General features: G+C 38.2%; 6 protein-coding genes across 13 annotated transcripts; 3 read left to right on the top strand and 3 right to left on the bottom strand.

Annotated features, from left to right (window-relative positions):
• The first annotated feature begins 2,844 nt into the window (after positions 1 to 2,844).
• LOC108668901 (glycine receptor subunit alpha-2) lies at positions 2,845 to 8,756 on the top strand. Its single transcript, XM_047880438.1, has 8 exons — positions 2,845 to 2,940; positions 3,531 to 3,716; positions 4,666 to 4,876; positions 5,340 to 5,501; positions 6,501 to 6,653; positions 6,849 to 7,016; positions 7,305 to 7,522; positions 8,297 to 8,756. Exons 1-8 carry the CDS (start codon positions 2,845 to 2,847, stop codon positions 8,711 to 8,713), a joined length of 1,611 nt encoding a protein of 536 aa, XP_047736394.1. The 3' UTR covers positions 8,714 to 8,756.
• A 380-nt stretch (positions 8,757 to 9,136) lies between these two features.
• On the bottom strand, positions 9,137 to 34,288 carry LOC108668958 (SWI/SNF-related matrix-associated actin-dependent regulator of chromatin subfamily A-like protein 1). 2 transcript variants are annotated; one of them, XM_018156230.2, is made up of 14 exons: positions 34,246 to 34,288; positions 29,099 to 29,553; positions 28,142 to 28,447; positions 26,971 to 27,086; positions 26,607 to 26,713; positions 15,624 to 15,758; positions 14,137 to 14,305; positions 13,573 to 13,739; positions 13,187 to 13,351; positions 12,651 to 12,815; positions 11,806 to 11,913; positions 11,241 to 11,415; positions 10,571 to 10,759; positions 9,137 to 10,362 (listed from the first exon to the last, which is right to left on the bottom strand). In XM_018156230.2, exons 2-14 carry the CDS (start codon positions 29,532 to 29,534, stop codon positions 10,240 to 10,242), a joined length of 2,361 nt encoding a protein of 786 aa, XP_018011719.1. In that variant the 5' UTR covers positions 29,535 to 29,553; positions 34,246 to 34,288; the 3' UTR covers positions 9,137 to 10,239. The 2 variants fall into 2 exon arrangements, with proteins under 2 accessions (XP_018011719.1, XP_018011720.1); XM_018156231.2 differs by lacking the exons at positions 9,137 to 10,362; positions 10,571 to 10,759; positions 34,246 to 34,288 and having other exon boundaries at positions 11,360 to 11,415; positions 11,765 to 11,913; positions 29,099 to 29,571.
• Positions 17,694 to 25,698, top strand: LOC108668960 (dentin sialophosphoprotein). Of its 4 annotated transcripts, none has more exons than XM_018156233.2 (4): positions 17,694 to 17,759; positions 22,389 to 22,506; positions 23,553 to 24,164; positions 24,455 to 25,698. In XM_018156233.2, the coding sequence occupies exons 2-4, from the start codon at positions 22,412 to 22,414 to the stop codon at positions 24,972 to 24,974; spliced, it is 1,227 nt and encodes a 408-aa protein (XP_018011722.1). In that variant the 5' UTR covers positions 17,694 to 17,759; positions 22,389 to 22,411; the 3' UTR covers positions 24,975 to 25,698. The 4 variants fall into 4 exon arrangements, with proteins under 4 accessions (XP_018011722.1, XP_018011724.1, XP_018011721.1 ...); XM_018156235.2 differs by lacking the exon at positions 17,694 to 17,759 and adding an exon at positions 17,905 to 17,937; XM_018156232.2 differs by lacking the exon at positions 17,694 to 17,759 and adding an exon at positions 19,391 to 19,644.
• Positions 34,289 to 38,796: 4,508 nt separating the features above from the next.
• On the bottom strand, positions 38,797 to 54,533 carry LOC108668900 (golgin subfamily A member 1). Of its 3 annotated transcripts, XM_047880413.1 has the most exons (17): positions 53,923 to 54,533; positions 53,486 to 53,611; positions 53,192 to 53,270; positions 50,067 to 50,078; positions 49,246 to 49,334; positions 48,560 to 48,756; positions 48,070 to 48,145; positions 47,600 to 47,764; positions 46,964 to 47,254; positions 46,515 to 46,649; positions 46,074 to 46,184; positions 45,595 to 45,756; positions 44,466 to 44,582; positions 43,912 to 44,047; positions 43,509 to 43,672; positions 43,196 to 43,313; positions 38,797 to 40,806 (listed from the first exon to the last, which is right to left on the bottom strand). In XM_047880413.1, exons 1-17 carry the CDS (start codon positions 54,334 to 54,336, stop codon positions 40,793 to 40,795), a joined length of 2,406 nt encoding a protein of 801 aa, XP_047736369.1. In that variant the 5' UTR covers positions 54,337 to 54,533; the 3' UTR covers positions 38,797 to 40,792. The 3 variants fall into 3 exon arrangements, with proteins under 3 accessions (XP_047736369.1, XP_018011647.2, XP_047736367.1); XM_018156158.2 differs by having other exon boundaries at positions 38,797 to 43,313; XM_047880411.1 differs by lacking the exon at positions 50,067 to 50,078 and having other exon boundaries at positions 38,797 to 43,313.
• Positions 54,534 to 71,130: 16,597 nt separating this feature from the next.
• Positions 71,131 to 133,384, top strand: LOC108668929 (protein yippee-like 2). The gene is made up of 6 exons (XM_018156189.2): positions 71,131 to 71,233; positions 124,958 to 125,238; positions 125,885 to 125,968; positions 126,763 to 126,806; positions 127,455 to 127,563; positions 128,137 to 133,384. The coding sequence occupies exons 1-6, from the start codon at positions 71,194 to 71,196 to the stop codon at positions 128,224 to 128,226; spliced, it is 648 nt and encodes a 215-aa protein (XP_018011678.1). The 5' UTR covers positions 71,131 to 71,193; the 3' UTR covers positions 128,227 to 133,384.
• A 3,567-nt stretch (positions 133,385 to 136,951) lies between these two features.
• On the bottom strand, positions 136,952 to 141,714 carry LOC108668928 (neurogenic locus notch homolog protein 1). 2 transcript variants are annotated; one of them, XM_018156188.2, is made up of 9 exons: positions 141,576 to 141,714; positions 141,277 to 141,350; positions 140,845 to 140,948; positions 140,214 to 140,265; positions 139,719 to 139,867; positions 139,252 to 139,397; positions 138,580 to 138,727; positions 138,007 to 138,247; positions 136,952 to 137,429 (listed from the first exon to the last, which is right to left on the bottom strand). In XM_018156188.2, exons 2-9 carry the CDS (start codon positions 141,342 to 141,344, stop codon positions 137,243 to 137,245), a joined length of 1,095 nt encoding a protein of 364 aa, XP_018011677.1. In that variant the 5' UTR covers positions 141,345 to 141,350; positions 141,576 to 141,714; the 3' UTR covers positions 136,952 to 137,242. The 2 variants fall into 2 exon arrangements, with proteins under 2 accessions (XP_018011677.1, XP_047736372.1); XM_047880416.1 differs by having other exon boundaries at positions 141,596 to 141,714.
• Between the last annotated feature and the right edge of the window lie 2,465 nt (positions 141,715 to 144,179).

Below are 144,179 nucleotides of genomic sequence, written 5' to 3'. Positions count from 1 at the left end.
AGTACCAGTTGTAACCAGGTCGAATAAATTTAAAACATTGGCAGCAAATATCTGTTTTAATGAAATAGCGCAATTATAAAAGATTATGGTGTTTACCACAGATATTTTTTGCAGGAAGAAGTGTCAGTGCAGGACTTGTGCCGCAGCAGTGGAAGCAGCGACCGCCGCAAGATTGTGCCGCTACCCTTACTCAGGTCTGAGACACAGATATTATGTCTTCTTTGTTCCGACGTAATGATTAAGTTAGAGGTTAATTAAAGGTTTCGCATCTTCCCTTTGTATCATATTTTCAAATGGCTGAATTTAAATTCGCTGAGTTTTATGAAACCAAAAAAGTAGAGAAGTATAAATAATTTGCAACAACACTTGTTGAATACAGACGTGGGTACGAATGATGGACAGTAAATGGATGAAAAGTATGAGTAGAAAGTAGAAGTACAAATTGGAAGTAGATAGTAGATGTAGAAAGAAAGAAGTAGAAAGTAGAAGTCGAAAGTAAAAGTAGAAAATAGAAGTGAAAACTAGAAGTAGTAATTAGAAGTAAAAATTTGAAATGGAAAGTAGAAGTAAAAAGTAGAAGTGGACGGTAAAAGTGAACAATAGAAATGGACAGTACAAGACGGCTTTAGAAGTGAACAGTATAAGACGACATTACAAGTGGACAGTAAAAGTGGGAAGAAGCAGTGGACGGTAGAAGGCGACAGTGGTGGCAACGGTTAATTTACTGCAGCGGGCAGTATTGGCGAACAGTCTGAATAAAGCGTGCGTAGTCTCAAACATTACATCGGTATTGATAAATCACCAACGTCACAGGTACCACGAAGCGTTCAAGACGTGCCGAGCTCTTGGAGGAAACATACGGATACCGAAATCGCTAGAAGAACTGAAGGAAGATCTTTCGGTATTTCATGGAAACGAAGGTGAGATATGAGCACCTTCACATCTATTCTTTCGCCATGAATTATATAATCAGCGCATTCAATACTCAAAAGCACTCATGCGAGTGCTTTTTGACATCGAAAACAACTATCATAATGATGATTTGAATAGTCAATGATGTTACTGTCTTTCGTTTCCCGCACTCGAATAAAAGTTTTCTGAGTTCAGCCATCATTCAGAATGGCATCATTTGAGGAGAATTAGGTTTGCATCCTGTAACTGGTTTATTACACCATTATTCCCAAAACTGATAATAAGCTAAGTAAATTCGAGCTTAAATGAGCATCTCCATACGAATGTAATAATTTTTTGCTTATTGTGAATGATCAATGATTAAATCCTTTCGTGGGGCACGAAAAAAAAATGAAAAAATGTTGTCGTTGTGGACAGAATGTGGCCGTCAGTGGGGCGGGGCGAGCGATGAAGCAGTCGAGGATGAGTGGGTCGACACATTCACGGGCGTCAAATACACGCCGGTAATCCACTGCAATCTGACATGAACAATTTTTTTAGGATTATATTATTATTGCGCTATCACTGCATGTTCGATGCATTGTTACTGTATGACATCGCGTGCTCAATAGAGCATTCAAACCGCTCCGGCCAGACCGTTCAACGTCATTGGCTGCTCCACACACACACATCTGCTGGCGATTTTTCCCGATTTTCACCGAAAAATGAACGCATCACGGTCTGCTTAAACGGCACAGGCGCCGCAGCTTTCCGTTACGTAGAGGAGTAAAGAATGGCTGTGTTGTTGGAGTAACTTTCAGAAGAGAGTTCAAGCATGGCTGCGTTGTCGGGCTAACATTCAGGAGCGGGTTCAAGCATGGCTGTGTTGTCGGACTAACATTCACGAGCGGGTTCAAGGATGGCTGTGTTGTCGGAGTAACATTCAGGAGCGGGTTCAAGCATGACTGTTTTGTCGGACTAACATTCAGGAGCGGGTTCAAGCTTGGCTGTGTTGTCGGACTAACATTCAGGAGCGGGTTCAAGCATGGATATGTTGTCGGGCTAACATTCAAGAGCGGGTTCAAACATGGCTGTTTTGTCGGACTAACATTCAGGAGCGGGTTCAAGCATGGCTGTTTTGTCGGACTAACATTCAGGAGCGGGTTCAAGCATGGATATGTTGTCGGGCTAACATTCAAGAGCGGGTTCAAACATGGCTGTTTTGTCGGACTAACATTCAGGAGCGGGTTCAAGCATGGCTGTTTTGTCGGACTAACATTCAAGAGCGGGTTCAAACATGGCTGTGTTGTCGGGCTAACATTCAGAAGCGGGTTCAAGCATGGCTGTGTTGTCAGAGTAGCACTCAGAAGCGGAGTAAAGCATGACTGTGTTGTCGGAGGAGCACTCAAAAGCTGAGTAAAGCATGTCTGTGTAGTCGGAGTAGCACTCAAAAGCGTAGTAAAGCATGGCTGTGTTGTCGGAGTAGTACTCAGAAGCGAAGTGAAGCATGGCTGCTAGCTGTGAAGCGGAGTATGACGGGCACAGAGGATGAGCGCAGCGAAAATGACGCACAGAGGAGATTTTTATCGTTAACATTGCAAAGAGCAGCTGTAACATCAGACATGTGCCAAATTTGACAAGGAATGATATACCAGAGCCAGAGACAGCTCCACATAACGGTGCAGCTGGACTCAAATGAACTTACACCACTTTTTCTCGAGACAAACGGTGTTAATGACGACACTGTAGGATAGGATTCAGAACCATCAAAATGTGAATTTTCAACCAAATACTGGAAAAAACATTCATGTTAGTTCAGCAGAATCTTTTTTATCAGTCTGCACGACCACGGTAAATTATATTATTTTTTATTTCCAGAAAGAATTACTATTCCTTCCCGCCAATCCGGACGGCGGTATTTACCAGAACTGTCTGCGCTTACATCCTGAAGGTATGGGGGATACCGAGTGTCAGAAGGACAGCTGCTCGAGCTGCCGCGTGCCGGCTTACGAGACATGGACCATCCGGGGCATTTGCGAGGAGGAAGAGGTTTTTTTTCATCGGATGAATTATGTTCTCAGTTTAACATCGTCTCGACATGAGACGTTGACGTGTCCTCTATATTTTATGAGATCAACGTGTCCTCTATATTTTATAACTATACGCTCAACTGCACAAGTTTGGTCTCGCTTACAAAATGAAGTAGATCGAGTTAGATTAATTAGAAGAAATAGCTGCACGAACAGAAAAAATACGTTTACATTTGTTTTCTTAATTCTGCTAAAAGAAAAATGTCACAAAACTGATTTGTCTCATATTTCCGATTAGACATTGAATATATTTTCAGAGAGCCCGAGGTTTTCTGGATAACTTTATATACTAAGTAACTTTTTCTAGTAACCGCGAGGAAAAACATTATCCTCCGCGATTTTTTATTTTGGATTCCCGATTTTCTCTAATAGAAGAAGTATTCATAGAGGAAAGTGAGCAAAACTTTTGTACGCGAGACAGAGCATTTTTCGTCTCGTTCGATTCGTTGATTTGTAAAATTTTTAAGGAAATAATTTTGGTTAATAAAAAAGGTTTTAATCACTATGGAAGTAAAATAGGTTGTATATTCCTTGTCTTCTTTACCGCAGCGCATGAATTACTTGGACTTGGAGGCATCTCCGCTAGGTTTACGAGGATATGGCGAGTATGCCATCCGTCGCCTGGAGGGAATTTGGACGTGGTACAACTCGGTGTCTGGCAATACTATTGCCAAGTTTGTGCCTGAGAAAGGGCAACCCGACTACCCTTTTGGGAGACGCATTTGGAATTTGACGGTAATATATATTTTATACATGGTACATAGTTCCGAGTTGGGTCAACACTTAAACAATTCACTAATTATACGACCTATCATTTAACATTAGCGGGCAACCACTAAGCCAGGGTGGCCTAGGGGTTACAGTTTTGCAAAGTACCAGGATAGGAGCAGAGAGGTGAGGGTTCGATTCCAGCTCTGTGAGACAGTTACTGGTAAGAATCGGCCAGAAGGCCGGGCGGTTAAGGCCCTCTTCCACTATGAGACAGCGCCTGAATAAAAAACTGACTTTCGCGGGCGGCGTGTTAGCCCAGATGGAACTCAATCTCGATCCCAGCACATGCTCGTAGGGGAAACGCGTACGCGTTTTGAGGCCCAGCCATGTCGCTCATTGGTCTCAAGTCAGTCTCAATCCATCAGAATTAGTCCCGTAGTGGAAATAGGGCCTTTAAGCAAATTTAACAATAGAGTTGCGAGCTCGAGACCGCAACAAGCTGTGAATGTTCTGCGATGTTAAGAATCGGCAACAGGCCTACGGCCTAGTAAACGCTAAAACCGCTATATTATTATTATTATTATTATTTAATCACAAACGACTCATTTGATTATTCGAAAGATTTCGGATCATAAATAAAGATCAGAGTCAATTGAAAATATCCTTCACTTAAAAATTAACCCATTGGTCACTTATGATCACTAGATGCAACAATATGTATCGATGCTGAAAGTGTACATCACATAGCTATAAAAACAGTTTCTTTACCTTACCTCTGCAGACTGACGTGTGTACGGCGACCGCAGGCAGCGCTCTGGAGATCACACTCTCGCCGTGCGGCCCCGGCCACTTCACCTGCACCGACGGCAAATTCCATTGGTCACTTATGATCACTAGATGCAACAATATGTATCGATGCTGAAAGTGTACATCACATAGCTATAAAAACAGTTTCTTTACCTTACCTCCGCAGACTGACGTGTGTACGGCGACCGCAGGCAGCGCGCTGGAGATCACACTCTCGCCGTGCGGCCCCGGCCACTTCACCTGCACCGACGGCAAATGCATCGACTTCGGCAGTCGCTGCGACCTCAAGTTTGACTGCGATGACAAAACCGACGAATCTTTCTGCGATATTGTCAACTTCCCTCCGGACTACAAGCTGAACTTGCCACCGCGACCGTGTAATGAAAGACGAAACCAATTTTATGATAAAGATCATGCTATTTATCATCAAATAAAAAACGTTGGATAATAAGGTTTCAAAACTTGGAAATGTGCATTCTATAGATTTTTGTGTAAATCTATTATTTTTTTTACAATATGTGAAGTAACGGTTCATGTGAAGGAATCCCTACTTAGTACAGACTTCAACAAAAATTTGATGTTTTGTTGTCATTTTGACAGCAATATGATTCTGATAAATACTATAAAGTATAAGTAGTTAAATTAAAATTTTTATTAGTTCAGCTTGCCTTTAATTAATTGTACTATATATTTGTAAGGTATTGATAATTTTAGGGTATGCGAACGAGAATCTATGAATGACTGTCTATAAACGATAAAAGAACAGTTTTATCACTCCCATCAACAATAAAAGATGGGATTGCATATGAGGTAATCTTCATTTTTTTTCACCAAATCAAGTAAGCAACTCTCCACTGCCGATTTCCATCAACGTGTCCATAGACACGATGGACATCAACACCGAGACCATGATGCTGTCAAGCAGTTACAACCTGCGCATGACTTGGTACGACAACAGACTCTCCTACAACAACCTCAAGCAACTCACCCGACTCAACACACGTGAGTTATAAATAAGGTATTATTGCAGATTAACTACATCCAAAAAAAGGGTGTTTTTTTTTAATTATATGTTTTTTGGGGTGTAGATTACGAATCTGAAATCCATTTTTGATTCATGCATTGCCTCTGACTTTACACAAGTGTGCAAAATTTCAGATCGATAGGATAAGTAGAAGTGTATTAAATTTCGATTACAAGATTTGTAGCAGACAGACAAACAAACAGACAAGAAGTGAAGTTAAAGAGAAGTGTCGTAGAATTGAATCTTATTTGATCTGCAGAGATATCGATTTATGGAGAGTGGCATCAATTATTTGTAGAGAATTTAAAAATAGAATTGCAAATATCTTGCAACACGTAAAAATATTGATTTTTACTTAATTACTTCGCCAATGCCGAAGATTTAGTGAAAGTAATAACGGTTGCAGCGTTGATTAGGTTTGACACCGATTCTGGACAACTCACTTCTCCAATCTTTGTGCTCTTAACAACATTTATAGCCATAGATGTCCAATAGTTACATTCATGGCAAACGATAATTAATATTAAATCATTATTTTTTAACGTGTTACAGTGAAAAATTTATTTCTAGACCGAAAAATGTTTCTGTTTTGAGACCGAAATGTTTCTGAACAGACCGAAATCTGTTCTGAGTAAGCATGCTGTTACTGTTAGGGAAAATACAGTATTATTTAGGTCATCAAACAATTTAAACGTACACGCAAGTGCGTTAACCTCTGTGCTGAGAGACAAGTTGCTTTCGTCAAATATTTCAATAGAATGAAAGAAGCAACCACGCAAATGAATTCGTGTGAATAACAGAAATTTAAATACAATATTGTTTAGCAAAAATCTCGGGAGCAGTTAGTGGATGAACGAGGACTTTGACTGGTCTGTGTATTTCTACCACAAATGCAATCGAAACTTCATTCATAATTTAATTTCAAGCTATTGTTGGGGGAGTGATGCTAAGGAAATATTTCCATTTGTTTTCATCAGTATCAAAGACACAAGTGGACGAGCTTTGGAAGCCTCTCATTGGCTTCATCAACACCGACGACATCCAGCAGTCAGCGGTAGACGAGGACGCCATTACGACTATCATAAAACACACCAAGAATTTCGCGCACAACCTCACCAACTCTTACGAAGGTTTAGTATAGGTTCAATTTAAAAAATCGAAGATTAACGTTTTAATGGTAATATTAATTTCCAATCAACTTCCCGCCTTGAAAGCTTCGTCAGATGAATTCATTTATCACGTTTATTACCCCTCGAAAACGAGGCAAGGTTAACTTAGGCAACAACTGCCCAGGTAGATCAATCACGGTGTTTTCGTTCATACAGTGGAGATATACGGCGGATCTGAAAATCCAATATCGACAACGCGCAAATACTTCACAATCTTCAAGTGCAACTTTGACCTCACGCTCTACCCGTTTGATATTCAAGAATGCTTCATTCAGTTCAAGATTTTGTCTGCTTCAGATGAGTACCTTGTCTTCAATATAAGCGGTACGTAATGGAATATTCAATATAATTGAAGTTATTAGAAGTTAACATACTTACGTAATCGAAAAGGAAGATGTGAATATTCAAACGTCGAAAGTATGGCAGAGGGTAGAATTAAACTTAATTATTCCTAATTCGTCTCACCTACTAGAGGCTGGAGGATTGAAACTCAATAACAAAGCTTAGTTACATAATTTATTTCGCTGAGAAACGGATCATGAACTTCTTACTGGATTTAAAATTATTATCAACTTTAATTCCAGAAGTTGATCTATTCAGTTCTTGATGTAGAGTCGTATGTCGAGTACCTTGGATCGAAGTACCTGGTAGAGTATGGGATCGGTCGAGTAGCGCTGGAAGAGGACGTCACCAAGCAATACGCGGCGGCGCGAGTGACGGTTCAGCTCGTCCGGCGCTACGGTTATGCGATGCTCAACATTTACATCCCGTCCATGATATTGCTCATCATCAGCTGCCTCACTCTCTTTTTCAGGCCGCCAATCTTCGAGGTAAGCCATAATAATTTTCTAATAGAGACTTGATAGAAAGCAGCACAAAATTCTCGAAGTAAGGTTTGACTTCACAAGCTGCAGGCTCGCATCACTGGATGTTATCAATCAAGAAAAATTGTATACGAGCCTTAAGAACTAAAATAAGAACAATTTGTCCCCCGTATACTCGACAGCATTATCGTTTACTGTTCCCTACTAAAAAGTGAAACGAAACGAACAATTGTTTATTCAAAACATTTCTAAAGAATTGAACGATGAATAGTTTATTATATTATTTTTTTTTTGCATAGCACCGCGGTAGATACAGCACAACTGCAGCGCACTTTTTACGAGGGGATTTTTGTGAATATGAAAAAGCGTACGAGCTGGCTGGGGGATTGCGGCATCGATATCAGTTCTTAAAAGCTGAGGTGTGACTGACTTCACACGCAGTCGCATTGCGATCGACATTGCTGCTCGACGCAGACCAATTTCTACTAAAGACTTTCTTACGTAAATTATCAAAAGTAACTGTTTAAATGATAACAACTAAAATATTCACGATCTGACACAAAGTAAATTAATTGTGATGAATCTCGCTGACAATTTTGCAGCTATTGGCCTTTCCTGGCGAGCATTTAGGATGTTTTACTCTTATTGGAGGTCGTTTTAAGCTAATGACACTTTAGCCCTAAACGAGATGATTCCCGTAATTCTGCAATTACTGATGTTTCAGAAATGCAAAATAAAAGTTTTTACCAACCCTGTCTAAATATGCATAATTTTACACAGGTTCGCCTCATGACCGCTCTTACGTCGCTACTTGTGCTGGCCACGCTCTTCACACAAGTATCTGCCTCGCTGCCCAAGACATCCTACTTTAAAATGGTGGATATTTGGCTACTTTTTTGCATCTTCGCTATCTTCCTGATTATCGCATTCCATGCTGTCATCGATAACTACATCGACTACGGATCTAGCATCAACAGCGGCGGCCATTACGAGACTATGGTCACTGCGTGGACCAACAAGGACGAGATCAAGACAGTGAAGGAGATCTTGAGGACTGGCACAGACGGAGTCATGGCCAATAAACTGCATATTTGGATCGTAGCTTCAAAGGTCGTGACTTTCTTTCTTTCTGCGGTTTTCAATTTCGTCTACTGGGGTTTGCTTGGAGTCTCTTCCGGACTCGTTTATCAATACTAGCTACCAATAATATCATATCCAGGAACCTGAACTTGGGACAAGTACTCGGAAGATACAGTGGGGGGAAATAAATATTCGTACACTTGAAAAATCGTATTTTAATGTATGTAAGTACACAAACTTAACAGGAAAAGTGATTTAAATTATGTATAGAGACGCATAGTATTCAAAAATACTATCAAAAGAAATTAAATCTCAATGCAACATTGTTGCATTGAGATTTAATTTCTTTTGATAGTATTTTTGAATACTATGCGTCTCTATACATAATTTAAATCACTTTTCCTGTTAAGTTTGTGTACTTGCATACATTAAAATACGATTTTTCAAGTGTACGAATATTTATTTCCCCCCACTGTATTAGGCGTAATCAACTAATGATGTTAATTAATTATTCTTTATCAGTGAAAATTAAACTTCAAATAAAGTTACCATTGTAATTTATATTCAAATCATGCAGACAACAATGGTGAAGATAGCATACGAGTAACTTTTACTCGCGACACAACAAAATGAACAATCAATAGATAGGAGTGAAGAAGTTTCGCGGGCAGTATGAGATGAGAATTGAACAACTGAAATTAAGTGTTAGGAATGTATGAAAATTCACAGACAATTCAACTATATATTGCTAACTGCATTCCATATTTGTATCCGGTCTAAGGGCGTAAAAACTCGGTTCAATAAATGATTAACAGACATCGCCTAGAAGGCAACAATATACAAGAGCATATGATGGAGATGATAAATAAAAACAATGGCATTAACCCAGACTTATTTTTTCCATCTAGATTCATTGGACGAATAGTTGACGAAATAAAAAAGAAAATAAATTAAATGGTGAATGAAGAAGTAATATTTGACTTTCAGCAGAATCTACAACAAGATGAACCAACCAAAGGATAATTTCCCCAATTTTTAATAATAAAAATCAGAAACAGAGAACGCCAGTCATCCAAAAACTCAGAAATCTTCACAAAAACGGTTTGTTGGTGGCAAGAAAGGTAAATTTGTAAGAGCTAACTTTCAATAACAGCTGAGTTGATGGTTCGAAAGATAAAGAAGATTAAATAAACGAGCGTTTTTGTCTGAGGCATAACAGTGTGGCTGAGGAAACTTTTACTTGAATGCTTATTTTGCAACTGAAAAAAAAATCGTCGAAAACATGGATTTTTTTCAGTAAGTGTTGAAGAATTCATGACATTCACCAAGGTAGGAAGACCCACCTTCCTCGGGCAGCGAACGGAGACAGTTGAGAAATTTAGATCTTCCGTGCTATCAAATATAATGTTCATTCCATAATTGATGACAGGCACGAATGATAATTTCGATTATTAAAATGCAGTGTTTAAAGAAAATAGAAAGATGAGATTCCATCAACTTGATCTGTAACCAAGAAAGCGAAAGAAAATTCGGGTGGGGTCAATAATCGCGGCCGAGTTTTAAATTCTGATGGCGCACAATTAGTCGCTGGATGGTATATATTCAAGGCACACATGGAGTTAATAAGAGAGTAAATAAAAATATCATGAATTTTTTGGCTTCTTGTTCGGGACGCTGAAGCTTTCGTCGTCGTCGCGCTCCATCTCAGAGAGCTCCTCTGGCCGCAAGTCTATGAGATATTTCAGCAGCTCTTTAGACTCCTCACTCTGTAGAGGAATTATAATAAAACTTTATTTACAAATTTATCATTGAACTGAAATGAAAATCAACTGAATTCATCATTGTACTGAAATTTTATTCAGTGTTTATACGATAGTGGATAAAAATTAATAATAATAGGCTAGGTATATAAAGAAGGTTCATGAGGAAAGTAGAACAAGAGTGACTGTGGTTCAGTAATGGAAAAACACGCACCTTTTGATACAAGGCTTCACTGTCACTGAAGTCGTCTTTAGAGAGGCCGGCCTTGCCGAGGATGTTTAGTTTCTCCTGAACCATCGGCCAGATGTAATCGTCAGCCGTGTTGCGCGCCACCAGGTAATGGATGTCGACGCAGTCGCGCTGCCCTAGTCGGTGCACGCGGTCCTCTGCTTGCACTAAAATCTGACAATGTACAGGGAATCCGTGAATCATGCAATAGGAATTCGAGAATCATGCAATACAGAACATATACTAACGTATTTTCAACTAAAATCACAATCAAATGTCCACTATGAGCGTAAAAAATATTATGTTAAATACTGAATAAAGATTTTGTCATGAGCAAATGGAACAATGGTCAAATGTTCACTATAAATTATTATGTCATACTAATCATAAAGTTTTGGAACAACGGAGATATGAAACCTAAAATTATTGAAGCGGGAAATTTGCTCGTGAAAAACATATCGACGAAGGGCAAAAAATTATTATGAATGATATCTGAATAAAAAAATAGAAATTTCTGAGTTTACAGAAGACCTTTCCTGTTGGAGAAAAAACTCATTTAAAAAAACTAAATCGGAAAAAACGGCGAAGATGCAACAAAATACAAAGAATTCAACACGATGCATAGTAATCACAAGACAGTAGATGGTCATCTCACTCCAGGATTCCAGTAAAGCTCGGCGAAGACGACGAGCTTGGCGGCGGTGAGTGTGATGCCAGAGCTTGCGGCGGTGATAGAGAGCACCGCGACGCGCACGTCGTCACGTTTCTGGAACTCGTCTACCAGAGCCTGGCGTACGTCGCCCGCCGTGCCGCCCTCGATCAGGATGTACCTGAGCAGCACAAGCAGTCTTTAGTCACGGGTGTTTCTCTATCATTGAAAAATTGGACATTTTCGTCACGCGCTGCAGATGTTTACGTTTGTTTGGAGGGATATTTCTTCTTTGCACTTGCTTCCAGTAAAATGGTTTATGGTGAATTTTTAAGCCAAGGTTTGGCCAGGTAAGCAGTAAACGCGAATTTTCAACTCAATTTGAAACACTTCCATAATACGAAAACTATATTTGTCTACATAGGCACTTGACAAAAATATGAATAAGTAAAACCATAAAACCGAAAAGACGATACACTAACAAAATCAGAAAAAGATTTGAATGCAAATGGTTGCTCAATTAACGGCACCTTAATAATTTCCCAGCTCGGCAGTGATAATGTTTACTAACATAGACTTGCACTTCTCGCAGGTCCGACACAGCGCCTGGAGCATCATTTTGTGGTGAGCGAACACAAGGAACTTCTGGCCCGCCTCCAGCAGCTCTTGCACGTATTTGCTGCACGACAATACTCAGTCAGTTACACGCAAATAACGATAATAATATTGTGTCAGTAATAGCAGTATTTATACTGAAAATCATAACAACATCGCTAGAGACGATGACAGTAATTTCTAAATATACACTCAGAAAAGTGGATGGGTCACATTGTCCAAATAGTGACACACTTGCAGCGTGTAGCACCGTTATATATATACGTCTTTTTCTTAAGGTCAAACAGGGTCAAGATGATCTCAAGGCTAAAGTGCATCGCTATTTGAACAAAATCTCATCAGAATCTCTGGGTATAGAGAAAATCAATGGGGTTTCTAGTATCAATAATATTCCTAGCGATAATGACCATTTATAATATATAGTATAGGAATTTACCTTTAAGTTATTCCGACAAATTTATTTTAATTTGAAATTAATATCATCGTAGCTGGAAGAGTGTAGAATGCGTGTCATGTCGTCATGATAAGAGTTGATTTGAAGAAATATAAGTGCAGTAAAAAGGTAAAGTTATCTCTTCACTGAATCTTTGTTTACAAAAGAAATATAGCTTACTGACTTAAAATTCTATCTATAATGCAAAAAAAGTTAATCGACAAATGACTCAATGAGAAACTCGGAATAGAAGCCGTTAACAATAATCTACCGCATGTCTTCACAGAGAAATATTCATATATATATAAATTACCCTAGCACATGTCTTCAGAGAGAAATATTCCTTTCAAGATAAAAAGAGTAATTACCAGACAGCTTTTAGCTTGGCTTGAGCGGTGTGGGAAAAGAACTGCAGTAACGCAGAGTGTCGCTCTACGCCCTTGAGGCTGCGAAGCCCCATTTGCTGCGCAGATGCTGCCATCGCTTCGTTGCTGCTTGTTTCTATAGATGTGGCGTCCAATAAAACTGTTTTCCTGGTTAAAAGACGATGATTAAAACATAGTCCGAAACATTATCTTATATCACTTACAGAGCGGTTGACTAATTGAATGTAATTTTTCACGTAGAATGACATCACTACATGGATACAGCAGTATAAGGGCAAAAAATTATTTAAAAATTATTAATTAAAAAAATGGCACCGGTAGAGCTAAAAATTTACTCAGTGTTACGAGAACTTAGAGAAATTTCATTAATTTTATTCTCTTACCTTGATTTGTATTCGTACTTTACTAGCATAATTACCTACATTACCACCAATGAATAAATGAGTCTCATGGGCAAATGATTCTGAGTGCAAGCGTTTTCTTTTTAGGCATTCATAGATAATTAGTTCCTGATAAACCTTTGTTTGCCAGGCAGCTGATCGAGAACTTCCGACTTGAGTCTGCGGATCATGATCTTTGCCTCGAGTAAGATCTGCAGCTCAGAGAGGTTGCTGGACCCCGAGAAGTCCCAACCCCAGGGATTCATTTTGCCGTCGCAGTAGCGAATACCGTAGTCTTGATACCTGAAAAATAACATAGCGAACAAACTTAACGTTGATGCGAGTAAAACTCATAAAAGTTGAAAAAGCGACAGAACTTCATAGAAAGTAATCTGATTATTGCATTTATATTCGCGATTCCAAGATGAGAAATCGCGGCGTGAAGGAAGTACGAATTGTGTAAAGACACTAATTACATAACCTTGGAAATAAATGTGAAGCATTGTACGAATCAATGAACTGACTTTGGGAATAATTTGCTGTCGACTGATGCGATTTGCGTGTAGAGCTCCGAGGGCCGAGAGAGGGCGGGGGTGCCACTCAATAAGATGACGCGGGCAGCCTGTTTCATCAGCGGAGATGCCGCCTTGTAGCGCGCTGACTTGAAGTTCTTTAGCATGTGACTCTCATCCTGGCGATGAAAGCAAATACTGACAAATGAAATGAAAGCAAGACCACTGAATTTACTTCAAAATCGCTGGCGAAACAAGATAAAAAAAATTTCAGTTACGGTATAAAACCTGTAAAAAACATCTCCAAAACCGCGAACAGCACATCAATGCGATGTTCTGACAAATTATAAAATAAACTCCTAAAAAACGTCCTAACAAATGAAAATAGATATTTTTTCTTTTTAAATTCTTTCTTTTACTCGTACTGATAACAATATATGTAACATAAAGCGAGTCTAATCAAGATACTTCCATCAAACTCAACTGGAATTCGACGAACATCATGAGGCGTCACATGACGTCAAAAAATACGCCTGACCATAAAAAATACGCCGCAGCCTCAAGATGATGTCTCACCATGATGATGACACCGAAGTTCCTGTCCTTGAACTCCTTGGCTCGTCTGGAGAGGAGCTCGTACGTCGTGATGATGACGTCGAAGCCAGACAGAGGATCTTGCGACGTGTTGATAACGCAACAGCTGAAGCTGCTCATCCAGCGCATCAGCGCGTCTTGCCACGCGTACCTGAAATAAATAGCGTTAAAGAGGCAATCATTGTTGAATGCATACCCATGAAGAATGTAAAGCGGTAGAATAATTTCTCAGTCCTGCTATGTATACATAAAATAAAAAGCGCTAACGAGGCAATTATTTTTCAATAGATAGATAGCGGTAAAATAATTATAAGCGCAAGAAGATTTCAAGCATCCAAAGCTACAAAGAAAGCACTAGTACCACAGAAACTTCGATGTAAGCCGAGAAATTATTCCAACTAGTATAGTGTAAATAATATCATTAGCAATATTGATATGGGAAAACGTAGTTTCAAACTTGCATTGAACGCTAAAATATTTGCAAGCCCTGCGAGAGGTAAAAGCAAGTTATTTAAGCCGGTTTACCGGTAAATGATCCCAATATCAATGGAAGAAAAAAATTTAGGCGAGCCGCGCAAACGAAAACACAAGCAGATGTGGTTCACAAAGATACTGGAAAGGATTAAATAAAATAAAAGAAAACACACAAATAAAAAGAATGGAGTGAAATTATAGAAAACACACAAACACAAAGGTATAAAGAGCGGCAATTTAAGGTAGCTAGAAAATAGCAGACACCAAAGTTAAAATTCCGTTCATGAACAAGGTCTATAGCTGCGGTGCCAGAGAGTGGAGCTGCTTGGCCGTCGTTGTCGTGGAAATGACCCATCACGCGCGGCATTGATCGGTGCAGCACGAGAACAAAGCCTCGTCAGCTCGTAATTAATCCGTAATGTGCGGTTAATATCAGGTTTCCAGCAGAATAGCAATACAAATAATAAGGAGAATTCGTTCTCATACTCAATGTTAATACAGGAAGCATTCAGTGCATGCAATGCTTTGTACTTCATCAGCAGCCGCAGATCGATAGCAGAGCAAAAGTTAAATAAATGAGAACACAGCCACATTGAATATTTGAACATTCATACATTTACTACTGATAAAAAACATAGGATATAAAAGTAGTTCAGATCTACACTGCTAGCAGGAAAATTTGCCATTTCAATAATAAGCACAAGGTCGAGAAATGTATACTAGTAATGATATTCATTGTGCTTTCATACCTGATCAGTTACACCGAATAACGTATTATTAGTAACTAAAAATGCAGTACACAACACGTTCAACATGTTCACCTTAATTAAAGGAAAACATAATGGGACGATTACATCAAGGAAATATTCCAACATATAAACTTAGGTAAACACAATAACGTTTCCATGAAACAGAAATGAACAGAACGATAATAAAGACAGAAATAGAAACAAAGCATAATTGTAGAAAAACTAAAAGATGAGGAAGCAGCTGACCTGACGGAGGAAGGAGTAACGATGAGCAGAGGCCAGTCCCTCCTGTAGCAGGCGGCGATACCTAGGGCCTGGATGGTCTTGCCGAGCCCCATGTCGTCGGCTATAAGCACGCGACCTCCACGACGTAATCCGAACCTACAGGTGTGGAAATTAACGACATTTAAACTTAAATTAGTTATATTCATGTATCGCAAGGTACATTAGGAAATGAAAAGTTGAAACTCGACCGCTAATTCGAAGTCTTTTCAAAAGCTGTCAAAATAGGCGAATAACTGATTAATGGTCGAATTCTTTTCAGTTAGAATAAAATACGAATGAAAACCGAACAACTCTTCGCTAAACATTTATTTTAACCAAGATTAGTATTCCAATTTCTGATGAGAAAAAGGATCAAATTGGTTTTAGAAAAATAAACAGCAGATTTGGGATTTACACTCAGTGCAAAAATGGCAATGGAAGATGCCAACCAGACAATCTAAACTCAATTGTTAAACTTTTTTTCAAAACTGACAAAGTGTATTGCAGTAACTGTTGAAACAAAGATGCTCCGAAAACACACCGCATCAAAGACCAATGTATCAACGCTGACGTGAGGCTCCGTGCAGCCTTCGCGTACATAAGTAACTTGAGAGAATGTCAGCCCCACTCTTGTTCAGAGAATCAATACAGAACTTATCGGAGAAGAGCTGATCGACGAAGCGCTGTGTATACATGCAGTTCATAAATAAGTGGCCAAGGTATAAAGGTGAGCACGAGGTAGACCAAGAAAATCGTTCCATAGGATAAGACTTGTAAATTTGCTGGTGTATCCCTCTAAGCCGCGCAGAAAGGTCGTGAAAAAATGCAGATAGATAAATATGTCAGGAAAAAGTAACAAAATTTAAAATGTAGAGTATAAATGGGTAAATTGTTCTTTTGCCGTCAGAATTTATAGGGTTCGCAAAAAAAAAACTGAAAGGTTGCTGTTCCAACATGAAAACAGGAAGACACACTATACTCTGTTGGAGGACTAGCCAGGTCAATGATGGCAAGAACGTGCAAGAGGATAATACGGACTTCTTGAATCGATTGCTCTATAAAGGATTTTTCGTGAAGGTACATCTACGTACTTCTTGTAGTACACTGCAAGCTGGTTAGTCAGCTGACAATGAAAGTTTGGGGAAGTGTAATTGCTGCTGGAAGTCTTCTTTCAATTATACATACGAAGTAAGCAAAGTGAATTTTAAACCTTATTTTCAAACAACATGGTACTCGACACAGTCAAACAGACTATTTCAACCATAGTCTCACAACTGCGGTTCGCCGTTTTAAAAAAAAACACTCAGGAAAAATCGCATGAGACGACCAAAGCAGCGCGCGATTCGAATGATTGTCTCCCGACTGCTTGAACGAATGATAGTTTCCTACGGGTGGTTGCATGAGCATAACTAAGGTACATATAAGAGCAACGAATGCAGCCAACATCTTCAATCGAATGGTAAATAGGCTCTAGATCTCCAGTCAGCAAATAAAATACACGAAATTCCCCTCGAATCCTAACATGGCGTGGCGTAACCTCGAATCGCAGTGCTCAAAAACAGGCGGAAAAATCGTTTTCGGTAACACGCTATAGAGAATTAAAATTCTTCGTAAAAATTTCGCAAGCCATTTTTATTGATCCATACAGGTCCTGAGCGATAGAGGTAAAATACCAGAGAAGACGCTCATCCTTTGAAATTAGACCTAAAAACTCGGCTACAATTCAGTAAATGGATGAGACGTGAAATGGTTGAAACTTTAGTAGTCTGTAACTTGAACAGCATCATACAACAGACTCTCTACAAAACAGCTACCTATGTGGATTTCTCCTTGAAAACAAGGACCGCACCTATTTTTCGACGCGACTACAGCCAACTGTAGTTATAATCACTTGTCCGTAGCACAAACCTCAAAATAGAACTTGACCTTGAAGAAGAGTATAGCACGTACACCTGCACTGTGCTAAAGCGAGCTAGTTGACACTGGCTAGCAATGTGACGTAAATTATATCGCGTCACGGAAGACCAGGCAGCCAGTCGAGTTTGAGGCATTGGCAACATGACATGGAGGTGCAGCGGTGCCGGCGCTCGGGCTCCGTTGCTCGGACACTGCGCACATGTGAGTGATCTATGACAACCGCCACTGCAGGTCCAAACACTGCACCAGTTATGATGAATTACTGCATGTCGACTGTGCGTTAAGTTTGAATATAAAATTGTGATCAACAAGGTCGTACAACATTACCACGTTCTTATTCTGTCAGCTATTTACGCTAGACTTGTACGCTGGGAAGTTGGTAAGTGAGAAGTGTCCGTTCAAAATAAATAAGGTGTGGTGATGATTTAGGAAACAAATTTATAATACAAAATAATATTGCAGTAGTATTTTGTAAGTTCTCAGACAATTAATGTGCGTTGAAATTGAAAAAAATGTATAAATCAGAAACAACATCCAATGGTATCTATAGTGTGTGTGTAAAATAAATTCATCGAGGAAGTGTGAAATAATGTTATCAGGATATTAATGTGACAAACGAATCTTCAAGACACAGACGGGATAGGTAATAATCAAATCGTGTGACTCCTCTCATGCGTTAGCAATGAAAGTTGAGGCGCCCAATTATTTACTATCAAAATAGGAAGTTAACGTGACAATACCTTTGCATATTTTGTCGAAGACTCGTACTAAGAATTAAGAAAAAATGTGCATTCCAGCTCTATCGGCTTCTCTATCATATCGTTCTTCAATGACAGAAGAGGAGCGATTTGGAAATTCCAGAATTCGACGTGAGAATGCCTCTAGAATATTCATTGTTAAATCTAAGATTAGTGAAAAAGTTAAGAGAAATTGGAATAAGTACAATGAACTTTTCGGCCGAAGCTAATCTTGGGGATCGTTTCTTTATTCAATTAAAATCAAATGGTTTCCAAAAATAAACGCAGAGCAAACTCGAAAAATCGAGAACAAAAATTAACGCTCTAGAATAATTAATTAAGTTTAGGAAAGTTCCTTCCAATAAATGAAGAGCTCGCGACCTCTTTATAAACGGGGTCACACATGCTGGTATGAAGCACCAATAGCCAGAGCTCTTGAGCTGCAGTAATAACTTCAATAGAAGTCATCACCATGGAGTAATTTACCGAAGTCCACATTCCCACACGCCCACCTAAATGGACCAGGTCAATGGTGGGCTTCATGCCTCGGAGGTCACGCATACGAAATTCCGTTGTTAAGCAAATAAAGGCGGTGATCAATAAGCATTTGGTCTTCATATTTGTAGGCAAATTCGTATGGTTTTAGAAATGCTGTTAAAGATGATTTCATACCACCATTTTTCGTTCATGTCTAAAAATTTTCACAGAACACTTCGAACCGAAAATAACCCGGCGTAACTCTTTCCCACAACATGGCAGTTGAGAAACATCAAACTATATTGACGCATTTTCATGAATATTTGTTCACAATTTGAATAATAACAAGAAGTAACTTTTTTTATCTGTCTATTATAATCGCGATTACTGAAGCGGTCAAATTGATTGAAGACTCGAATTGATGCCAACATGTTCCAGTGTTATGTCAGTCGTACCAACCACATATTTGCATCATACTTCATCATTAACAAAATATTCTCGGGAAATAAGCCAGAAGCGCTTGAGACTGTGTTTCGTGCAGCATGCGGAGGTTGCGATGACGATGTCGACACAAACAGGGCAATGGGGCGTGCCGCGGCAAGCATTGCAGTGCTGTTCGTTGAACAGAGTGGAAGCAATACCTACGTCCCAGAATAAAGTTGACACTCGTTCCAAAACGTGCAAATCAAGCAGAAGTTAAAGTTAAATACAACTTTAAAAACTACAATAAATGCATACGAAGTTAATCTACTGCAGACGATGCTTTGAAAAACTGGTCCCCGAAATCAAACTCCCACAAAAAATATTTCAGTGAATTAAAAGGAACACGTGTAGAATATACTGGTTCAAACCAGGATTATTTGAGTTCAGAGGTAAACTCAGGGGCAGTTCAAACAAGTTACGACGCATAAATGTTATTTGACCGTGACCAAAAATGTGTAGTATCAAGTGTGTAAAAATAACCTGAAAACATCATTATCAATCTTAAGAAGATAAGTAAGCTGATTTTGCACTATCGAAACGCTAATTTGTTCCTCAGTTCAGCTCCAAACTCACTGACACGTAAATTATTTATATAGACAGCATAGTTACGTCTTGAATAACGGCGCATGATTTTAACTGCGAGAGAAAGTAGAGCAGCATAAATGCATACATTTTGCTTCCTGAAGTTGTCGGGCGACTTTTGCCTTTTTTTGCAACTGTTATACACAGTACTTTACATTTACTGATATGAACGAATCGAAAGAAAGTATTAAAATATTATCATGTTCAGTCAATTTCCTGTTTCCTTTATGTAAAGGAATTCATCAGAGATGAATAGTGATTGTTCTTATCCTAGTTTCTATATAAGGTCCCTAGATTTATTCCATTTTCGACGCTTAGAACGTCTTCCTGGCACACTTGCTGTTCAGTTAGATCGATGATCGATGCTCCATAAATGCGTCGACATAAAATATTATAGCCAGAAAAGCTTACATTATAAATAACATTAAATTATACGACATCGAACAAAGTTTGATGACCGTATGAAATTACGATTTTTTTCAAGTAGCCTAGAAATTTTACCCTTGAAACTGGCTGGTAATTTAAATACAACCTCAAAATTTCTTTAGACCGGAAAATCTTAATTTGAATAAATGTGGCTATTTTCTTGGTGGCCAGGGAAATCACCTCCGCCACCCGACCCTACAACTCCTCTTGGGTCATGATAGATCAGTGGTTCCCAAACTTTTTCAGGCTGGCGCCCCCTTTGGCTCCCTAGTGAATTTCTAGCGCCCCCCACAGACACGTATTAAATCATGCCTCTTTCTATAAAATTTAGTACGCTGCAATTTTAAAAGATAAAGGTTAAACACAAATGTGTATTTCACAAATAGGACCCCTTTTAGTGAACCAATGTGTTTTTCAGCTGTTTTATCTGTTTCAGCACTAGAAGCCAGGACGTCGCGGGCGAATTTACGGCCGGACTCGTGGCCGGTCTCACGATCAATCTCCAAATTCAATTATCAAGAAATTATCACCCAAACAAATGAACGCAGCCCTATGAAACTCGGAACACGTATTCATCAGAACCTAACGGTCATGTTTAGATCGTAAATATTTTTTTTAATTTCGCCTTCATTCGTGAGTTGCGCGTATATTGCGAAACAGGCCGAAATTCGCATTGATCAAAGAATTTCTTCCAAACTATTGAACAGATTTGAACGAAATTTTGAATATACATTCCTAACTACAAAGCGGTGATTTTTTAGCTTATAAATTTTTTTCGATTTTACCTTCGTTTGCGAGTTTTCTTCATTTCACTGTCATTCTTGATTTCACACTTCTTTATATTCGTCCCGTATCGCCGGGTAATTTGTTGCTTAAATTCGCAGCGAATCAAGAAATTTCTTCTAAACTACAGAACAAATTTCAACGAAACTTTGTATAAAAATACATAACCTATCAACGGTGATGTTTAGCTCGTGACAATTTTTACATTTTGCTTTCGTTTGCGAGTTATACAGATATAGTAGGAACGACCGGCTTTTCTACCGGTCGATCGATGGCTTCTATAAATCAGAATCAGTATACGTATAGCCGCATAACTCGCAAACGAAGGCAAAAAGAAAAAAATTTAAGCATCACCGTTACTGAAGTTAGGTATCTAAATACTAAGTTTCGTTCAAATCCGTTCAGTAGTTTGGAAAAAATTTCTTGATTACTGCGAATTTAAGCACGAATTGCTGTTTAAATCATGAATGAAGGTGAAAAAAAACTCGCGAACGAAGGCACAATCGAAAAATTTTTTAGTTAGGACTGTAAATTCAAAATTTCGCTCGAATCTGTTCAGTAGTTTGGAAGAAATTACTTGATCACTGAGAATTTCGGCCCGTATTGCCATATAAATATGGCAAAAACAAACGATGGCAAAATTCAAACAATTTTCACGAGCAAAACATTACCGCTAGGTCCTAATGAATACTTAATGTACCAAGTTTCATCGAGTTAAGTTCATTAGTTTGAGAGATATTCCTTGATCATTGAATTTGAAAATTGGCCGTGAGACCGGCCTCCAGTCCGGCCGTTAATTTGTCAGAGACGTAAACCCAGGAGAGCTAGGTTAAAAAAAAAACATAAAAAACCATCGCTGGGAGTCTTGTGCTGCACGTGTTGTGTACAAATCGTCGAACAAACGTTCGAACTTCTGACATTGACTTCGGACTACCGCCCCCCTACCGCCCTCTTCTTCCTTATCGCCCCCCAAAATCTTTCCACCGCCCCTAGGGGGGCGATATCGCCCACTTTGGGAACCACTGTGATAGATCATCTCTGCTTAGTAAATCAAATCATTGCACCAAAATTTTAATTCTGATTGCAAACATAATTTGAACTATTATGAAATTTCATCATTGTTGACTGCAAAAAATTAAATGATGAGTGGAGGCACAAATAACATTATACATATTTCAAAAATCAACTTACATTAAATAATGAAGATTTTCAACTGTTAAAAATTTACTATGTTATTATTTAATTAAATTTTCAAGCCAATAATTACATAATTGAGAATTTCAGTCGCGTAATTGAGACAACATGAATGAATGAGAGCGTCACATGGAACATATTTGTGCAGGGCAGTGACGATCTCGTGACGTCATGAGCAGCTCGCGGTTCTCCACAGCTCGCGACAAGAACGGCAAAATACCCGTCCCCGACAGCGCCTCGAAGCCCTTCCCCCGCATACACTCCCGGTATGGCGGTGACACAATTCATGTAATATACTCTGCCTCTTCATCCACTTCACTTGAATTAACTTACCCCGCTATTTATTATATACTAAGTGGTGAAATTGATTTGATTCAGCTTCAATCAGTCGGACTATCGTATACTAAAAAGTAGAATTTACTTGAATGCACGTCATCCGTTGCTCGACTCACTCTGATACTGAGCAGTAGAATTGACTTGAAGAACTCCTTCTATTTACCGACCTATCTCATACGAAGTGATGGAATTGACTTCAATAACTTCTTCTACTGGCAAACTTATACTAAGTAGTGGAATCATTCAAAATATAGTATTAATTCAGTTTTTCAGAGGAAGTTCAAACTGTTTACGGTGAAGAAAATTACTACTCGCACATCGATTGTAGACCAGGCATTTACATACCTCACTTTTGCGCACTGGCAGTATTCCGAAAATTACGCGAAATTCTTTCCAGTTTAGGTAGAAGAAAATGACTATTTATTATCGGTAAAATACATAATTATTTGAAATTACTCGCTCGACTTAAAAATTTTTAAAGATTAGTCCACTCTATCAATCTACCTTCAGTAAAATTCATGTTTATTCAGACATTTAGGGCTACCGGATCCGATTGAGCTAAGCCGCAAAATTATTTCAAACGACCTTTTTGAAGCCACGTACTCCTATACAAATGAACTAGAAATGCTTCCCATGGTATTCTTTTACCCATTCTTATAGTTTAATACCAGTAAAATTGTAGATTAGCCCATGTCTCTTCCTTGATACTCTTGTCTCCTAAAATTTCAGTAAAGTAACGCGCCAAAGAAATCGTGTCGAAAATTGCATTCAAAACGAGTTGCGTGTTGTGGGAAGCAGCAGATAGTGATACAATTTTTACAAATTATTTTCATTGAATTTTCATCTCAATTACTTTCACATGCGTTACAAGATTTCGGCATTTCTGATGATGGTTGGCAAAAAATTAAATGATTATTTTCATCGACTATGAGCACAATAATTATTTCTTTTAATCAAAATAAATGCTCGTTTCTAGAATACCGGGACCACAAAAATCCGCAAACAGTAACGCTAGTCGGGACAAGAAGGAGGCTGTTCGTGGCAAAGGCGCCAGTCGGCGCTCCTCGCCGAACGATAACGAAAGATACGACAGTGCTCAAAGCAACAACAGCCACAACAGCAACAACAGCCGCAACACCTACAGCCGTAACAGCGAAAATAGCGCCAAAAGTGACAGCACTCGCTCAAACTCGAGCGACGACGATAACGATCGTCCTCGAGCACGGTCCCCCGTTGTGTGCCAGTGCAGCTGTCATGACAGAGACGGCAGGAAACGAAGCACTTCACGAGACCGCCGAAGATCTACGGAGTCCCTCAACAAGCGCAATGGCAACAGCAGGCGTGGCTCGGCTGGTAGCGGCGATGATGACGACGAGAGACGAATGCCGCCAATAGAAATTAACGACAAACGAGCCACACAGAGCAACAAAGGCAGTTTCTTTCGAGGGGATCGGTCATCCAAATACCAAGTCCGAAGCGATTCTAAAACAAGCCAACTGAGCATCACCGGAGTTGGAGACGGCAAGAAGAAAGAACGACAACCTTTCACGTACTACGGTCGCTCGCATTCGATGGGAGACCTCAGAAAGTGAGTACCAACTTTGAGTGCTAGATTAAACTTCATTTTTTGTTCAATATACTCATATCAATCGTATTTTAATAAGTTTTCCTGCTGGCAGTTGTTGATATTACATGATATGTTCCAGGTTTGATGCCAACTCTGACAAAACAAAAAATGTTGCTATCTGTGATGCTACATACCTGATAGCGATCTTAGCATTTTTCAAATGGATACATAGTCAACATAGCCTGACGAACAGCATATCATAATGCAAACAACTACCAAATATCTCCAGTACATTTCTTTGTTTTCTTCAGTAACGGCGACCGCACGGGTTTCGGAGCGTCAAAGAAGAACGACTACGACTACGCCCGGGAGGACTTCTTGACGCCGCGCTTCACGTCGGAGTACAAGGCTCGTTACGAGATGAAGCACGGCCAGCGCTACACCATCGGCAGTGACCGCACCGTGCGCTACATTGATCCTGCGGGGGAACACATCCTGGTGCCCAAGCAGTCTCCTATCAACTCCCAACTGCAACGAACTGTAAGTGATTCTGACATACCTTCGTTGGGGCATTCCCGTAACAACAAGAACGTCCGTCTAGAGCCCTTGGACAAGAAGATAAACGTTAATGGTAACAAAGGAGCAGCGGTAACCAATGAAAATGTAACCTGGATGCCGGCCAAGAGACACTCGACGCACAGCCTGCCGCCTATGGAGAAGACTCCTGCTATGCCCGACGTCTCGAAGTCACCCAGGCCTAAACAGGATATTCCTCACCCGCTCGGGCTGTCAACGCCCCCCAAACGCAACTCCCAATTATATCCCATTTAAAGTCTCTTCTATGCAAGTAGAAATAGAAAAGGACAGAAATTCATAGCCAAGCGTGCATTGAAACTGACCACGCTATAGTGACTAGGTGTGTGTGAGTGATATTCAAACCTGGTTTTTACGGTTAGTTGACTAGAGATGACAATTTTCAATGTGAAAATTTGAAAATGTGCTTATTTAAAGTGACATATTTGGTTGAGAAACAAGTTAAATAGACAAAGACGGCTTGAGAGTAGAGATGATGCTGTTTATCATCAGCCACAGCCATTTCAATTGAGTAAGGTTAATATATACAGGCACAAATTTTCATTTGAATTAAAGAATTAGTTGTAAGATGAACACAAAATAAAATGATTTCGGATGTAAAATGCGTGTAAACGCATTTATGCTGTGGCTTCTGCTCATCATCAAGGCATAGATAGCAAATATAAATAAGATTAATCTGATAGTTGAATGCTTGTTCTTCAAATATACACAAAAAAGTGAATGGTTATCCTGCTGACAAAAATAGTATATGCTTAACCATGGAAATTTCATCCAGAGAATTCAATCTGTGCACTAATACCTTGAATCAAAATACTGCACACTCTTATATGAATGCATATAGCTGTTGTAGTGTTGTCTTATTGTTATTAAAAGGCGAATGTAAGGAAGATGCACTCTGTCATGAGCTTCGTGAATAGCAAACGTTTATAAAGCTTTGCCTGAATAAAATTATTGAATCAGGTCAATATTTTGTACATTATTTGGGTCCAAATATTATAAGCATTCCTTCTGTCCAGTCTATGTGCAAACTTGTCGTTTTCACGATTCATGTTATCCCCACTCAGCAAACACTTATTACTTACTGTCACCGTAGACATTTTACAAGTGTGATAATTTCAATGATTGAGTAAAATATGATATTTTAGTTCAGAATTAAGCAAGGGGTGCATGCAGATATAATTTTCAAACAATTCATCAATCCAAATTATTTGTGGTTCCACAGCATATGTTTTTTAGCGAATTTCCTCATTTATGGAAAAAAGGCGCTATTGTGCTCGTCATGTCCGTCCGTCCGTCTGTCCGTGACTTCACGGACGGACGAGAAAATGCGCTCTCTTTCACTCACTGCAGTGAGTAGGTATACTGATCTAACTTTTTACATCTTAAAAGTTCTCTTTTTTTCCTACATTAAATTTTCACACACTTTATAAATGGGAAAATTCCCATGTACAACATAAATTAAAATGCTTATAGTTACACCTAAGCTAATTTCAAAAGCTGATGCAAACCATACAAAAATAAAAGTGACCTAAAAACGTATAACTCACTAAAAACGTACAACTTTATAAGTGACAATTTTAATTAACGGTCTTGTACACATCCGTTCACATACAATACCAAAACTAGGGTGCAGAGTTAGCAAAATATACTCTTCCATAACTATGATTATTTTGTTTACAATTCTCCTATCATCTGAATAGTTTTGAAAAGCAGTAAATCTGGAGAGCTTTCATTTATATTTAATTTGGTAATTCTGCATCACTTTTACAGTAGAGCTTTGAGATGGATCTATTGATATAATGCTTGCAAATGTTTGAATATGAAATTAAAGAATAATCAATGTGAGAATTAAAATATGTCAAGACTCACCTGACACCATCAAGTTGGTAGGGCAACAGTGAATCCCTGAGTAGGGGATCCAGACCAGAGATATCAACGGAATGAAGAGGGGGCAGAGACTTGGCTTCCTTCAGCACCTAGAATGAGCAAATGTCATGAATATACATGAATATTCTACAGAATATAACTAAAAATAATTAAGTGATTATATTGCATTACTACATACTCATGAACATTAAATAAAATTTAGGTTATTTATTTGATAATTAATTGGCATGGAACCCATTCTTTTTACATAGGATTCATGTATCTTGTGCCATTAGCAGTTTTGATCACATTGATCAATGGACGCCCAGCATGAAAAAACCACTATCAATATAAAATGATTACTTGCCTTCAAAACATTTGCAGGAAGAGGAGAGATTCTGACTGCAGGTTCAAGGGCTTTGATTTTTTTCATTAATTCAGTGTGTTCATCAATGGAGAAACTCCATTGCTTTGTATCTGCATCTGATTTGGAAAAGGTATGCAATATAAAACTTTCACTGCTTAGAAGAAACTTACACGGAATTATGTGTGTAATGAAAAACTATTGTGGTTGTTAAGGAAATTTAAGAAAGTTATCCAGGTAGTGAAACAGCTGCCAGTTAAATATTTGAGTGAAATTTGGTTTGAAATAAAAATGTCATTATGTTAATGACTTAAAAAAGCGGTAAAAGCCAACATGGGAAACAATTTTAGCAATATTTCCATCAAGCAAATCATAAATGTATCTGAGTTTGAGTATAATTCCATTGACCTTAATTACCTTATGCAATCTTGCACGACAAAGAATGTCTTACACATGAATTAACCTTCAATAAAAGAAAAGTTTGAAAAAAGTTCACAGGCTCGTCTTTGAGATACTCCTTGACTAAATATTTCCTGGAGTTTAATTACTCAAATTTGTGCTGTGTTTATATTTAAGAAAAATGTCAGCTCGCAGCAAAGTGTGGCATACGTAAGAGTTTTAACTAAACGCAACCAGAAACTTATACTAGTAGTGTTTTGTGTGGAAACTTCTGCAACATTTCAGCCAATATTGGAAGAGTGATATACATGCCTGGGGTGTAAGCCATCATGTAGCCTCCACATCTAGCATTTTAATGTGCACCATTATGTTCACAACTAAATATTTTACGCCTGAGTCACAAAATTGAACTGTGGATGTTCTAGCCATCTTAGGTAAAAATTTAATAATTTGGACTCTCCAATTAACATGCTATATTTTTATTTAATCAATTGTATAGTTAAAACTTGATGTAATAAAAAATTATTTATGTTACTGTTCATATAAATTAAATGCAGCAGAATGAAGGCATGAAAGGTCTTTAATACATTCTAATGTGTACAGTAAAAAGATCTCTTTCATCAAAGCTTAGAGCATCATGCTAATAACATAACTGACAATTAGGGATGAATCCATATATGATTCAGTCAATGAAGATTAGGAATAAATTACTTGAACCTTTAACATTGCAATAGTAAATCTACATTAAAATAAATAATTCTCTACACAAACTTACCATACTTGCGTGATGGCATCGTTTTGAATACTTCAATGAGTCCAGTATGGTATTGAACCTTGGCTGTGAAGGTGTCAACAGAAGTTAAACACAAGGTTCCATGGACTACATTAAGTACATTGTTATTGCTAACATTTTTGTTGGTGTTGATGTTGTGTGTACTTGAACTATCTGGCCGAGTCACAGAAGTTGCAGTCCCAACTCCAGTCTTAAATGCTTGATTACTTGCTTTAATCCCAGATTTAACAGTTGCATTAGATGAAAAGCTTTGGGTTTGATTTCCATGCTGTGTGACAATTTTGTTTCCTGAAAATATAGGTAATTTATACATGTTATAATAAAAAATTTGGAAAATTAAAAATTATACCATGCAAATATGCTGTATTACATGGATCCAAGTTTTGTTCACTTTTGAATGAATAGAATAAGAATTTCAAGAAGCAATTTATATAAAAATTAACAAGGATATATTAGAATCAAAATGTGTTATGCAACTTCATATCTTAGAATAGTAATTCTTTGTGAAGTTACCATGCTATTACAAACACTAGGTACACCTACTACATAAACTTTCACCACATACAATCAATTTGTTCCTGACTTTGAATATAACAAATTTTAAAAGTTTGTATTCCTGAACTAGACTAAAAGCAAAATCTTTCTCAGGTAATCAACAAGGCCCAGTTAGTTATTTGTCCAATTTACTAAGGTATACTGGTAGTCTAGAAATGAAATTAATGCATCTAACTGTTGTGACAAAATTTACTGACAGTTAATGAACACACAACACCATCACATCAATTATATTGTATAAAGAGATTCAAAGATCAATACATATGCACAACAAATAAATTTCTAAAAGAAAAATAAAAGAAAAAGAGAGCAGCCTGTTCCTCCCTTCATCAACAACAGCAAAATAACACATAACTATTAGAATGAAATAGAACAGGTGCTTACCATAAAACTTATCTGTGGCATTTGATGAGGTTGTCATAGAAGATGGAGCATTATAGCTGAATCTGCTGCTTAATGATGATTGTGTGGATGACTTGAGTGGTGGATTTAGTGGTTTAGAAGTAGGAGCACTTAAGGAACTTACAGATGCAGTAGATTTCATCTCAATGTCATAGTTTTTATTGGGGTTGGGAACTTTAGAATTGTTAAAACTAATAGGAGCAGCAGAAAGTTTAGGAATTGAATCAACATTTACACTAGGAAAAGTTTGGTCAGTATTTAATACAACAGGCTTAGGAGTGAAACTTTTTATGGAATTAAAGACAATTCCAGGCCTTGTTTGAGCAGCAGCAGCAGCAATTTTCTCTTTTCTCAAGGCCAAGGCTTTTTGCTTATTAGCTTCAATGCGCTGTCTCTGCTCTTCTGTTAAAGAACTCATCACTGGTCTTCAATGCACACTGCACAAGAGATCAGACTGGAAATAATAAAAACTGACATAATCAACTACAATACAATAATTTATTGATATTATTGCTATGCTTTAGCAAAAGAAACGTCAACATTTTCAAAATCAGAAAGCAACTGCAACCTGCACTTAATGGCAATAAATCCAAACTCAAGCAGCATTTTTGCAACAGGGTGCAAACCGGTATTTAGAAAAAAAAATCCATGACTTTTCCATTACCTGGTTCTAGTAATCTTTAAATGTTAACTGAGAAGAGAGTAGTTGGTGCAGCAGAACCAAACTTTGCCAGAACATGTACAAGACATCCTAACAAAATTTAGAGCTAAGGGTGGCTCTGGATTAAGGAACGCCTAGGACTTGGGGAGCATAGTCCACCAGCTCCCCTATGTCCGCTTTTCAGTCAACATTTTGGTCCCCGAGTCAGACAGCTACAAGCACCTGGTACTTATTCTGCCAACTCTTGCCCTACTCTCAGGAGACTATAAAGTTGGCAAGGAGGTTCAGACTAGTTGCTGATTGCAATCAGTTGGCCAACTGACCCAGAATAACTCTTACACAAACATAGGGGCAGAGGCTGAAGCATACCCCAAATTTTGTTAGGGTATGTATCAAACCTATGTATCCACTTGCATATTTATTTGATCTTACAATTTTATTATGAATCCATTTTTCTCCACTGGTTCCAAATGGAACTGCTCAGCATTAATGGGTTAACACACGCAGCACAGAAAAACACAAATTCCATGACTTTCCATAACCTGAAATGAAATTCCTTGACTTTTCAGGCCTGGAAAATGAAAAATTGAATTCCATGACTTTCCAGGTTTTCCATGACCAGTACACACCCTGTCAGGGTTTGTAGCAGTATTTAGAAAAAAATGTCATGACTTTTCCATAGCCATAATTTTCCAAGACTTGTGTACAAGTACTAAAGAATTGATGTCACTTATTTGCTTAAATCACAAGTTAACCAAAAATTTAAAAGCAAAGATTAAACCACATATGTTCATATCTTTATGGAAAACGTTTCGGAGTCCAGCTCCATCGTCAGTTCGTAGAATCTATAATTTACATAGAAAGTCACAAATTAGTACAATTGAAAGCACAAAAAACACAATTAAAACCCTAAACTTACAAGTACCAGGGCACAAAACCTATCTATTCACAATTTCAAGAGGATAGGAGCTACCAGCTGAATTTAAACTGGGCCTAAGTTTAAAAATGTACAATGATTCTAAAATACGCAAATCTGAAGTACCGGAGGTGGAAGCTAACACTCAAAAGTCACTGTCAGAAACAGGGACACCACACTGCTTGGCGTGAGTGCGCACAGCCAAATGAGGGGGGCGCGATAGTAACTGTCCGGTCCTACAACTCCTGCCCTTATGCTCAGCGACCCTGGAATAAAGATTGCGAGACGTCATCCCGACGTACGCAGATGCACATTGTGCACAACGAAATTGATAAACCAGGGACGATCGCATATGAACAGGGAGCATATCTTTATATCTAAAGAAAGAACCGATTTTGAAACTGTTTACCAGAACAATATGAAGTTTGACGTTTGGAAAGTATCTATCGAACAAGGNTTGTGCTTTAAATTGTACTAATTTGTGACTTTCTATGTAAATTATAGATTCTACAAACTGACGATGGAGCTGGACTCCGAAACGTTTTCCATAAAGATATGAACATTTGTGGTTTAATCTTTGCTTTTAAATTTTTGTGTACAAGTTCAGCATGACAAAGACTAACCGTGAATATTCTATCCTCTCCTACAGTTGATAAATGGCAAACATGTAAATGCATAGCTCTTCAAAGGTGGCATGGCTCTTCAAAGCTGCTTTCCCCATATTTGATGAACCAAAGTCTTTCGAGCACAATGTATACCGCTAAACGGGGAAAAAGGGATGATTTTGAGAATTATTTGTTATTACTTCTTACCATGAAACATTTCAGAAACAAGTTTAGGCTCATTTTATAGCAAAAAAATTCCATATGCTTTTCGTAAAGTGCCAGACGCAAAATAAAACCATCCCCATTTACCCCTGGGAACAGGATGGAATTCTAATTTTGAAGGTTCATATATTATTTCGATCCACCAAGACCACTTTTTCTATCCAACATTGTTATTTGAGGCAAAAAATGAACTTCTTAAAGGCTGTCTCTTATACACATCTAGATGTGTATAAGAGACAGCTCATACTTTGGTGTGATATCGAAAAGTTTGTTGGTATTGTCCAATCGTGAGATTTTTAAGATTCTGGATGTGTTTTATTTTTATTTTAGAATGTATTCATTGCAAAAATGTGTCCGCTAGCCTACAGATAAACGACTAGTTAACTTGATTCGGCGTTGGCAACACGGGATTGGATTTCAAACCACGCGCGATTTCGGAAGAGCGGCAGGCAGTTTCCAATGAGCTCAGTTTATATGATTTCACTGCAGTGGAAGGTGAGGTGGTGTAACGCGGTGGTAGGGTTGATTTTTCGATACGTTTTCATATATTAACATGAGAATATATTAACTATACAGAATTCCACACTGCCTGGGAATTGGGTAATCCGGGACACTTGCAAATTGCAATAGAAGTTCATTTTAAAACGTTTGAAGCAAGCAGAGTGTAGCTACTCATCCATTAGGTACTAACAGTACTCTGAAGTCTGAAGTCCTCTTCTTTCATTGTAGATGATGTAGATGTGAAATAAATGACATTTTCTGTGATTTTTAGTTGTTTTTCCTTTATTGATATGATATTATCATATTCATTAATTACCTTATTTTTAATATGATATTACTGTATTCATGGACATGCCATTCCACACTCAGGAAGATGTATATAAACGGGGAATTTTCTCGCGTATATATAGCTTTTTATATTTCGTTCGCGCACGCGTTCGCGTAAATCACGGTCATCGATTCCACGCGGCGTAGCACTCGGCGCGGGCCGCCGAGCCGTCCGACACAGTTCTGATTTAGACACAGACACACAGTTTTCATCTGAATGGAATGGCAACATCGTCTGTATATTTCAAGTAACGCTGAACGATCTTCGAGTGTGATGTGTCCCTCTGAAGCTATTCTCATTTTTATTAATGTTTGTTGTTTGCCTCTATAATTAACCTTCATCGTTGCAATAAAAATGAAAATTTATAATTAAGATAGATTTCTTCCGGTGCCTGTGTTTTTGATGCAATTAGCACTTATTAGTGAATGAATGATTTGCGGTGTGGTTCTTTAATCTTGACTTCTGCAGTTCGCGCTATCCCGTACGATTACCGTACGTTCCGTATCCGTAAGCGGAACGCGGAAGAGTCAGAAGTAACCCGGACATGTCTTACATTTTATTATTGACAGTTCGACTCGCGTAGTCAATATACTCGCGTATATTGTCGACTTTCTAAAGTACGGCGCACGGCGCATTTTTTTTACCAGCATTGTACGGCGCACCGCGCAGGTCGTTAAAATGACAAAAAAAATTCCCGCGCACCTGGCACATCTTCCTGACCATGGATGCCATTGAGCATTGACAATGACCTTGTCCACTGCAAGTCTGCAAGCTTCATATCAGCAGCCATGCATGTAGCATTTCTTCTGTATCTGTAAGCTTACAGGATGTTTTGTAATTTCGCACAAAGCGGCACAATTTTAATCAAGTCAAGTGATTTCACTATAACAAAAAAGATTGTGAAAAACATACCTTTAACGGAAAATAATGTTTTAGTGACAACATCATATGTTTTGGAGAAATAAATCATAGTTTAGGTCAATTACTTTTCATTCTATGATGGATGCCCATTGCCTGGTGCACAATTCTATATATAGCATTCTATGTACACAGTACAATCTTGTGACAACCAATGATGCACTAATTTTTTGATAAGTGTATCTTTTTTTGCTGAGCAAGGTAATAAATGTAGGTAATCAAAATTCTTTGTTGTTAATCAATTTTTTTGTTAACTGGAGGTCTGGAGCCATTGCTAACTGAGGTTCTACTGTAGTGTAAATGCATTTTTAAGGGTGTCCCTAATTACCCTCAGGCCTGGGCCCAGGGCCAGGGGGGCATAGTGGCAAAGCAGAGAGTTTTTTAGACTCTCCCTCAAGTTCATTTTTTAGTCCTACAAGTAGACCAGTAAAGTATCCTGGATACCAGCATTATCATGTGCAAACCGCGATTTTTTAATCAAACAAAAATGTATGACATTCGAGCCGCGAGATTTCATACCTACTGAAATTATATGATATTAGAGCCGCGATATTTCAGACAAAAATAGGACTTTTCCAGACTAGCATTATCATACTTAAGAAATTGGTTCAAATCTTGAGTAAATGAGGAAATTAAAAATGAACTGATTCTAAAAAAGCTCTGGTTTGCCACTATGCAGGGGGGTGTCCCTTTTAACCCCGTTGCAGGGAAACAGCTGCCATTTTTTTTGGAATGAGATAGGCAAATTCCGTCAATTACGTTTTCAAGCATGACACCTGGCCCTGGGTGCAACTTTTATGTTACCTAGTAAATTTTTTTAAGCTTCATGCGGCATCAAGCCTTGAACCTTAAACTTTTGCTCCTTAGCCTCTCACCTATCTATAATATATCCTCGTGAGGTTGAATATCTAAATATATATGCAATATATAATCAGGAATTGCACCGTCTGGTACAAACTACAGAGGAAAGTAACTGACGTCCGTCGTCGTCCGAAGCTTGAGCAGGAATGATGAATTCGAACTAATCACTTCGGAGTTCGGTCCCCGCAGTCCGGACTAAAATTGAACTAAACGGGAATTGCCAATCCCCATTCCCGGAACCCTATATCATATCCCCGCTTATGGATTGTAATGTATTCTAATTTTATCTCATTTCTCGTCACCAAAATTTTCTAACTAACGATTATTTCTCTCACTGATTTGTAAATTGGTTATCTCAGTAAACGGTTGGAGCAATCATGGAATCGTGTGGTTGGAAAGCCTCATAAAATCAGGCCAGAAATTTGCACCAAAAAGTTACGGGGTTCCTAGTCATTCATTCAAACGTCCCTTAAAATTATAACTCCTCTGCAGACTAAAAGAACGTCATACAAAAATAGGGATGTGTTGACGAAAGTATTCTAAGAGACTATTATCATCATATAAAACTATCTAAATCAGAAAATGTACAAATTTTGACATATCTAAATATCATAAAAATACGCTGGAACAAGTAGCAATATTAGGTCACTGTATTTGAAGTGATGGCGGCACCGAGATGAGAGGATGGAGCAGGTCTCGGACAAATTTACGGCCGGACCCGAGGCCGGTCTCGCGGCCGAAAAGGTTTTCTTAGTGTTTTTATGGGTTTTTCTATGTTTTTTTTTGTGTTTTTAATGGAACCTGTTCCTAACTGGATCAAACTTGCAGGGTTTTCGTTGATTGGCTAGGTTTTTTTTCTATGTTTGGAGTCCGGCGGCCGCGAGACCGGCCGTAAATTTGTCCGAGACGTGGATGGAGCTAGCTGTGGATTCGAGCCTTGGGTCTGGGTCCTCTTGGGAAGCTCAGTTCATATCTCGGTGTCGCAGTGGACAGAGATTTGTAGCTGTCAGCAAGTTGTGCTTCCAGCATGGCCAGTGGTTGGTCACTCACCAGCACATCCGGAGACTAACCCACAAACATTTAAATCCTCATCTGTTCTCACATTGCGCCATTACTCTTCCCTTATTCAGAATCACATCCAACTTAACCCAATTTTTCTCATCCGCATCACATGCACCTATAGGTGCATGGCCCCCCCCCCCCCCCAACTCTGCTACTCGCCATCATATATCTTTTTGTTGTGACTCGTTTGCCACTTAATACGTGTTCAATTGATTAATTAGAGAAGAGGGTCTGCCGCTGTAAAATCTAACTAAAAATCTTAACAACTACTACAGAAACAATCTCCTCTTACAGTTTCCCTTGGTACAATTTGAGCAAATCGTTTATTTAGATTCCATGCTTCCACTATTTCAACAGACTACCATCAAACCTTCGGCATGCTCTTGCCTCATGCTGCTTACTCTCATGGGAATAAATGGTCATTCTGTCTAGAAAGCAACTCAATTTCTGACCCACACCACGAGCAGAGAGCGGACGTAACACTTTTGGCCTGTCAAACTAAGTCAGAATTGGCCACAAAATGGTAGCGATGAAGTGCATCGCCATTTGGACCAAGTCTCGCTCATTTCTCTGAGTGTCCGCACAAATGCACATTTGTACGGAAGGTTCTCCACACTTTATAAAGGAAAAAAACATTAAAGTGGATCTTGAAGCAAGGTTAGAACAACTGCCATACTTTTCTCTTCGTGTAATCTTCCATGTTCTGTATTGTACAGGTTAGGTAGCATATATTCTGAACATATCGAACGGAAGCGTTTCAGTTTACTCATGTTCTGAGCATTCAAGCACTCCGAGACGGTGATCCCTATGTCATCGGTAGTGTTCGACGGTAGGTGGGATTTACTCTCGGAATTTACTACCTTATAAACTTGAGCACATACCAGATATGCTTGTATACGTGAATTGTGCTTTGTTTATTGGAGAAACAAATTAAGCAATGGGGGGTGAGCGGACAATGTGTACTAGACCGAACTACGTCCAGATCTTAGATATTCCCCAATGAAAATAACAGACATTATACGAGGAAAATGAAAAATATTATACTGCATAAATATACTTAGTGTAAATAATAGAAAGGCTGTTGGAACTCTTGACTAGCTCAGCTACAATAGGATTACTGTGGCAACGCTCACAACTAAAGCAAATACCCCGCCAAAAAACAGGCACGTCTTACGAATCCACAGCAACAGCGCGATGACGGAATATTTTACCGCTATGCTTTCGAGCAAAAGGTATCCATAATATATAAAAGGCAAATAGAACGAATACATTTGAATTGTTTTGTATGCTCTGGTGCCAGGTTATTTCATTGACGCCGACTCCTGCATGCTTTAACAACGCGCTCGGCACGAGAGTAGAAATCATTATCACCATACCTGAACATCTCAAAATTCAAGTAAACTGAAATAAGAAAAAAATGTGGAGACTTGACTATTAACGCTTATCAAAAAAGTATATAAGCTCTAAAGAAAGCTACATTTGATCTGAAGAAATGTTCTCAACAACAGTTTAATTTCGTAGATGTTCACACGTCACCCTGCGAGAGCACTCAGCGCAACATAAAAGCAGTAAATTATAAGTGAATAAATGAACGTATACGATTACCCACCGCGGAATATGACTATTATGCACATATCCGCCACCATTCATTAATAAATACAGCATAAAATATAAAGAATGTTTCTACTCATAGGCATGACGCCAAGATTGTATATAAGCACTTATATTATCAGTCTGCTCATTTCGTAAATTCACAAGGAATTTATAAGCAAAGAAAACGCCAAGTAAATTCACCATATCGATATTGAAAACGTTTTGTAGTCTAACTCCATCATCAGTTAGACAATCTTAAAATGATTACAATCAAAAATGATTACAATGAATCATTTTCAGATTGTCGAACTTAAATGGAGCTGGACTTCGAAATGTTTTCAATATCGACATGGTGAATTTGCTTGGCGTTTTATTTGCTTTTAAATTCCTTTTGATGTCCAGATAATATAAGCCATTCTATCCAAGTTACACTCTTTTCAATTATTACGGTTACGATCAGCCAAATTGGATTCCGGTTAGAGTAGCAATATTCGAATATAAATATGTGAGGTGTACAATGATGAAATGAAGGATAAAGAGAATTAATGATAAAATGAATGAAAGAGTGCATGGTTAAGTGAAGGATAGGAGTGAAGAATAAAGAGAATTAATGATAAAATGAAGGAAAAAGTGAATGGTTAAGAGAAGGATATGAACGACATACAGAGCTCTGGTAGGCTCATGATGTGCAGTGAAGGAGGCACATGTCATCAACTGCATGTAACATGATATTAGAAATGGTCTTTGGTCAGGTCAGTACTTGCTAGCTCAGTACAGTGAAATAATTTGCAGCCGTCAATTATAAAAAATAATTTGCAGCCATACATCAGCACCATTATGGTCCTCTGGATTTGGATGTAGGAAGTATTCGACTGATGCAAAATGTGAATACAAGATCAACCGAAGGGAGAACATTCAAAGTTCAAACTGGATAACGATAGTTGACAATTATCAAGGACATTACAATTTTAACGAGAGTTTAAATCAGGTAAACATTCAATGTTTATTTCAGGTAAACAGGCTGAGCAAGGGACACTGGAAAAAGTTAAAAAAATCAAGGAAGGAGCCGTAAAGTCAACAGTGATCACTAAGCAAAACTTTCCTTTACATGAATTAATCTTTCTGTATCATTCATTACCTGGTTATTATTATAATGTACATAGATGACAAACAGAACAAAAAATTCACACCTTCTTGCTACAGGCAATAAATTTCTTAAATTAAGAAAGCCAGGAGCCGTTTTTCAACACCCATATTTAGTATGCATTTGGACACCACCGTTACCGACGTATGATTTTTTGAGAAAGCACGTAAACCGATAGAGAAGATATAAAAAAGTACGAGTATAACATAGCGTTGAACTTCACTCAACTCGAATAACAATAAAAGGATCATATTTGATTGCATCAACTATTGAGGACGCGCAGTGTGGACCTTCCATAGCAAGGTCCACACTATGCGGCCAAGACAACGGCAGCTCGGGTCGACTTAAAAGTCTTGCAAAGCTTACCATGATGAAATAAATGAAAATTACACATTGAATTCCATAGAAGAAGTCTTTAAAAGAGACAATAACATATGGCCATTAGCAATGTCTTGTACAAAATGACTTACAAGTACATAAAACTGAATAATTCAAGTTACCTTATAGAACCCTAGCAAAGCCTATAAGTAAAATTGACTAATAAAAGATAAAAAATTAACGATGTCCTGCATCACCGCAGTTCAAAGCTCTTTTTCAACAAATAATGGGAACATAACCATAAGCTCTACACGATCCTATTATAAAGGTAGAGTTTACATGATTAACATCATGCGTGTACCATAGCTTTGCATGATGTCGGGTGTAATAAAACCATAGCAAATCACAAGATGAAAACTTAATAGCTACACAGCTTTAATGCTAAGATACAATGAACAATTACACAACTCAAAGTATCGCAATAGGCACGGCAGGAATTATTTGATCGACAACCTTGGCACACACGAGCAAGATAAGTTAAAGAAGAAACGTGCACAAACTTCGGCCGATTCATTACCTCGAGATAAGTTAATTGTTGTCTGCGTTTCTGCGCGTGTCATTTAAAAATTGTCACTAACTGGAATGAACCTTACGTTCATGTATAGAATAAAATGAGAATTTCATAAACAATTAAAAGAGGCAGTTGAAAATGATGAGAATGAATTAGTCCTGAATTGATGAGCAATTGCTTGCAACGTTCGATAGGTAACGTTTTACGAGACAGAATTCAATAAAGGTCTCAATAAATAACACGTGATCACAGAGCGAAAAATATGACAAATTGAAGATGACTCGCCCCCAAGGGGACCTAAGAACCGAGACATCAAACACACACAACACGGGGCAAAAGCAATGCTAGTAGGCAAAGAAACCACGCAAAAAAAAGTTGACGGACCAAATTATTGTTATGAGAGAAAAATCTATCATATTACACAGATATATATACTCCGTCGAAAGAACACTCGCATAGATGTGAGGCTAGTAAGCAGTGAGAATTGATACGTTAATAATGATGTTGGGACTTCAGAATGACAAAGACGCGTGTAACTAAACGTTGTGAGGTCAGGTATGTTAATTACGCGTTATCTGCTCACTTACAATAATTATGTTTGAATGAAATAGACTTTTAGCAAAACCTCAAAGCTCATTACCGGTTGTTTGAAGCAATTATTGGAAATTATGCTGTAGGTGTTGAACTACAAAGAATTAATCTTAATGTCGCATATAAACAAATATTCGGCAACATATTTATGTGCCCGTGAAATAATAGTAAACTATGCATTCTAATTGGGTAGTTCATTGCCTCTATCAACTCGCAGTTATGCAAGACTTGGAATTATTCTAAATTAATTCACATGCAAACTGCGATTTTCAACATAGTAATTAACCTTCACTGAGGCATAAAGCTTTAATTTATTCACAGATAAAACTAAAATATTTTTCAACACGGAAAAAAATTATTTGCATTCAAAATAAACTCAGGTAATAGTCAACAAAAATGACAGTATTTTGCAATTAAATATAACTTGCAATCTACGCTTCTTAATGACTAAGTGAACTACGCACACACAATGCTTCGTCAGGCAAGTTTTTATCCTCTACGACGCCATCTGCTGTCAAACGCCAGTCAAACAATAAAAAAGTTTCCGTCAGAAATAAAAATTTTGAATAGGATGTTCAGAGAGAATCTAAACACTCAAAGAGCGTTGGAGAGTCTGGACAATAAACATAAGATATGGTATAAGACAATGCAGCATTGCTCCATCATTAGCGTAATTAATTACTAGAACTGACACCGCTGCCTAGAATAATATTGAGCAATTTATACCAAGCAAACTGAGAGCAATCAAGTTCACAATTTTTGTATTGTTAACTGGAGTGCTATCAGAATAATTTTATTAATTGTTTCTCACCAGTGAGTTTTGGAGAACACAAGATGCCATATCCTGACTGCTATTGAAAAAATAATAAAAACAGCTAATGAAGTGAACCCTACTACGTGTTAAAATTCAACCACATTGAATCCACAGTAAAATGTACAGTAGGTACAGTAATTCACAGTACAGTAAAAAATGTAATCATCTGAATTGAACATGAACGTCATGACAAGCACTCAAATTTACTGCACAGTCCCAGCGTAACCCACACGGCAAGAAATCATCACACGAGTAAACTAAAAAAAAAAACAATGGATCATGTTGTCCAAATAATAACACACTTTTTCACCCACAGCTGAGCAGAGGGCGGACATAGCATTGACACGTCCTTTAGCCACACCAACTTGGGTCAGGATGACTCAGACATCGGCAAAAAGTGCATCACTATTATGACAGTATATATTTCTCACTCGTATATAAGAGCGGCAGAAATAGAGTAAACATACTGGACGTGAGTTGTACCGAGCAGGATAGGGAAGTGTAAAGCAAAGCGAGATCTCCAGGCACGAGAAGAGGGAGCAGAGGACGACACCGACGGGCTCGCGTGTGTTCACTTGTTGTCCGCTGTAGGCAGAGAAACTAATGCAATTATATCGCTAGTGCAGTCACGCCAGTCCCGTCCACACTTAGATACGAGGATTTTGTGCTGACGTTTAAAAAAACTTATCAGTTACCTTGACGGAGAGTCAATTCAATAGAAGGGAATCTCGCGGACATGATGAAAAAAATTGAACGCTAAATTTTCAGAAAACTGTTGAATAAAGGAAGGGAATAAATGATACATGAATCAATGCTCTCTATTAGAGAGAATAATGTAGTGAGTGCGGTACGATCGATCGTAAAGTCACATACAAATATCCCAACATTCACGAACATACAGCAAGATGTTAAAATGCTACAAATCAAGACAAATTGCCGCCTTGAAGTACTCAATGCATCAGTTAGGCCAAGAAAGACATAATTAACGTCCACTGGTCATAATAACAACAATATTTCAGTACTATTCAACACAGTTCAAGAATGACATTATGGAACTCTAAGGTAAAATTGAACGCATTAAGCCAATAAGTACAAGGCAAAGTTCAACGGAACAATTCATATGAGTAGCGACTAGGCTGACACACAAGAGGCGTCTATCGCGAATGACGTTGGAACGACGTTGATTACGTATGTGTTGATCTCGATGAAACGTTTCATCGTTGATATAACGTTTCATCGACGTTATTTCAACGTCAAGTGCCTATTGGCTATGGGACGCTGGTGACTGAAATGAGGTAATTCACAACACACTCCTTTTATCTATCATGAATATTACTTCACAATATTCACTAAGAATATTTCACGAAGTACGAAATATTCTCTAACATTAAAGTAACTAAAAGATTTCGATGCTTCATTATCGTGTTAAAATAAGAAAACTATCCTCTAGTTGTGTAAGACGAAAGTATAGCTGACCAAACCAAAAGAAAACGAAGACCACACAGTTTAAAAAATCATGCAACAGAAAATTTACCCAATAGCTTTGTCATGAAAATTTCGCCCTTATTTTCCTTGTATTGAGCCAGAAAGCGTCTAGAAATGATTGTTAGCCAGGCAATTCAGGTCCATGGAAAATGGCGCCGAGTTCAATGAACCGAAGTTAATAATAAGAATAGGTTGAAAAATTTACCTGTAAATTGCCTGCAGGGTTCATAGGAGCGAGTCAGTGCTTGCATAGCGCGGTTATTTATTTCCAGGATGAAGATAATGGGAAATATTTTAACCAGATCTAATCACTGCTGTAAAATACATAATCAAGCAAGAAAACTTGCATTGAATGTCTTCAAATAGAAACATAACTCGTCGAATTATGTACTTAAGGTACTACAAACAACCATGTCTAATAAATAACGCCACAAAACAAGTAGATTTTGCGGAAAATTTTGACAAACGTTCAAGAATTTTAGTGTAAAAAAAAACATAGTAGTATAATATACATGTAAAGGAAGGTCTCACAAAATAGGATGATCATTAGTCAGGACATAATACGCTGGAAATATCGCTATGCCAGTCATGATGCGCCATAACAATTGTAATGCTGATCATAATACGCTGGAGTATTGCTACGCTGGTCATAATAAGCAGGAACATCGCCGTGCTCATCGTACGGGCCATTACCACAAGACCTACAGGAGACATCATCACAAGAAATTGAGGTGAATGCATCCGGTTTGCAAATTCACAGCGCGTAAAATCACACTGAATATGGACACGTTTTGTTTATATATGGGGAACATAGGGGCGCAGTACACAATGATCACGCAATTCAAATTAAAAATGATCATTTCGATAAAATTAATCAGAAAATCTGAGTCATCTATGAAGTATCTTCCTTTCATTAACTCGTCTCACAGGGAAGAATTCTTTCTCAGAAGAATTTACTAAAGCAGTTCATTATAGCATAGAAAATATTTACAATCCAATAAACCTGTTTAGCCTACATGCAGAGAAATAGAATGTGGAGGTGACTTCAGGATGCAAAATTAAACACTTTGATATCGCGTGAAGAGTTAAATGAAAAATATTATGAATAAAATTTTACAGCATCATTGTCAATAAAAAGTTAGTGTGATGGTTATAGCGTTGCTATAGCGTGAGCTTATAAATGACATATCTCCTAATATCAAAAGCATGGGCAGTGATATTCCATTACACACAAGGAATTACAAATCCACGAGCATGTACATAACAGATTATTTTCTTCATGCATTACCAAGGCGATTTAAACGCAAATTCCTGAACCCGCAATCATCCCTTAATTTAAAGGTAGAGGAAGGAAGAAAATATTTTCCTGTGTTATCAACCCAATTAAAACGCTAATTCCTGAACCCGCAATCATCCATTAAAGGTATAAAGAAGAGAAGCAACAGGTGCTAGTGGGACGGCGGTATACAGTACGCCTGCTGGCCTTTACCGAGCTGAGGCTTGGGGCCAAACCAGGACATGCGCCAGTTGAGGGTGTCTTGTAGCAGCTGCTGCTCCGTAGGCGTCAGGTGCAGCAATGTCGCCACCGCCTTCGTCAGGTGCACCGCCTGGCAATGGATACTCGCTTAGCACACAGGCTGCTAGTTTAGCTAACCCATCCTAGTAGTAAAGCTGCTAGTTTAGTTTACTCGTAGTAATAATTTTGCCTTCATGAGGTGCACTTTCTCGCACTCATGACTCGCCTCATACTCCCTGGAGGTGATGAACTTGAGCACCACGTGCTTGAGGTACTCATGACTCACTTCATACTCCCTGGAGGTGATGAACTTGAGCACGACGTGCTTGAGGTACTCCAGGTTGATGGGGTCCACGAGGCCGTCCTTGGTAAAGGCGGGCACCTCGGCGCTGCTGCGGGTCACGTAGCTGCTGGAGGGGAGGACCGCAGCCGAGTGACTCCTCGGCATATCTAATAGGCAAAAAATTCCAATATTATTTCGTTATTTCGTACTGCAAATTTTGTGAATAATAAACTCGTAAATTGAAAATTTGTTAAACTGTGACATGTACTTTCGGTGGTTTATTGAGGAAATTGCCTGGTAAAATATTTAATTTTTTTACAAAGATGAACGGTAATAGATAATTAAGAATGAATAAAACGCGACAACTTCAATATTTGAATTCATTATAAAATATTAGAGGTTCGACCAGATGTAGTGTGTCTGCTGGGCTGCGGCGAGGCAGCATTCGTGGTCTGCTCGGTCTGCTGCTCAGGACTGATGCGTAGCTCTCGCTGCATGGTCTTCTTCATGTCTGCTATGCGCTGCTGCTGCAGCTTGAAGGTCTGCAAGAATAGAAAAACAATAAACATTCCCAGTTTGAAAAATTTGTAGACAATTAAATCGAGTATACAAAGAAAGTAATTATTGTCCGATAAAAAATCCACCCACAGATATGACATCGATGAGTTGCCGTGCCAGATGAGATGCACAAAAGATGCTGTTCAATGCAAAAGTTTCACTAGCTGATAGAATTTTCAGACACAAATGAATCATAACCAAACCTACGGCATACTAACATACCTATCACTTGCCACGCAATGTTTGAAGTAGTGCCATAAATGAAGGTACGGTAACGAGCATAAATGAAATCAATCGTATGCGTGTTTCACTCATTAATTTTTATTAATGATAATTTAATTAATGATTAATTTAATTAATGAGATTAATTTAATTAATGATAACGCTTGAAAAGCCCATCACCTGCTGCTTCTCCTGAAGCTCCTGCTGCAGCTGCTGCACGGTGGCCTGCAGCTCCTGCTCTCTGGTGGCGTGCTCTTCCTGCAAGGAGGTGAGGGCGTCGCTCTCCCACTCTCCCGCCTAACATCCGCAGAAAATACAGGATATTTAAGCTAAAAATTTTAGTACGGGATGATTAATGTGTGGTATAAACGTAACATGATAATGGTTAAAATGTAGCAAATTTGGCTTCTTTACCATCGCAGATAAGGTAAATATGAAGATAATGCTTGTTGAATTCCGGTGAGGAACGATTTATGTTACCACATGGTTGAGATACTTGAGAAACAGCATTTTTGGCTTCTTTACCAGCACAGCGAATGGAAACAATATGAATGGGGGTGTGGAATTGTATCTATCAACTCTTATCGACATGCAAAAATACAAATGTCAAAACACTCTGTACAATTGTGTGATACATACATGCAGACTAACTAAGGTTAAACTCGTGGTCGTGGCACAGTGGACATGGCTGTATTATTTACAGAAAATAATAAGGTTAACCATCAATTATTTCTCATAAATGGTTCTTCTATAATGGAGAGTTGAAGCAGCCTTATTGATATGTAAAAGCGTAATCTAAACAAAGAAATTTTTTCCTAGGTTCGCGGCGCGGAACTAAATTTGATTTACAAAACAAATCCCAATACATGTTTGAAAATTTATCCCTCATCGGCAAATTCATCAAATATTGCGATCATCCGTAGTATATTCTAGGTTCCTTCTTAGTTCAATGATTTATTAATGCGAGAGTTTGACCTTTAGAAAAGGCTTACGGCATTCGCAAAGTTATCGTATTCAACCGCGCCATGCGCCATTTATACTAAGAGGTAACCTACTAATACAGAACAAATTATTACGGGCCTTTTGTTGGGACTGCCTGTGCTGCTGCTGTAGGCGCTCAGTTAGCGTTTTCAGACGTAACATGTGCCATATACACCGAGCGTAGACTACCAATAAGGAACAAATTATTACGGACCTTTTGTTGGGACTGCCTGAGCTGCTGCAGCAGGCGCTCAGTTAGCAGTTTCAGCCGCGACAGGCGCCATGTATAATGAGAGTAACTACTAATACAGAGCAAATTATTACGGACCTTTTGTTGGGACTGCCTGAGCTGCTGCTGCAGCTGCTCGAGGCTCTCCCTGAGGTGCGCCGTGTGCAGGAGTTGCTCGTCGCGCTCGCCCTGCAGCGTCGTGACGCGGGCGGCGAACTCGTCCAGGTGCTCCGACAGCTTTGTCTTCTCGCTCAGCAGCACCTGAACAGTCATGCGGCACGTGTCAGCAAACACAAGGCATTAGTCGGCAATACCAGCTCGTAAAGGAAAATTTGGCCTTTTCAATGCATTTTAGAAGCATAATCACGCATTGATAAACGAAATATTTCACACAAGTTATACGAGCGCACTGTGAAAAACTATTTAGTGAACTTTAATACAATTTTCAGATTTTTAATAGTCTTGTACAAAATAGGAGCTCAAGATACAATTCATAGTTCAATTTTAGAGTACAATAAAAAATATAAAAAATTAAAGATAAGAAAATTCAAGGAGAAACATGAAGAATGCCGCTATACCTGCTGCTTGTTTTCCAGCTCCAGCTTTGCAGTTTCCAGGCTCTGCTTCTCAGCTCGTTCAGCTGACAGGGCTGACTGCAGGCGCTCGGATTTAGCCTTTTCAGCAGCGACCTGCGCCATATACGCTGTGAGTAACATATTATTCACGGAAAGTTCACAGAATATGACGGGACAATACACGAACAGTTAGCTGAACTTTGAACTGAGCGTTGTAAAATTGTATGGCTGGGCACTGGTCATCAATCATGAAGAAAAATATTGTATTGATAGTTTGAAAAGGTCAATCATACCGTCTTCAAAAACAAATAATATTGGATGAACGTTCCTCTAAGCCGATGAACATTATGATGCAGGAAAGGATATCAAAAAGACAACAATAAAATAAATTTTTACGTCACATGTAATAAATGGAAAAAATCGTTAACTGACGCATAAATACACCTGCGTTTGTTTTTGTTGCTGTACTTCCTCGAGGAGATTCTGCAGCTGCTGGTAGCGCTGCTCTGCCGTGCGCGCGGCGCCTCTTGCTGCCTCTGCATCCTGGCACGCTGCGTCCCGTGCTGCCAGCGCCGCTGCCTGCGATGTTGGCGTGTTAGTGACAGCAGTGGGATGATACTGACAGGAGTAGACAGGTACTGACAGGAGTGGGATGATAGTGCCAAAAGTGGAATGATAGTGCCAGAGGAGGAATGACACAGACAGGAGTATCATTTTTATAGCGTTGGAAGAATGCTACTGCCAAATATTATGTCAGAGGAATTATTACTGAGGGCTTCTCTCTGCAAATGCAATGGGTATATAAAGAATATAAAAATCATAGGCATTTCTATGCTATAGTTGTTATACCATAAAGAAGTGAGAAAAATTGACCAGCAAATGTAGTAACTCACGAGCTGCTGCTGCATCTGTTTCGCGGCGACTTTCTCCTTGTCTCTTTCTTCAATGACACATCGCTTCTCTTCTTCCAATGCCTTCTTCTGCCTCACGAGCTCCTCCTCAAAACTTATCTCTTTAAGTCTGCACTCTTCCTGCACCTTCCTCACTTCCTCCTTGCACTTTTCAACCTCCAGCAGGGCCTCCTTCTTGGCTCGCTCGCGCTCCTCGGTGACGCGTTGGCAGGTCTTCTCTTTCTCTTTGATGAGCCGCTCCTGGAGTCTGTCCACCTCGCTCCTGTGCTCCGCCTGTGGAAAAATATAACTCAGTACTCACTGCAGTGAGTGACAGAGAGCGCATTTTCTCGTCGACGAAAACGTGAAGTCACGGACTGACAGACGGACGGACGGACATGACGAGCACAATAGGGCATTTTTCCCATAAATGATAAAATGCGCTAAAAACAATAAAATCATTTTCCGTTTATTTAACTGATAACAACATCAGTGTGACCAGGTTACAATCAACTGAGAAAGCTCATGTTTCGTCTGAAAAAAAATTCGGTAATCATTTTTTTTTTTCATTTATGTAATTGATGAAAACGCAATGGTTTTTAAATTGATAAGTATATTATGAGTATGAGTCAGTAATACCTGCAGAGTAGATATTGCAGCAGCGTGCTTGGTGCGTTCAGCCTCGAGTTGAGGCCCGCACTGCTGCTGGTGTTGCTGGTGCTGCATTAGCTCCTCCTGCCGAGCTGCCTGCTCTGCACTCAGCTCTGCCTCCAGGCTGCTGCATTTGCTGCGCCACTCCTCAACCTGAACCAGCGGTCGCATTTTCATATTGAATACTTCAATATAAAAACACAAAAACATCGAATATCTGTCATGATAAAGTGTGCCAATATTTCAAAACAAGTATAATTAAATGTCAGCTGCAAACCAGCAAACTTCTGCACCGTAAGCTTATCTGCCACTTTTTAAACCTTTCTTGAGAATCCATCAGAGCGAAACCAAGACTGAAACAAAGATGTCCTCAAGACAGGTTAAGTGGATGCTTGGACTCCTGTGATAGACTCATTCATAAAGGACTGTTCATTGGAAGGAATCTTACAAATACTAACCTTGTCTAATAAAGACTTTTCCCGATCGGCGTGTTGTTCTTGAAGTTCTTTCAGGCCACAGTCATCACTGCTAGTTCTGCGTTCAATGTCATAAATCAACATTGAATTACAATGAATATTAATCTGAATATATTAATTTTGAATACCGGTATGTATAATATCAGAATTCAATATTCATATGTATAATATCAGAATTCAACATTCAATCTATCCAGCATGTTCAATTCGTTCAATGTTCAATTCTTCCCTCACAAGAAATGAAAGAAACTTGATAAGCAAACTTGCTCATGTACTAAGCTTCCTTTTTTTGTTTCTTGTGGCCATGCATTTCCATAACTCTTGAACAGATGTAGAAACAAGTCCTATGCCATTATCATCCCACTCTACATGTAAAATTATCTAAAGACTAGAATCGCAACTTATATGCAGAAGTGAAACCTAAAATAAATAATAAATGATTCCTGGAATAGTGTATTAGTGGGATAATTACCTGAGCTGCTGCTGTCGACACTGCTCGAGGTGGCGCACCTCCTGCTGCAGCTGCTCGACCTTGTGCTGCAGCTGCGTTATTTGCTGTCTGCTCTTGTGCTGCGCTGTCTGTAGGTCTGCCTCCAGAGCTGCCTGGGTCACAGCGCGCTCACGCAGCTGACACCGAGCTGACTCAAGCTCTGTGCTTGTGTTCAGGAGCTGAAAATAACAAACATTAAGCCAAGCTAAACAGGCAACACAAATGGCATGTAAACTCAAGTTTAATATATTTATTTTATAGGTCAAAGAATTTCTCAATAGTCAATATGTTGAAAATATTTTAAGAGACTAAAAGTACCGTATATCATGTTTCAGATAATTTTGCGGCCTACCAGAGAATAATGTTCCATTATTAGTGATACATAAATCTATGTTGACATACCATAATTAGTGAAATGCGTGAGCAACTTCAAATATGATAAGACATCTTTCTATTAGACATCAGTGCCATCATACACCAAAGAAGAAAGTTAATGAGAACAAGCATAAAAAAACTGAAAATTTTTCTTCAAAAAATAATTAGATGAACACAGTAACCATAGGTATTTTCAAACAATAGTTTGACATTAAAAATATATTAAAACTATGAAACCATATATAAAAAACTATATGTAATTTAACTACTATATATTATAGTTTGATACCTACCATGTGTTTGATTTTGGCAGCTTCTTGTACACTGAGTCCCTCAAGCTCATCGCAGTCTTCTTGCACATCTTGAAGGCGCTTTGTCAGCTCTGGGCATATCAGAACAAAATTATCTCCTATCTTTTAATTCATAATTGAATAAAGTTATTAATTTAATATTACTTTTAACTTGAATCCCACAATTCAAAATTGAAAATCTATAATGCAATACATGCTCTCTGTTTGAAAACAAGAATACAGCAATACCTTGCATAAGGAGGCATCCTTTCAGTTCATTTAAAAATGAATTGTTAACTGCTGCTCAGACCATATTTGCAGTTAAACCAAAAATTGTCTACCAATGCTGCATTATTCAATATCTTCAGCTTTCACTGTTCATTTATAACTCCTTAATACAAATTCCTAGGAATTTTTACAATTTTGGTAATCTAATGAATTTTAGAGCTAAAAATGTTCAAAAAAATAGATTAACCCATTAATGCCGAGCGGTTCCATATGGAACCAAGCTATAATTTTTCACATACAACGAAAAATAAATATATGAACATACTTTTTGCTTATTACCATCACAAATGATAATATTCTCACAAGGAACCGAAAAAAAATTCAGAAAATAATTCTCGTCATTAATGGGTTAAAACCAAATAAACATGCATGTAACACCAAAATCAGTTCCATTCATTGACCAGGAGATCTGAGACCAGAAATTTAATAAGATTAGTCCAAACTTATTTATATTCTTCAAGTCTATGCAGGCGTTTGAAGTTTACTGACCAGAAACCATTCAGAGCAGTAAGAACCTAGGCAGGCAATGTGCTTACCTTCATTTCGTTCTGAAAAAGAAAGATTTCAAATGCATCAACATTACTATTGGCAAGGCATTGCTTGGTACAGCAACTAATGAGAAGAAATAATTACCAGCAAGAACCAGCTAAAAATGGTGAGACCAAGTAACATTAGAAGATATTCTTAACAGTGAATGAGCATGCATTACAAAATGTTTGAGTCTAACAAATTTAAATAAAAATATTTGTAGAACATTTCATAATTTCAGCCTGATACACCTATATAACTTAGCATTTCCGACCAATTAATTTTATCAGACAAAAATGAAACAATAATTGTGTATAAGATAAAATGAAAAACAAAATGTAAGCAAGCAACTTCATGGAAAATTTCTAACCAAAAATGAGTTGAATGTAGAATAGGTACTTTTATAAAATCAATTGAACAAATGAAAATAAATATACATAGTGAGGATGGAGATCAATAAATCATGATTTTTCCACTAATCAATATGAGGAGAATAATTATATTAATTGGCACACTTCTAACACGTTCTTTATTCTTGGGCAATAAATATTATTGAAAAAATAAGATCACAGATCCATTTAGGAAATTTTAATAAGTTATGTATGCAGGCCAGTTAAAGTTAATAAAAGTTAAAGCCAGTTAAAGTAATAAGTTATGTATGAGTGAAGATGTTAAAGAAAATTTCTCAGCTCCAACCAATTGAAGGAACTCTTTGGTATTTAGCTACTGCAAACATCTTGTACGAGTCGTGCACAAGTTATTGTCCATCACACCTATTACTTGATGTCTCTCATGCTTTAAAACTACCAACCTGATGTGTCAATAACTCAGCCTAACAATAACTCTTCTATTTTAATAATATATATTTATATATATATATATAGGTATATACCTATTATTAGAGTAATATGCAAGTACACTTCATAAATATGTATATGAATGTATATAGGTATATAGTCCCAGACTCTAAAATCAGCCCAAGGCATTAGTGGGTAGAAAAAAAAAGTACCCATTTAAAAATTAGTTATGCATTATTAGGCCCCCAATTTGTTCTATGGTCATTCCAGACCTATTATAATTCAATGAAATCCAAAAAGTAGCCACTAGATATTTCCTTCACATCAAAGTACATTTCGCAGTTTTGCACTTTTGTATATGTTCTTGGACACTTTTTTGGTCATTTTTGTCACATCATTGATAGAGAAATATACGTAACAGGGATTTTTTTGTAACTATTTTATGTTATCCCAACCTGAACTGTAACTTTAAAATCAATTTCAACTTTATTGTCAATTGCAACATTGTGGTTAATTTAATTTGCATACTGCATTTTCTCAAAGTGAAATATAAAAAGAACCCACATTAGTCTTTAAAAAATGTATTATAATTTTACTTAGACACAATGTTTTTGAGACTATAACTTCGTGTTTGATGTTATTTTTTTCATGAATTGGTCAAAAGTCAATAAAACCAGTTATGAAAATATTAGTCATTAGTAAAAGCCTCCAGTCAAGTGTGTGAAATGGGGGAGCCAGGACTGCAGACCTTTGTCTGTTTTGCCAAGTAACCAGTTTAGCTCCTTAAGTTTAACCATGTTGAGCTCCTTCAGCAAACTCAAATCTTGACATGCATACACTGGGATTTTTAAGCATTTGTTGTTTTTTTTCAATTTAGAATAATTTAGGCTCCTCACTACAAAGTACAAAACTAATGGCATTACAAGCCTAGCAATTTTTGAGCATATACCTACACTAGTAGTACGTACTCATGAGGTTTGGTACAAATTTCACAGTGCCAAGTACAATTTTTCAAAAGATATGGGAAAAAACTGAAAAATATTTTTTTTAGAGTCCAAGACTAGAAATGATCTTGACAAAAAAAAAAACACTTTTCATTTTTCTTGTCAAAACTTTTGAAAAAATGGACAAGGCACTTTGAAATTTTTTTTTAAATGTGAGCCTTTTACTACTGCATAGGCAAAAAAATTCATGGATTGTACTACTAGCCAATTTTACTTAGGAATGAAAAAATAATAGATTCAAAAAACATGTTTTCATTAAGCAACCCATTGGGTTATCATTAAAAAAAAATGCCCGAAAACATTTTCTGATTGTATTATTAGCTAAAAACGAATACATAAATAGAAGGTTTGATCTTGTATTTCAATTACCTACCAGCCTTTATTAAATATGTTAGAAGAGCCTATGTAAATATACCTATTAGTCTATTTAAGGAGACAAAATGTCAGTGTTGTAAAAACAAATCCATGGACTTTGCACTCCCTTCATTTCAGACACTGGACAGTGTGCCTTTCAAACAAATCATCTGTCAAATTCTTTTCATGGACTTTAGAGTTGGTTTACACAAAAAAATGACATTGAAATTAGAGTTATAGCATTACAAAGTTTAGTGTATTCAACTTTCATTTAAAGAAGGAACATTTTTTAGGTTTAATGTGTGTTTTTTTCACTTTGAGAGACTACAATAAGCAAATTAGATTTACCCTAACATGCTGGAATGAAGTTGAAGATTAATAAGAAATTGAAGGCTAAAAAGAAATTGTTACTCGACACTACTATGAAGTTTATTGCTTCTATACTGATATGTTGAAAATTACCAAAAATCTACCAAAAATTCAGATAAACTCACAAAAATGTACCTTGGTATGAAGTAAATATCTGAGGACTACTTTATTTTATTTTATATTTTTGTGATGGTTTCTAAATGACTTGTGAAATAGTTAAGAGAAATGAATCATTATTATTTGACTATATGAAAGGTGTTTAGAGGACAGGGCAATAAGCATTGCAGCAAAAATGTTATATATTTTGGTATTGTATAGTATATAAGATGAGTCCTTCCCAGTTCATAATGGTCCTCTTGTTCAGTGATGAAGAAGGAACTTGAATCTAGAAATTTATTGATTAGGCATATAGATGCTCCCTGTGAGATGAATTTTTTTTCTTTCCAAGTGCCATACCATTAAAACTAATCTACTAACAAATTACTTATCTACTTGTTAACTAATCTACAACAACTAGGTAATTTAAACAAATACTGTATGCATTGCTGAATATTTAAAATGTACATCTAATGCGGATTTGAAAAGTAATGATGAAAAAAACAAGCTCACCTTTGGAAGCATCAAGCTCCTTCTGCAGTGATGAAATAGTAATGTCTTTTTTTTGAAGTGCTTCTTGTATTTCAGAAACCTGAAATTGAGAGTAGTTTCAAGACATATAATTTATTTGGAAAGAAGCTGGTAAAAATGGGAAATGTTTTATGCTGGATTTTTTTTCATTTCTACCCAGCGCAATGAAACAATTGATAATCTTCACATAAATTGAGATCCCACAGAGCTCATAACAGCAAAAACATGATAAAATAAACTTAAAAACTGATAATATATATATATACTTTTACTGACCTTATCTGTAAGATGGCTACATTTTCCCCTCCATTCAGTCTCCTTTGCAGACAATCTGGCAAGGTGAGCATCTTGTTGCTGCTCTAAAGCAGCTCTTAGCTTCACAACCTCCCGAGCTAGAGTGTCCTGTGAAACAATGAAATATTAGTGCTTTAATTGTTAGTGCAAGCTATCATGTAGGAACAATAATTCTCTTTGATAGAGGAGTTGAATCCTATGGAAGTTTTCTAGCTCTTGGATGGAAAGTCAATTCATTAAATTTATAGCAAAAATCATCACATTGCCAATAGCCAAATTTATTGTGTTAATGACAAAAAAAGGTTATTTTCATTATACATGCTCCACAGAGCCATCATTATATAAAGAAGATTTTTTTTAGACCACAAATTTAAATTTAAATTAGGTGAAATAAAATTCAGCATTGTTTAATAGTTAACCTGCTGTTTAGTAGGAGTTGGTGGTGTAGGTGACATCGGACTGTCAGATCTTGGTGTTGAATCCTTGCCATCTAGGGAAGGAATTGGTGAAAAACCCGGAGACAGTGGCAATGATGTTAAGGAAGCTTCCCGAGAATGTGACCGAGATGATGAATTTGAAAGGGGACTGTGAGATATACTAGGTAAAGAAGATGGAGGACCTTTCCTGCTTCCATTTGCTTGGATTTGTGAGGACAATACATTGGTGACCAGTGTTCCTGGATTTACAGGAACAGCAGGACTGGCAGGAATTGAAGGAGTGTGACTGCCAGAACGTTGGCGAGAACCTATTACTGAATTGGCAAGGTTTTGAGGAGCAGCATATTTTTTAAGATCTGCTACTCCTTCAAGCTTGCTCTTCAAATTACCAAACATTTCGGATTTTGAAGTCTTTACAATCAAACCAAATAATTCTTAGTTCAAACAAGCTTTAGAAACTAGAATCAGAAAAATCAAGGCAATCATGCATGATGATAATTATTCAATTAAAAACAAATTTTTAAAATTCCATTTTCAAGACCAATCAATGGTAAATGTAGATGAGTATCCTGTGAACTATTGACCTGGTGCTGTAGAAATAATAAAAGATGTTAATAAGAATTCCTGTCATGAATATCTAGAATGCTTTGAGCAATTCCAACATCAACCTACACTGGATAACTCAAGGGCTAGACACATGTAGCCACCTTGCGTAAGAGCACAGGTCTTTGCCTCTCAAAAATACAGTAAAAATCTTCTTATGTTGCTCTTCAAAATTTTATAGGAAAACCAAACTCTCAACTGGACATAAATGCTGATTACCATACCTTCTTTCAAATACAAACCATAAAAAAATTACAATTGAGTACAGCTGCTTAGGTGCCAGGTTGACAATATTTAAAGCATTCAGAAGGTTGATGTTGGCACAGGGCAGATTTGAGGCAATTTGCAGGCCTCCAGCTGCACACCTCTTGTTCAGCGGTGCAAGAAGTTGAGAGACAGGAGGTAGCAGATGTTCACATATGATTTTGTAAAATTGCCTGTGAACTGTCAATTTTCACTTACGGTTTAGAAAAACACAGGGAGGACGAAAATTTCACCTACAATTTTGAAAATTCACCCATTAATAGCCTTTTTCAGCTGCTTTCTTTGAAAAAATCTGGAATCTGCCCAATATTCCAGTCTGGCGTGTAAATGGCTCTTCATGGCTCATGGTCAGGAAGATGTGCCAGGTGCGCAGGAATTAATATTGTCATTTCATCACTCTGCGCAGTGTACCGTACTAGGCCTGTACAAAAATGTGTCATGTGCTGTGCTTTATAACAGTTTAAAAATGAATGCGCTGCCCACATGAACGTATATCAGCATCATGTGGTGGTTGAAGTTGACTAGATTTCTAATGTGTTAACACAGGTTATAAGAGTTGACACAGTTATGAACATATATTCATAACTGTGCTGATATTATTGAGTGAAATTGAATTACAGAAGTAAAGAAGGTGACATGGCTTGAGACGTGCTTTTGGTGCCTTCTAATAAATACCTACATCCCGGACAAATTTACAACCAGTATAATAGTGCAAACAACGTACGTCTACATTGGGACTATGTTACATCCATGACATCCTACCAGCCAGAAAAATGGACATGATTACGTAATACCAATGTGCATAAACAGACAACATAAATTAAGTCAATGCGGCATAATTACAGAGCATAATTAGACTATGTGATACAAAATATTCAAAAAGAAATTGTTTTTTTAAGTAAGGCAGGAGGAGCCTTTTCAAAAGCTTTATAGCATGGTCTACACAGGAATTTGATAGTTTAGACAGATATTGTTTGCCCAGGTTGAGAGACTTTCAAGCTAACTTCTAACAGATACAGTTTGGTAACGAATGACTTTTCCAGAGTCTGTAACTAATTCTATAGAACAAACAAGGTTATGGTTACCAACAATCAAAGAAATAACTTTTCCAAAATTTCAAAGTACAAGAGGGTGATTGCTACGAATTTAAACAATATCTCTTATCTTAACAGTATTGCCAGAAGACTCCACTGTGCAGAAAGTGGATGAATATTGCAAGATCTTTGGCAACGCTTCAGTAGCAAAATTTACTCCTTCAGAAGATCTTGCTGACACATATAGATTGAAATTTTTGCATTAAATATATTTGCTAGTCTTTGGCCAACTAATTAGAAAAAAGTAAGGTTTCCGGTATGTTGGATGGATCAGGATGCAGTAAAGCTTGTCCGCCATGGTCAGAAAGATGTGCCAGGTGTGCGGACAAATTTATATTGTCATTTTAACGTCCTGCGCAGTGCGCCGTACTATGCCGGTAAAAAAATGCGCCATGCGCCGTACTTTTAGAAAGCTAAAATAGTTTAAATATGGATGCGCTGCAACGCAAATTACGTAATCACACTGACCGTACACACAAACGTGTATCCACATTGTGTTGTGGTTGGATATGAGTTGCCTAGATTGCTAACGCGTCAACTCAGGACTCAGGTTCTATGAGTCAGCACAGTAATGAATATTCATTCATAGATCACAATTCAATCAGACATGAATTACAGAGCTAAAGAAGGCAACATGGCTTCAGATGTGCCATCGGTGCCTTCTAATGAATAATTGGACTGGTTGTGGCAAGTAGGGTATGAACCTGTACGTCAACAGTACGATCCTGCATGCCAATGTTGGGACTACATTACCGACATCCTCCGGGCCAGCAAAATTGACATGATCAATACCTAATAACAATGCGCGTAAATGGACTATACAAATTAGGTCAATATGGCATAATTACAGAGCGTAATTATGCTACACAATACAAAATATGAATATATATATTTGCAAGATAATTCAATGGTCTGTCGTTTATTTTTGCTTCATTTGAGCAATTATGGTTTCCAAATCTGGGTGCGTTATGTTATGTCATGCGTACTTTGAATGTGCAAAAATTATAACTATCATGTGAAAATTGTTACGTAGGTTATCATAGCACGAATCGCAATAGAGTATCAAGATTGCAGTTCTGCCACCACCCTTCATTGAATTATCCTGCCTTTTTTCTAAAATTCAATAATCTCTCTTCCAGCAAAGTTTGCGGAATTCATTAGCTGCATAAAATACTCTCTGGCCTCTGCTGTGGTGTTTGAGTTCCGGTTGGCATGACATCCGTTTGCTTGTTTGACACTAATTTTGCAAAGGTTGCTTCAGATAAATTAATCATTGCCATTCCCATGTTCCACCCTCAATTTAATGTAGCTAATAATATTGAATGGCATTATTCATACAAATCTGTATCTATTAAACTTTTACATTTTAAGATCTGATGGAAGCGACGAGCATCCCTAACAATATGAGGATGTATATAAAAGCATTAATGATCTAGAAGCGGGCTTCACAAAAAAAAAAAAACATTTCAACATGGCTATAATTAAATAAAGATCATTACTTGTAGTATAATAAACATGAAGTTTCCCTATTAAAATGTGAGAAATTATAAATTTCTCACTGATTATTTCTGTCATTTCCAAGCTAAATATTATTTCCAAACAATCTTTTATAATAATAAAGGTAATCTTGAATTATTTATTTTTCGACGCAGTGCGGTTGCCTCTTGTCCAGCTTGTGCGGACAAGTCAATGTCCGAGACTGGGCAAACAAGCTCGTCAGATTTCTTAGATTCATGGGGCTGTTCCGAGCGGTGGTCGTCACTCTGTGATACTTACGAACTACAGTTTTGTGCCGCCAACTAATCAGTGTCTCCAGAAGCATCATACTCATCTTTCATTAAGTATTTCTCAAACTTCCTATAAACCTGATTCGCTGTCCTTTATTTTGTGCGAATGCCGTGTCATTTTCCTTTTGTTTGGTTTGCATTAACTATGCTCATTTTTGCTCCTGTGGGAAGTTGGACACATTTTTTAAGTGTATCATTTTAAGTAAATTTATTTCAAATTAATGTCTAATATATTGCAAATCTATATCAAAGTTTAGGTATTTCAAATATATATATTGAATTTATTTCGATATCTATATCAAATATATATCAAAAATATTAAATATACGGTTGTTAAATATATATCAAATTAAATAAAATATTTTAAATCATTTCGAAGTATAATTGAAGTTTATCAAATATCAATAGTTCTATTTTTGCCAGAAATGGGGTCGTGCAATTCACGATGGCAGTTGGCTATACTGTGTCGGAATGTGCAATCCTAATTTAAGTCTTTCATCTTCTTTCAACACACAGTGAAACCTTTAGCGTTTCTTGCTGTCTTTTTCCGTCCAACTTCCTACTCCTGTAACTGATTTCCTCTAAATTTCTTGAATTAAACTCTTCATTCATTCCATTTTCGTGAAGTCATAACACTGGGCATTAAAAACCTCAGGTCAGTCGAAGGCTTTTTGAGTTAATTTGATCTTTGCTGCTGAAATTGCTGTTTATTAATTTCATAGTCAAATCCTGTATGAACCTGACCGAGATTATGTTTATGTCTTTTTAGTATCAACGTTCTCAAGTTTCGGGTCCAGTGCTGTTGATGAGCCTTTCCTCCGTGCTACGTTATTTCTTATACGTAACATCTACGTTGTCTGGCGTCACGGCTACGTCGCAGCCCCTGGGAGACCCCATCTGGAGCCCGTTTAACTTTCGCCACGCTCAGAGCAAGCCAACCTTATTTTATTCCTTGCTATTGCTTACCAAATTTTCACTTCCTCGTAACTGCTACCAGGAGGATGAATAAGTAAATACATGAAAACCTTATAATTCATTTTGGCTATTACTAAGAGCGCCGTTGATGCTTCCATCCAGCCAATTTTACTTCTTTTGAATTCGTTTGATTGAATAAAAATTTGAATCCAAACTCGGCTGTGTAAATCCTTACAAAAAAGTTATATTTCGTTGGTCATCAAAGTTTATATCAACTACGCGAGTCGAACTAACAATAATAAAATGTTAAATGTAAGAAATGTCTGGGACTCCAGGTTACTTCTGACTCTTCCGCTTGTCGGATACGGAACATACGGTAATCATAAATTGCGGCTATTAAACATACGAAATGTGAACATACGGTGTTCAGTGTTGCCATATGACTGGAGATAATTTCTTCCAAAATAAAGTTCTAGATTTCTCATTCGCCAAATTTCCATATCAAGAAAAAATCATATATTGTTGAAGGATAATTAAAGGCATACTGTACTGAGTATTGCGTCTGTTCCTCCACAAACTGCTCTTGTGCGGCATAGAATTGATGGCTGGGATTACGCAAACTGCAGAAGTCAAGATTAGAGAACCACACCGCAAATCATTCATTTACTAATAAGTGCTAGGCTTAATTGCATAAAAAAACACAGGCACTAGAAGAAATCTATCTTAATTATAAACTTTAATTTTTATTTCAACAATGAAGGTTAATTAAAGAGGCGAACAACAAACATTAATAAAAATGAGAATAGCTTCAGAGGGACACATCACACTCAAAGTCAAAGATTGTTCAGCGTTGAAGAGGGCCGCAGAACATTAGCGATAGTATGTAGTAGAATCATTCATTTACAATTGTACCCTAATGTATGTCATGTTTTATTTCATTATCTTTCGAGTGTCATGTGCATCTTATTAATCATGTATCTTGTTTCCCTTGGTGTAATATTTAAGCAGAGGAAAAGTTGCTGAAACAAAATTCTTACAAGTCCATATGACATGCACTTTTGATTAAGCTGCACCCCTGATTGCTGAATTGGAAATTCACTTGTTGCACCTGATTCTTTTCTGACCATCAAAAGCCTGATTAAGATGCTTTATTGCATGATTTGATCTTCATCTCTGCTTGCTAATCCCATCCTGATGCTCCATTTTGGTGAGTACAGTGCATTTCAGCTCATTAAAATGTCACCATGCTTATATTTGTCTTTGCTGAGCTCTTAACATATGTTTTCCAGTTATTCATGCCTGTTTTATTGAATGATGGATGGTTTTCACTAGTTCTCATGTCAATCCTGTCTTTTATTGCACAATTTACATTTTGCTTACTTGAACCATGTTGTGTCCACCCTTGAATAACTTACTTTCTGCAACCCCTTCCATGCATTGATGACTTTGTGTGTGACAAAACAGTTTAAACATCCTCCTGATGTCAATATTTCTAGAAGGCTAGTTCTTATGAACGCATTTATTTGACGTTTAGGAGCGGTTGGTGTGGAGCTGCAGTCTTCTTGATGAGAACCGATGATCACTCGACCAACTCCTGGCCATCAAGAAAGAAGCTAAGAGATTCCACCTATGAACCAAAATTTGATTTAGATACCAACTTGAAGTTGATGAGCCTTGCGCTTTTCCTAGATACTTTGAATCCAGACATATGTGACTTAGTTCAATTTTCTAGTTGTTTCCAGGAGTATATTAACTGATTATGGTGCTAGTGTGGATAGGAGTATAGGAGTATATTTAATGACTTGTGCAACTTAGTAGGACCAGTTGTCTTTCATAATCCGCTTATGAATGTCCCATACATCAATGAGGGAATCATGTTGTGTCAAGAGTAGTAGAAACTTTAGTCTGACTAGCTAATCCACCAGAAGTGCGAAATTAGGATTTAGTCTGACTAGCTATATACCAGAAGTGCAAAATTAGGATTTGCCGATTTAATTCTTGAACTGCTTAACTGTTGTTTTTTCTTGCTTTACTTCCATTGGTTTTCAACATATAGGTATTGTGTGACCTAGTCCGCTTATGCATTCCTGTGCTTGGCACCTATTTGTTTCTATTTTGCTAGCCACATACCATTTGCTTTCAAAGTGTGCTCTAGGCCCTAGATAATCATGAGCTCTCCCAACAGCCCAGCAAATGGTAAGATGGCTACAACCCTTTGGGTATACTTCCTGCCATAAGGTAAGAGTGTTGGTGCTGAGTGCAGTGTGGAGTGAGTGTGGTGTGCCTGGGTGTGGTATGTGAGTGTGTGACTTGAGCCACAAGCCACTCAGCATTGATCTCCATCCCTCCACCAGTGGTCAAGTTCTGCCTTGCCAACTATCACTCCTTGGCTTGTACCTGAAGCCTGGGATGGTTACTACTTGATTTATGATTACTACTTGATTACTACTTCTACTAGGGATTATTACTACTTGGTTACTACTACTACTAGGGATGGTTACTACTTGATTTATGGTTGTTAAAACCATAGGTGGCCTTGGCTAATGTTTGAGTAAGACATTATTATCTGGCAGCAGAAGCTCTTGATAACTATTTTTTTAATTTGTCACTGTTCTATTATTTTGTAGTTACTCGAAACTACAATGCTAGGAGGCCTCAGTGGTCCACTCATTAAAGTACTTTAACCAGACCACCAAGTGGGCTGAAGTGACAGCACCGCTAGTGTTCCAGTTAGACTAGGTACCATTCATTTATTGTTGTATCTGCCATTTTGTATTTTGTGTTTTGTTAGTAGTAAATTGTTTAGTGTTTTCCATGTTTTATGCCTTCCTGAATGTGACTCCTTCTGACCACATTCAGTATTTGTTCCATGACCAAGGTCTCAAGAGTTACAGTCTCGCATATTTGTGCGGGCTTATCGGGAACCGCTACAGCGTTACTTGAATTCTACAGACGATGTTGCCATTCTATTAAGATGAAAACTGTGTCTAAATCAGAACTGTGTCAGAAGGCTCCGCAGCCCCTGTTAAGTGCTGCGCGCCGTGGAATCGATGACCGTGATTTGCGCGAACGCGTGTGCGAAGAAATATAAAAAACTAAAAATGTGCGGGAAATTTTCCTGTTTATATACATCTTCCTGAGTGTGGCTTGTCCGGAAATTGGTTGCGATGAGATCCTGCCAAAAAAATGTAAACAAAATGTAGTTGCGGTCACATTAGAGCGGTCAGACTGGTCACTGGATCATCACATGTTCAGTTGACACTTGCTGTACAATCGGACTGTTTTTAGGGTAAAATTAGTTATTTGGGGTAACACGTGCAAAATCGTGCATCATAGTGACAAACCAGAGATTTTTTAGAATCAGTTCATTTTTAATTTCCTCATTTAGGACTCAAGATTTCGACCAATTTCTTAAGTAAGCTAATGCTGGTATCCATGATACTTTACTGGTCTACTTATAGGACTCAAAAATGAATTTGAGACAGATTCTAAAAAACTACCTGCTTTGCCACTATGACGTGCATGCAACCTTGTAAATAAGTTCGTGGCTTGTAAATAGTTTTTCATTACTCAGCGTAAATGGCTTTTCATTTAAAATTACCCAGCAACACATCTTGAAAATGGTTGGCGATGGGCCGCGACGCTTTGGGCTTAAAAACTCATATATTGGCGACCCTGCTTCCACCTTCAGCACCCTTGCCAGAAGTTATATTGTTGGACTGAGTTCTTTCACTTAGTGAAGTCCTAGTCTGGAAAAGTCCTATTTTTGTCTGAAATATCGCGGTTCTAATATCATATAATTTCAGTAGGTATGAAATCTCGCGGCTCGAATGTCATAAATTTTTGTTTGATTAAAAAATCGCGGTTTGCACTTCGCAAACATGTTAAAACCACGGCTCGAAAAATTCAGTCGCGGCTCGCCAAGTAGATATATTCCATACTAGGGTCACTGAAGTCAGATAGTCCAAATGGCAGCATTTCCAAAAACTTTGAAGTAAAAGTTGCTTGTGATTTAAACATTTTTGCAAGAATGGTCTTTTCATTGAACTTGATTGAAGGATGGGTTGCAAATATCTTTAATGTTGATTGGGTCTGGAAATTCTTTGATTTGACAATCATTTATCAATGGTAAGTGTTATTGGTTGTAAATCAATTCCACTATGCAGAGGGTGGATGCAGCGTCGGCAATATAAGGATTTTTAAGCCCAAAGCGTCGCCGGCCATTTTAAAGATACTTCGTGTGCGTTAGCTTGTAAGCTGTTGTATGACTATGAATGCCACTGACTCTCTTAGTCTCTCATTATGATGAAATTGATGATGACGGTTTGAAGGTTTAGATGAAGTCCTGCGCAGACTGCTTGTATTTGTAACTCCTGGACTCGGCAATTATAATTATTATTTAATTCAAGTCTTCATCTTCATTCTTCTCACAGTCTCACTTTCTTTCCTTCTTTCTCGCGCCTCGGCTGATGCTTGTTCTCCAGGTTGTCAGCAGTCTCTCACAACGTGAAGCGATGGGCAGCTAATTGTCGTTAGATCCAGTGCTGTCCACTGGCTATAAGGTAGCTATACCAGACTCTCTCTCATAAAAAAAATATCAAGGTATTAGTTATTCAGATGACGTCAGAAGTGGCAATTAGAACGACTAAGTATCATCGTCCGCAGCTCCGGATTCTGAAACTTCTATCCTCTTATTTCCTTAGATTAAATCCCAAAATTTACTAATTTTCAATTGTCCTCGAAAATTTTTATTCGTAAAAAAATTTGAGCCATGTTTCCGATGTTTAGTATATGTTAGGGTATTTTCCAATTATCATGGATAATGAGATTTCTATGATATATAATCAGGAATATATTTAAATTTTGTCAATTGTTTTATAAATATAATTGAAATTTTGTGTATATGCCAGTATCCAAGAAGTCGTAAAGGTTTTGGAGCATCAAGATACATGTTTAATCACAGCTGGTGATTTACTGTCGTATGAAAAACCAAGTACCAAACACGATGTTGTCTACTTTAAATGGTCCATGTTCTCCTTTGCATTGCATATTGGTAATTATACTGGAATTCGCGATTTTTTTACAAAAGACTACACTTAACTTGGTATACCTGTCTGTTGCATGACCTTAGAAAGGTACATAAACAGAAAGACCGAATTTCAAAGGAAATTGTTTTACCGTAGACGACTTAATTAACGTGCTATAGCTACTCTTAATTGAAAAATCTTTAAATTGCTGGACGACTGTACCTGCAGTTATTGTTCCCGTTCCGTGTAAAGCTGTTATAGTTTCTGTTCCGCGCATTGTAATTGTTTCTGTTCTTTTCAATACTCATATGGCTTCTCTTCCGTGTGTTTTTATTGTTCCAGTTCTTCAGGGACCTAAGGAAATGTAGTAACCGCACTGTTGTTGATTTCGTATTAAGATTTAGAAATGTTGTACCTGCAGGTACTTACATTTGTGTAGGGGGGCCCGGTGGTTAACGTTCAGGGTGCCAAAATTGGAGCAGAGAGGTGCGGGTTCGAACCCAGCTCTGTGCGCCAGTTTCTGGTCAGAATCAGCAAGGAGGCCGGGCGGTTAAGCAAAAGAAAATTTGAAGCAGTGAGTTGCGAGTTAAAACCCGCAACATGCTGTGGATGTTCTGCAATGTGAGGAATCAGCGACAGGCCTACGGCCTCATAAACGCTGAAACCGCTATACTATACTGATAATGCTGTTATCCAATATATCTGCTAGGTATAGCAGATATTGGTCCGTGTTCTCTACCGCCGGTCGACAGTTTTACTGGGATGAACCGTACGGATTTACGTTTTGCCAAGTGTTTGCGTTATTAAGTTATTTGCAAATAACTGTTTTAGCCCAGATACAATTTTTTTTCCTGCTAAATAAAGCTGTTTTCGATTACTGTAGATGAAGCTTTTGAAATTACTGTGAAATATATTTTGAAAGTAATATTTATAGGCATAATTTAGAGATCAAGTTTAGACTATTAGCTTTTAAAATAAAATGTTGACACGATATAAGTTGAAGTGATATCTAGTGGGGCAATGGGCCCACGCGTGTCACGGGGCAAAGCGCCCATGGTGAAGTCATGTGTTATACATCATTAGATTTGTCTCAATGACCTTTTCAAAACTATGACTAGCTTTTTAAATGACAAATTACGCTTCATATTGCATGATTTTTTTTATTTGCCGCCTCAAGGCAGCAGGTTTAGTTTTTAGTTATGCGTATTTATGGCCCCTTATCGAGTTATTGACTCTTGCCTTGCCAAAAGTTGATTTTAGTCAACACCAATGAGCCAAAAGTTGATGAGTTTTTATTGTGTTGGCTGAAATTACCATTAGGTACAAATTCTCTGCACATAATATCTGGATTATGGACGAAACTGGAACGAAGTTTTTTTCTGATCAACTAAATATATTTTATCGAGTCATGAACGAATTTCTTATCGCAATGATATATTTTTCAAGTCAAGGATATATATTTTTATGTCAATGAAATATTTTTCTTCATGTCAGTGATAGATTTTTGAGCCAAGAGTATATTTTTTTCAAGTTTAGAATATGATTTTTTGAGTTGTTAATGAATGAATGCATGTCATATTTTTATTACATTTTTGTTATTTTTAACTGTAAAGTGTTGTTTTATAATTTTTAACTAAAAAATATGCAATTGTGGTAAAGGGACCAAGGGTGGGCGTCTTGCCCCAAGCCCATGGGCCCATTTTGACACTTTTTACAAAATAGTGTTTCATCAAAAATTGAATAATTCTATAGGCGTCTAATTCACATCCTACATTCCTCATTAGTTGTACCTTTAAACAAAACAAAGAAAAACCTCATATCAATTAAAACGTCATCAAAAATTTAGTTTAAAAAATGGGGGGGGGGCGCTGCCCCAGGTTGTCCCACTATACTAATAATGTTGTTATAGTTTCTTTTCCGTATTCTGTTATTATTTATATTCCGTATTCGGTTATTGTCTGTATTCCTTGTGCTGTTATTGTTCCAGTTCCTGAAGCCTCTTAAAATCAAGAAGCCCATTACGTCTGCTGTAGTGCGTCCTTCACTTGAAGCTCATTATCGGACGTGGCTGACAGATTAGGGTCGTGTTCTAGAAATAACTCTTTCGTACGAGAATATCACATATATTGCAATATATTGCAATTTTTTCGACCGAAAACAGTATTTCAGGGATTTTGCTTCCATGCCCGTGAAATTTTTTGATAAAAGAGTAAAAATTCTATTGCATCATAACGTAATTAATTCTTATTGTTTTACACTCAGTGAAATGTGTGACACTTTTCCCAAATAGTGACGTACTTTTCGGTCCTGTATGGGTCATCCAGGCGCAGTTCGGCCCGGTAAAAGGGCGTTTGCTCGCGCTGTGGGCAAGTAAGTGCGCCACTTTTGAACAATATCACCCATTAATTTTCTGAGTGGAGATCTGGACTGCCTTCGGTACTGGCGTCAAGGATCTGGGTCAACAATGACATAGGTTGCAACACTCATTAATGAAACGTGCCATAATAATACATGTTTGTAACCTATGACAAATATTATTAATCATTGATTATATCGGAGAGTAGAAGAGAGCCACTCGACCGGCAGCAACGTCTGGGGCTGACTATAGTCGTTATGGCGTCTGGTAAGATAAGATGTAGAGGTAAGAATTAATTTCTTAAAATCGATGGTTATATAGATGTAATATGTGATTAGAAAATTTTGTATTCCCAGAAAGTTTGTATTACCATGAATCAGAAATATTTCCTTTCATTATTTTTAATATCATGCAAGCAAGAGATCGGCGATAGACCTGTTCTTTAGTTGCATCATGCTTGATTTATTACTATTGAATGTGAATTAAAGTCTGGCTATTAAATCTTAGCCATGAAATTTTATCGAAAAATGATTTCAATTAAGCCACTGTAGTTACCAATGAGTGTCATTCAACAGTAGCTGAGTAGGCGGCAACCATGGTGTCATTCATGCAAGGGCTGCTAAATTCATTCATGAAAATAAATATAATTAAGATTCAAATGATTCAACTCTTGCATACTTACATTTTCACACACGTGTATCATTTCAATGTGCGAGTATGTAGACGTTTTTACATGCGTTCTTGTAAGCATTTTTATGCTCGCACATCTCAACATTTTCGCACAACCACGTCCTGTCATTTTCATATGACTACATCCCGATATTTTTTGTTGCACACATCATGGTTTTTTTTCTACGCACGCATTTCAGAATTTTCGCACGAGCACATTTTTTAATTTTCACATGAGCACATCATCACATTTTTGCACGGGCACGCCATTTTAATTTTCACTCGCCCATTGCCACATTGTCACTCTAGCACATCTCTATATTTTCACATGTAATTGATTTTCACATTTTCGCGCACGCACAAATTTCGTTTTCAAAAGCACATCATCACATTGTCGCACGCACACATCTTTTAAATTTCGCACACGCACATCTTTTTATTTCCGCACGTGCTCATCTTTTACTTTTCATTTGTGCACGCTAAGGCCCAGGCGCCCCACGACCCCCTAATCGCTCCTACCGACCTGACCGAGCTCATTCAGGGGGAGGTATAACGATTCCCCTCAGTCAGGGGGAAACGATTGCCCTCAGTCAGGGGGAGGTATAGCGATTTCCCTCAGTCAGGGGGAGGTATAACGATTCCCCTCAGTCAGGGGGAGGTATAACGATTGCCCTCAGTCAGGGGGAGGTATAACGATTCCCCTCAGTCAGGGGGAGGTATAACGATTCCCCTCAGTCATGGGGAGGTATAACGATTCCCCTCATTCAGGGGGAGGTATAACGATTCCCCTCATTCAGGGGGAGGTATACGATTGCCCTCAGTCAGGGGGAGGTATACGATTGCCCTCATTCAGGGGGAGGTATAACGATTCCCGGGAAGGTCCCCATGCCAAGCCCCCGCGAATGCTATCATCAGTGGGGAAGGGGGAATCTGGGGCTTCACGCTCGGGGAGGTTACTGGGAACGTTGAGCTCAGCTCCTATCGATCGCTCTTCCCAGCGCCCCAATCCTCAACCGCGTGCCCCTTCTCCAGGCAGCGCGCCTCCCCATGCCCCATACAATGGAAGCCAGGACCTTCTATTCACAAGAAGCGTCTCGACTTCCCGCGTTTGATTCTCTTCGTCATCTTTCTGGGAGTGACGTGGCACTAAGTGACGTGGCCTTAAGACACTAGTGCTCTAGTGACGCAAGTGCAATAGTGACACAAGTGCAATATAGCGACATTAAGTGCACTAGTGTTCTAGTGACAATAGTGTTCTATGGACACTATTGCTCTAGTGACACAAGTGCACTAGCAACATTAGTGCTCTAGTGACGCCATTAACCTTAAATGTCATATGGAGATTGGTGCTTATATTAATCAGAATGAAGATAAAATCTCTCATTAGGTTCTTAATTCGACTGGATATTCTCGTTATAAACTCGGCCGCTATTCTTGTATCATTTGCATAACAAGGCTTTTTGTATAAAACCAAAAATTTTTTAAAATAAAATTTTATTTTCACTCGCGCATCACAGATTTCACTCGCAGATTCTTTGAAATTTCTGCGTTGCATGTGCATAAATTTGCTACACGGTATTTTTCTCCAACATCAATATATTCATATTATCGATCAACGGTGGTTTGCTTTGCCAAATCATCATTCCAACACAAACGTGGCTCGCATTTTTATTTTGTAGGTATACAGCCTTTTTTTTCTATTTATAAGAACATGGAAAAATTACCGGTCGAAGATTTCGACAAAAATCTTTCAAAAAATTAATGTTCATTTAATTGTTATAAACCAGTAAAGTGATATCAATATTCAATTCAACTTCTTGACAAAATTTTAGTATGCATACACAAGTTGTGAATATTACATCGAGTATTTTTATAAAATCTTTGAAATGTTGAAGCGAAACAATGTTATCTATCGCTCTTGCAGATCCCATCGCGATATCTATACATAACTATATGTATATCATATATGGATATGAATACAGTTCCATATAATCTTTATGACATTGCACCTTGTTATATATTTCATCCAATACGGCAATACCGCAAGTACAATTAATCAATCTATACAAAATATAAAATAACAGGACGAGTTCAGACCTCGGAATAATTTAGACCTTCCCATAAGTCTTAACTCGATACATCACTAGATGTCATGTCCTATTGCCACAACATATCAGAATTTAAACCTGTATTTCAGGGTTTAATAATGAATATCTTACATCTTGTCTGCATATCTTGTTTGTCTCCACGAGATATCCAGAAAAGTTACCTAGACTTCGTACCCTCCACCGCCCCTCCCCCCCCCCGCTTTTTATACACCCTGCATATTATCCCCCATTCATTTCTCAACATATCATACGAAATAACCCGTACTTCACAGCCAACCACGTGTATACACCCTGTATTTAATCCCCTCTTTACTATCTCCATAAGATATATTTGGTAGTAACCAAGACTTCGTACTCCAGCCTTACCAGCGATTCATTACTATTCCCAGAGTCCATCTCCCCATTACTTCTCCACAAAATATACTATGAAGTAACCGGATTTCACAGCCCAACCTTTACATTCACCCTGTATTTCATGCCTCATGTTCACAGAATGTAACATTAAGAGCATAGACTCGCTCCTCACCTAGCTGGGAGGGTACAGGCTTTCGGAACGATGGCAGTGATTCAGAAATAATTCTTCCTCCTCTAATATATCAACTCTGACGGTTTGCGGGAAATCATATCGGATTTATGATTCATAAAAAATGGATTGAGGGTATTTATATTAGATTTTTTATTAATAGGATAGGCTTTGAGAAAAAATATTTAAGTTGTTCGTGTCAAAGGAAAATGTTTCCGCAATTTCAATAGGACGTCAGAGATAAAAATTTACGGCGTGAATTTGTATTAACTATTCTTTAGACGTTACTTTCACATAACGAGATATTTGAAAAAAACTGTTGCTTCTAGGTTATCATTCCCTAGTTGTGCTTTTATAAAATAACGTTTCTCATCAAAGAATTTTAAAACTTTAAATGCTTTATCATTGTAAAAATTCTGTTAAATCTGAACGGCGGATCAATTAAAATTAATTCGATGCGAATAGCATTTTATTTAACCAGGCGCTGCTACAGACGGTTAAGGAACGCTACTCGAGTTCCGTGCTTAGTATTTATCTGCATTATTTGTCGTTTGAGAGTAATAATTTCAATAAAATTATAATTCAGCAAAATTCCTGAAACAAAATTATTCACGTTAGTAGTTTGGTAAAACATGAATCCGAAAAACCATTATACAGACGTGCTGTTTATAACAACTGGTAGAAATAATTTTCAAATAAAATGAAGAGATATGAATTATCTTAAAAATTGCACGCACGATGCCAGCCAATTTGTAAACAATGGCTCCCGCTCTCGAAGAAGCTCTGAAGCACCCGAAGACAGTATAGAAGAGCCGGTCTCCCATGTGGTCTCCTTTCTTCGTGGCAAGCGCTTGATATACTGAGAACCATTGACTTGGCGATTGGGAGTGAGTGCGTGATGAAGCAAGCATAAGTTCCCATTATGCTGTCACGTTCAAAACGTCGAATGAACAAACAAATTAGCCATATAGTGAATAAAAATGGCTCCCAAGCGGTAGTACGATTGGTAATTGTAAAAATTTCTAATTTAAAAACTATAAAAAGATACGAAACGGTCGAAACCGAACACCGGAGTAACTCGCTCAATATACCTTCATGTCTATGACCCTCACCCAAAAAGGAAAGAGAGCTTTTCTGCTCAGAGAAAACGTAAAACAAAATGTTTGTCGCAGTATAGCCGTATTTCGCGTCGAATGATGGCAGAGCCTGAGCATTCAGATTTGGATTGAGTTCTACCGGTAATCGCCACAAAGAAAAGATGTTAAATGTCGCGAATTGAAATGCAATCACAAATTTATCACCTATTTTCTAAAGCCATATTACATCTAGATTCTATATTATAATATTATCAGAAAGATATATATAGAAATTACATGATAAGGTTAAGTCAACAATTGTATGATGGATCTTTAACGTGTCTGTAATAAGGAATATGAAAAAAATTGTACCGATTTTGATGGATGCGTCAATTAATTCGCTGCATAAACAATATTTTTAAGTATTTGAACCTTTCACATGTAGTAGCTTCTAAGAGGCATTGCAAACTTTATATATACTGTACTTGAAAAATTTTCAGCGATGAGGAGTATAATTCACCTACTTAGTAGGTGTCGAGCCGATTTTTCGTAGCCAGATGTTTCTGACGGGTAGTTGAGGAAACGTGACAAGAAGAACTGCACAATACTGTGTGAATTGACGAGAATCGTGGAATAAATAGCAAGAAATACATAGAATCTGACAAAGGATCGATTTTGAACGTCAAGGAAAAGCAATGAGCCATGCGAGCGATGGTAATGGTCGTAGGGCTCACCGGGACCCGAGTGTTAGTTAGGTGAGAGCCGTGAATCAGAGTGGGTGTCAGAGAATAGAAGTGAAGGTGACGATTTATATACCTTTAACAACCGACAATGTGCGGTTATGAGGAGTTTTTCTTCCCTGCGCTAAATGGTGAGTCGATTAAATGTTCAGAGAATCCATTGACCTTGTAGGATGGTAATCTGTGACACATTTGATGCGCACGAGCTAAATAAAACTGAGCATCTACAACAGACGCATCTATGGTCACTTCCTTTCGACGAATCGTGACTCGTTTTTATTGAATTATCAAAATGTTATCATGAGTATCTGTTACTATCAAAATTTATAGATGGAGAGTTTCACTCAATTACTGGAATAGAAATGCGAAGGTGTTTTCTATATCATCGATGCACTGCTACACACATTTTAACTATTTAATACCTTTTGTGATACCTTACGTTGAGTGAGATGCATTACTGTTCGACTACTCTTAAAAGTGGAAGTCCTCATTATTATCAATGAAATGCAGGTATTTCCATGAGATCTAAGGCTAGGTTGTAGTGCATGCATTGTCAACTCAGTCTCTCGGTTACCTAGTTGGTGTTGCTTGGCGAACAAAGAAGCGAATGCAAAACATAAACAACTTTCTATTCGACTGCAGGTTACGTCTTCGTGAATGAAATTTGTGTCAAGGTGCATGAAGTTGCAGTCTTGACGATTGTAAAATTGAGAAGATTTTTATTGCATACAGTGATTTTTTGTTATTACGGAGTAGTCGAGCTCTCAGCTGTGGCTGTGATATGGTGGAAACAAAGTAACCAACGCAATATAAATAGTCGTCTGGCGACGTATGGCATCGCGGTCGTTCACATCTATTTTTCATATTAAACATTTTATTTAGCTTCTATTATCTTATTTAAAAGTTCTGTAAAAATTTGTTTGCATGCTAAAATCATTGTTATATTAACGTCTTACGTTTGTATTAATAAAGACGTTATATATGATGAGCCTGATGGTTTGTTTATATGTCATTGGCAACTCGCTGTAGAGAGCGCGTGCGAACTGCTCGGCCAGCTGTACGGGTTGATGCCTGATGGACCAGCGGTTGCTAGTTCGTTCACAGCTGGTGTCCTGTAAGGTGTGATCCCATGCGTGGTCCGTTATGGCACCTTGCTCTGTGGTTCTATCATTGAAATATGTGACTTTTTCCACTTTAGAACCATCCATATTATTTTAGTCTTTTCATTGAATTCTAGCTAACTTATGATTGAAATCTTTCAGCAGCTTGAATTTAACCGAAGTAGCGTCTTTGTTCAAACAATCGCCGTATTATACCTAGCGGTACCATACGTCGATCTTGCATTGACATCTTGGAACGAAGCTTGTTGTGTTGAACCATAAGATTTCCTCTTGTGTTTACTTTAGTAAATAAATCATTTTAGGGTTCTGGAAAAATTTACGCGACGTCTTGAGTCTTAGGGATCATGTAGCTATTGAGAAATGCGTCTTCGTTTCGCTGGCAACTGCAGAGTGCTCATGCACGACGCAATTTCTTGCTTGTTGGTCCCTGCATTCACGATAGCTAAATTTTAGTCTATTCACTATTAATTCGAACTTGCTTGGCATCCAATAGTATTCTGAATTCTTAGCGAATTGTCAATAATTTGGTGAATGTTACGGAATTAAAATGTTTTCCGTACATGCTGCATTGCGTATTGATCTCGACTCAAAAGTTCATATCAGCTGATGCCAGAAGCGCTGTCTGACCACCCTGCTGCTAACCCTACTCTAGTATTAACACTTATAAAGGTTCAGATTTATTTCAGTTTCTTCATAATAATCGCCACCAACTCAAGTTTTGAATACGGGTACGTTGTTGAAACGCAATATGTGCTAAAACTCCAAGAAAATTACTTGATTACGGTAGCTGGTTGCCTGTTGTAGATCCGTTGAGTAGTAGAGAGCCTAAGTGTAGCGTAATGTAGACGAGTATCTATTGAATCAGATTCCCACACTCGAAGATCTCGGCTATTGTGATCAACTTGATTAACATTAAGTGTAGCCTGGATATTAGGCAAATTTCTTCTTAATAATGTATTGTTCTTCCTTTTTTTTCATAATGGATAGTTTTCAACAAGTAGCATGTATTGATGTATTCGAAATTTCGAATCATTGTATTATATACTCGCAACGTGAAAGGAATTTCACGTGTGATTTTGAACTTTTGTAGGTACAGTTTAGTCGAAGCCTTCAGTCAGAAGGAAGTTGTACAAGGCACAGCAATTTGCGCGGAATTTATTGATTAAAATATAAACATTTCTAAACAAAGTGGTCGATAACCTAGGAGAAAATCACAGAAAACATACATCTCCATAGGGTACATTGCAGACTAGCAGTATGTCGTCTTTCATTCATCTTTACCCGGCCAGTACGCAAGTCTACCCGTAGCTTCAATTCAGGGTGCCTCATAACTTCATAAGGCTTGTTTTGTCATGAGAGAGGAGAAATACCTAGTTAGTTTCAAGAGCGCCCCAAAAATCGTAACGATTATTTTGGTGAAGGATTCCGAGTACAAATTCACTTTCAAAGAATGAATATTTTATCGTATACTGCCTTTTAGCACAAGTGGCGGCTTAGCACCACATACTTAATGATAATCTTTGATTAAATTTAATTTCTTAAAGTGCTATATAGTAGATCAGTAGTACTGATCTTTGTTCTCGAAGGTATTGAGGCTTTACTTTCTTATTTTAACTCCTCATTTCATGTAAATAAGTAAAAAAATTTACTTTCGTACCAATGAATATTTTACGAACGGGAATTTCCGCTTGGAAATTAAATCTAACTTTAGAATGGAAGTTTGTCTCTCAGTTGTGTTCGATTTCTCTCTCAATTGTGAATTTTTTTTATTCCAGCATTCATTTATCGACTCGTTTCGTGAAGTTGTGATTCTTAAAAGGATAATAGATGTTTAATCGAACTAAATAACTCTCGTGCTGTTGACATGCAGTAGATTATGAAGGATTATGAGGTAGGCTGAATGTGAAACTAAATTATTCGGTGCATCCTCAGCATCTTGCGAACCATGGAACTTAGATTGAAATCATCGGATCATCGACGATGAAATGCGAATAGCTTCTCACCATCTTGAAGTCCTGAGGCTTGTGGTCGATTGCTATGATATTGAAAGTTAGCTGAGATTTCTTTTATTCTTCCAAAATTATTTTCACGTGACGGATTCAGAAGCCAGCAAGGGTATATAGTTAGAGACTAGAGTCCAGGACCGACTGTACTGAGAACCGCTGTGCTCGATGATATATTTAATGCTTAACAAATGAGAGCTACCGAGAACTACCGTGTTCAGTTTACTTGAATAGAAACAAATTATCTGCACGACTTGTAAGAGTGGCCAGAGGAACTAAGCTTTTGATCGGTTAAGAGCCAGAAAATCTTGTGTTCGCTGTGGCTTCACCGCCCAGCCAAGTTTTTGCAACCTGGTGATCTTCAACCATCATCCTGTCGCAAGGTAAACCTGCAACCACGGTTTGGGCCTGACCAAATATGCCTGTACATATATGGGATAGTTTGATAAGTCTTCAGGTTTGTTAATTTTAAGGTCTGTAGTTTGTTCAGGAGTTTTTTGGCAGTGTATCGTATTCAATATATGTGCGAACCTAAATATTGCCACTAACAAAGGAACAGTGTGATGTGAGCAGCAATTAGGAGCCTAGATTTATTATCCACATTGATTAACACACGTCCTCTTGTTTGACTGGGTTGTTACCGCGTTCAAATGTGCACACTTACACTTACTTAAACATTGTACATTTACTTTCAGATGTGCACGTGTACATCGTTCCAGATCTACATGTCTGAACACGTATACATTCTTTCAGATCTACATGTCTGAATACGTGTTCATCGTTTCAGATTTACATATCAGAACACACGTGTACCGTATTTAATTATTTCCGATGACCAAGTTTGAACAAGTGTATACATCGTTGTTCTGAAGTGTTTGTATAGCTGGACTTCTGTCAACATTTCACCGCGGAGACAAGCTCCATCAAGCAGCCCGTAACTTACGGTTGCATGCAGATTTCTATAACTTTTGCTAATTATAAAAGGATTTTTTTTTGTCACTTTCATTAAGTGTCCTACCATCATTTGTAACCATAATCCTACATTGCTGTCTCTCAGTTTCAATATTATATGTGCTTATTTGCAAGTATTATTTATTATTAATATTATTATTTTATTAATAATATTATTTCCCACATGCCAATTGTGTAATGTGTATGCCAGATTTTCTCAAGAACATGCCGTATTGGGTTTGCATATGTAGTTATGTTGTATATTGGTGACGTCGTATTAATATATATTTCTTGCATTCTTTTATCAACACATACCGCCCGAGTCTACACATTTGTTAACCAATGTAATAAAATGTACCACTTAATCGATGTACTGAACAATTACATCCTGATTTGAAGTCAACGAGTGAAAAAAGAAATAATTGTTTTGATTCTAGTTGAACATTTTTACTAAGGTTTAATTGAAGACATTAGCTGCGAATATTTGATTAGTAAGGAAAATTCTCAGTGTAGGTCTTTTTGTCTGTCTTATTTTACACGTAGTCTGTTTTTCCATCGATGCAGGGTTTTGATCCCAGCCGTGTCTCAGAGAGTGACATAACTGGTGCAAAGCAAGCAACCTTTGGATCAAATTGGACCTAATCTGAAAAAAAACTTTCTGAACTCGATATTTAGTGAAAACGTACGTTGAATATACTCGAGAGCTTATAACCGCACCGCACCACAGTTATATTACTGAAGTGTCGCCGCAGCCTCTTTCATGTTGCTAGACGACCTTCACGTATTATAATAGAATAGAGCACCACTGCATATTAAATTTACTCAGAAAGCTATGACCGTAACGCGACTGAGGTATAGCCATATCGACGCATTTTTCATGTCATTAGACGCCTTGTGCGCATTATAATGCAATATAAGCAGAACCTCGGTTCTGCAGGCTTACTCGGCTCCGGTGAACTTAGTGCGAGGTGTTCAAGTTTCAAGGCCGCAGCACGCAACAAGTTGCATGTAAACCTGTCAACTATTGGCCCATGATTTACTCCGCATTGCACGTAATCCTCCGCGATGCACGTAATCCGCGTTGCTCGTAGTCCTCGGCGTTGCACGTAATCTTCCGCGTTGCATATAATCCTCCTGGTTGCACGTACCTCCGCGTTGCACGTAATCCTCCGCGTTGCATGTAATCCTCCGCGTTGCACGTAATCCTCCGTGTTGTACGTAATCCCTAGCGTTGCACGTAGTCCCTAGCGTTGCACGTAATCCCTAGCGTTGCACGTAATTCTCCGCGTTGCACGTAATCCTCCTTCCGCTTGGAGAATGTGCTTCTCCGCGTTGCCTGTGAGCCTCCGCGTTGCATGTTATTTTCCGCTTTGCTTGTAATCATTCACGTTGCATGCAGCATTCCGCGTTGCACGTAAACCTGCCTATATACGCTTTGCGCGTTAGCTTCTCCGCAATACACGTTAGTGCCCATTGATTCACTCCGTTTGAGCAGTTGAAAGTAATGTTACTGTCATTTAATTTCGACTCGTTCATTTGTGAAGCGTCTGCTTATCGTCCTATTGAAATGTTTCATTACTTTTGTGTATATCTAATTTCTGAGGGGGAAACGCTTTCCTATGAGCCATGCGTATTTTGAAATAATATGAGAACAATTAGACGCAACTGATCCATCTCGCGATTTGTTAATTAGAAACAAATTTGGAAGTTGTGGCCTCGATGGCGTGTGATGTTCCTATACGTAAACACGATGCCTTATATAAATGATGGCGATACGAGAGTGGGCGGTGACACCTTGCATCCTTTTCAGGCGAAATGAACTCCCATTTCAGGTAACAATCGCAGAAGATAATAGAGAAATATGAATCTATCAGGGAGGATAATGCTTAGGGAATGTAGTTTTGGTTACTGCTTCATATGGCTGCTACCGTAGAATTGAGCTATGGAAGTTTAGGAGAAAGGCTTTCGCATTTTAAGATGGCAATTAAGGTGATTAATGCGGTGGACGGTGTAAGTGAGTATTATGGCCCGTTGCGCCTCCAGTTGTTGCATTAAAAAGGCATAAGTCTTTCTGTGAAGCTCTATCGATCTACGTTTTCTAGGAGCCTGAATGATTGATGAATGTAAACAAACATTACCTCGTGGTTACGTTGCTGCAGAGCTGTAACAGTATTGACCGTTGCTAAGCACGTGGCTTATCCTAAGATCTTATCTTATGGACTCAATAAAGCGCATTATCATTCTGAGGTCTCTATCGATGGCAGTCTTGGTCAAATAAGTTGTTCACTTCGCTGGAGACGGAAAACAGATGGCACGAAAGTACGTATAGAAATCAAACGCTAAATCAACTTACAAGACGACTACGACAAAAATTTGGCTTTGAGCACATTTTTCTGCTAAGATTCATTTCTTTTAACCACCCTTAAAGGTAGATGTTGGCGTGGCTTCCATTTCTGAATTTTGGCGTTATGATACTAGTTCGCTTTTCTGGTCATGGGTTATATGGGTTTGTACTTGCTTACTCTTCAGTTTATGATCATCAAAGCAAATCATACTTTTCATTGCGCTGAATGGCTAGAAAATCTTTTTGTTGGTTCATGAAATAAATTCAGCGAGGACGAAATCATTTATACTTTGTTAGCAGGATTGCGTGCCAGTATAAGAGTTTACTATCCAATAGCCAAACAACAATAATTTGCATTGAGCTTCAGTGTTTGATTTAATATCGCTGTCCGTTTTGTATACAGAAAATGAGAGACTATATGTAGCCACCTGCGCTGTATTTTATTAGTTGCTATGTATGGATCTTTGACAGTTCGTACTAATTTATCGTGGCAATGAACTTCATATTGAAGAACAATGTTCTGAACGAAGGTCAAGAGCAACACTGACGAAGAAGAGTGAGGTGGTGGCTTGCTGATCGATAGACAGCGTTATTGTCTCTCAACAGAGAAAAATGGAGATAATTCATGGAACTTGATACAAATCTTGCTCATTTACATTCTTCAATTTTCATAATTTATGCAAATCCCTACGTTTTTGCCGATGTCTGCTGGTGGTGGCTATTCCGACCCTAAGTATTGAAGATAATAACAGTTGAGAGTAACGCAGCAACAGCCGCTGATGCGGAAACTGTCTATTAACGAAGCTATGAATTTCGACTGTAAAAATCTAGCTCAGTGGCAACTTCTTTCTTTATTCTGTAGAATTGCTAGAGTGTTACATAACTTTCATTAAAATTTCGATATGACCAAACATCGATTTAAGTGTTAGTTTTAGTTTCCAAAATTTAGATCTCCTCCTCTGTTCTTTTGCCAAACTACTTATGAAATAGGTACATTTTTCTATATTTATCATTTTATTATCTTGGTATGTGCTGGGCTTAATTTATCATGCCAGTCCGAAACCGAAAACTTTGGCTTTGTCCTACCATATAGTAGTACCATAACTTTTCCTAATATATCCTTGTACCTGCCACCAAATTCGGCTCATTTTATTTGAATAAGTGACCTCAAACTTATTTTTTGCCTTGTATCTAGATCAGTTTCTTCTAAGCTCTGAGAATGGAATTATGATAACTCGATATTTCGTTTTGTTTCAACCCTCCTTTGCGTGGTGAGGGCGGACGTATTTCTGCCTTTGATGTGTGCGGGCAAAGGTGGGAACTGTGACGCATGCAGTGCGTGGTCGTACATCTTTGTGTGGGGCTTCAGCGCCTCGGCCTACAAGAGGAAGAAAATAATTCCCTCTCTGCGTCTGAAGTCTACTGAGAACCCTGCTGCCCTCGAACGCTCCCTCTATTATTTCCATGAACTGCTTATTCCTTTAATATTGGTTTGAAACTAGACTTTTGATTGTTTATTCAGGCAATTGCCGTTATATATTTCGCAGCGTTGTGTTTTAATTCGTGGTTTGGATGACATAACGGTTTTTAGCCATTTAAACGTTTCAATCTTGGAAAATCACGATTGAAACTCTCTTCCTACTTATTTTTCGTTTTAATAACTTTTGTTTCCTGCGAATTTGCTACGAAATCCAGCGCCGAAAGCGCGTGCATTAATTTGCACCGGGTATAAGTTTGATTCGAAGTGTTGATTAGAATTTTGTTTTTTATTTAAACTTCCTTTCAATCTGTATTTGCTTTTGAGTTGGTGCATTAGGCATATGTATAGTATGTATACTACACGGCTGCTCATCTTTTGACTGAATCATGGGCGATTTTTTGCTGGCTAACAATTGGCAATCGGTCGGATTTTTCATTAAAGGGTATTTTAAGTTGATTGAAAGTTAAATTTAAGGAGGAATGGGAAAGATGAATTTGAATTTCTGATATTCTAAGTATTTTGATGTATTATTTTCTGATTTATTCTAAGTAATTACTAGTCTATGTATTCACTAGAGATGAACTGCAACTCTGCAGTCATTTGTAAAACTTTTTGTCTTTTCCAACCTTTTGCATTCACTCTGAATTCAGGACAAAATGTTGTCTCGTCGAGCTTTGACGAGACTGGCGAGGAGCCGCTGCTTGGTCATGGGAAATCAATTAAGTGCTATTTAGAAAGGCTCTCCATAATTAAGCGTGCGTCGTCTTGCATATGGACGCGCGCGACGGATATGCAGATATGCATGTCATCGTCATTCACTATGCTGCCTGATTTTGTTCTAAGTACATATATAATAGTCACAGCAATAAAACGTTGATATTTATGTTGGCTACGAAATATTAATTTAAAGTCGACATGAGTTGTAATTTATCAGCGAAATAACTCGTTAATCAGTGCTCTATTCAGACTGGCACTTTCTTAATCAGAAGATGATTACGTATACCTTCCTGCAGACTAAAAGTCTCCAATTATCAACTAGCATTAACACTGCATCATCCTAATAATGTACAGTCAGTTGTAGTTACACCCTACGCCGTGATGGAAAAAATAATCTCACGAAAATGCCTTTCCGTCTTCATGATTGCTTTAAGGCGCACTGATTGTGGCAGTACGAGCCATAGAATACGCAAGAATATTCAATTCACGCGAAAAAGTGCTTAGGAATTTATCGTTTTCTTTTTGTTCAAACCTTCCCGAAGAAAGAAACAGGGCAAAATGGTTGTTTTTTCAACGAATCAGAAACAGTCCTCTGACATTTACGCTCATCACCATTTTAAAATTTAGTCAGTACATACTCAATTGTTGAAATAGAAATACTCGCGGCTTTAAGACGTGTTGCTGGGTTCAGGACTTTGGGCAGTACGTTATTCGTGACACACGAAGCATTTCTCACCCCACAAATGAGAAAACGAGCCAGAAATTTATGAGCAGCGCTGACGCACGATTCTGGCCCGCCGTATTTCGAGAAGCCAGGATGGAAATGTATAATATATAGGGGTTTAATGGCTGTTGTGAAACAGTTATATACCAGACTTGGGTTGCACCGACGTTTTTCGCGATTCGAACGACCCCTCGAACATGGTGTGTATACTGCGGTCCTATAAGAGATAATGTTCCTGTTTTTTTTTTTCTCATAGCATTCGAAGAATGGGACGCATACTTAGAAAGATTCACCAAAACGTGAGCTAATTATTCTTCATGTGTTGAATTTTAGACAATGGACAGCTATTGGCATCTGAGTCGCTATTAAAATTACACAAAAATAAAAAGTACATGATCAGATCGCCTGGAAAAAATTGCGACGCTTCCCCTGTCTACTTGCGGAGTTATTTTATTAAGTTTAATGGTATAAGTAGAAAAAAAGGCTGTGCAACGAGCGACCGCCCAAGGGCGCAGCACCGGGTCAAAGGGCCTCGGTTAACAACAGCTAATTTCAGAGGTCTAAATTGCAGTTCTGCGTCAAGAGCTCGACAACTGGCACGCATTCAGCTGCTTGCCCGACGGCTGCTTGTCCGACGACGGCTGTTGGCCCGAAAGATGGTGGCGAGGAAGATAGGGGCCCGCATGCAGCTTGTGGTCCGCACACAGCTTGTGGTCCGCATGCAGCTGGCATGGAGACAGCTGACAGCTGGAGCGTTGGTATCAATACACGTCGAGGACTGCGCGCTCAATACACGCGTCGTTCCCGACGACCGCAGTCCTCGGCGGACCACAAGCCGCCGATGCGCCCAGCCGCGCTCCGGACCACACGGGTTTCAGCTTTTGGATGAAATGATTATTATTTGTGCGTACAAAAGTTGTTTCTAATGACGTGTGTATAATACTTTACTTCGTTCTTTATTCACTCCACGGCGGGCTGAGAGTTTATTATAAATCATTAAACGTGGTTATGGTTTTGAATCCTCTCTGTGTCCGTATGCTTGTGCACGTGTGATGACTGCATAACACAATGCTATGGATCTTTCTGTCATGTGCGTCTCTGTCATGTGCGTCTCTGTCATGTTGCAAGCCTCAGCAGCTGAGCGGTCAGGGAATCGATGCCCAGATATGCCAGGCTCTCTTCCTTCCTCTTTCCTACTCTTTTGCTCTTTTTCTTTCTTTATCAATTTTGTTTTTAAAATAAACTAATGCTCCTAATTGAGTTATCTATATTATTTCATGTTATTAACTGGGTAGGTACGCTCCTATGCATTCATATTATTTGTTTTTAAGGTTACAAAATACTGTGAAGAATTTGGCGCACAATCTCAAAGTGAACGTGGAAAACGAAAGGCCAATAAAACCTATAAGAGTTTTAAACAAAACTCACTTAGCTGAGTGAAGGTCGGAGACAAGGGCTGAATTTACTGCGTTTATGAACTGACATTGCCGGCGACCAATTAGCCTGAAAGTTTCGCTACTTGTTTTTTTCTTATTTCGGTTTGTATAAGCGAACTGTTGGAAGAATAATCATGATAAGGAAATTTTTGAATATGCGCTTTGCAATATCTTGGAGAACTTGAATTTTTCTCCACAAAACATCGGGTTTTGTCGGCTTCTTGAAACTGCCGGTTGTTAGGCGTAATTCTTGGTCCAGGTAGTGTGAGCGAAGTCGACCGCACTCCCGCAACTCACTGGTCACCGTCTCACCCTGGCGTTCCTTACACCTTAACATCCGTACGGCCATAAGTGTTCACCGGAAAAATGTGAGCAACAACATTGTATCGCAGTACAAGTATACATGTGGATACATTTTGATGTTTATTTATTTAATACAAATGTACACTAATCGTCGCGGTACCGCAGTTACAGAAACTATGCAATTTTTTAAAGCGCGGACTGCATGTAGTGGCCTCCACAGTAGACTGGAGCGTGGACTGCATCGTGGCTACCTTAGGAGACTTGCAGCGTGGACTGCATCGTTACAGAGCAGTTACAGTCACCACACTGCCGTCGTATGATGCAAGGTGTGGCGAGACACGACTTGAGCTTCCGCTCTTGATTACGATGTTTAATAATTAGAGCCTCGATGCGGCTTTCAAAAGACATTCTTTAAAAATCTTTTCCACGTTGTTCATCGTCTATTTCTTCACTAGTTCTAGTATCTTTGTCTTGTACAATAAGTTCCTTTTGAACTGTCAGAAAATCAAAGATAATTCTTTGTCAGATTTGTTTGATCTCTTCAGTTGTATGAATTTAATACAAACATTTCTATAATATGAGATTGTAAGCTTGGTATAAGCAATTAGGAGTCCTAATTACCACGATGCTGTTCATGCTTCATGTATCAAATGGCTTATTACTGTTTTAATTTAGTAACCTGAATGCGGTCTTTCATGCGTGGTTGGCATTGTTAGCTTCCTCCAGTACCAGTGTACTAATTGTATAGGTATTTATTGTTTTTGACGGAAAATATAACGCCTTATAGGTTCTATTTGATGGGTTAATATACGATAGTTAATATTGTGGTTTATTAATTTGTTCAATTTGAATTGTACGTTGGTGTTTCGAAGTCGAGTTTTAGGCTGATGAGTGTTTGTTTCGTTTGTTTATGTTTTGGTATTGGAGGAACGAATAACTGGCTGCCTCCCGTAATTTTAAATTTTAACGTCGGCCACATATTTTTGTGCGTATTTCAACGCAATTTTTGCGTTGATGCACTACCGAACGATACGTAATCTTGCGCAAAGTGTCGGTATCTAAGGCGACCAGACGCAGGAGTCGCCTCGTCTTGAATGATAAGACACTAAACCTGCTCACAGGAACGCGTAAAATATAACAATCATTGCCCTCAAAATGTCGATGAATCCTAAACTTTTGGCATTGATCTAGTTCTTTTGGAGAGAAACTTTCCAACAACCGTCGCCTCCAAAACGTTGAGGGATCGTTAACTTTTGGCATAAATTTATTTACTTCAAAATATATTTAGCAGCAATCGTCTGACAGAAGTTGTCCCTGAAGGATCATCAATCTTTAAACCAACTGACAACGATTGTTCGCTAATCGCTTCATTTGACACCAACTGACAACGATTGTTCGCTAATCGCTTCTTTTGACACCAACTGACAACGATTGTTCGCTAATCGCTTCATTTGACACCAACTGACAACGATTGTTCGCTAATCGCTTCATTTGACACCAACTGACAACGATTGTTCACTAATCGCTTCATTTTTGTTTCCCTATTTACGGTTCAGCAAACGAGATCTGAGAGATGATCACGCCGTAATTGGTCGTACGCAATCGGGTTTCTGGGGACGCCGCTGATCGAGGCTCGTAATGATGCCTGCAATCCTTAGATGCCTGGTGAGCTTCTCCAGTTCTGGACTTCTGGTGCAACCCGAGCTTTCCCGAGTGACAGTTCTAGGTGAAACTAAAATGATTGATGGCCGAGATTGTGCCACACTTTTTAGGTGAATGTAAAGTGAAACTAAACTGATGGCTGAGATTCTGCGAGACTGATTAGGAGTATCTAACGTGATGACCCTGTTTCTGAGTGACTGTTTACTGTTTAGGTGAATCTAAAGTGATTACCGTGTTTCTGAGTGACTGTTTACATACTGTTAAGGTGAATCTAACGTGATGACCGTGTTTCTGAGTGACTGTTTAGGTGAATCTAACGTGATGGCCGTGTTTCTGAGTTAGTGTTTGGGTGAATCTGAAGTAAGTAGTACGTTAATGTATAGGTGAAAGTGAAGTGGTTACGCTATTTCTGCGTTTTGGTGAAGATTTATTGGCTGTGATTTTACGATCAAGTTGAACTTGTATATTCAAACACCGTTCTACCATTCACTGTCCGATAACTATCAAGGGGTTGAAGATTGAATTATATTGTTTCGTTCCATGGTGGCCGCGCTAATGGTTAAAAACCCTGATGTAGTGGAAACTGAGGTGATGGAGGCGAGCTGCTGCAGTGTAAGGTGGGGGAGTGGAAGCTGCTGCAGTGTAAGGTGGGGGAGTGGAAGCTGCTGCAGTGTAAGGTGGGGGAGTGGAAGCTGCTGCAGTGTCAGGTGTAGCTGCTGCAGTGTAAGGTGGGGGAGTGGAAGCTGCTGCAGTGTAAGGTGGGGGAGTGGAAGCTGCTGCAGTGTAAGGAAGAGGGTGCAGGGTAAAGCAGTGCTGGATGCTGCAATGAAAGGTAAAGGAGGAAGCAGTGTGAAAGGTGAGGGATAGCGGGTGCTTACTGCTTAAGGATGCTCAAGTGGAAGGGGTGGGGAGTGAATGCTGCTCAAGTGGGAGGGGAAATAAAGAGTTCTTCATTGAAAGGTTGGGGGAAGGAAGACTAGCAGTGAAGGGTGCTTGGAACTGGATGCAGCGACTCTAAGTTTGGACGCCTGGCTGCTGAGAACAATCGTCTTTCATCTGAATAATTTGTAAATTATAGGAACCCGCAATTGATTATTACTACCTTTTCTACACTTACTTGAAGCGATTGATCCTCGTCCGAAGTCCTGTCACGCCCGTTCTCTTAACGAATTGCATAAGAATTAGCCACCAGTACATTGCCATATGTTTCAGTCTGGGATCAGACCATGATTTTTGGTTCGTGGTTCAATCATGAAAAATCATGACAAGTTGAAATGATGGTTCATATATACAAGGTGGATTCTCTTGGGCCGCATGCGTTGTCCAAAAACATCTGCCCAGCTACAGTGGGGGGAAATAAATATTCGTACACTTGAAAAATCGTATTTTAATGTATGTAAGTACACAAACTTAACAGGAAAAGTGATTTAAATTATGAATAGAGACGCATAGTATTCAAAAATACTATCAAAAGAAATTAAATCTCAATGCAATAAAAAACAATGCAACATGTTCACTTTTCGGGTGAAAAAAGTATTCGTACAAAACAATAAATCCGCATTATTTTAATTTAATACTTGGTTGAATACCCTTTATTCAGCTCAACAGATACCAGTCTATTTCTATACGTCTCGACCAATGATTTGCAGATGCTGACTGGTATTTTATACCATTCTTCTTGGCACACCACCTTAAGATTCTCAATGTTTGTTGGGGACCTTTTCTTAATTTGAATCTTCAAATACCGCCACAAATTTTCAATCGGATTTAAGTCCGGCGACTGGCTTGGCCATTCCATAACGTGTACATTTCTATCAGCGAACCATTTCTTTGTGGATCTTGCAGTATGCTTAGGATCGTTATCCTGCTGGAAAATCCAATCACCAGGTAGCTCTAGTTTCTCAACAGAAGTCGTCAAATTATTTTCCAGGATGCTCTGGTAGTTTGCAGCATTCATCCTACCATCTATAAGTGATATGTTAACAACACTTTTTGCGGAGAAACAGCCCCAGATCATGATGTTGCCACCACCAAACTTTACAGTAGGCACATTGTTCTTTGGAAGGTAGGCTTCACCGTCTTTCCTCCACACATGGTGACGATAATTTCGACCGAAAAGCTCAATTTTTGTTTCGTCCGTCCAAAGAACCTTTTCCCAAAAAGCATAGTCTTTGTCCTTATGCTCCTTGACGAATTTCAGCCTGGCATCTCGATGTCGTTTCATTAGGAGTGGGGTCTTTCTTGGGGTGCGTGATTTTAATTCGTTTCTGTGAAGTTCATTGCTTATCGTTCGTTTGGTTACTTGAATTCCTGAGGCACTCAGGTGACTTTGCAACTCTCCTCGAGTAATCTGTGGATTTTCTTGGTTTTTTCGTCCCAATAATCTAGCAGATCGTGCAGAAATCTTCCTAAGAGCACCTGATCGTCTTTGGTTTTCAACGCTGTCACGGGTCTTGAAGCGTCCAATGAACGAAGCAACTGTACTAAAAGGAACATTCAAGTGGCTAGCAATCTTCCTATAACTTTCTCCTTCCTTCCAACGCGATAGAATTAGTTGTTTTTGGGAACTTGTTAGTTCTTTACCTTTAGCCATTTTTGAGACCTTCTTGTACTACGGGCAGTTGCAGAATGATCTGGTAGTTGCAAAATACGTTAACTATGGTTACTGATTACATTACTGGAACTTGCTACATGTTTCTAGTACATTCTGGAATGTTCTGGTGTGAAATATTAGTCAAAAGTTGTTTTGTACGAATACTTTTTTGACCCGAAGAAGTTAACATGTTGCATTAGTTTTTGTTGCATTGAGATTTAATTTCTATTGATGCTATTTTTGAATACAATGCGCCTCTATACATAATATAAATCACTTCTCCTGTTCAGTTTGTGTACTTACATACATTAAAATACGATTTTTCAAGTGTACGAATATTTATTTCCCCCCACTGTATATGGAAAGGGATGGTCGAGTTTCAGGTTGGTGACCATTATGCCATTTATACCTCTTGATATATTTATTCCTGTTCACATTTATGCCATCCGTGACTCATGACTCGAAATGGGATTGTGAATTATTGTTACGAGTTTCAAATTTCACGTCAAGTTGACAGTGTTTGGTTGCAAATTATCCTGCTCTGACATTTCCGTCAGCTGCGACAGGTTTTCCCCGAAAATATGTCGCCTAATTCCCGCTTTGTTTAGTTCCGAATTTCAGCGAGACGAGAAATATGTTCGTCATGGGAACGAAATTTGAATTGCAGTCGCTGCGGGGAAGTGGATCGGTTGGCTTGATGAAGGATGCGCTGTAGTTGCGCTAATATTAACTGACAATATTAATCGACGTCACGTCAGAGAACGCGAGACTGGATCGTGACGGAGTGGACAAAGTTGATGGAAAATATAATAACATTATTTTGGGAAGATATTATAATTTCTAGACGATCTCATTCTTCTAGCACTCGCGATGCCTTAAGTCTTTGAAAAAATCGATTTATATGAAATGTGCTCGCAGATATATATTTTTAATTTCTGCTCCTGTGTAAGTGATACCCAAAATAAGATTAACATATGATTATAAAATTTGTGAAGGGCGTTTCATCACAATGACATGGGCGTACGTAATGTAACAATTTCGACAAAATCGGTATAACTTGGATTCAAAAGTCCGGTAATTAGGATAATGTTTATAAGGCAAGGTACGAGGATAATTATTATGTTTGGGATAATATTGACGAGGCAATATATGAGGTTAAATGTTATCATGAGGATAATATTGATGAGGCTAGGTAGGAGGCTGAACAGGATAATAAGAATGATTTTGATGAGGCTAGTAAGAGGTAAACTCGCCGCACGTTGTCTCTTCTTCAAGGCCTCCGCTCAACAGCCGTGGCCTTCGCCTGGCGCTGCAACGCGCGCCGCCGTTGCATGCATGGCTCATGGCTGTCTCTAGCTCACGTCAATTTCCAGACGAATGTAGCTCGGATACAAGTCAGTCCGCTAGTTCCTTATACGCTACAAGCGACAAATGAAATTATACAACACAAAATTACGCTACAAGTCAGTCTTGTGGTTCCGTACCATCAAAACTTGCCTATATGTACACGCAGCGTCTTTAAGTACGCAAAGCGGTCGATGTCTCGTCTGCAATTGGTGAGTTTAAATTGAAATCCCATCAGTGATTGGCTGACGGATTTACAAACTCTTAACTATTTTTGATTGCACGGTCTCTGGTCTATAAGATTCGCTTGCAGGCGTGTTGGGATAAATACGACATTTGAAAGTAATGGAGAGTCTAGAAAATCGTATAGAAAACAGCGGGGACAGTTTTGACTTCTCCGTGAAGTGGAAACTTTCAAACCTTAGAAGCCTTCTGGAGAAAGTTTATTATAAATAGAAATAATTTTAAAACCGCAGAAACTCTCGAAAATGCTTCTTAAAATAATCCGAAACTTCTGTATTTATGCTGCACGTAGGAATAAATTTAGGTTGTTGACAAAATTTGAATAATTTGGGGATCGGACGGATTTTATTGACGCCTTGGCAACTTGTAAGGTTAATTGGAGACATGCAGGAAACTATGGAAACGTTGTTACGTATGATGAAACCAGTAGTGAACAATGTAAACAGGAAAATTTGTTAAAATTATAATTGTTCATGCTAAAGCTATTACCTTAACGGTTTTGGCCACTGGTGTTGTACGTACAGAAGAAGCCAGGAGCCTGAGCGAAGTGGTCAAAAAATTGTTAAGTCTGTTGGAAGACTACATCTGCCGTACGCGCTGGTATAGGAAGTATGAAGCGTAAGTTTAATCATTGGGGTCAGAAATGTTAGCAATTAATTTAAGTTCTTAAGTACACTTAGTGGATTTCATATACAGTGGGGGGAAATAAATATTCGTACACTTGAAAAATCGTATTTTAATGTATGTAAGTACACAAACTTAACAGGAAAAGTGATTTAAATTATGTGCATTGAGATTTAATTTCTTTTGATAGTATTTTTGAATACTATGCGTCTCTATACATAATTTAAATCACTTTTCCTGTTAAGCTTGTGTACTTACATACATTAAAATACGATTTTTCAAGTGTACGAATATTTATTTCCCCCCACTGTATTTATCAGCTTCTTGAAATTATATAGAAGCTTCATCAATTTAATATCGGATAGGTTCCGTTTGAGAAACTTTATATAAACCTTAGTTCCACTTTTGCCTGGTTTCTGGTCCGCCCATGTCTAACTAACTGTTTCGTTTGGTGTGTATTTCATTAACCGTAATTTAGGGTCAGTCTGCCTTGATAGTGTCTCTTACCGATCTCTGCTCTATATAATCAAGTATGGAAAAATTAACTTTATAAATAAACTTGCGCTCGTCTCCACTTGGGACGTTGCTTTTATTTAGTTTGTTGATTCAATCGAGAAACTTCTGCGATGGCTGGAGTTGTCACCTCTTGCGTAAGCCATATGGCTGAATGGCTGTTTGGTTCACTAGCTGTTCACTTGGCTTCCCATAAGTGGCGGTCAGCCATGTAACCAGCCACATGGCTGCTAGAATTATACTTTTGTGTGATTCTTCTTGCGTAAGCCATGTGGCTGAGTGGCTGTTTGGTTCAACTTAGCTTACCGTAAGTGGCTGTCAGCCATGTAGTCAGCCACTTGCCTGCTAGAATCTTAGTTTTGTGTGATCGCGTTTATATCCTCATCCTGTTTTGGATGAGCCAAGGTCACTGTGATTGATTGTGAAGGTCACAAGGTGGTTTGCCTGATACAGTGGTGATGGTTGTCTTAGTGATGGTCAAGACGACGCCTGGTGGTGATTGTTGTTGTTGATGATCTTGACGACGATGCGTGGTGAAAAGTTCAAGTTGTACATAATGTCAATGTTTCATTAAACCTCCCTCTCAATGCACTACTTCTCATGAACCTATATTTTTCATTCAAAAATATTTGGCCTATCATTTCTGAGGTGACTTGCATGACTCTCACTTCGATCAGTCAAGTCTGGGCCTTTGACCGACGCTTGATTAAAATTGATTTTTTTGTTGCAGGTGGGTGGTTGTGGTTGCAGGTGGGTGGTGGTGGTGGCTGCAGGTGGGTAATAGCTGCAGGATGTTTTAATTTAACAGTTGTTTTCAATTAAAAGTTGAAGATTAATGTGGAAGTGATAAGTTTTCAGAATCCTTCAGGAGCGCGCCCTATCATGTTTAGTCAATGAACTTATTCCGGGAACGTTAGACTTCAGAACAAAGCAAGTCGTTGGTTGACTGTTTTTGTAGGTCGTAGCGCTGCATTTATTATGGACAGTCACTGCAGGCACCAGCGGCAGACAGTTGTTTGCTGCTGCTGCTGCTGCTGCTGCTGCTGCGCATCCAGTTTAGCTTACAGAGTTGAGCGACCCTTGCAGCTACAGCTGCTGCTGGTGGTTGCTGCTGATGATACTGCTGCTGATGGCTGGAATTATTTGCTGCATGCTATTGCTGCATTTACTTGCCTCACACCGTTGCTGCATTTACTTGCTTCACGCCGCTGCTGCATTCACTTGCTGCACTCGTCTGGTGCTGCTGCACCACCACAGCCTCGATTATTGTAGTTGTTACGCTAAGCAGCTAATGGAAATTTATTTGCAGCTGCTGAAAAGATAAACGTTCATTACTGCCACTTTTGGATCTTTAATTAAATTTGTCATCACAGTTGATGTGAAAATTACGAGATTGAACCGATCGGAACTTATGATATTAACTAATTTCGCTTGGGTTCACTGGCTTTTTGGGTTCATTTAGCTTTTGCCTAATCCACTTGATTTGGTTATTACACATCAAGTTGGTTGATGTCAAAGCACCGCTCCGTTGCTTGATTTTCAATTATGTATTGAATGAAAATGCGAACTTTTAATAGGTTTTTATATCTTTGATATCTCCTTTGTCTCGTTGGCTGAACGTTTTCATATCTAGGTAAAGGAAAACCTCCGCTGTGGTCTTTGTTACTCATATGTTTACAGACTCTTTGTGTCTGTGATGATATTCCGGCCTGCAGTTCGCCTGCTGTTGACTTAGTTATTTGGTCAATATTGCATACTAATTTGTTCTTATGTCTGATGATATGATGTGCCTTTCTCGTTGATTTATTCATGCAGACTGCCATGAGAATTCGTCCTTTGTCCGTTAGTTGCCAAATCTGATTTGTATCCAATTCAGGTAATTTTAATTTATCTTAAATGATCATTGTTTTAACTGATATCAGTTCAGTGATGTGCATGTCATCGTTGGTGTTCGTCGTTGCTTGAAGTTCTAATTGGTAATTTTAGAATACCACTAACTACTTTTCAATGAAAATATCTAAATTCGTATCCATTTTTCAAGCTGATATTATGCTACTTATGATAGAAATGCAATTTGCAGAATGATTTTGTTAATTTGAAAATTATCAAAACGATTATAAAACTCCATTTCTTGAGTTTGAACGAGATTTAACTTAGCAATGAGTCTTTCCAATTTATTTTAGCTGGGCTGGATTTTATGCATTGTCTGATTTGATAGTTTATTCACTTTGTTGAAATTGCACTTCACGTTTTTTAAAGTATGTTACTTCCGCAACCTAGTGCTAGCAAATGTGTAGCTTCTGTCTTGTATTAAAGCAATTTGAAGTGTGAAAATAGTTTACCTGGGTGTTGCTCCGCCAATTAGAGTTGACGAATAAATTAGGTTTTTCACTGAAAAAAATTAAGGGGTCATATAGTCTAAATAGTGATACACTTTCTGCTAGTATCACTGATACACCCTTATGCCGCGCCAAACTGAGTCAGGATGACTCACACAAGAACAAAACGTGCATCGCTATTTGAACAAATATTTTATATAAAATGAAAATGTTTGGATCGACTCCTTGGTTGGAGGTGTTTCGCCGACGCCCAAAGACGGAACCATTTCGTAGAGCCTATGAATCAAGTGCTTATGGTCGTTCTTATCCGTCCTCATCCTTTCACGTGTCTATTTATTTCTCCCTTGCTATTAAACTGTATGTGTAACGTGCCCTCAAAGTTCGTTTGAACCAGACGTCAGATAACGGCTTCGTATAATATAAAGTCTCCTTTATTTCTCTGAGTGTGAACGGAAGCTCGGGCAAAATTTTCACCCTCTGTTAAACACTACGGCGATGAAATGATGCAGGGTCGCCAAAGCGTTTGCTCTGAATCACCGTTTGCTCTTTTAATCGAATCACGTTTTGCTCTTTTTAGCGCATTTTCACATTTATGGAAAAAATGATGCACTATTGTGCTCGCCATGTCCGTCCGTCTGTCCGTCCGTGACTTCAGGTTTTCGTCGACGAGAAAATGCGCTCTCTGTCACTCACTGCAGTGAGTACTGAGTTATATTTTTTGCTTGTTTGCTAAGGGCCTATCATATGCAAGTGTCAATATCAATGCTGCTTGGAAATTATTATATTTGAAACTGTGTTATCATTCTTGCAATCCATGTTTAAGTCTTGGGCAAACTGTGTCAACTATCACCTACTTCCCTGGACCGAGTTCAACGCCCTACCGCGGCGCGGGCCGCGCGGCCGGCGGGTGTCGCGTGCGACGCACGGTCGTCACCGCTTCAGGATCATTAGCTCTTCGCCGCCTCACCTCACCTGCTATTATGCACGGCATCGTGCCATTATTTTCTGCATGCGGAACTTGTACTCTGAGGCTATCTATGCCCTCTTGATGGTATACGGAACTCTTCGCTGCCTCACCTGCTATTATGCACGGCATCGTGCTATTATTTTCTGCATGCGGAACTTATGCTCTGAGGCTATCTATGCCCTCTTGATGGTATACGGAACTCTTTGCTGCCTCACCTGCTATTATGCACGGTATCGTGCTATTCATTCCTGAATGTGGAACTTATCATGCTTTGAGGCTATCTATGCCCTCTTGATGTTATACGAGCTGTGGAGAGTGGCTGTGTTTTTCTACTAGGATTTAGAATTAACCGTGAGGCGAAGGGCAGCATTGCGGAGTCTAATAGGATTGTGGATGAACCATTAGGTTGTGAGTTGCGATGGTATTTCCACATGGACTGAGGATAAACCGTTAGGTGGTGGGCAGCGTTGCGAAGTCTAATCGTATGATAATGAGTAGCGATGTTATTTATTACACGACTACGAATAACTCATCTGTTAGGGGCTCATTATGAAACGTGGCTAATTTGTCCCACGGTGAAATTTAGATTTATAGGCTGCTCTCTTTTTTATTCGAATACATTTTGTAATATATAAAAAAAATTTCAGTTATATTTAAAGTATTTGATATAGGATGACTGTAAAGCACTGATAGGAATAAAATCGTATTGAATTTGCAGACATACATATTTACATTTAAATGTTACCTTTATTTCCGTTTAACTAAGGGCAGATTTCTACAGTTTTCTTTTCAAAATTCATATTGTATTTGTCAGAAAATTCTCATGCAAGATTGTTGCAAGCGTTCATGTCTAATTTAGGGAGTACTTGCATGCATGTAACGGTTGCTAAAATAAATTGCCTTCACACTTGCATCCTGCAGGATCATTTGGGCTCTTAGTGACTTATATAAACATTCAAGGTAACTTATATATTATAGGTGACTTATATATATTATAGGTGACTTGTATATATTATAGGTGACTTATATATTATAGGTGTGTTGTATATAATTATGTGTCCTATATGTATATTGTGGGTGTGGAGAAAGTGCTTGTAACGGCCCCAGCGGGTGTTACATGAGGCCTCTATACTGTACCTTGGGGAGAAGTAAAGCCGGCCAGCCTGAGCCTCATGGTGGTGATGGTGTCGTGTGGTGGCCGTCGTGATAATGATGATGATAAAGGTGATGAGGCTCATGTTTCTACTACTGCAAATGCTGCTTATTTTTTATTTCAGGGTGAACGTAAATTAATTGATACGGTATGTTTTATCGTAAATGACATACCGAGTCCGAACTTAGCAGATAGGTAATTCACTTATCTCGCCCTTCGTCAATGGAAAGCTCATGATATTGATCAGAAATACGACTTGTAGGGTTCGATTACCAGATAACAACTACGAAACGCTTTCGGATTTTACCAACAATTTATGGTTCAGTTTTAGTTAAGAAATAAATCATTTTATTGGAAGCTCACGAAATAAGTGCAGTGGCGCCTAAAGTGACATTGACGTTAGCGGATGCTGCTATAATACAGAAAATTTGGTGGAAGGAGACTGAGATATTGACTGGTCGTCTCCATGTCGGCCGAGATTTGAAGTGTAGGTGTAACTGTAGCGGCCTTTCAGGGCTACCTCGACGTTGTGATTTATGCGAGCTGCAGGACACCAACACGTTATTAGTCAGATACTCGTGTATCTAACCTAACCTAACCTTCGTTATGGATATATTTATATCTATTAGTATTCAAGATACGTCTGAATGGCATTATGAGGTCACAATAGCGTCCTGTGTTCTTGAAGAGGGTTATTATAACCACCAACGTATTAACGTACAAAATAGCTTTTATAAAATTTTTATCCCAGAAAACTATCGAAAAACTGGTCAGCGAATGCCAGAAGATTTTACGTTTAATTTAAGCGCGAGCGCTCCGAGATGAAAAAAAATTAAAAATGTTACGAGCCACAAATGTTGGTTGTAAAAAACTTCTTCCTGTAATAGTCCCCGAAAGTTGCATCTTTCACTCGCTGCTTATGTTACATTGAAACCATTGATAAATATTGAAGTTGATGCGTTAATAAAATCTGAAAGTTTGGGATTTTAATGCTCTCAAGGAATATGAATGAATTGTCTTATCTCCCTACAGATTTTTAAGTTTACTATCAATTTTAATTTTTCTTGCTATTGTTGCCGGAGCTCCCATAAAAACTTAGAGTAAATAAAGGAAAAGTCTCAGGGATGTGGACCAATATTTATTGGTGCTGGAATGTATGCGCAGATGCGCTGCCAAGAGCTCCGACGCCGCGTCCACGGGTCGCCACGCCGTCTGGTGTGTGGGCGTCGCTCGGCTGCTTTGCTGCTAGCAAACGACATGAAAAATAAATAATATCTACTAAAAAATATGTCCATGATGATCCGTTAAAGTAAGTTTATAGTTGTGTCGGTGTCAGCTTTGATTAGACCATCTTAACTAACCGATCTTTAACCCCTTAGGTCCCAATTGCCGATTAATTGCGACCAGGATTTTCACAACTAATTGCGAGTATCGAACTTTAGCCCTCTGCTCTAAATCTCGGTGATCTTAGCCACTCGGTCACGCCGAGCTTATTGAAAGGAAAATGAAAAAAAGTCTGCTAGATTAAAAGGGAAACGTGGCCTGTGTTCCTTCCAGCTATGCATATCGGCGAGTTGTTTACGTGTCGAGAAGATTTGCATTTGGATTTCTGGCAATACGTTAGGCCTTGCCTTGGATTCAGGCCATTCAGCTACCCGATTGTTCTGTCTGCGCCTCTGCATTGAATGCCCGCAGTGAAAATACTTGGTGTTCTAAAAGCGACTGACACAAATGACTTGCATATCAGTTGTTTTGTTTACAAGAATTGTGCATGAACGGCAAATAACGTGTTTTCATGCGACTGGAGATTGAAGCAGTTATTTGATTTGCATTATTTCGTGTAGACTGCGGAGGAATGATTTTCTCTTGCGTGAGCCACAAAAAATGATTTTATTGCGGCTGGAAAGTAAAGCTGTTATTCAATTTTCATTATTTTCTGTCGAGAAATTGCATTTCTTTGCGTGAACGGCAAATAACAGTCTTATTGCGACTCTAAATTACAATTGTTTCATTAGCAATCTCTTTAAAAAGTTTCTTATCGCTGCCTACAACATACATACGGCAGCCAAGTGTGCCAAGCGCCGTAGACGTGCTGTTATTCATGACTCGCCGTCAGATGCTTTCTTCGGTGACTGCTTTACTACCTCTACCTCTGGAATTGCTTCTCGCTATCACAGAACTATCTTCTAGCAACGTGTTAGATTCAAGATGAACTGGTTCAGAGAATAGGTTTCATTAATAGTTTTGTAGGTTGACTTTAAATTTTGCCAGTAATCCTTTTATTACAAGTAATTTTGTTGTTGAAGTCGTTCGAGTTTCTCTTTTGCTGTATAGTTGAAAAACTTTTGAAAACCAAAAAAAAAATCTGCTTTCATTTCGTTACCGCTGCACTGATGCAAGAAAGTCAGTTTGTTGAGTACTGAGTACCTAAAACGCCGGTTCATTTCGTCGGCTCATTGCGTGCTCACATGTTCGGCCCTCTGTCCTCGCCTCAGAAGTGTGCCTCCACTATAGATAATCGGTCAGTCTTGCTTTTAATTGTTGTTATATCGAATAGCAGTATATAATCACTGGCCGGTAATACTGTGGAGTATTTGTATATCTGATTTTAGTATATCATCGGCCAGTCTTGCTTTTGAGCGTTGTTATATCTGATACTTTGTCATCGGTCATTATTGCTTTGAAATGTTTTATATTTTATTTTACATTGAAATGAAATTTCCTCTGCTAAACTCGTCTGAACTATGTATTTGATCTGCCAATTTTACCGGCTGGGATCGACTCGGTATATCATTAGCTTTTTACCTTGCGTATTTCATCGTATATATATGTTCAAAGATTTCTTAGTTTATCGGCCCGTCAAAACCGCCTGAGTTTTCCTACCGGCCTGCCGTCTTCAGCTGCTCACCTCAAGAATTCACGAGCCCAGCTGCTCCCGCCTTCTGTTTTTGCCTTGCCATTTATTTTTGTTCCGAGGGCCGAGGTAAATTTTATGCCGCCCTCTCAGCACCATCCTGGCCAGGCCTGGAATGGCCTCCCATTCAGCCCTGCTGTGGGCCGAGGGTCGGTTTGGGTTCTTAAGTGTAATAAACTTATGTGCATTTATAATAAAATTGCGTAGCTTTATATTATCATAGTAAGCATCTGTACAATGTTTCTTGGTTATTTTTTGTTATTTGTTCATATGATTTCATTTATCTGACCCGCGGCACCTCTACCAAATGTTGATTGAAATATTTAAATTAGTTCATAATTAATAATATGTTTCCAACATAACGTCTATAATTATTAATTTTCAGTGGCTCGTTTATTCTTTTCGTTGTGGTGATTATTCGGGATTTTTGCCATGGCAATAACACCACGCAAGGACAGGAAGTGATTGTATATTGATGTACAGTATAAATACCTGAAGAGGTTCACTGATGAATTAGTTCACTTATTTTGTGGCTTTTGGATTTCAATATTTAATTTCCAAACTGCGGTCTCGTGGCACAGCTGACGCTGTAAAATGTTGAAGGGAAGTTGCTAGGATTGGATGGAGGACGTTTCGAGGAACCGCGTTTAAACTTGGGCCATCGTCATGACGAGCGTTCAGGAAACTGCGCATCTAGGGTGCGGGCTGAGGTCGTGTTTTGTTCATGGGTTAAAAAGAAATACGATATTCGTAGGTTATAAATGAAGCTCCTAACTTCGGGCTTGTCTGTGATTGACTTGATTGTTATTCCAAGTTGTTTTTGATTAACCAATTTATTTAGCATTTTTTAGAGTTGAACCTAGTTTAAGATATAGGTAGTTAATATATGTTGACCTAAAACTTTATGAAATCGTCGACAATGAACTGAGTTGAAATTTGAGATTGAAGAAAGACGCTATCTATGTCTCAATTGGATCCATTTTACGTGATTTGATTAATACTTCATGAAGCTGCGCGATCACGACCTTCGATCGTTTCTCAAGAAAAACAATTTTCCCGAGAAAAGTTTTGGACGAGATTTCAGCTTTGTCTTTAAAATATGTTCTTGTTTTTCCCCCCACATACACATTAGCAACGCTATGAATTTGTCTGGAGACGCCTTCTCGGTCGCTCGTCCAAGAGCTGTGCGGCAATACATTCCTCCTGACAACATCTCTTGATGAGAACTGTTGAAACACTCGATTTCCACTCTGGTTAAGAAATACAGGTTTGTTTGACATCATTTTACAAAACTTATCAGTTATATACCTGCTGGCAACTATATGTTTTTTATGAATCGATAATGAAATTCTACATCACCTTATACGTGTTACGTTCATCCTCGCAGCTTGACTTTCGCTTGTCGTAAAATATGCTAACGCGCGACAACGAGCTTCAGATTTTTCAAGTATGTTTGCTAAATACCGCGTTTCCCTGCTTGCCTGTGTTGTCATTCAAGTTGGTGTTGAGCGACTCGCATGGCTCTTTAGGCAGCCACACTGCAGCAACACCTACAGGAACAGTGTAACATTTACAACTCGTCTGTAAATAGCAGCGGCTTCTAACAATGCAGGCAGCCTTCATATTGCTTCTTCCGCGCACTGTAAACAAACCTAAGCTCTTCGTTTGAAGCGGATGTTAACTGTAGACAGCTCATCTTAACATCCTATAGCATTCACATGTGGATTGAAGGATTACTGCGCGTGAAAGTTCTATTGCTGGCAAAGGGTTTAATCTATGTGTTACGTCAAACTTAGCCATTAAATGGGTTGAGGCTGTACTCAACTAGTGAATATTCATCATGTAGTTAATGCCTAATATTAGACAATGGTGGAAAATCAATAATAGGCAAAAACATTAATCGTTTGAAAATGAGTTGCGGAAAACTAGGTGATGAGTTTGAGATTTTACTCGTGATGTATGTAATATATAATGCATGTTATGAAGCTGAGAGGAAAATACGTGTAGCGAAAGCCAATATCCACTTATCAGCGTTTGCATGTTATGTATGGTGCTCGCATGTACGGAAAAATTCTGTTCTGGTTGTTGTTACGTCAAGTCTCTAAGTGAAATCTCATGAGGTTTTATGAAATTGAAACACGCAAGTGTCGTGTTGAAATTAGATCGTTGATATTTTCCAGCGATTGCTACATGTTGTTTTTTTTCGTGCGTATTTTCTCTCTGCTCGCGTGTTGTGGCAGATTAGATATCGTGTCTTTTACCGCATGCACTAAAAAAACTCGCATAAATTCAGTTCTTTTAGCTATATACAAGCTCATTAGTTTGTTATTGAGGTGAAAACTTCACGTTTTACTCCCTTTTTTGGTCGTTAAAAAGAGTTATTGTGTTGCCATGACCGCTTATCGTTCTGGTCTATTTCTTGGTACATTTTTAGCCCATGGATTAGAATTGTCTGAGCTTTGACCTTGCCAGAAAATTTTAGCGGAACCTCTAAACTAAAAAGTTTTAACTGTCTCTTCCGAGAATGAGTTTTGAAAATGATTATTGCTTTTTCTTCCGTAGTTTCTTGATGGTGTTCTTGTAGAAGATACCCGCTTTCTGCGTTGTCATCAAGGTTACATTTTTAGAATCAGTAAAATTGTCATATAAGTAGAATTTGTATAGACTTGATTTCTCTCGAGTGCTCACTTTTGAATGCATTTCAAGTTATGCTGCATTTTAATTATTTTTGACTTAAATTTTGAATTGTATGCTATTTCGAAGCGAGATACCTACATGAAATGTCCTATAGGTATAGTTCGGTAACGTTTCTCACCGTGAGACTGTGCTAGAATGGATAGTTTTTGCCGAGTTGAGGCTGATGCATGGCTGATAAAATCTTAATGAAATAACAATTTTATTTGGGTCTACAAGAAATCCTCGATTTACTGAACTGAAAGTTTAGTTCCTAAAAGAACTACTTGGGAGGTGTGGAGTTGTTGTATAAAGAACTATTGGGAGTGGTACTATTTGGAGAGAGTGTGTGACAGGGCAGGGAGATTTTTTTTTTCGCGTAGCTGTCAGCAGCACTGATTGCAAAGGGAAGAAGTTTTTTTTTTTCATTTTTTGCTGCGTTGTCACGACCGTGACATGTGGTGAGGCTTGCGGCGTCCGCAAATGTGTCGGTTCAGTGGTGCTGGTAATGACTCGAATTCTCTGACGACGCTGACGAAGCTATGGAGGCTCGTTCTTCCTGCCAACGATCACTTTCACTGACTAAACGAGTCATCGGGAGACGTGCTCAGTCATTGACACGACCATGAAGTTATTCGTTATAATCGTTCAATTTATAATCTTGATGATCGAAAAGTGGTTATTTTTAGCAATCATTCAATTTGTAATCCTGAAGATCGCATATACTTTTGAATGAAATATTTGATAATGAAGTACTTGTCAATGAAGAATGTAAATTTGCTAATTGATCACGCATTCATCATTGATTATTGTGAAAATTAAGAATGCTTGACTGTTTATGCCCGAAACACTGATCGAGCGTTTTCAGTGAGGAATTCAGTTGAAATCAGAAGTCGAGCCCTTGTTCTTTTTTCACTTCCTTGTAAAACTTACAATTTTTACACGTTTTCGATTGAATTGCATGGGCAATCATTACGATTCAAAATAAAATACTTAAAAAAAAACATTTTAAAAAACCACGTTTTTCTTGTGGACTAAAAAGTAGAAAATAAATTATGGTACAACACACGAATTTTGGAAATTTGATGGTGAACGTACAGCCCGACCCACGTTTTTTGGGGCGAGCCATAATTTATTTTCTACTTTTTAGTCCACAAGAAAAACGTGGTTTTTTAAAAAGTTTTTTTTTTAAGTATTTTATTTTCTCCTTTTTAGTCCGTTAGTATTTCAGTTGGCCACGCAAATGCACGAAAGAAAATTTCGAAGTTCTGTAGAAAATTGTATTCGAGGGGATACATTGTTGTTCCCGTATTCATCTCTACATTACATCCCGTATTTATTACATTTCATTGAATAAATACGCCTGGAAACGTGCAACAAACTATTGATTATTGTATTGTCATCGGGAGCTGAGCTTCCCTAAAAGTTTCAGAGCGCTAGCTAGCGGGAAAGTTGGTGAAATATCGATTGCAAGATTTGATCATCACAGACAGACAGACAGACAGACACGAAAGCGAGCTAAGAAAAACGTGGTAATAAAATGTAATTGATGAGGGATAAGATTTGTGATAGATAAAAGCCAATCGTTCTACCTGTGCTTTGTAGCTTTTTAACTCATCAGTATTTTTAATCGGTACGGTATCAGTATTTTTAACTAAGCTTGTCTAAATGAAGGGCTCTACCCTAAATAAAACAAATTATAGTTATATGTGTACCGGTATTTCTCTCATCGCTATTGCATTAATGCTGGGAACGTATTGACATCAGTTACATACTTTTTTCATCATTTCTTCTACTAATGTGAAATAAAATTCGTTTATCACTCGTAGTAGGCGCTGGGAGTTCCATGCAATTTATACGTGCATTTCTGCAGCCCGCGTGCTGCGGTGTTCTCGCTGCACGTATCTGTAGCTCAGTTCTACGAGAGGTCACGTGTATAATCGCGCTAGCCTCCAAGCGCAGTAATATCCGCTGCATGTCAAAGTCAGCTAGTGCCTGCTCTCCTGCACATGAATTTCAGTCACGAATTTAAATATTCAATATTATTAATACTCTCATTAAAAACAACTTGGTGATTACAATGGTTATAATTATACAGTTATTAATTTTCGTGGCATTAAGAAATTTCGTTTTTTTAAATTTCCAAATTTTCCTTTATGTTGTGTAAATGCGGCATATCTGGTGCCAAGTCACTTGTTGATAATATTGTGTTTATATTTTCTCATTAAACGGAACATTTTTGTCTAACAGCACAGCTACATAGAGCCGTCAAGAAATCTTGAAGCTACAAATTATTAATGCTGCTAAACGCTATACGAAGCAAATTATTCATGTGTTTGAACGCTATGTGAAACGAAGTGCAATTTTGGCCGAACTAGAGAAGGCAATATTTAGGAAGAGCGTTCAAGTGGCTGTAGCTCACGTCGGTCTAAGGGGGCTTGTCACAACACTGCGACCTTACCTTGGCTTGAGTTCACCTGCGATCTTGCATGTTTTACAGCTTGTCATATATTAGGCCATTTTGGCCGAGGCCGTCATAAATATTACTAAGAATTTTATGCTCCCACATTTTTTGCTCACTATGATTTGTTGTTGAAATAATTTTCTTTCATTTTAGATACACTTTTTGGATTACACCATCTTGTTGATCATCCATTTTCTTTTTTTTATTATATATTTAATCTTGTATAACCTACTCAAAATTTACTTTTATTTGTAAGATTTAGTATTACACTGTTCTAAGCTTTGAAGGAACCCTCACCATTTCGTCATTTCTTTAATCATTTATTTAATAATGTTCTTTCTGTAGGTTGATCATTCGGCATCACAGTTTTACAACATTATCATACCAATGTTATTAATTTGATAGTTTGTGTGATTATCTCTGGCTTGAGTCGTGGCTTTAACGTTCCAAATGTTTTTTTAAACATATTAACTTTGCAGCCAAATATTTTTTATTTAAACATGATATTTTCCTTGTTGGATGTGGAGCGTCGCAGCGCGCATGTTTAGGCAGATTTTAGGGCGTAGTGCTACTGAAGCAGGGGGCACCTAGGGGGGCACCGAAGGGGTTCGTGGGTTCAGCTTTAATCTTCGCCTCACTCGGCCCACCAAACGAGGGGGACGAGCACGCGTTATCGTCCCCGTGGGGGACTAAAGCTACCAAGTCCTAAGCTGCTAGCCTGGAGGACAAGAAAACAAATTGCCCTTAGTGCCATGCCTAGGGATCAGTAAATATTGTGTAATTATTTAGTCTAAAATTCAAGTCGGAACGAAATTGAAGAATTTTCGTTGGTTTGTGTTGTGAGAGTCCTTTTAATTTAAGTTATTGAAACTGAGAGGTGTTTGCTTAATATTGTTTTTTACATCCTGTTGTCTGATAGAGCAGGGATGGGGTGATTCAGCTTATAGGGTATAAGGTGCATAAGAATTACCTTGATGGAAATATCAGAGAAAATTTGCAATTACTGAAGTACGGTTTTCCTCTCCTCATGTATATAATTATTACAATTATTACAATATTGAAGTGAACGAAGGGGCTTGAAGATTCTGAGCCTAAATAATGCAATGGCATAGTAAATAAATTGAACATTATGAGGAAAACGTGAAAAAACGCGTCATCAACGTGCTGCGTGTATATAGCGCCTTCGCACGCTGTCAGTTCCACTTCTTGTCATGAGCTGAGCTTTTTTAGTGATAAGATAAGCGGGATATTTCTCGGCATAGTCTGTGTTATCTCCTGGTCAGCAACAAAGCCTCCTGTGCTCGCATATACAAGCGGAACAAAGAGACCAACGTCGCGCGTGAATATTATTACGCATAAATATCACACACGCGAAACATGTGTTGCGGGAAAAGGCTTGTGGTCGGTTTTTCTAAATACCGGAACACGGAAGAAGAGCAGGTGCTTGAGAGCATCCTGTTGATTTAGCGTACATTCGGACTTGCCGTTCGGCTCCTCGAGCTCTTTTAAAGACGACCAACTGCATGCCGCGCTGCGTGTTTTTCCATCGCTTGCTTAAGGCAACAAATTACGTTGCTTGATCTCGAGCTTCAAATGCGACAGATTTTTGACGCTGGATAATTTGATGTTGCTTCGCTATGACTTCGCCAGTGATGCTGAAACTAACTCAAATTAATCTTTTTCTAAGCGTATGGATAAGCTCATGTGGTTCAGGGTATTCCTAAACTGAACTGTGGTTTGATCCCGTAATAAGATGTTGCCACGGGCATTCCTGGATGTTGCATACTTGTAGTCTTTAAAATTTCTAGCTAGCGTTATAAAAAATATCATAATTTACATTTCCCAATATACTGTCCTGACGTCAGTTTTTGTTTCAAACAACTTAACTGAAATTTTGATCTCTTATTAACGAACTAATCCGAAGTAATGATATCATTGCTCCACAATTCCGCTTCCACATCTCTTTAATTGAAAGAAAATTCGCTTGTAAATCTCGTCTTGTCTCACGAACTTGCACACCCGAGATACTATTGAAGATCTCATGCATTCTGACGACACGGAGGCACCCAACCGCAATCTCTTGGGTGTTTTTGCGTCGGTTTTTGGTGTAGCGCGGCTAGCTGTGTGAGAGGCGAGCGGGGTGAGTGAACTGTTGCTGTCGTGCTGCTGATAGCGAAAGGCTGCTTGCGGCCAGTCTTGTCACAGCGATAACGCTGTAGCGATGCTGCTCTTGATGGTGCCGTTGTTATTGATGTTGGTGATAGTGATGTCGGTATTGTAAATTGACTGGGTTGCTTCGATAGAAGACATTTTAAAATATTACCGACTACAGTGTTAACGATAGTGATGTTGGTGTTGAAAATTAAATTTTTGTGTCGCTACATAAGATATCGACGTAATTTTTGGAGTAAATAGTTTGGTTTTTTATGGGTGTCATCGATGTTAGGATATGATGTGTTGGATGATGTCGTTATTGATACCATTGTTCCTGTTATTTTTTAAGGATGTGTTCATTTCAGATCTTGATGTTATTGACCGGTAACCTGGTGGTAGCGTTATAAACTGCTTTAGCAATCACTCGAGCAGTTGCTCATTGACATGGTGGTGTACAAACCTTGAACTGACAATTTATTGTGAAACGATCGCAATATTCCCGCAAGGTTAACTTTGACTGTCTCTTCGAATTACTCAACTTGTTAATAGTTTTGGTTGAAAGCCAATTGCTGCTTCATCTTAGTGAGATATTCAGCATGCTACACCAGAGGAGCAAAACGACTACGCTTTCTGAAACGCAATTGCTATGATGCGCTCTTGCCTTGTAAAGGAATGCGTTGTTCACTCACATCCGCTCGGTGCACAGGTTCCTGCGATGTGATTATTAGTAAAAAATATAACTCAGTACTCACTGAGAGCGCATTTTCTCGTCGACGAAAACATGAAGTCACGGATGGACAGACAGCCGGACGGACGGACGGACATGGCGAGCACAATAGTGCATTTTTTTCATAAATGAGAAAATGCGCTAAAAAGTATCCTGAACTTGAAATTAGTTTATTAAGATATCATTCCCTAAAGTAACGCAGAAATATTTGCTGGTGTGTGTTGAGAATCACATGAATTTGATAACGTATCAATTTTAGTTATCAGTTAGTGATAGAAATTTAGATAAGTCATTTTGACTTTAAAATTTTAGATAATAAATTTGAACTTCGACAAGTCATCAAATATGATCGACTACCTAATGTTGACTTCTCCTTATGTAGTGCACAGTATTATTAATTCTCCTTATGTAGTGCCCAGTAAGTAGTCATGGCGTACACAAGCTTTCTCTGACCTTTGCTCCTGCAATCGATGCCTCACTGGCCTGCTTCTCTGCTGGTGCTCTCGGCAGTGCTTGCTTTGCCTAATAAAAAAACGATTATATGATATAATTTGTGTCAGTTGAAGGCCCGTCGGATGATATTGTTTGTGGTTACTGAAGATTCGACGGGCTATTGTCTCCTTTGCTTGTAACATTGAAGGTTCATTATTGGTGCCAAATGTCGTTGACTAGCTTGTGATTTAGAAGTGTCTTGCATGTTGTTGCTGGTCGTTTTCTATTAGCAGATATGAGTATAGAACCCAGATGAATTGAATCTTGTGTAACATCTAACACGCACTAGAGCTGTTGTACTGAGAGTCGACTATTGAAATTCATGCCTAAAAATATGCATTTAGTTGCGTTGTGAACTGACAAGTGTAGCTGCCTTTCATTTTTTTTAATTTTTTTCCAATTTTCACGATTAAGGGTCAACGTTTCATGTTCATCCTGCAGTGTGCTTAATAGCAAACCAGCCAAGTGCTTCTGAAATCGACGGCGAAATCGAAGTTTTCCGCGTGCTTGATTATAAAGCAACTTGGGTGGTGGCTGGAAGAGATGTAAAGCTGTTTTATTTTAGCAGGGCAGACCTGCAAGTGTACCCTGGGGGCAACGCTGAATTTCTCGTTAAACTTCGGCCAGCCTGCAACTCTCTGAACGAAATCATTTCATGGTCAGAATACTTAAATGCGAGGCGAGAGTAGCATAGAAATAATTTCATATTTCAGAGTTTCAAAAGTTCCCAGCTCTAAATTAACTTTGTGATATGGTAATTTTTAATTAAGTTTATATTTACTAAAATTAACTGGTTATGTCTACCCAAATTTAATCTTCTACATTAAATCTACTCATTTTAGTTGAATATTATACTCGTAAATACTACCTAGAGGAAATGCGTAATTTCGGTTTTACTGTTCGCAATAAAGTTGTGTTCAGAATAATGCCTGTACATGATTTCCAACTGCTAATTCAACTTAGCTCGGATCCCGGAAGTAAAATAAATACGTGCGGCAAATCTACCAAGAGATCATTTTCCATCCATTTGCATGTTAGCAAAGATTATATGCATGGCGGGTGCAGTGGCTGTGAGTGTTTCTACTTGCATTAGGTGCGAACGTTTCGGCAACCCCAACTGTCGCAAACTATGCGGTCACGTACACATGAACAGCACAAATTCTGTCACATATTTTACAAAAACTGGTTTAAGGAGAATGTATTTACAGTATTTAGTGTAGATGTTTTTGTGAAAGCCGCGTGTCAACTATCCCTTGAAAGCCAGGACTTGCTGGCCAGTAAAGATGTACGTGCATTTCGAATTTTTTAGGAATAGCCTTTTTTGAAGACAATGTCTTGGGTGCTGCATTTTCTACTGAGTTCTAATCTACGAGGCCTTGGTCCAACTATCAATTGCACTAAAATTTGCATCCTTGTAATTGACGTCCCCATTGGCATTTGTGCACCTTCAGAGTGTCACCACAGAATGGGTAAGTTTTTACACCTAAGTCCAATTTTCAAGCGTGGTATGGAGTAGCGGTCGCGGTTCCGAGTTTCACATGCACTGACCTAATATTAACGCGCACTTCCGAGTTTCACACGACACCCGCGTTTTACGCGCTGTTCCCCATTTCACACGACGACCAAAGTTAGACACGCTGTTCCCTGTTTGACACTCTGGCACCAGTTTTACACGCTGATCCCTGCTTCATTCGTTGGCCTTGGTAGGCTTTGGTTTGACAAACAGGCACCAGTTTACCACGCAGAGTCCAGTTTAATACGAACACTCCAGTTTGACACGCAGGCCCAAATTTCACACACAGGTCCCAGTTTCACTCGCTGGTCCCAGTTTCACACGATGGCCCGAGTTTGACACTCAGGTCTCAGTTTCACTTGTTGTAACCAGTTTCACTCACTAGCCTTAGTTTCACTCGCTGGCCCCAGTTTCAAAGAGTGCAGCACCAACAAGATTACATGCAGGAGTGTCGGCGCGCGATCGATGGCCCATCGGCAGCTCTAATTGATCCTATTTTCAGCCTAGCTGCAGCGCTGCATTTACTTGCCTCGGTCGCCATGTGAACAAGTGCACTATTTTGAGACATAGTCCGCGTTTTATTTGATTCATTCGATTATATTTAGTTTATTCGATTATATTTGATTTATTCGATTTTATTTTATTTATCCAATTTTAATCAATTCATTAGATTTCATTTGATTTATTCGATTTTATTTAGTTTATTCGATATCATTTGATTTATTCGATTTTATTTGATTTGTGGTTGAGTGTTTTCTATTATCCTTTGTCTGTACTCGGACTGGAGTCCACGTGTTTTTTTTACCTCACTTCGATTTTAAAATCATGTTTTCATATTTTTTTTGCGTGGTGAGGGGGCGGGGGGTGGCGGGTGGAGGGTTGGTTTTCAAGGTCGTAACCGTTCAGAAGTGATCGTCTGTATCCCAGGGATATCAACGCTTGTTAATTTTCTTCAGCTTGTCGTTGAAATTTGTCAGTGCCCTTGCCATAGTGATATTATTTTTAATTAACATTATTGTGCCTCGATTTCAGAGGTATCTTCTGATGCCTGCAACCTGAAGGTCAACTAAATTTTTCGATACGAAGCCAGAAGCTGTCCTATTCTTGTAAGTCATGAAATAGTCGGACTCGTTTCTTATAACTGAAAGCTTTTGCGGTCACTGTAATTACTGTCGCTCACGCCCGTTTATTAAAAATAATAAATTGCATATAAGAACACGATACATGGAGTGTTTTTCATCAATGTCGATTTTATTTAGATAAGCGTAATTTATTACCGGTTAGGCAGGTATTGTTCCACGCTTCAAGCCACTCATGACGCCGCAAAATTTTCAAATAAAGATGAATGCAGCAAAAAAAAGTAAAAATATTTTTCTGGTACAATATTTTTACCCGAAAAATAATAATATTATTATAATTCTAAAGCCAAATAATAAACCAGAAGCTAAAATTTCTGGTATTATTTGGTATTATTTATCAAAAAGGTTTTTAGTGCAGAGATTTTACTGCTATGCAGAAGCTTCATGCATGATTAAAACTTATTTGTGTCCGTATTTGGCGTTGTGCCCAATTAAGGAAATTTATGCTTGGAAAATTCATGATTCCAAGTCACACAGCTAAGCAGCAATTGTAGACGTTTATTTACAACGCATTTCTCGTTATTCCAACGTTTGACGAACTTATATTTAAACAGAGCGTAAACCATTCCTTCGTATTTTCTTTTTTTTCGTGAAGTTTGTGCACGTATTTTTTTTCGTTAACTTTATGCTAATAAATTCCCTAGAAATAATCCTGCATTTCTATTTATTTTTGCTATCGATTTATCTTTTGATTTCTGCGATCCACGTGTTGATGTGGCAGTGCATTGCACGTGCAATTTGTATAACCAAATTTTTATAACTGACGCGTTAGCACCCATTTCATATACAAGTCTCCGAGTTGGACGGATCTGCAGCTTTGCAATGGGTTAGATTCGCTCTCACGCATTTAACGTTTCAAATTGAAACATTTATATTGCCTAGACTTCAATGCTCTTCAATTGATTGGCCATGCTATATTTAATTGGCCGTTTATAGCTTGCCTCTTAATTATACTCGCTTCAAAGGCATCGATCGAGCGTCGTTCTCAGTGACCGTCGGGGAAAAAAATCCTGACGGATTTCTTGCGAAATATTTCTTCCTATCTCGTTTTGAGTTAGGTTTTGGAATATTTATGATTATTCTAATATATAGAAAATTTCAAATCATGCAAGAATAAAACCTTATATATATATTCCGTACCAGGAAATTTACGTTTCATTATCTTGTGACATCCGGCGCTTGTTTGTGAAACTGTCGCGATGGCGGCGCCAAGTTTTCGTAAAAAGAAGTGCAATTCTAGGGATTCATGGCCTCACTTCCCTCCCATGATCCTAAGTCAGCACGAAAAACCTCCAAGGCCAAGACGCCTTTCCCAAATACCAATTGAAGTTCGTCCTTGGTTGTCGCTGTGATCAATTTGTCCTTCATTCGACCTCGCAGGTTCGTTTTCTTCCAATTCCGTAGACATCGGAGTAACGCTTTTGATCCTCAAAATCGAAGTTGATTTCTTTCTCTATAACTAAATTACCAAGTTCTCATTTCAAAATAGTTCAAGTTCAAATCTTCAGTTGGAACCGAAGAATTGGATTTATTTATTTATGCAAAAACAGTTTCGTGTTTATCCTTTGGCAGTGGAATTACTGACGTCCTTCTGAAATATTCTTGACAGCTCTCTAGTGACAAGCCGTCACTTATATACGCGCGGGTAGACGACAGCGCCACACTTAATTGCGCTCTGCCATAAGCATTCGATGTTGCACTTCTGGCTCTTGATCTTCAGCCAATTTGTTGATTGATGTTTTCAACTGAAACTCTGACAGCCTCAATTATAGGTTTAAATTTGGTTGGATTTAGCCCACCTTTGCAAATTTCTGGCCCACCTCTGTGTCGGCAATAATTTGTTTTCCTCAGTAAGCAACGGACAGTTCAGTTCGTCAGACTCAGCAGCCCCGGAACACTCGACCTGGCGAGTCAGCCTCTCTGCTTGAAGGTGCGTGCGGTGTTTTGGGGTTTTCCTGGAAACCGATGCCGCCCGTTCCTTACTTAAATCAAAAGCGGATGAGATCGCTCTAGCAATCCAGGAAACAGTTTAGCTCCTTCTGTTGTCCTGCAGTACTGGACAGATTATATTCTCACCTCTGCTTGCCAGGTTTCGTCTCGACTATATTTTTATTTTATATTGCGTGTAGTTTTTTTAGCGTTCGCCTTGAATTGAACGGATTTATTTCGTCAATACGTTTCAATTTTATTTCAATAAAACCCCAATTAGCGAAATAATGAGTTTTTCATGTCCATAGAAACAATTTGACGGGTATTGTGGAAGTGCTCGCTGCGTCGTTGAATTGATTGCAGTTTGCACATTTTAGATATTTCTGCGGTAGATTTAAATTATTTATTTCTTAGCCCTCTATTTTGTGCTTTATGTTGGATGATCTTCGACATTTTTTGCTGCTCCATTATTATTATAAAGAAAAATCATTTTTATTTTACCATTGAAAATATTCATTTATTTACGGTTTTCGCAAAATTTACTGGTTTAATAGCGCCTAAAAACAGATCTTAGATAGAATTGTCGAAAAAGTAGTAGCAATTCTTTTGCGAGAAGTCTGTTTGTCACAATCTTTTCCCCTACAGTTTCGGATTATTCTGGAATCACGAAAAAATCTACATTCCATTCAATTAACGCAAAAGTTTCCGCTAGCGCTTTACTCTTGGTAGGCCTGCTGGTCCGTATTGTTGGTTTGTGCCGCGCCGATTTCAGGAAATAATATCACGATTCGATTTCCTACGGCCGACTTTCGGTCCTCACAGTATTTTCGTAATAATTTGATTGTTTTTTGATCTTTTTTTCATTTGTTTGCGCAGATCTTTTTTCCTTTTCTTTTTGTTTGCTTTTCAAGTATTTTGTTGCGTAATTCATGTTCGTGTTATTTTTGGTCTGCCATCATTTGCATCATGAAATTTTTACCTATTAGTGTGTATGCTTATTGGTAGTCTAGTCTACTCATTCCATATATATTGTTTGATTCCGTCTGATGATGGTAAATTCTATGTAATTTAAACTTTTTTCATCCGTCGACTTTTTTATAGGTTAATTGTGTTAACGTTGCTCCCTCCTATGATCACACTCATATAAATAAGTGAACAAATGTCGAAACTGAAATGTCGCAAATGCAATTTTTCGCTCTTTGCATTTAATTTCACATACAATATATGAAGAAATTTTACATTTACATTTTGTACATCGTAATATCATTTACAACCAAAAATTTATTTGTATCGAAGTTCTTGGACAATCGAATTGATTCTATTCATTTCCATTGATCGAATTCCTTCCAACCCTCATAAATTAATAATATTTCTGTCCTCTGCCTTTTCATATATCCGATGGGCCGCTTAACAGAAAAGAACAGCACCGACAGTGCTGTTCTTATATTCATCACAATTACCATCACCATCTTTATCCTAAGCTCACATAAGCCGGACTTCGCTGAGTGGCTATTGGATGAATAATTTTTTATTCACATACTGCTTGGAAATTGAATTGAGACAATTGCAAGAGGACCTTGCCCTCTCTTGCGTACGTGCGAGAATTCTCGGGCTGGTTTTCAAGGTTAGCTCTGAAAATGCAGTGTCATTGTCAGCCTTGGTAACTTGAAACCTAAGTTTTTATCTTGCAAAATTAAGGCTTGGAAATCCTTATGTTAATTTTTTAAGCATGTACTATTTTATTTATTTATTTTGTAATGTGTGCAATGGACATTTTGGTGAACGCTTATTTCATTGGTTAAATCAGATTAAACACATTCTTGACATTGCAGCTCCAGGCATTATTTAGCCAATACTTTGTGCATTAATTGCTCGGTTGTCAGAATGTTTTCTATTGTTCGACCAATATATTTTTTAGAATTTTTTAATTGATACTGCCGCAGTTAAGTCAAAATGATACAAGTTTTTTTTCTGTATTTTCACCCATTCACGATCCTTGACATTATTAAGTTTCTTGCAGTCTTATCACCTCTCTGCATATGCGCCGCAATACCCATCAGTGTATAAATACCTTCGATTGACTGGGCAATACTTAGTGAGTGAGTGAAAACCCAGAACCTATTAGCTGAGTTTAAAGTTCGACGTTATTGATCTCACTCAGTAAATGTTGCTCATGATGAGTGAACTGCGTTGCTCTTGTTTGCTTGAGCTTAATTTTTTGCGATGGGATTGATTTATTACGAGTAATGAAAATCATATGGAGCCAAATCGGGGGATCGGGCCGACCATAGAAGTAAGGAGATGGGGCGCTCTACAAAATGTCTCAGACGGAGACAACTTTGCGAACGGCCGTTAGAAAAGTATGCCTCGACAGCAAACGCACGCTGCTCACTTGTCCAATGTATAATGACTACTGACTAGGCGGGACACAAAACTTCATGATCTTGCCTTTCATAAGAAATATACGTTGACCTTATCCTACAACAACTGGCTGCTTGGCGCAAAATACAAAATGGGAAGTTTCCGTAAATCACCTTTTATGTACGTTCGGAGGTCTGTTTTGTTCCGACACATTTATTAGGCTTGCCATTTTTCACAGACTTGCATCAAGATTGAAGTCAATTAACGTCAACATTGACCACTTCTGTTACTAGCTCCGAGGTAACGTGGAAATGAAAAGTTCGACACTACAAGAATTTCTTTCATCCGTCTAAAATGGTTGAAATGATATTTTTAATGGTACAAGTGGCGAATTGTCGAAGTTTGGGCTACATGTTGCAAGAAATGTTCCTGAAAATGACCTATAGCTGCTAATAATAAAAAGTGTATTATGATAATAATATAATAATGATAATAAACGTATAAAATAGAAATCTATTATAATAAAGAAAATGTAAAGGTAAATATGAAAAAATAAATTTAGTGTAAATATATGTTGTAATAATATTTTGCAGCATAGAAACGTTATGTACATGAATTACCGAGATTTATGACGTAGTTATTAAATGGTTGCAGTTGTGTATTGATTGCCTCGGCCCCAGTGGCGTCAGCAACTGCCGTGCTTCACTGCAATAACGTCGCCACATTCGCTCCTTGCCACGCATTTCTAGCCTGGCCGCTGAGGGACGATATATAGCAGTGCGTGTTATACTGTAGACATGCTAATCTTGAACTGTGATGCAGTTATCCAGCACATGTGTTATCCAGCATATCCAGCACATGTGTTGATTATTATTTAGTGAAATAAAGCTAAAACTGTGATGCAGTTATCCAGCACATGTGTTGATAATTATTTAGTGAAATAAAGCTAAAACTGTGAAGCAGTTATCCAGCACATGTGTTGTTAATTATTTAGTGAAGTAAAGGTTAATTTAGTGAAATAAAGCAAAAACTGTGATGCAGTTATCCAGCAGATGAATTCAAAGTTAAAATAAATTAAAAAAATATCAACCCATTATGAATGTAAGAGGAGACCCAGATATCGTACGCGTACGTTTATTTTTTCGAAAATTATAGGCTAAATGTCTCTTATAAAATTTGCGAATTTTTAATCAACATTGAAGTGGGCCGTTGAACTTACAAACTCAGTTCGTTCTCGAAAACTATTTCAAAATACTGTTGAACTGAGCGGAAAACTAAGCGCCGAACGAACACTGCAGATCCGCCAAAACATGTTTGTTATTGAAGCGCATGAATTTGAATTCTAACTGGTCCACTTAGAGTATTTAATCGTGAATCCGGCGCAATCGAAGCACAAACAACGTACTATAAGTTTCCCTTGTGTAGTTATTTTTTGGTTTAACATTAAAACGTATTTCGTATCCGTTTTTAATTTGTATGGAACTCAATTATCAATTTGCTTTTTTTATTATTTACTTTCTTTTTATTATCTGCTTCCAATTATTATTTACTTTTTGTTATTATTTTTTTGTATAAAACTCAATTATTGAATGCTACTTCGTGAATGTATTTATGCGATCCAGCCGTTGATTTCTTTGCACTTACACCGTCTCATTAGTGACAATGAAAACATTTTCCAAGTTGTGAGGCAGACAATTTTGTCGCCAGCTCTGCCCTACTCGCCTACTCGCCGAGCTCCCCCTCCCTCATTATGTTTACCACCAGATGTTGTTATGCTCTGGATATGTTATGGTTGCCCACTAACTACCGTCTGCACTTCTGTCGCATCTGATACCAATCTGTCTGCCTGGACTTCTCAATCTTGTACCACTAATCTGCCTGGACTTCTGAATCATGTACCACTAATCTGCCCGGACTTCTGAATCATGTACCACTTATCTGCCCGGACTTCTGTGTCATGTACCACTAATCTGCCTGGACTTCTGAATCGTGTACCACTAATTAATCTGCCTGGACTTCTGAATCATGTACCACTAATCTGCCCGGACTTCTGAATCATGTACCACTAATCTGCCCGGACTTCTGAATCATGTACCACTTATCTGCCTGGACTTCTGAATCATGTACCACTAATCTGCCTGAACTGCTGTCTCATTTTCCGCTTATCAGAGCGATGGCTCTAAAGCCATTGAGTTCACAAATTTTATAAACTCATCAGACATCATCATCGCCAACTATCAATTTATCATATATCCAGTAAAATTTCCTCATTACTCTGTATCATAAAGTGTGAATTGTGCCGCCAGATTGTCGAGACTTTGTAGAAATGTTTCATTCGAGACAGCGTTGAATATTTTGGCTATTCGTTGTAGATTCCATCACTATTTTTCAGACTCTGTATGTGTTCGTAAATTCGTATTGCGGACCTTGAGTTAGAATATTATTGTCATGGTTCCAGTGACTAAGTTACAGTTACTGAAACGAAACGCAACATTGCATTATCGGTTGAGAGACTACTTCCACTTTCATTGGGCTAATTACATATTCAAATCGTATTCAGCGGACGAATAATGATGACTTAATGGCTTTTTTATCCGTAGTTATATATGAGTTCGGCCAATTGACATTGAAAGCTTGATGCTAGAACAGGTGGTCAGCTGCATTTGCATTCATGTCTACAGTTACTACTGCTGCGCACACATTTACGCGCTGCGTATGTCTGCTTCGTTTGTCTCGTACTAGGTTGGCCGCTGCAGCTGTTCTGTTATAATTTATGTCGTTGTGCACCTTGTCTAACAAAAGCTTTTTCTACAGCGCCACAGTGCATTCTTGTCAGAATATCTGTCACGTGTAAAATGCGTTATATCTTAACATTCTAATTTTGATACGTGGTATTGAAGCCACGTATAGCGGTGCTGACATAGCACGGTGACCGCCTTTGTTATCAAAATTTCCGGCATGCATCAGGGTAGCGGTACTCATCAGAAAACCTGCCGGTGCATAGCAGGGTATAACGGTGCACATCACCAAACATGCCGGTGTACACCAGGGTATAACGGTGCACATCACTAAATCTGCCGGTGTACACCAGGGTATAACGGTGCACATCACTAAACCTGCCGGTGTACACCAGGGTATAACGGTGCACATCACTAAATCTTCCGGTGTACACCAGGGTATAACGGTGCACATTACTAAACCTTCCGGTCTACACCAGGGTATAACGGTGCACATTACTAAACATGCCGGGTTACACCAGGGTAACCGTTCACTAACGGCTCAGCGTTTGATCAGCTGGTCGATGCCTCAGGCAATGTTTATTCCGGACAATCTTCTTCGTGCAAGGTTGGATTTCTAGCTGCAAGTTCTATTCCTCCGGACTGACCAGTGATTATTAAACTTTTTCACCCGTCTACCGCTACTTGGGATATTTGTATTAACATTGACCTCCTCTTTACACACACATTCAATAAGGAAAAAAATGGTAAAAGTAATAAGGGGAAGTAAGCAATTGTTCACTCTTATCAATCATTTTGATTTGCAACATATTAGTAATGAAGTTTTACTGTCCCATTTTGTACTGTAAAACTTAACCAAATTCAATTTTGTCACAAAATTGTCTTCGTGTCATAGGGCTTGAGAAATGTAACTGTATATTTAACGTAATTAATTTCCCTTGATTGACCATTTCCGACCCCATAAATTTATCGACCCTTCGAGTTCTGTCCCCGACCCTCATGTGGTTGATATCGAATATTTTGCCTGCCATTGGGACAGCTTTATTTAGAGGTGAATACGAACTTGCCTACAATTATTTCTTTCATAGAATGCATGAATGAAAGGTGGAAATGCTTATTTTCTAATTTATTTTATTCGCATCATGTGAGGAGAGTTTGTCTTGTTATTTTTTCGTATCTTAGCCCTTTTTTATTTTTGTTTGTTGTTAATCATCAGCTAACAAGGAAGACAGGGATATAGCTTTTCAAATCTACTAACCTCTTTAAAAGCCTTGAAGTTTTTAACACTCGAAATCCTTGTATTGTAACTTCAATATTGCCTGCTCATAAGGTTATGGTTCCTATTAAATTTCTCCAATAATCTCACGTGTTCAGTCTAGTTCCTCAATAATCACTTTTGTACCATTTAGTTCTCCAATAATCACGCGTGCGCCATTTAGTTCTCTAATTATCACGCGTGCACCATTTAGTTCCCCAATAATCACGTGCGTTCCATTTACTTCTGTAATAATCAGGCGTTGGCATCTCGTAGGTTCTAGGGCATAGCAACAACTTCTGTTACGAGCCAGCGACGGCTGCTGCTGATACCAAAAATTGAGTTGTGGTAACAATTTCCTGTCGAGCCGCTCTATTTTTTTCATCCTTATTTTGGCTTCTTTTTCCTATCCCTGCTCGGGAGCTCTGGAGTGGACAGCTGATATTGCCGCGATACCCGACACTTTTGCGGGCTGAATAATGCAGCTCTCTGAAGTTAGTTCCGATTTTATTCACTGAATAAACACTGCTGTTCACACTATATAACATAACATAGTGATGTCTGCGCTGAAGAATAGGCCTGATGTGGCCTGTCACCGATTCTTGTACTTTTCGTGACTTCACAGGCGATCTAAAAACATGTCCTTTGACTGGATCTTTTCAAAACTGACAGTTGTTTGAAATAGCTACTAGACTTGTACCAGGTTAGATATGGTGCTAGGCATTTCATGTATGAATATATATTTATCCCTAGCTTTATCTAGTCTGTTCTTGAACGCGGTCATACTCGGAGCGTCAACAATGTAATCAGGGAGGCTGTTCCACATGTCGGTGACACATATTCATATCGAGTGTATCGATTTTTCTATTTCCATTTAGCCTGCACTATTATATTTATTTGCTGCATTTTGTGTTTTGTTATCATATTTTCAATGCCAATATTTTCTTCACAATTTCCGTTTTGCGGTATATGTTTCTTCGACACTTGCATTAAGCTGAGTTAACATTATTTTTGAACTCACCCTTTACAAATTCGTCAGAAAGATCCATCAATGCTAAAATCCATTCGGCAAGTATATTTTTTCTCCTTAAATTCATGTTGTTCGGGCACAAACTGACCATAGTTTGGTGAGGCTCAAAGAACCTGTTTCCTTCCTGCACGAGAGCAGCAGCTGCGCTTCCCAGAAAGGGCCACCACATGCGCCCGCCATTGTGATTCAAGGGTGGAAGTTTAGTGCTCTCAGGTCGTCAGTCTATTCACATCATATTCATCCGGTGTATTTCTCATTGTATTCACATTTTTTGATGATTTATCGGTACCACGTTTGTTTTACACTAAATATATTTTGAAATCCCCTAAATATGTATAATTTGAAATCTCGGGTTGATTTTATCGAAATTCTATGCGTTTTGGCTTACGGTCTCCAATGCGCAACACGCTAGTGGCTGTTGCCGGGCTAGGGTTGCTTTCTGGGAAAACCTGGCCTCTTTGTGGGCATACTTTGCTCCTCTCGACATTTTGTTGTTTTATTGACATTATGAGTGTCCATTTCCTCCCTGATTTCAGGTAGTGTATTTACGAGGAGGTTGTTTGGTTGGGATCTGGATTTAGTCTTAACAAGTGTGAACATGAAGCATTGCATGATGAATCTTTGAATTAAAGCTGAATCGAACGCCTTGTGTTCTTGGTTAACACAATCTTATTTCCTATGTATCATTTTGAGGAATCTTACAAAATAAAGGGAAGGAAATTTTGGCCATCCGTTTTCAAGTAAGACTGAAGAGACTTGGGACTAAGACAAGACTGCATATATATAGGTAGCATTTTTTGTGTGCGTTTCGAGGGGCGACTTGTATTCATATGAGTAGGGCTCTTGTGTCTTTGTCTGAATACGACCCTCGCCTCTGTTTCCTCATGCACACCCATGTTCCCTTCGTCCCCTCACGCATGCCTTTGTTCCCTAACACTTACACCGGCACGTGATTTACTAGTTCTCCTCATCAACTGTTAAGGCATCATTTGCGCGCAAGTGAGCGATGCCTCATTTCACGCGCTACGCGGCTGTTCGCGTGACGCATCGCACTGAAGATGATATAATTCAGCTGCTGGTAAAACCCTTGTGGAGTTGGTACTTCTTAACCATATTATGCGTCGATTACAAGATACTAAACTGGACTACCATGCATGGATTCGCTGAACTTCTGTGCTAAAGCATTACATTGGAGGGAATTATTCCTGCTCACGTATTAATGCAACGTAATTTCTTGTGACACGGTGTTTTTCCTTCAGGTGCCGATGATCGTAAATTTAAGTAACATTTTCTGAAAATAAGCACAGCGATGACTTGAAACATACTATAGGCCATCGGCGAGCCTTATAAATAAAATTAATCAAGAGAGACGCAGTTATGACCATCCAGCTGCGATTTACCATCAGTGCTTCCCTCATAAATTTCTATTTAGGTTGTATTGTGCCACATTCTCACAGGTCTTGGATCTAATTTCGTCCTTAAACTTAATGTTTTAAGTTGAGTAAATGAAGAAAGTCCTCAAATTTAGCAGATTCAGATATTTCTTATTTGGTGCCGTCTATGCTTGTTCTTAATCCTATTGCATGTCGGATCAATATCTTTAATTTTCTAAATTTCTTGAGTTTGTTGAAGCTGTTATTTCAAGCTATCGAGTTAAGTTTGTTTACTTCATTTGTTTCCCTGTATAACATATCAGAGTACGATGGTCCTTTTCGTTTATTCAAAATAGTCTGCGGACGCGCAGTTTATACTCATGGGTAATTTTTGACGCATTATTTTTTTTACCGCACGGCATTTTGGTGAGAGCTGATGGTCAGCTGCGCATTTAACTACGTGCAGCTGCTACGTATTTCCTCTGTTGATTATAAATGAGATTTTTGGTAGTTCCGCCAAGCGTCATTTCCACTGGACGAAAATGGAAAACTTGTTTATATTCGCACCCGTGTTCTGCATTTTCGAGGTGTTGACCCTTAAGATTGTGAGAATTTTTTTCGCTAGGAATGACAGTGTGGTAGTTATACTTTGAATGCCTGCATAAGTGTGCCACTAACACATTTCAATAATGAACTATTTACTTGCCACGTTTATTGAGATGACAAAATACCTTCGTGCATTTAAAGGGCATGCACCCAGAAAAAGATTATCAATGTCGTAGTCCTTTTATATGAGGTTTTGAAGAGTCTTTGTTCTGCAGCGTTTGGTTGCGTCACAAAACAAACAGCATGACGCACGTTTCAGACGTGTTCATCTCCAGTGCAGACCAGTTGATATTCTTCCTTGCAGTGGCAGCGCAGTTATCTTGCAGCCAGCAATTCGGTTGGGTGTTTAAATTCTATGCTCCCAGTCGCTCTTCTGTTCTTCGTTTGATTTTTCTTACTGTCATCCATTCGGTTTAACGTCTTACCAGAGCTTTTTCTGATGTGACAACTTCTCTTAAAAGCTATCAATATCTCTCAGTTCATCTTGTCATCAATTACTCACTGAAACGCAACAGCTCTTATTTTGTTGCGTTTTTGTCTCTGATAACAGTTTAAAATAATAACTTTAAATGCTCATGAAGTATATGCTGAGCACACGACTGTTATGATTATTTCTGTGGTTGTGTTGGCTCAGTGTTCTAACTGCCACCCACCGGTGACATGTGTGCATCGTACCTGCGCACCTCTTGAGTACACAACCGCACTCTGATGACGCGCCGCTACTCCCCCGACCCGCCAGGCTATAAATACCCCGGGCACGCTGCTCGGCACGTAGTCGCGCGTCCACTTTCTCTCCGTGGCCAGCTGTTGCAGGCGCGTTTTGAACACTCGAGCGCGCATTATCATTAAGAATCAACCGCTTCAATCACCGTCCTCTCATGAACATCGTGTGCTTTTTATTGTGCAATATACTCGACTAATTGTTCACACTGACGACTAATGTTCACGTGATCTTACATTTTTTGATGGTTACAGGAATTGTTTCAACGTGTCGATTAGTTAAGAAATTGATTCTTGGTGTTACTGTATCAAAGTTATTAGTATCAAGGTCTGGAACTAAATAACTTATTAAATATAAAAAGCGAATTTTGTGATTTTTTTACGTCATTTCCTCGACGGATTTATCCCGGCGTTTAAAACCACCTCGCTCATATATAATTTTAACCCTGTACACTTGGCTCCAATATTATTTTTGACTTTCGATAAGTATGTTTCTATATAAACACTAGGCATATGATTTAATGAATTATTTTTTAACGTATATTGAGTTTGATGAGGAGGCATGAACATGAAAACCGCTAAATTTTCTTCTCAGGCTGGCCGGGCCGGTTTGCTTTGATTTGAATATCCGGCTAAGAAGAAAGTTTTTCCGGTTTTCATTTATGATTCCCAAGGCGGATGGAGCTGCATGAGGTGACGGGTTAGCGCTGTGTTTTCAACTACAGAGACCGGGTAAAATAAAGTGCGATCAATTTGGATTGTGAATTGCACTCGTCTGTTCCATCGATTGCTTGTAAAATGCCCGGTATTCAGACATGTGAGTGATTAATACGGCAAAATCATTTGATATTGATCTCAGCAGAGCACAAACAGTATATGCCTGTGTTGCTCTGCACTTTCAAGTTCAACTGAAGGGTTCTTGTTTCCCAATACTTTGATGACTATATTATATGATTGTTTCAAAAATTTTTGATTTCTGAGTGTGATACCAGATAAAAAACTTTCCGGTCTCATTTGATAGTTGGAAAATTATTTTGCGGATTATTTTTTGAAAGTCGTGTTGCTTTAAAGAAAAAAAAGCGGAAGCCACCACAGGCATCGTCGGGCTGAAGACAAAATTGCAATTTTCTACATTCATTTTTGATGATCGCAGTGAACGAACGTTTCTGCCGCTAGCTTAAGAAGAATTTCAACTTTTCTTTCAGCACAGTTAAAGTTTTCCCGTAATTCCGAGATAACAATGGAAGCTTCACCTTTGATTATGAGACTTCAGTGAAAGTTCCTTTGCCATTCTGAGACCACAGATTAAGTTTCCATTTTATTTTGAGGCGCAAAAGATTTCCCCTTCACTTGATTCTGAGAGCGTAAATAAGTACAATTCCGGAACGATTTACTTTCATCAAGAAAGTAATCCTTATCCTCTAACTCATGAGGCGTTTACAGCGTCAGGCTTGAGTGACTCACCCCTTGGTGCGTTGCAATGCATTAATGACTTACACTCACTTGCTGAATTTGTCGTTCGTTTCTAAATTAATTTTAACCGGTACTCTCTATGTGCTCCCGGATCCGCCATTTGAGTGCTAGGCGTACAAGTTTTTTTAATCTGTATTACGACTGACAACTCAATTTCGAAACTTGGGCCTAAAGAATAAACAGGAAGACGATAAGGCACACTATTATGGAAGTTTCTGTTCATTAGAACAAAGAAATAATTGTTTCTGTTGTTATCTTGAGTTTCTTATGTGTTTATTGTGACAAGTAAACTGGCTTTAAAATCACCAAGTAATTTGTTTGGAACTCACGCGGTTAATAGCGAGGAATAAGTGACCGACCGTTATATTCAGTGACATATTTAGTGTGTTTAAAATCACCACGTAATTTGTTCTGACCTCACACGGTTAATAATGAGGAATAAGACTGACCGTTATATTCAATGACTTATTTAGTGTGTTTGAAATCACCACGCAATTTGTTCTGACCTCACACGGTTAATAATGAAGAATAAGACTGACCGTTATAATTATGCGTGATTTGTTTGATGTGTGTCACGTTGTTTGATTAAGCTTATTCATCGACTAGATAAGTAAGGTGCGTGGCCTTCGCTGTATTGAACGAACAAGTGTACGATGTCCTCGATTTATATTTCTCGACTATAATGCGCTTCAGTTTATACGTCGTTGTTAGGTTGTTGCAATAATGTCTGTTATAATATATTGCGTTAAATAAAGCCATCGCGTTAACACTATTATTGCTGATTTATGAAATAATTTTGCTGGCTTAAGTAATGAATTGATCGATTTTTAATTAAGTTACGTAGAATAATTCAACGCGTTCGTTAACACTTGGAAAATTATGGACATTTGTTCTCCTAATAAATTGAACATATGAACATATTGAACATATGAAAATCTTGTTTTTGTTTCAATTTTTTATATGCATATCTTGCATCGCCTCTTTGACCTGCATGGTATAGTACGTGGGTGCGACTTATTTTTACCGAACGCAATCTACGCATGAATGACACTTGAGCGTTGCGTCTACATGCTCCTGCAGGCGCGTTGCTCAATAACTTCTCGAGAGGAAGGCGCCTTGCTAGGCTACCGCAAAGTCGGCATTTATCAAGCAGTGCGGGGCAGAATTGATTATTTTATTTATTATTATTATATTTAAAATTATATCAATTTATTCTACTTTATTTTAGTCGTTGATATTAAGAAGACGTGTACAGTAGTTAACTTGATGAAAACGACCTAATCTCTTTTAAGATCGTTAGTTATTTACGGCCACCGCTATCGAAATTCAACTCTGAACGAATGTTTCCTTTACTCTGTGTATGATGAGAGCCCTCTAGCCTAACTCATTGAAGAACAATGCGCTTAAATTCAAATGCATCAAAATTAGAAAATTTTTAACTTCGACTTACAAGCCATTAATCCAATAATGAATTAGTGAAGTAAATTATTTTATTTACATGACGTTTATATAAATTATACCCAATTATACACAACGTTTGCACAAATCTCAGTTGAAAATGGAGCGATTGTACTTTCATTACATCATTACTAACCATTCTTTGCTATCAGCGTATTCCTTATGCGTACAAAAAAAAGTCTCTCAATTCAGTCTGATTTTTGTTATATCTGCACTCGGTAAGTTAACAGAACATTGGAAACTCGCCGAACCTTGGGGAAACTTTTATTCACTGAAGGGGTGCTAACCTCAGGACTCTGTTGCTACGATTGCCCTGACTTGATAGCTGACATTAGCACACTTCCATTGCATGCTAATTCTCTTTTTATTTGTTTTGATATTCTCAATACAGTCACGGCACTCATTTCAGTGGAAATTTTATAGGTGTTGCCGTGCCTGGTTTATAATTAATGTATCGTTAAGTTAATGTGTATTTTTGACATTTACGTGTTATAATACTATACATTTCGAAATTTTTCCTTTTCATTTTCAGAACAGCTAATTCTCAATTGTGATTCTTCTTTCTTGATAATACATCAGCTTGATTCTAATGAATGAAAGCGCTGTAAACGCACGATTCTTCTGAAGAATTTTCATTCAACCTAGCAGCATTTTGCGTTTTGTTTAGCCAGGTCATCATCCAGAGAAAAACCTTCAATTCCGCAAGGTAAAATAACGACATGAAAATTACTAACTTAGTTAAATTGTTGCGTATGAAATGTTGATGAATTGAATGAAGCTAGCCTACATCCCTGTTGTCTGATTCATATGTCTAAGCATTTCAGTGGGCATTACAGGTATAACGAAGCATGTCGATGATGTTCTCAAGTAGCCGTGAAGAATGAGCTCACAATATATTTTTCTCACGGATAATGTCTTTTTATAATATTTGGATCTCAATTCTTGTTAACTTTCATTTCGAAATAAAATCACTCACAGATTTCGCGAGTTTAATCGAATATGAATCTATAGTTACCTATTAATGTGCGTTGTTGGCAACTTCTAACTACATTATTGCACGAAGCTTTATAACATTCAGTTTCCTATTGCTCCTAATTCACCAGTAATGTACTGAATATTTATGACATCGTTAGATCCTGAATCTTCTGGCTCTCTGTCCCTCCGACCAAAGATCGAACTGCATGGTATTCGAACGCGGAGATAAGTCATCTTCTATAGTTATCACTAACCAGACTCCTACTTTTATAATCCCATATCATTTCATCGTTGCATTGTTGGTTTTATGTAATAATGCTGTGGAATATTTCTACAGCGGTTTTCAGATAGGGCACGATTATTGGAAGAGCAAATTGACTAGAGTGCGTGTCACTTATCTCGATGTAAGTCGCGGTGCAGTTCCGTTCTTATCGACCGCAATAAAAGCTTTATTTATGTGCCTTGATTTCTCTCGGACTTGTATGAAGCATCAAGCTAAACAAGATAATATTTCAAGGGACAAAAAATATCCATGACACGCGTTTCACTCTTATCATTGTATATTGAGGATCATTGCGTTGTATCTTAGATTATAAAAAGAGACCATGTTTACTTCACGACCTCTTGCGTTAGTTGGCCTCTGAATAACCTTTCAATTCATTGTAAAAGTAATTGCTAACTGGCATTACTTGTCTTCTTCAATTTAGAAAAGGAACTGTTTTAATAATGAATGTATATGGATATGATCTCAGAAACTACGTGAAGTAAATGCTAAGTCATACGTGGTGTGCAGCTCTTTCGCCTTCAGGACCTTAATTAAGGGCTGAAGATTTCCTGCCTTTTAAGCAACGGGTATTGTTATTTATTGAAGTTCGGCTAAAAATATCTACAACTGTAGTTTCTTAGAAAAAGTTGTGATTCTTTGTATCGGCAAAGGAGATGAGCTTAATTTGATTTGAAGATGTCATGCAAATATTCCTATCGATATTGAGGCTTACCTCAAATTGAATAGTCAAAAAAGGTATTTAAAGAAGGTATAGCTGATTCCCCATATCAGAGCTGATATCGCGAGGTTGCATATTATTAGATACCGCCTAGTTCCGGTTTTGGGCATAAACGCCATTACATGAAAGCTTGCAGCCTTGCTTCCTTGGAAGTAGAGCAAATTGAATTTTCAGAACAATGAATGTGTTAAATATTTACATTTCTTTTTGCACGAACCACCCATACGCGCTGGGTCAAACTGTGCCAAGATGACCTACACGAGAGTCAGCAAGTGCATCGCTATTTACACAAAATGTCACTCATGTCTCTGAGTGTAGTCTAACAGTTATTATCTTGCAGGGCGAGCACGAGTGTTGGACTGCTTGGCCCCGTGGTTGTGCCTCAGTCCCCCCCGATCCCTGGGGTCTGCAGGCCCTCCTCATCCTGCCCTGCACAACCCCGCCGGAGTGGTGGCAGGTGGCGGTGGTGGCTGGCTGACGCCACCTCTCCGCCATCACACTAACTCACAGAGCGGCGGCGGCGGCACCGCGTCGTCCTCCTCGTCTGCCAACGCTAATAATGTGCCCGGTGCCTCCAGCTCTGCGCACTCCACGCACACAAACATGGTCAAGACGTTCCAGGTCAGCTCTACACATCTTATACTGATTATAATATTCATCATTGCAATCGCTCCCAATCCTCGTTATATTAATAGCTCTCAGTTATATTGCTATATTATCACAACTTTTTTAATTTTTCTAATATCTTTAATCTGTGTTGATTGACCTTCGATTATCTCACATTTTCAAATTATATTAATATATTTAATTTACATTGCTTCTCTCATCGTACATCTTCTTACCGATACCGATACTGTATATTAAATCGCCTTATCACATATTCAAACAAAGATTATATTCTATTAATATTATCAATTAACAATATAGTTATATATTATATTTCGAAGGGATCGCTAAGTCTTTTATGACATATCAAGTGTTTAAACTAAAATAGTTTGCTTCTTGTGCCTGCGAATTTAATTTGATTGACTCCTAGCGCGGCATCAGACGAGCAAAATACATTCAGTGTTTCGTTGGCTTGCCTCTTATTTTCCTATCGTAACTCGTTTACCACCAATCATGAATCATTTTTAATCATATCATTTAAATAGCCATTTATTCAGATCATGGGAGAGGTTCAGTATTGTATTATAACCAATTATTAATGTAAATTTGTACAAAGCATATATATGCACGACTAAGTTGCAATATATTGTACTGTTTACAGGCTTACCTCCCCTCGTGTCACCGCACGTACTCCTGCATACACTGCCGCGCTCATCTCGCCAACCACGACGAGCTTATATCTAAGGTATATGACTTTCATTACTCATTATAACTATGAGCTTAATTATTCAATAACATATACGTGCACTACCATCCGCCTGATTAATTCTCTGTATGTACTAGTAGATAGAAATACGGTAATTTTTCTATTAATATGTCTGAAATTTACACATTTTATAAGTATTTAATACACGAACACCGATATGTGAGTGTTTTAGGACGTGCTTCTTTTTATCATATTAAAAATTGAGGTATATAAGTTTAATTAACAGAGTTGGCCATAATATTTAATTGAACTTCACGTATGGCGTGGTGCTCAGTTGTGTAGGTATAGCTTGGATATTTGTTTCAAATTTATGGGTTCTTCCGTAACCGATGACTTAAGCTGTCAAAAAACGTGTACAGTTGCTTCGAATGTTGTTATTTTCTGTTGACGAACAAAATTCTGTGAAGTCGAGATTTGTGGATTGAAAGTTTTCAAATAATTTGGCACTTATAAGGTTTTTTTTTGTAAGCGTTAAGTGAACTTTAGTCCAAGTTATGGTTCCGAAGCTAAATTATGAATGGAGTCATGGTTGCAAAGCTGTATTATGAACCATGTTATTACTGCAAAATGATTGCACTAAAGTTTTTATTTATTTTATCAGGACTTCTTACACTTCATTAGTAACTGAATTGTTTGAATTAGACAAAACTTATGCTCCTTAGGTTAACCTTTGAAAAAGTAATTTCTTCGTTTCCGTTTAACACGCAAAAATCTTTAGTAATGTCTTTCAAAACTATAATTTTGATGTTCTTATACTGTTCATTATTTTACAGTCGTTTCAAGGCAGCCAAGGGCGAGCGTATTTATTTAATTCCGTGTAAGTATTCGTAAAATTTTACAATTATTAATCTTAGGATGAGGCCAGTTCTCTTTTTTTTCCTTTCACAAGAATTATGGAGTTTTAACTTAAATTCATTATTTGAAGTTTTTATTGCGTGTCGAGCAATTTTCTCTCTTGCCAAATGAAATATTTTGAATTCAAAATGCCGGTTTTATTTGATGGTCAAACTAACATTATCCGCGCATTGGTTATACTCGTAATTTCTGTTCCGCTTGATCGAATATATCGAGCTTAAATTCCCTAATCTAACTTATCAAATCATTATTAAGACAAGTTCCTCAATACTGAGTGTCGCAAGTGCTCAGCTACAGAGATTGTGTTATGCGCGCGTGATGAGTTTACAGAATCAAGTTCAAACTCCATTACATCAAATTTCTATACTTGAATTAACTGCACGGTTGATATACAGCTTCTGGATATTGAAGGCAACCGTGTTCCTAAATTTGTTCCTTTGAATCCTTACTTGTGTATGCATGGGTGTATATTTTGTGTACGTGCAATTTCTTTGTATTTGAAAAACATTTCGGCCGTTTAATATAAAAAATATCTTCCTATAGTTGAGAGTAGTGCTGCCTCGCTGTAATATTATGAAATTTTAACCAAACTTGGTGGTTTGGTCGCTAGGGTCAACGTTGGTTGCGGGCCAGCGGAGGAGCGCGTGTTGCTTACAGGACTACACGCCGTGGCCGACATCTACTGCAAGTGCTGCGAGAACACGCTCGGCTGGAAATATGTGAGGCGTGTGAGGCGTGTGGGGCGTATGGGGCGTGTGAGGCGTCTGGGGCGTGTGAGGTGTGAAGAGCTTGTAAGGCATCTGGAGCGTGTGAGGCGTGTGGGACGTGTGAGGCGTCTGGAGCGTGTGAGGCGTCTGGAGCGTGTGAGGCGTCTGGAGCGTGTGAGGCGTGTGGGGCGTGTGAGGCGTCTGGGGCGTGTGAGGCGTCTGGGGCGTGTGAGGTGTGAAGAGCTTGTAAGGCATCTGGAGCGTGTGAGGCGTGTGGGGCGTGTGTTGGGGCGTGTGAGGCGTCTGGGGCGTGTGAGGCGTGTGAGGCGTCTGGGGCGTGTGAGGCGTCTGGAGCGTGTGAGGCGTCTGGAGCGTGTGAGGCGTCTGGAGCGTGCGAGGCATGTGAGGCGTATATCACCATGATATGTATACCAAATATTCTCATTCCACTGGCAGCATTGGTGTAGTTCTCACCAACTGCCGCTGTCTGCTATCATGATACAAATAATTTGCAAGGTTTATAGTTTAAAGTGGATATTTTGAGAAAGTATGTATAGAAAATTCTAACGTTTGTTTATTTTTCAGGAGCACGCTTTCGAAAACAGCCAGAAGTATAAGGAGGGTAAATTCATCATAGAATTGGCACACATGATCAAAGATAACGGCTGGGACTGAGACTTCAGAGCGTAATTCTCCGCTCAGTTCTAATGTGGGCGCGAGAGAAGAACTGGCACATGAGAAGACATTTTCATACGAAGAAGTCGAGTGATAACTTTGAATTAAACCTTATAGACTGGATTAGGATTGTGTTTTGGAAAATCAAGTAGACATGGATTGATTATTTCTACGCACTATTATCAAAATAACCCCCATTACTTTATCATCATTCAGTATATTGAGTTCCTTGTAACGAACATGGAGACTCAGGCTATTTGGTTGCGCTGCGAAGCTTACAAGAGGTCGATGTGATGTATGGGTTACGGTGTCGCTTGAAACTTGGTCCTTTTAATTCCTTTTTTGTGTCGATGTTTTTATATATTTGGGTGCAGCGGGGACTTTGGCTGTAGCTTCATGGCGAGAAAGAATTTGAAGATTCTTGTGTAGTTGCAATTTCAAGCATCGTTACCCCATCATATCTCATTTCTTAGCCAAGTCCGGCCTGATTTTATTTCAGAGTTTAGCTCTAAAAGTTTTTATGTCATTGGGCAAAATTTCCGGATTATAATTGAGTTTTCCGCGTGAAAACATCAATAATGCGCTACTTGTTTGCCTGATGTTTTATTTGTAAAGAAGTAACGTCTCTGCATTGTCTTATATTTTAGATTGAGGCTGTAGCATCCATGTATTTTCATCGACACGAAGTCGAATCGTTTTAGCATATCTAAATTCATTCATCCACTTTTTATTTTAGTAATAGTTCTGTGAACTATTTCAGTCCGCAATTGAGGAAACTTGGCTATGCTATAATGATGGACTGATGTGCTTCAATCGCTCGCAGGAGTCGTCAGCTAACCGAGTCTAGTGTGTGATAAAAAGCTCTGCATTTTGAGTGAGTGCTCACTGAGCGCTTTATTGTTCTCAACGTTGGAAAATTTCCTAGCGGAAGATTTTCGATCAATCTGTGATGTTTAGATTTATAGGCTACAGTCAACAATAGACTTTCTCTATGTTCCGACGCCTTGGCCTTAATATGTTTACTTACGCTGCCACTTTTAGTGATGGACTGTTCAAGAACATTTTATGTCTGCGCTGACGGGATCGTTTCATCGACGCTGTGTGTTTTGTTTTTGTCAGCTGCTAGGTATATTGTGTACTGTTTTTGTTCTTAACTCTCGATGCTGAAGGCAGTAAAATTTTGTATTGTGATCATTGCATTGGTCGTGGATATGTTTTTAAATGTCCAAGCGTAGTGAGGGAACATGTGAATGAGAAATTAGGTTTCATTAGTGGACGCAAATTTCGATGTAATTGATGTCGATTATGTATTCTGCAAAGAACATGTGTGAATCTCTGAAGTGCTCAAATTTATTTAAATTCTGAATTCTTTGCGCTTGGAACTTTCATTGGAAAAATAGTTCAACCGAGAGCTTCATCTGTCTCTCTTCAGTTTAATCACCGTTTTTTATAGACATTATATTGTGTTCCTGATGAATTATCAGAACGCGTTGCATCTTTTAATTCATTTTCTACCAAGCGAACTCATGCTTTGGGGTATTGCTCTGCTCCGGTATTCTTCGTGAAAAAATTGTTATTCCCTGAACCGCTGCGAGTGTGGAAGTGTGTTTACAATGTAGCTGCTGAGCTGTTGTATTAGTAGATCTGTTTACTCACTGCGGTATATTTGTGTAGAATTTCTTGCATGTGTAACCTTGTGACCTAGTTTCGTTTGCAGCCTTTACTCACGATTGTGTGGAATTAGTGGCTCTGATTGATTAACTTTTCAAAATATTTTTGAGCTTAGGCGAAATTCCGTGCTATACGAAATCGAACTTCAGTTCGAAAAACTTGCCGCAATTCCCTGTTATCATATTCGACTTTATTTCGAACGAACTTTTCTTATCTGTAATACCAGCTGCTTTTTGATTGGAAGATTTACTTCAGCATATCAATGTTCTAGGTAAAATTCTGTTATTTCTCTTAGGACATCTATCACGAAATTTTTATTTCATAACAACAATTATTGAATTAAAAAACTCAAATTGAAGTACGTTGAACGCAGGTTCTGCTGCAAAAGTTTAATCACGACTGGCGTTTTTTGAACGAACATTTATTGAGCTAAGGCCAGGTCGGGAGGCAGGAAGTGATTGCGAAGGACCTATGGAGAGAAACAATCACTTGTGTGGCAACAAGGAGAACGAGTCGTTAAAAAAAGGCAAGTGCAAGTAATTAAATGTTAACGGAAGAGTAGTAATACGTTGTAAAGCAGGAGTAATGGTGACTGAAGGAGTAAGAACAACAGTGATAGGCGGAGTGTGAGGATTGTTTGTACTGTGGCATTATATGATATTCTCCAAGAAAGGTCTAGGCGACGACCTTTTTCTGTACAGTTCTGTATTTTGTGTGCCGCTGCCGTGATAGTGAACTATAAATTGACCTCTGTAACCTGTTCATTTCTCTCGTAGCTCACTATTGTGGTTCACTTCATCATCCACTCGCGAGTCTCAACTTTCTCTCGATTATCATCTCGCTTGCCATTGAACATTACTCACCATCTCGCTTGCCATTGAACATTACTCATCCGCTATTTGCATACTGTAAACTCGCAGTGTCATTTTTCTCAACTCTTGGCAAATTCACTTACCCTCGAGCCACCCATTTTACTAAGCTACCTCCATCCTTCGCTCATATTCATGTGTTCCTTTAATTCATATTAATTTCCTGGACCTGGTCTCGCTCATACTTGCGTCTTCTCTCCATATTTCACTGACTTTGCACAGTTTTCACTGCACTTTATTATTTATCTTGCATCAGCTTTGTTAGGATAAGAGTCTTGTTGTAATTATTTTTGCTAATTAGTTTTCATAACCGAAAATACGAAAATCAGCGTAGTAGTGAACTTCGTCTGAACTTCATGCGAGTAACGAAGTTAGAGTAGCTTGCTTCGTTCCGTCGATGTCTCGTTTAAGGAAGTATAATTGCTTTTGGTGCATTTTGTTTGTTATTCTGTAAGTTGCATGATTGGTAAATTAACAGTGTTGCGTAATTAATTTCTAGATAATTATTAAATGTTCTCTAATCATTCAATATTGCAGTACGCGTGTTGTCTCTGACGCGCTTTTAGCTTCTTTCTCAACCACAAAAAATAGTTAGTTGCCATTTATAATAGACTTTGATATGTTTCAAAATTTTTTTAGTATATATGGCATAATTTTTTTGCCATAAAACATTTCTTTCTATCGGAATTAAATTTAGAAGTAAATTTAGCATCATTCGTGCCGTCACTAAATCTGATGCATCTGTTTGTTGCCATAATTTGAGTTGGTTCACGTATACGGAATGAAAATTATATAGTATTTGTGGGTGTCCGTATCACATATTATTCAAGTTGAGAACGATTTTTGTTGGGGTTTTCGTTGCGTCCATTGCCTTCATAATAGAATTTTTCATGATGTAATTTTTCTCGCCTACATCACAACAAGATGTGCGAACTACACGACTCAAAGCATTTCTTCCAACGAAATGGAAGCGCTTTTTACGTCTACTAGATATTATATTATTATGAATTTGTAACACGGCCTGACTATCGTCCAAAATTATAGCAATCTGTACGCATTTTCGATACAGAGATCATGTTGATTTCGATGAATTTTTTTGTGTTTGCCGAAGTTAGAATCAGTCAGAAGTGAGAGTGATGACGCTTTTCTTCATCATCGAAGTTGACTCGTCTCTTCATTGGTTGAATCTTTGTATTAAGGTTAGAGGTTCTTATAGTGACTGCGTTCGTGTGGACAATGCTTGATTTTAGCAGGTATACTTACGTTAAGTTCTGTAGTCTTTCATATTTTACTTTAGATTTGTGAGATTTGTTCCTTCACATGACGCCTTGTTCGCCCTGTAACCGGCTGCTCATCGAAGACGCGATCAAAGAGCTTTAATTGTAACGAAGTTATTGGCTTGACTCATTTCTAGCATGAAGAACGACATTTTGTAGCTGGAGCCGTACAATCCAAACTCCCTTCACTACATCTAGCGGCTGATTTATTGCATGCGATCAACGGTTTAGCTTGAAAAGCCGTTGAAGATTGGATGAGTGAGTTTACAAAATATAAGCTATGTTTGATGGTACTGCTCCTGTTCTGACCAGCGTGCGCGTCTACACATGTAATCAGTAAATGCTGACACTTACCGAACATCGCCATCTCAGTGTAGGCCGAAATTTATGCTCCATTAAGACTACACTGAAGTAAAAAGAATAAAGTGTCGGGTGCCGAATTTTATTTCGATTGCACCGGTCTCGTATTTGAAAGAGCCTGCGTTGTGCCACGTAGATGTTCTTCAGACGCTAAAGAAGTCCCGAATATTTAAAAGCGAGTAGATTTTTTATGTTTAATATTCGGAATTGTCTGGAAATTACACTTATTGAAAGTGTTTTATGTTAGTCAATCATCATTTGGGGCTTATGAACGTGTAGCCTGAAAACTCGGTGAGGAAGCCGGTCTAGATTACTGTGTGAAGGGGCGATTCTGGAGGCAAGTCTGTAGGCTAGATTATGGCCTATGTTTTCTCTGATGTGAAAGTCAATATTATCATTTGTAAATAGTCGGTTCATAAGGAGCTTCATCTCTCTCTGTCATTTAAGTTAAACTCCATCTACAAGGAAGCAAAAAATGATATTTTCTTTCAGTACGTATTTTTTTACTGTCGCTGTGGATTAAAATGTGTGATTTTCGAATAATTTTTCTCCGCCTATTTTTCGGCCTCATATTCCGTGCTAGCATTTGATTGCTGAATTCCGTTAAAATTAAAATTTAAGCTACATATTTATTGTTCGAAAAAATAATTTTGATTTTGGAAGTGAATACTTTGATATCTTTACCGAGCTTCATTAGTTCCACTTCCTAGGTCTGGAACGAACTACGATTGCTTCCACTTTTAATGCGAGCTCTGGCGTAGATCATCATAAGTCCAAGTAACGCCTTTTTTCTATTCGTCCCAGCATCTTTTTCATCATTCTGAGTTATTGCGTTTCAGCAACTGATTTTTTTTTAATGTTGTTGCTCCTATCTTCATCTTCAGTTCCTGTTATTTTTGTCATCTCATGTTTTGTTAGACAGACAAGCGAGCTGTACCATGTAAGGAACTCGATAGTAATTAAATAATTATTCATAATTTTCATATTTGGTTTCATTTTTAGAACCCCAATTTGTTTTTTTCTTCTCTTTATTCATCATACTTTGTGTATGAATGTATAGGGAAAGGTAATCCGGCAATTATTACTATCACTTTGATTTTTCTTTCAAGAGATACCACAGGGCATGTAAGTTTGGCTCTTAATTTAAATTAACAACTACAATTTTGTGGTCAGTCACAATAATTACTTGAAAGATGATTAATAGGCAGTTGTGCGCCTGTGTCAGGAGGACAATTCTGGACCAATTTTTTTTCTTGGAATTCTTGCAATAAATCATCAGCACGTCTTTTGGGTGATGAATGCTTGCATCAAGACGGCAAAAATTAATAAGTGAGACTTGGACATTGATCAATGGGAGATCAATGATGGGGAAGAATTGTTACGTGAATTATTGTTCTATTTTTAATGAATCGTCGCGGATAAAATTATCTGATGTTGGAAAGATGAGTTCGGTCTCAAGTAAACAATTGAATAATTGGAAACGGCGTCAACTATCAGAGGTCTATAAACTGAAGTGCTAAATGTTTGTAACAAATTTCGGGTTGCGGTATGGAATTTTTATATTTATAACCTAATTTAGTCCTCTGGGCTCTGAAGTTATGGTTAGCAAGTGCAAAATGAAACGCGAGCAATAGGCTCGCCTTGCAACGATTTGTTATCCTCTAAACTTTTTGAGGCTGAATACTCATTCGATCAAATTTGATTACACTTCATCCCGATGTTACTTCGTGATATCAAGTTTATTTTAGTAGAAATTTGTAAAATAAATCAGATTCCATTTCTCGTGCATTTAAGAACTGACTTTTTGAGGATGGTATACTAGAAATTGCACCGCAAGTGTGTTGTGTTGTTGGTGAAGCGCATTACTTGCACGAAGCAACGACGAGCAATGGCCGATGAATATTTAAAGAACTAGGTTTATTCACGTAGAAAGAGGTGTAGAGAGAGATGTAGCCTTGAGTGGTACATTTTTGGCTACTGCTGTATAGTATCATGCCGCTTGTCATCCTTATCCTGCAGTGCATGGAAGCTTCCATGATAAATTTCAAGTGATGCAAAAATGACGTTTCTGTCTCTGTATGTAGAAATCCTGGCCGGATTAACATGTAAATTTACTAAATCCTAAAGTCACGAGTTTAAAAATTATAGAATCTGATGCAGTTAATAGGGTTATTTTCGAAATATATTTGAACGCGAGGGATAAAACATTTAGGCTTGTAATAAAGGAACTAGTATTTCGAGGATTTTAGTTAAAATGAAAACTTCTAGTTTCTATTAATTGTATTGGTGATGATATTAATAGTTCAGATTGCCTCTAGTGAGCAACTGCTGTGAACATAACCTCTGTGATGGTCTGATAAATAGTCGTCGACATCACTGATACTTTCTTAGTGCGTCAGTGCCCAGTTTGTGCTTCAGCGCATCCTCATCAGTATAAATCGGCAATCAATTGGTCAAAGCAATTATGTGCTCATGGTATAAAACCGCTTATTTTTTGTTATGTTGAGTTGATTTTTCATCCGCTGGTTTATTTAAGAAATGAAAAATTCTAAAAATCATTCGTTATTGGTGTTCGGTAAATCATGCGTCATTAGTGTACGGTATGCACTAAAATATTTATTGGAGTGAATCTGTATTTACTAGGATTACTCACGAGCTTCAACTAACTTGAGCACAGGTGAATATTTTGCATTCAAAATTACATTCATATTGCTTATATGCGTGCAAAATAAGTTGTAAAGCTCAGTCTGTTGACGGATAATTGGTTTACGGTCACATGACGTAAATATTTTACGGACGTTGGTTGAATTTTATACAAAGATTTAACTTATTGAAGAAGTTACGCAACTGTCGTCAGCGAAGCAAAATCAAATGATAACTTTGTCATGGAGATTTACTGAGCACTCCATGGAGATTTACTGAGCACTCCTGTCACGTTGTGGTACTTATGCGCATGTATATAGATCATCGTCCTCATTCAATGTAGACAATATAGCGACACCATTTATCCCAAGCCTTGTAAAAAGCACCCATGGTAAAGAACTTAATAACATTGATTAACTGTTTTATGGTAACTCAATCACGGATAAGATTAATGATGGCTTTGTGTGGTACAGTTATTTATTTAGAAAAACAGATTATCCTGCGTGGATAATTTGGATCAAGTCTTTTGGTATTTCCAAAATAGTTGAATTATCAGTCAGTCTTCGAACTGTCGATGAACTTAGTGATATTGGAATGCTAAAAGAAAACCGTACTTGGGTAGCTCGTCGATATAAAACTTGAATTTAAAAGGTTTTGGCGAGAATATTACCCAACTAGTGAAGTATTCATTTATAATGAATTTACTTTACCTATAAAATGATCATAAATGTTATTAATGTCGAGTTTACACGCTGAGAGCTTCTCTGAAGATTGATTTCTCATCAGTTGATTTATTAAAACGTTTAATAAAAATGTAGTTCACAAGAAAATATACGCTAATTGTTAGTGCTTACTGATTGAGATTCGCGTCTTTAACCATGTAAATAAAATCTATTGTTAAAACCTTAAACCTCATAAACATTGATTCCGTCTTTCAACTTTAGCATTAGGTAATAAAAAAGCACAAGCTTGCAATATAAGTTTCTGGCAACCTTCATTGAGTGTTGAAAAAATATTTGAAGTGGTTTAGAAGTTACAACTCCGCTGTTTAGAAGAGGATTTGTTGTCGAAATGGGAAGCGCATTTCATAGTCGCGGCAAATATCGATAAGTCGAATGTATGGAATTAGTTCATCTTTGTTTTTGATTAATTTGTATAGTGAATTCAATAGCAATAATCATTATGAACATAATCGGTTTTCATGTTTATTTATAAGTTTCCGATCGGTTTATAATATTCCAGAAGATATTCTAGCTTGCAGACTTTAGTCCCTTGCTGTCAGGGGAAGAAAAGTTTAATCACAGTTAATCTGCGCTTGCATCGTTGACAATTCAAACTGGCATTAATTATTGTAAAATTTAGTTTAAGTTTCTTAAAAATTTTATGAGAAGGGTGAAGGATTCAAGGACTTACGTATTTGATCTACAAAATTTGTTCTAAAAATTAAAACGTTGCATTTTTTTTTCAAATTGTCAATGCAAAATTTTTCCGGGTTATTTTTTTTCACATGAGAATTGCGATTTAGAACTTCATGCTTCAATTGATTATTCAACTTGAATGTTTGTTTTTTATCCAAAGTAATTTGCATATGTTCGATTGCCCCATCATGATAACTTGGCTCCCAATAACGAGATAAGTGGACGTTGACCAGCAACAATGAACTGGTAATTTTTTGGACGCTTCTTGAAACTAACGCAAAGTGTACATATTTTTGCGCTGCAAGCGTGGGCATGGAAAAATAACCCTGCTCTTTTCTCGTGCATGGAGATTTGTGCGTGGTTCTGTACTGATAATTAACCTATAATGCGTGCTCTTAGCGAAATTAAGATTTGTGCTTAGCCAATAAAATATATGTGTCGAGGATCAACGTAGTTTGTAATAAAATAAAGTTTTACATGTTTCCTGTTTATTTTCAACACAAATTTCTTCAAATGGATGAAAAAAGAAAATGAATTCGATTAAACTTAATATCTTACTGGAATAAAATAGCGCCTGGAGACCACAAACAATTCTTGTGACGTTCTGTCACCTTTTAGTAACTTGCTCCTATTTTGCGCTCATTCAAGCAACGAGAAAACCAGGATTAGAAGGTCATACATTACTTCTTTTCTGAGAATCCAATGCTGCAACACTGGATTTATAGCCTTAAAATCAACAAAAGGAGTCTTGTTCTCGATTTTTATTTCAATTCACGGCTTAGTTTTCTGGCAAGCAGAGCACATCGCTCTCAGAAAGAAGTCTGCCGCTGGGGAGCCTCCAGGAGCCTTCAATGCAGAGCACCATGACGCGGTCCAGGCCTTGCTGCGTGCGGTGCCCGGGGTGACACTCGAACTTCATCCTCTTCAGGGTCCCGCCCAGGGACGCGTGAAGGTTCCGGGCGAAGCTAAGACACAGGATCAGTTGTTGAGATCATCTAATGTCACGGTAAATCAATTCAGACAATATCACTTGTTTGTGATTTTTAAAATTATTCAAAATCAATTGTCACTAAAATATGAATGCTACAATAAAAGCATCAAGTATTGGAGCCAATGTTATGAATGACTAAATTTAGTTGTATAAGACAATAATGGTTATCATAAAAAGGCTGACGGAATTCGCACGGTGAAATTGTCATTCTCTCTATGAGGCCTTCCTAAAAAAGGAAAAATTAAATGCATTCCATAACGCGACTTATCACATTTAGTTACCTATTGGCCGCAATCCAGAAAAATGAATTATATTTCAATGGAAATTTTTTTCTTCAGAAAAGGCTTACTTTCTGTGTTGAATTGTAGGTATTTGCATTGAATATGAAGCTGAGAGCGATTTGGTTACTTCTACAACTGGAAATTACTTACAACATAGTAACAATTTTTAAACTAAAACTGTTTATGAGTAAAAGGTACATTATTAATGGCCCACAACGCCAAGTACTCCTGCAATTCCTAGGATAAAAAGAAATTATTTGTTAGTCGCACCGAGGGTAAGTGCACGAGTTGACTTCACACGTAGGGCCCCAGTAGCCTCGAGGGCAGCTGCATGTGTTCACGTAGACACACTCTCCTCCGTTGCGGCACGGTGGACTGCAAGAGGGAACTGCGAGGTTGGTTGTGTCCACACCCGACGCGGGGCGCGGCACGAAATGTGGACTGGGTGCGGTCAGGTCGTGGGGGCGGCCTGGTTTGTTGCTGGCAGGGGGGAGGGTCTGTTGGTCGCGTTCTGGCGTCGATCGAGGTTGAGGATAGAAAATTATTATTTTTTATTGTTTGGTTTACCGTATTCACGCAATTTCATGTGGATATATAAAACTTGATTTAATCCATCCGTGACGCTACATCTTTCTCACACACACAAGTAAATGAAGTTAAGTTTGAAAGTTAGTACAAAATTTTCAATAAATACATATATACTTCCCAAACGCTGGGAGGAGCAGAAAAAATAAGTATTACTGCGGTATATACCATATTTTAATATTTGATTATATTATCTGCAAAATAATTAAGACTATCAAGGCAGGAGTCGAAAGCAAACAAATTATTCTGACAGATTACCTTTTTCACAAGTGACTTGATCGACACCCAACAGGAGACGACCGTCAGGATAGAACCAACTGTTGTCTCGATACTGCAGAGTCACCGACGTCGAACCATCGGGCATCCTGGTCCCTGGCTCGCATTCTATCCGCCGTTCATTATCCCTCTGTAATGGAGTCATTATTGGTTGGGGCATTCGTATTTGATTATTTATTATATTTGAATTTTAATCTGATATCCGGGGCAGCGAGAGAAAAGGATTCAAATTCAAACTCAAGTAGACTGAAGAATTTCTATCATGTGATACTAATTGTTCTCTATACGAGGCTAGTAAACTGCACTGGTGATGCGTGAACCTTGTGACGTATAAATAAATTAGAATATTAAATCATATTGCAATCTGAAAATTTACAGGTCGGCAAAAGCCAAATTCAAGCCAAAGCTTTAAATATGTTTGTTGATCGCCAATACTGAGAATAAATATAATAATGCTGATCGTAAAAATCGAATTAATACGTGAACTGAATTATGTTCTTTTTTCGTAGAAAATACAACCATCTATCGTAGAATACAACAAATCAGGAAAAAAAATACTTGTGAACGTGGGATTTATTATTACGAATTACACAATTCAGTCCTCGAAATATTTTTTAATCGATTAATTGGAATAGAAATTACGAAACTACTCACCAGCGGAGCCAGTTGATAGCTTCCATACGGCTGGTCTCCCAACATGGGCTCCTCGGAGCATGTGGGGCCGCTGTAAATTCCAGCGCACGCGCATTTGTTGGGGGCGACACACGTGCCGCCGTTCTCGCATGCCGCTTCGCATGTAGCTGCAAATAATGAATGTATTCAGGAGTCATGCAGTTAGATTTTATAAAATTTACCGTGAATTAAAAAAAATTACATAGGTAATAAAAAATTAAGAAATCAAGAAGGAATCGGATATTACCAGACATTTATCGCAAAAAAACTTGAAATTTACAAGCACATCAATGCCACATTTTAACTGGAGGACTCGCTGCTGTACCAAGAAAACAAATGAGACGAATATGCACATCACCAGTTCATCAAAAGGCTGACATCAAATGCCTATTAAATAAATCGTGTAAAATAGTGAACAAATGATATAAAATTCACACTGAGGTACACACGGGAACAGATTGTCATCTCCGGGGTCCACTTGCGGTCTCTGAATCTAAGCTCGCCGCTGCTGTGGTCGCAGTCCAGGATCACGCGGTCGCTTTGCACCGTCTCCGTCTGGATGAACTTGTACCCTGGGTTGCAGCGCAGTCGGCACCCGCTGCCACGAAAGTTTCAACCAAAATATTTAGCATTTCATCTTGAATAGATTATGTTTATCTCACAAAAGAATTTATTATAGCTAAATATTTACCTTGTGTGAGCTTTCCTAATAACCTTCATGTCTCTAGTGAAGTGTGTGTCTTGTTCTGCATTTTAGAGCATAAATCAGTAAATTTGCTTAAGTGAAGTCGAATTTTGTTCAGCGTGTTGCAACAAATGATTTTTAAGAAAAATCTACAAGCTCATATATAACATTGAATTATAATAATATCTGAAGTATAAAGTCACAAATATGGGTACATGGATCAAAATTGTGACGGATTTACTATGTGAAACCCACCCACCTGTAGGCGCATACCGACTGGCCGTTGGCGATCTCGTGAATGTCGATGCATGCTGCAATATTGTACAAGGTTAAAATATTTCGCATATAACATAAATTTTGATATGAACTTATGAAGGCTACTAATTAAGTAAATGTACGCCATTGAATATCAATGAGTAACTTGTTACAGCCCAACGTATTCCTAAAAAAAAGAATATTTGTATTAATGTCAGCAAAAACCATCATGGATAGTAGAATTGATGGGCCATACATTTGCAATAATACAAATGTTATTATCAGGCTATATTTTAAAAATACTTTTTTTTTCTAGCGTTAGCTAAATAATTAATGATCTGTCGTTCAGAGAAAAAGCTTTAGCCACACCGGAAGGTTGCTTTAATGTCTCCTAGTTTGAGTATTAAACCTACTTTACAACGCCAGAACCTCGTAGCGAAATAACTTTTTTGTTACAGCGAATAATGAATATATTCGCAGTTAAAATGAATATTCTAAGTCTTTTAATTGTTTGGAATTGTCGACGAAAAATCTAGCTTATTGAATACCGGCATTTCTTTTCACGTTACTAAATCATAATTTTAGAGACTATACCATGTAATTTATTTAGGCACAAAGTTTTTCTCATGACTCACATTTGAATTGACTGGCTGGCCGGGCGTTGGTGAATGGATCTGCTCTGCCTGAGTTGTAGCCGACGTTAGAGTGAGCGCTGTACTGACGCCGGTGTCGTCTCAACCTAAGAGAATATATATTTAAATATATACTATAGGAAAGAATTTAAAAAGAATATATTGAAATCCTTTACTATAACTGATTGGAAAATTCTACCGCTACTATGCCTGAAACGGGTGGGAACTTGAAAGATGATTGTGTATATTATATAAGTACGTATTTAAATACTAGAATCAACTCTGTAACCAGATAACATAGTTCAAAATGCGTTCACAGAAGACATCCTGGAATAAATAAATTATTTTTTCAAATTAATTAGTATTAATTTGAAAATCACATGTCGCGAAATCAAAATTATGAATAAATTGAGTTGTGATATCTTTTGCACCCACCTTCCTGCATCGCTGGCACTGCAGGTCGCTACTGCTAGCAGCAAGAGCAAATATTGCCTAGGAAACATCTCAGCCTGAAAAAAATTTCATGTTACACAAATCAAAAATAAATATTCAAATATTTTTGAAAATTAGTATCAATTATCCATGAATTTATTGTAAAATTTCTTTATTTATTTCATATTTCTAGACAATGATATCGAGTTTTTGTTTTACGCTAATCAGTAATAATTTTTGGAATGAAGAACATTAATTATTATAACAATAATAATTATAATAGTTTTCATGAAACGAAATACAAAATTTTATGCAGATTAACTATCTACGCTTCGGTTCTGATGCATGAAGGCGAACTATAACAAAACTTTATCGTTAAAATAACTTCTTTGAAGACGACCATTCGAGCTGACAAGTACTGACGAAGTGGTTGACTCGAATGGCGGCAACTTAGACCGCATTGCAAAAGAAGTAAATTTCTAGTTTTTCGCACTGCTGAGTGCAAAAAAACTATCGCGTTTCCTGGGCTTTGATAACATTAGTGAACGACCGTTAGAGTGATACCGACTGAAGAAATACTGACAAAAGTTGTTGGAAAAACACGATTCATATCCCGAACCATTTTTGAAATTTCTAAAACTATTTGCACGTGCCACTCCAAATTTTTAGGTGTCTTTGATATTATTATTTAGTTAATATTGAGAAATTGGCAAGACGGCTGGGAAATATGTATAAAAGTCTAATGCGGTATTAGAAATTATCGGGCATTGCTTGAACTTAACACCCCTCGATCCTGTGTTAAACACGTTTGTTAGAAAATTCTTGTAAAGTGACAAACTGATGAGACATAAGTATATCATAAAATGCAACCTTCCATTCTGATTGCGATATACCACCGTTCAAATGAAAAAACGCTTGTTTTACACCGAAAGATTTACATCAGTCGATGGAATAGAACTCTAGCTTTAAATCCGGACCCCATCACCGTGGTGATAGGACAAGAAGTGTCCTATGGAGAGCCTACTGCCTGTATTAGTACCTCTGCCAGCGTACCTACACTGACGCACGTTTCCTTGCGCAGCGTAAACATGACTCCTCAACGATGACGCTCAGGAGCGGTACGCGCGCATGACGCACCTAGCATTGTTGTGCGTATAACGTCACCCAATTGTTCGAATCATTCATGATTTTTATTGGTGGTCATTCAGTGGCCGACGATAGGCCATCGATGTTGACAGTGCGATTCTTGAAATGGCAGGCACTCCCTAGCGCAGTAGGCAGCCGCCAAGAATCGGTATTGGGGCCTGAGGTCAGACTTCAGCATTTACAGCTAACAACTTTGAAGGACACTTATTTTAGCAGAATGAAATGGTCAACAAACTCGACATATGGGCTCTTTTTAATTGAATTTATGATTAAAGTTATTTCTAAGTCTCTCCAATTCATTGTTCATGATTTGCAGTAAATATAATAAGATCTTCCCTGAGTGAAGCAAGGTAAAAATTTTCGAAAGCATCGTGAGTGGTGTGATAAAATAAAACCTATAAAATATATATATATATATATATATATAATAAAATATATAAAAATATATTATTTAGGTAAAATATGCCTCATGCGCGTGTTTTCAGGGAAAGAGAATATGCTTAAAAAACCTGAATTGCATACAAGAACATCGACGACAAATGAGGTCAGACTCGTAGCTCTTACTATTTTCCTACATTTACTATGCATTTCTGATAGTTTTAAATTTTCATATCATTAAAATGAACTAAATTCATACAATGATCATAAAAAAGTAAGAATTGAATTTCCTGTGAATTACACAGCAGCTGTCAAAGTTTTTCTTCTACTGTATTATACAGAATTAAGACGGATTGAGTTACACAAAAATAAATCAAAGTTACGTTGCAAATTGAAGAGACGGAGGTGCATCGCTGAGGTCCGTGCATTAGTTGGGTTGGACCGACTTACCCGACGACAATATGGCAACCTGTCCTTGGTGAAGTAAGTGCGAGAAATTGAAGGATCTGTCACTTATTTTGTGAGGAAAATAAAAAAATTTTACTAGCCTGTACCAGGGTAATTCCCTCACTTATATCCTTAGGAACTGTACTTATGAAAATTTGTTCCGTTTATTGACACTTGAATGACTCTAGAAGAAGTTGCACTCTGAATACATAAACTGCAATTCACGCGAAATATTTTTTCATCCAAAAAAATGAGTATGATTCTGTTACGCTGGAATAAACGGAATATTGCTCCGATTATGATGTTGGGCAATAAAACAACGCTTAAACAATTATAATCAACGATGTATTTTGCAGTAAAGTGCTTTTTCTCGCAAAACAATATTGTTGTGGTATGCGCTATTATTCACGCCGAGTGCGATAACTATTCTCACAATTTATTATTATTAAAATAAGTTGATCCGCAAATTACGAAAGTATTCAACGAAATAATATATTGTATCACACGTTAGTAATTTACTTATGTAGTGACTAATGCAAAATTACAGTCTAAAATTTCATAATGTGGGTGAGAAGTTCGCAAAGTTCAGAAAAGAGTGTGGGAGAAGACGCTTGCTAGCTCCGTGACCTGACATGACGTAGGCAGTCGGGCGGAGCGCACAGAGTGCCCCGCATTATTACGTGGCCATACGCAAGCCAGCACAAGCACAAAGGAAGATCTTTTATAATTTATTTCCTAAGAAATTGTGTCATGAGCAACAATTAAATACATGTGTTGTAACAACGAAGGTTAAAAATAGTGCATTTGGTTTTATCCGCATTTGAAATGTTATTTGCAACGTAAACTCTTATCTTTGAATAAGATAGCATTTTACGATATTGGATTAGGATATGCAATTTTGCATCGTCCTTCAATCATTCTTGCCTTAAAACTTA

This window comes from Hyalella azteca, unplaced genomic scaffold (assembly GCF_000764305.2).
Source record: "Hyalella azteca isolate HAZT.00-mixed unplaced genomic scaffold, Hazt_2.0.2 contig5386, whole genome shotgun sequence".
NCBI lineage: Eukaryota > Metazoa > Arthropoda > Malacostraca > Amphipoda > Hyalellidae > Hyalella > Hyalella azteca.
Note: the sequence above shows the minus strand (reverse complement) of the source record. Positions and strands in the feature narration are given on the sequence as shown.

Excerpts from the sequence above, each read along its gene's own strand:
- LOC108668960 (XM_018156233.2), top strand. The coding sequence starts at position 22,412 with ATGAGCAGCTCGCGGTTCTCCACAGCTCGCGACAAGAACGGCAAAATA. Across the intron at positions 22,507-23,552 it reads TTCCCCCGCATACACTCCCG|AATACCGGGACCACAAAAAT; the intron begins GTATGGCGGTGA and ends GCTCGTTTCTAG. Across the intron at positions 24,165-24,454 it reads TCGATGGGAGACCTCAGAAA|TAACGGCGACCGCACGGGTT; the intron begins GTGAGTACCAAC and ends TGTTTTCTTCAG.
- LOC108668929 (XM_018156189.2), top strand. The coding sequence starts at position 71,194 with ATGTGCGGTTATGAGGAGTTTTTCTTCCCTGCGCTAAATG. Across the intron at positions 71,234-124,957 it reads TTTCTTCCCTGCGCTAAATG|GGCGAGCACGAGTGTTGGAC; the intron begins GTGAGTCGATTA and ends ATTATCTTGCAG. Across the intron at positions 125,969-126,762 it reads ACGACGAGCTTATATCTAAG|TCGTTTCAAGGCAGCCAAGG; the intron begins GTATATGACTTT and ends ATTATTTTACAG.
- LOC108668900 (XM_018156158.2), bottom strand. The coding sequence starts at position 54,336 with ATGTTTGGTAATTTGAAGAGCAAGCTTGAAGGAGTAGCAGATCTTAAA. Across the intron at positions 48,146-48,559 it reads TGTCGACAGCAGCAGCTCAG|AACTAGCAGTGATGACTGTG; the intron begins GTAATTATCCCA and ends CATTGAACGCAG. Across the intron at positions 43,314-43,508 it reads TCACCTCCAGGGAGTATGAA|GCGGTGCACCTGACGAAGGC; the intron begins GTGAGTCATGAG and ends ATCCATTGCCAG.
- LOC108668958 (XM_018156230.2), bottom strand. The coding sequence starts at position 29,534 with ATGAGTTCTTTAACAGAAGAGCAGAGACAGCGCATTGAAGCTAATAAG. Across the intron at positions 14,306-15,623 it reads GTTACTCCTTCCTCCGTCAG|GTACGCGTGGCAAGACGCGC; the intron begins GTCAGCTGCTTC and ends TATTTATTTCAG. Across the intron at positions 11,914-12,650 it reads GCCAAGCTAAAAGCTGTCTG|CAAATACGTGCAAGAGCTGC; the intron begins GTAATTACTCTT and ends ATTGTCGTGCAG.
- LOC108668928 (XM_018156188.2), bottom strand. The coding sequence starts at position 141,344 with ATGTTTCCTAGGCAATATTTGCTCTTGCTGCTAGCAGTAGCGACCTGC. Across the intron at positions 139,398-139,718 it reads GGAGATGACAATCTGTTCCC|CTACATGCGAAGCGGCATGC; the intron begins GTGTGTACCTCA and ends CATTATTTGCAG. Across the intron at positions 137,430-138,006 it reads AACTCGTGCACTTACCCTCG|CTTCGCCCGGAACCTTCACG; the intron begins GTGCGACTAACA and ends CCTGTGTCTTAG.
- LOC108668901 (XM_047880438.1), top strand. The coding sequence starts at position 2,845 with ATGGGGGATACCGAGTGTCAGAAGGACAGCTGCTCGAGCTGCCGCGTG. Across the intron at positions 5,502-6,500 it reads ACTCACCCGACTCAACACAC|TATCAAAGACACAAGTGGAC; the intron begins GTGAGTTATAAA and ends TGTTTTCATCAG. Across the intron at positions 7,523-8,296 it reads TCAGGCCGCCAATCTTCGAG|GTTCGCCTCATGACCGCTCT; the intron begins GTAAGCCATAAT and ends AATTTTACACAG.